Source organism: Motacilla alba, chromosome 2 (assembly GCF_015832195.1).
Source record: "Motacilla alba alba isolate MOTALB_02 chromosome 2, Motacilla_alba_V1.0_pri, whole genome shotgun sequence".
NCBI lineage: Eukaryota > Metazoa > Chordata > Aves > Passeriformes > Motacillidae > Motacilla > Motacilla alba.
The window spans coordinates 29,522,361-29,666,539 of record NC_052017.1 but is presented as its reverse complement, the minus strand read 5'-3'; the positions used below and the strand labels follow the sequence as shown (position 1 = coordinate 29,666,539).

Below are 144,179 nucleotides of genomic sequence, written 5' to 3'. Positions count from 1 at the left end.
TCTTGATCATTGCTGCATTTCAAATATATGCCTGAAATGTCATGGTATGTCATTTGAGACCACTGTTAAAATTCTTCATATAGCTCAGGTCTATGTAGGATGAAAAGGAAATCTGTTCAGCTTTCCTAACACGTAGCACTCAATAGTATCCACCGAGTCTCTCAGTTAGGAGTTACACTGTCAGTCCCAGTAATTACTTCCTATTAAAATGAAGGATGGACATTCCTTTCCCTTGGCTTTCTTTGCATGTGTAACAGAACACTGAAGTCATCAGTGTGCAAAATTAACTTCTCTGCAGAGAGCAGAGTAACCTGGCCTGATACCCAGCTGACCATGCCTTGAGCAGAAGGTGGGACTAGAACCCCCCAGGGCTCTTCCTTTCCAGCTTGAATTATTTTATGGTCCTCATATCCTGAACATCAGAACCTTCAACAGTAAGTAATGCAGCCAGGGGCTGAAAAAAGGGTGCAGACTGCTCAGGAGAAGTGACTGACATCAAATATCCGAAGCAGCAGTAGCAACACTATTAGAGATTATTTATTTAGTAGTGACTGATTGGTTTGGCAAAAAATATGGTAAAAGAAGAATTGCAGAGGTGTTTTAAAGCCAGTATCAGGCTCTTCCTGGCCATCTCAGAATTACAGAAAGACTAGTAATCCAGGAAAGTAAAATTCTGATCATACCCTCTAAAATCCCATTGCTCAGTGACATGGTTATAGGAAGAAATATACTTTAAAACCCAGAATAACTATCACCACAGCTATATTTGCTTTCTCTTTCAGCATTTCTAATGTTGCATTTACAAAAGGGTGCTGATCACTAGGTTTCTGGTAAGACTGCATTTAAAAAAATATGGAATCAACTGCCACCTAGAGTTAAATCCTTGATGCTAATATTGCTTACATTTATATTCAAGATAGATAGCTTTGTTATTACAATATTCAGGACCCAGGTACCCGATGTCAGCATAGTCTTAGAACACTGGCAAAGGAAGTGCACGTTAGATATAGATTACATATGGAATCTGAAGTCTAATTTCTTGACTGATATAAATCCATTTAAAAATCAGTAAGGAGCTAAAGATCATTACTGGCATATGTTATTCTCACCCTGTTAATGGTAATCAATAGTCTGAGCAAGTGCTATTGAAAGCAGGGTGCCAGTTTTTCATTTGGCAGTCACTTTCAGTCCATTGGGACTGCCTGTGTATTAGCAAGTCTCACCAAATTCATTAGCTGGTTGACTTCATCCTTTTAAAGCAAATAAATATCTACTGCCCCCTATACCTTCTGCAAGAATTTTGAATTTTATTTTTTTATTTGCATTAAAATTATTATTAACTATGTTTAGTAAATGTGGTGAATTGACCTTGTCTGACTGCCCACCAAGCTTCATTCTCAGCTCCCCTCCTCATCAAGGCAGGGAGAAAAGAAGATTAAAAGCTCATGGGGCAAGATAAAGGCACTTTAATAAAAGAGGCAAAAAAAATACCAAAAGAAAAAGGAAGATTTATTCTCTATTTCTTATCAGCAGGCATTGTCCAGCCATTTTCTGGGAAGCAGAGCCTCAGTACTTACAGCAGCCCCTTCAGAGCACAAATACCTTAAAACAGGTTGCCCATTTCTACCTTCCCTACAACCACACCCCCACCCCTTACCTTTTATTGCTGGACAGGATATCACATAGTATGGCAAATCTCTCTGGTGAGGGTGGGACAGCTCTCCCAGCCTCCCAACCCCCTGTCCAACCCCACCCTGCTGGCCTTTGGCAGTGGGGGGATGAAGAGACAGCCTTGATGCTGTGCAAGCCTCGCTCTGCTATAGCCAAAACACTGGTGTGTTATCAACACTGCTTGGCCTACACAGACAAGCCTCAGCACCACAGTGCTGCTATGAGGAAAGTTCATTCCATCCCAACAAGCAACTTGAAAGGGCTGACAAGTCCTCTGCTGCCCTGTAGAAAAGTAATCTGTGACAGATTACTGCGACAGAAGGCAGCTGTGACAGCTGAGGACAGCAGTGAATACTTCAGGTGGTCATTGACCAGTCCTTTGAGTGCTTACCTTCTCCAGACACTGATGGTTTGTGTAATCTGATTTCCCAGAGCAGTTTACAGAGGTATTTTTTAAAAATCTCCCTATTAGAGATACAACAAGAAGTACATAAAAGATGCATATTATGCAGTCAATAGCAGAAAGGGGAATGGAAATTAAACCCCTTTAATACCTTCCCTTACACTAACATCTGTCAGTCTTTAATACAGAACAACTTATTACATACTCTTTTTGTGCTGGTATTCTGATACAATGTGGTTTACCAAATCATGCCATATATTCACAAGTATGGAAGCCTCTTCCCAGTAAGATTTTAATGCATTGTTCCCTATAAATCAAACTGGAAATCAGATTTTAAATCCTACAAGCTGTGAAGAAATCTATGATTGAGTAGAGAAAATAAACCTAAATTAGTGAACACCTATGAAGGAATGGCCAACAAGATTAAGCTGTTTTACCTTCCCCTCCCCTCTCCTTTTGCAACCAACTGATCAGTTTGGGAGTGAAGAAGTGGTAGATCAGGTCTGGTAAGCAAAACTTGCTTGAAGAGAGGGATAAGGCAAACCTCCAAAACAAGGCAGAAAGGGGAATGAAAGAACTGATGAGAGAAAAAATATTACAGGGAATTATTTGATACTTTTTCTTTTAAATCAGCAGAGCTGTGTGACTCTTCAGTTCCTGAACTAATGTCCACAGCACAGGGAATGGACTGGGGGAAGGAGAATGGTAAGATATCTCATGACTGGAGAGCTGTCATGGGTGGATGTAGGCTTTTCAGGATAGACAGACTCAGGGTGGCAAGGAGGCAGAACAGCCCTTCATGTGTGAGGGTAACAGGGATGCCCAGAACTCTGCCCTGGTATGGACAATGACACAGTTGAAACCTGGTGGACTGGGATGAGAGGAGAGATCAGGATGGACAATGTTCAGTGGGTGTCTCCTACAGGCTGTCTGATCAATGAGGTCTCTTCAGACAACTGAAGTGCCTTCACATTTGCAATTATTCATCAGGAATGACTGGAACCACCAGTTACCTGATAAACAGAAAACAGAGCAGAGCACAAGCAATCCAGGACGTTTCTGGAGAGCATTGGTGGCCGCTGCCTAACATGGGCAAACAGACAGAGGGTAGCTTTGGCTGCAGTGACTCCACATGAGATTGTGGAGTTCAGGATCCTGAGAGAAGGAAACAATCCAATAAACAGAATCACAGACCTGACTTTCAGGCCTTTTCAGGGGGTTACTTGGAAGAATCCCATAGATAGTCCCTGAGGAATGAAAGGGTCTAAAATACCTAGCTGCTTTTCAAGGATCTTTCGAGCTGATAGGAAGGAGGTCAAGCAAAGGCCTGCATGGATGAATAGTGAGGCTCCTGAAAAAATTCAAACGTAAAACAAGTAATAAAAACAAAACCAAAAAGTAGGTGGTCTGGGCATATTCACTGTATTGTCACTGTATACTGGAAGCATAATGCCTTGCTCCTCTGTAATAACTTACAGCAAGCCTCAAATCCACCAGTAAATTCTATCTCAGTAGCTGATGTGATATAACCCTGTTACTCCCTGTTACAGAGCTGTCATGCAGTGTTAAGTCTGTCACTAATGCTTCAGAAGCATTTGTAAAAGCCATGCTGTTACTGTTGATTTATCATCATCATGGTTTGTGAAGACTCCTCACATCACAGACACAGAAATAGTGAAAAAGTTTGCACAAAACCATTAAATGTTACAAAAGTTGCATCTATTCTTGCAATTGAAGTACTTAGTCCTTAAAATACAGGGAAACTGTGCAGTTCAGTCCATGTCAAGTAGTTGTTTATCAAGCTATAGTTATAAAGTAATAAATTACTGTTTCCTTACTTTGTAAGTCTGCTCTGCTTATCAGTTTTTCCCACCTCCTTCATGGACAGCAATTCCTTTCTTTTTCATCCACCTAATTTTGTTTAAGCTGGGTGACCTTGAAACAAAGATTTTGACATGTAGTAATGGCAGATAATCCATGTCATACATTTGGAAATGTTTGTTTAGTTTCATTATCATTAAAATCCTTTAAAAAGAAAAGAAAAAGAGGGAATATTATGAGGGCTATAGCTTGTCTGCAGTAAATAAGATCCTCTTCTTTGTTTAGAGCATACCTGAGATGTTCAGAATCAGAGCCTCATTTATTATTGTTTGAAAGGGACATTACATGATATTTTCAAAAATTTAGAAATACATACTTTTATCTTTGTCAGATTGTTAGTCCTGAAGGCCTCAGATACTTAGGACAAGCAGTGTGAATACCTGGACTATCCATAAATGCATAACCATTCCCTAGAAACAGGACAATTTTTTTTTAATGTAGAATTGCTTTCATCTGCAGTATTTACATACAGGTTTCTTCAAGGACTTGTGCATCTCTGTACATAACTACAATGATAGACAACTATCAAAGCAATGAAAAGCATTTGAAAAAGCATATCTTTTTTTATTCAGACAACTCCCTTAAAATATAGGATTCTAGCTGATAACTTTTTTTTTTTAATTAGATCTACGCAAAGGCTGGGTTCTAACTCTACTAGTAGCTCCAGCAGCCTTTGTTCAATAAGCAGACTAAGTATAGGCAAGATAAGAAAAAGGTGGTATAAAAATAAACTGCAATGACCCAATTCTAATGTGAACAAACACAACCTATGGCCTCCACAGTCTGGAATTTTGAATCTCAGTCCCATCTGGAAGACAAGAGAAGGGGTCAAAATACCCCTGTCTCTACCTGCCTAAAACATTTGCTTTGCTGCAGTTGATCTAATTCACTAGTCACATGCCTTGACAGCTTCATCTAGGACCACTGAAATCATGTGAGTAACAGTGGAGATAGTGCTGCACTGAAGAGACCTGCAGCTACACTCTAAGTAAGCTTCTGGCTGCAGAACCCTCTGTTTTGCAATTTGGAAGTCAAATTGCAGAGCTTAGCTAAAAGCAGCAGTTAATAACCTGCTCTGACATCTGTTGTCACTGAGCAGGCTAAGAGATAAAGTTCACAATGAAGAAACACAGAAACCAAACACATACCAAATTTTCCATACTGACCTTCTTCAGAAATTCTAACACTATTAATGTATACACCAAGCACTGATAGAGAGGCAGGATTAGTCTGGAAAAAGCCCTTCCTCAAGAAAAGAAGTTCTTTCATCTAAATTTCTCAAGCTAAGTCCTGTTTCTTCAAGCACCCATCTGTAAAGTAGTACCAGTGAATGGCTGGTGGGTTTATTCAGTAAGAATCATTATCTTCTGTCAAGAAGAAAGTAAAACTAATGACTAGTGTCGATAAAAGCAGTGAATTGGGGTGGGAGGACTGGAGGGAGCAGACTGAGTCACAGCCCATTTCCCACCCCGCAGCCACACTCTGGCGCTGCTGGCCCTGCCAGGTGCCACCACAGGGCTCTGGCAGCGACCACGGCACTGCCGGGAGTTGCAGGAGGGCATCCCTAAGGGCCCTTTCAACCCTAACCATTCTGCAACATTTCTTACAGAATTACTCATGGCAAACAGATCAGCATAATTCATAGCCCCACCCAGTATAAAAGTCATAACCCAGTACAAAACCAACATCACCTGGCACATGTTGAGAAACACCACACAAGCCCTTTTAAACATAAGGGAGCATCCAGTACCTTTGATTCTCCCAAGAAAGCATATTCTTGCTTATTTCACTTCTGCTGCTTTCTCCACCACTCCTTCCTCTATTTTCTCAGATGCTACTGTGGAAACTTAGATCAAGCAATAAATTAGTTGCAGACTTGTAGACAGGGAACTTGTTTTATTAACCCTTCTCTGAGATGTTGAGCAAGGGGGCTTGAGAAGAAATAGGTTTGAAGTACACATGGAAAAATTAGGGTTTTGGCATAGTTCTGCACCCAATAGCAATCAATAGTAAGGGCTTTAAGTTTCAAATAAAGGACAAGACAGAGCTTAAATGGAGGTCTTGGGCAGGGGCAGAAGCTATGTGGGTCCAGGTCTCAGGTAAGGATTCTCACAGCAATTGCACCCTTTCTGTGCACCTGGGCTCCTGACATGAACCATATGTCTTCATTCACTATGAGAATTCCTCTGGAATTGCAATCATCAAGATGAAAGAAAGTTAACTCCAAACTTTTGCTTTGAGTGGCTCAACTGTTAACATTAAACAATCAGATCATCTCTGAAATCCTCTCAGAAAGAGAATTATCCTAAAAAGGTCACTGAACATAGGTATACCTTTAGAAATATTAATAACACCAGCTGGGAATAAGACTTGGGAAAATACTTAATTCCCATTAGTAACAATCTGCTTTGCATCAGAGAATGCAATTTTTAATCTTCAAGAGACTGTACTAAGCAATTGTTGTGAAGAACAAGATACAGTAATTCTTGAAAACAGTTTGTCCCAAATTTATAAGCAGTGTTTTTTGACACGGCTGTCTGTCTGACAGATAGGAACTGCATTAGAGATATGTTCTGACTTTTAAAAAATTCTGTGAATTCATATACCTATCAGTAGCTTTGTCCTTTGATTGGAGAGGTTTTTATTTTTAATTTTGTCTCAGTTCTTCAGGTAAGCGTAAATGTAGAGCCATCATTGTGGAAGATGTAATGCACTAAATTAGGTGTCCTGGGGCCTATATGGGAAGAAAGAGAGAAGGAAATGTGATTAAAAGGAAATTCAGACAGATTGTTATGAAGCTGGCAAAATAAAGAATCTTACGGTATTCCTGAACTAATGTTAGAAGCTTGGGAGAACATCAGAAACTACTACAGATTTTCATGAATAAACATAATTATAATTGGATTGACAGACAATGTAGAACGAGCTTCACAAGTGAAATGCTCGTCAGTGACACCCTGTACGCTCAACCCAGGGATGGCAAAACTACTGTGGAAGTGGCAGGCCTAGTCCATTACACACTTGAGCCACAGAGGAAAGGGTCATCCCTGAATACATATGCAGGGAATATGATGTGACTTCACGTGAGATATATTGCTTTAGAGGCTCATTTTTCTTGAGCTTCAGTTTGTTTCTCACTTGTTTTGCAACTCAAAATCACTTAACCCAATATCACTTTCGGACCTTGTGCATTAAACTGACTGCAAAGGATTCAAAAAGATCATGATCAGAATTTCTTCTATGTAGTTGTTCGTGGGTTTACGTTAAAGCTACTACAAAAAAAATGCAAAAGAGAGTAAAAAGATAATGTGACTTTTTTAAACTTGAATTTGGCTTTTTTTTTGTGCACTTCCCTAAGAAATTAAGAAATGGTTCTCCTTGTGCAAGCTCTCTTCCTGGTAACTTGGAAGCTGGTAGCACCAGTGACCACAAAAAGCACTAAGGTTTCCCAGTTGATATATATCCTCATAATCAGTGAAAAAGAAAATTACACCTATAGAGAGAAAGAGCTGCTACTGATGTTCATTAGAAGAAAAATGGAATGGATAGAATGGAAACATTTCTATCCTATTTAACAGAAGTGCATGGCTGATTTACTTTCACTGGTCAGCCAGCCAGCACAGATGTAACTGAGCTAGTTGTAGAAATCCAGGGCACCAGGAGTATTTCTCTGTCTGCTTTGGGGTGCTCCCCCAGAGGAGCACTGACTTTGACCCTCATTCATGGAGAAAGTTTCCTAGACTTCAAGATAGACTAGAATCCACAAAAGTGTGAAGGAGATTATAGAGAGTAGTGGTGATGTATCACTTGGTGAGAAATTTAGGTTTTGGGATTTTAAGTATGTTGTGGATGGAAGCAAGATGAGGGCACAGGGTGTTCTCCTGGGTTTCTTCTTTATTCTTCTTCTTCCTTCTTCTTCATGGGTTTAGGTGGCATTTTTTAATTGGGCAGAAAAGTCCACGTTGCGGGCTCTTTGGGATCAGTTATTGGGTTAAAAAGGTACTTTTTATGGGAAAATAAGGAGTGACAGGGAAAATAATCTAGGTATCAGTTCTTAATTGGATAGTTTAGACTTAAAAGACCTTGTAACAAGAGATTGTTAGCCATTTTGTACCTTTGAATGAAAAGATCACAGTAACGAGACTGTTTTACTGATAAGAAATAATGAACACTTGAGTCCGAACATGCGCTACTGTCTCAAGTGCCTTCAATCCAGACCCAGAGAAACCGACAACTGGTATCGCCAGGTACAGTAGGTACAGCTGGTCATACCATAAAGACAGCAGGGAGAATTAAGGCAGATTTAGGATATGCTGAGTGCTGGGCTGTTCGGGTTCTTTTCGCGAATTGAGGTGGACACTGGAGACACTTCTAGGGATGAGGCCAATAAACGTCATGGAAAAGACCGGAGTTCTGCAATGGATGTGTTAAATGGACCTGTGGTAACATGGTAACTCTCTTCAACTTCCTGAAGGGTGGCTCTGGTGAGCTGGGGGTTGGTCTCTTTCTCCGGGCAACAACAGACAGAACAAGAGGACACAGTCTCAAGCTGTGGGAGATACAGGCTAGAATTAAGGAGGAAGTTTTTCACAGAAAGAGTGGTCAGATACTGGAATCATCTGCCCAGGGAGGTGGTGGAGTCACCATCCCTGGATGTGTTTTAAAAAAGACTGGATGTGGCACTTGGTGCCATGATCTAGTTGAGGTGTTAGAACATGGGTTGGACTCGATAATCTTAAAGGTCTCTTCCAACCTAGAAATTCTGTGATTCTGTGAATTATTGCAAGAGTTCATGGCTACATCATAAATCCACAGAAAACCAAACTTTAATATTAATTTTCAGTTTTTAAGACAGCTTATTCTGCTCCTTAAGATTTATAACTAGCCTTTAAAAGTAAATTTTTAACTTAAAACTACCATGAACATTAAGTTTTGTAACTCTAGGTCTTGTAGGAAGAGATTACAGGAGCTTCCACCATTTCATTTTGAAATCTCATACCTTAACTGAAGTAGTAAGAAACTGTATCTTTAATAAGAAAACTTTTCTCCATTGAGTGTTTTGATCGTAGTACATAAGTAAATACATATTTAGTTATAAAACAGTTTGGCTATAAGTAAGTTTTTATGATTGAACTATGGACTGCATCCACAGATATTTAAAGTTTTTAATTAGACTCTCTTTTTTCTATCAGTGGTCTTCCATGCTACTTTCTATAGTAAAATATTTTAGAAATACCAACAGTCCCAAAAGTTACATTAAATAAAAATCCATAAAAGATTCATAAAAGATCACAAACTCCATAAAAGCTTCCAAATTCTTACTATGTATACGCACCATTACATCAAAAAGCTACTGATGTTTGTCTTTAAAGCAATAGTTACATGCATGGATGATGATTACTTCCCCAAATGTCCTCCATAATTACTTTAAAAGAGGTAAATATTTGTCCTTATATTTCTTAGTATTTTAGAACTTGGAAAATCTATTGCAAAATGAAATGTCCACCAATTCAAATAAGTATAGCAATAAATCACTTTCTTTTTCTCCTAATTTTTATATTAAATGCAGTTGCACATAGAAGAAGTCTTCAGTACTTCATCAAGCATTTTGAATATATTTGCATACAGAATAACCAGAGAAGACCAAATTACAACTTAGAACACATTTTTATAGTAGCTATAGCCTATGCCAAATGGAGAGCGTCTTTTCTATGCAAACAAAAAAAAAAGTCTAAAAGTAGTATGTGACTGTAGTACTGCTGTTGCTATGGATGTTCTGAATGTCCTCTTTAACATCTTTATCTAGTTAAGATACACTATTAATATACAAGGACAATATAAGGACAAACAAATTCATTAATCAAAATTAAAAAATCCTAAATTATTTTTATAAATTTGAAGTTGTGGGCTTTTTTCTTTTTTGATCTGCTTTTACGTTATTATATCATTTCTTAAAGCTTTCTCTTTGACCACAAACAAAGAAATTCATGTGAGTGTGAGGGTTTCAAGAAAATCAAGATAATATAAGCCCCAGAAGTCTGACAAAGGTACCATAGCCAGATGTGATACTAATGAGAAACTTTTATTCTGCCATACAGTATTTGAATTGGAAGCATCAGAAAAATGGGGAGAAAACCCAACAACAAAACAGTTGTAAAGTATCAAAGGAGGCAGAGTTTCTTGCACTTTCAATTCCTTAAACGATTAAATCTGGTGCCCTGGAGTCCTTTGCAGGTGGCTGGCAGCACCGAGTCTCTGCTAGTCCGTGGAGATTGGCCAATGACTTCAGAGGTGAAAATGAGCTGAGAAGCTTCTGCAAATCTATCTTTAGATATTTCAGTTAATTATCTGGCTGCCATGCACTACAGAGCATCCCAGAGGGTTGAGGACAGGGTAGCAGGGCTGGATGTATGCTCCTGAAGGACACAGGTGCTGCTACCAGCAGGCAACAAACATCTACACAGGCTGGATGGAGGCAACAGGTACCCTTTAAAACTCTTTAAGTAATTTCATGGAGCTGGGAATTCCAGGGACTTAACAGCTGTAACATCAAAGGCTGCACATGAATGAAGGACCTGGAAACACTCCCAAAGCTGGTAAAGAAAGAAGACAAAATCAGACAGCCATGCATCTTGAATACATCTTAACATGCATCACCCAGTTGAGGAATCAGCCAAGAAGTCATTCCCTCATCTGAGATAATTCTACAGGGTGTCCTCAAGGTAGCTTCTCTAGTGTCTAATCATGTATGCACTTGCACAACAATTTTTCCTTTAAGAACACTGATAAGATTTCCTTATTTCACTTGGCCATTTTCCAAGCCTTGTAGGAACATATTTATTTTTAGAACCATGGTCCTAAATTAATTTGGTTGGAATTAACCAAAGGGCTCAAAGGCATTAATGGAAAACAGAGAGATAAACATGCATGTGTGCATACATTCAACACACACACACATACATTTGAGCCCACACAGGCATTTTTGTTATCTAATAAAAAACCAAATTGAAAATACAATTTAAAACACACCCTTCAGCAGTAATCTACATGTTGTACAACAACAAATACATTAAGAATGGCTGACGTTTTATTTGGTTTGGAAAATTTCCCTATTGCTCATAAAAACCAAAATTGAACTATGGAATTAAGTTTATATAGGAAAAAAGATTATTTTTATAGTTCCAGCAAGATACTTTAACTATATGTAAGTCCTAGCATAATGAAAGATTTCCTATTTGTCAAGTAACAGCTTGGTGGTCTGTAATAAATACTAATATAATGTAGCTTGTCAGAGATCAAAGCCTCAGTCCTAAAAGATACAGAATAACTCATGAAATCAAAATTACTGTTTTGATTTAATTCAGGCAGTTTGCTTAAAGCATTTTTTAAAGACATGCAAACATTTCAAAGAAAACAAGTTTCTAAAAGCAAAACAGGAAATAATCTGGTTCTCTGTCCTTCCTCTTTTTATTTTGTGGCACACCTATTTTTAATATTATATAAAAAAGCCATATCCAACCTACTAATTCCCTCATCACAGTTTTCCTTCAGTACTGCTGTCAACTGCACCCAATTGAAGTGGAAATACATTTCCTTAGCACAGGTCTCCTGCTTTGTGCTTAGCATCATATAAGCTATAACATGATTAAGATGTGCAGTCATTTAAGATGCAAAACCCAAACTCACAGTTTTGCAGAATCAGGTCATGATTATACAGTCTGTTTAATGTGATTAAATCCTGCTGATTACATGCAAAAATGGGTGCATGTGCTCTTTAACTTGCCTGACTGTGCCTGCTCAACAGCCTCCCTGCTTGTAGCAGAGCTAAGGAAGATGCTAGGAGTGAGCAGCTGGGCATGTGAGGAGACAGAGTCAATTTATGTCAAGTTAACATAAGTGTGAGCCATCAGTGCAGCTTCTTATTTGCAAGTTATCAGCATAGATTTAGTTTTGCTTATTTTTATGAAGCATCTCATACAGTTGGGGTACTTTTAAGAAGTTAATTTTCCTTGTAAATGTTGGCGGTTTTAGACAAACAACCTAAAAATATTTATTATGAAGGAAGGACATTATTAGTTATTTATTAGTTCAACCATATGATTTTATGTGAAAACTGTCAAATCAGTGCTAATGCCTACACACCTCAAAACTGACCTTTTGACAGTTTGTGGTCTGCATAACAAGCTGCATTTTACCTTGTTCTTGAAGAGAAAGGTCTACCACTAATACTGGTGAAGTCAGTAAAGATCTTAAACCTACTGCTTCCTTAATAATCTAGAAACGTACAAAGTACATAAAAATTGGAGGCAAAAATAAATTTGAGGTTGTGTCATTTGCAACAATAAGTATAGTCCTGCACATTAAAACTGAGACTATTAGAAAAAGGTGTAAGGGACCATGTACCTGTGCCTAAAACCCTGGGAGCTCCAATCAGTAATCTCACTAGTAGGCATATGCACCTGAGCCAATAAAATGCTATCTTAAAAACAGCTCCACTCTTAAAATTAAATGCCATTCCTAATTGGAAAACAAATCACAAAATGCCACTCAAACTATTCCATTCTGTATGTTTAGAAAGATTTTTTTTCGTCCCTCATGCAATCTTTTAATCAGCAGCTGTGTACTTTACATACATGATGAGTGTGTTAATGTCAAAGAAAAAAAAAGGAAAATGTTCCATAGAAATAAATGTAGTTTTGTTTTCTCTAGCTTGAATGCAGGACTCCAATTCATTTTAGATTCATTCTAATTCATTGTAATTCATTCCACAATTGAACTTTCTCTCCATACAAGGTAAAAATTTAAGAAACAGTTTACAAAGGCTTTGCCAAGTTCTGTGTAACCAGCCTAGTCCAAGCTATGTGGACCTGGATGAATAAATGCAATTCTATTCACATCTCTCACCTAAGGTAAAGATTTTTCCTCATCCTCACAGAAATAAATGTCCTTGTGGAACAGAGCTGTCTCTTTATAGTTATTTTTGGATAAAGACTGCTAAAGAGGTCTTCTGTGTCCTGGAAATCTCCAAATTTTGGAGAAGAAGAATGATCACATATTTTTAAATATTAATCTGCTTGTGGAGGACTGTTTGGAATAGAGCTACCCTGTCATAAGCAGGTGACAGAAAATGTCTAAATGTGCTTTGGTCACAATCCTATAGACACTTTAACATATTTGTGTTAAAGTATAAGTTCTGTGCATTGAGTGATTATAAAAGTTATTCCAGTAGTAACATTAACACATGCAAAAGTTTTTGAGGATTTAAAGCATTACGAGTAACCAAGATGGAGGGGTTTGAATCCAGCAGTACTCGTATAATGAACTAGAAATGCATTTTTTTCTACTTACCCAGTTTTCTAAGACTTTAGGATCCACGTAAATAAGCATTTCTGTTCCAAGAAGAGGGACAAAAACTTGCTTGCCTACAGCAGAATCTTTCATAATCACATGGCTCAAGCACATGTCTTCATAGATGGCAGCTTTAGGTCAAGTAACAAAAGCAGCCCCAGAACCCGCTGTAAGTGATGAACTCTATTTGATTTTTCCATTTAAACCTGTTTCATATTTACTGAAAAGCTATACAGTTTAAAGTTACAGAGCAAACATATCCTTTCCCCATTAGTGAGACTATTCTATCCAGAAATGCTTTTGGTATCTACCATCAGCCTTATCCCAGAGCACATTTCATCTCAGAGATAGAAGCTCTTTGGTTTGAGGGAGGGGCAGAAGACAGATGAATCCTGGCAGCTTGCTCACTCCCCTGGGACGGTACTTTCCCCAGGTGGCAAGCAAAAGACATATTCATGCTGAGCTCTGAAAAAGAGAGGCATTTCTGAAAGGAATTTGGGGTTGTTGCCACACCAGGGGCCTAGGAACTGAAGGGAAGCATATTTCCTCTATGAAAATGGAGGAATAGAATTAAGAAAGTATTACAACCAGATACTGCAGGATGAAGAACAAAAGAAAAAATAAAAATGGCACTGAGTGAGCAGAGAAGTTACAGATAGATAGACTTTGCAAGGAACACTAGACTTTGCAAGGAAGATGTCTATTTTCCACAGCTGGATGTAAATGGGATGGTAATTATATTTTTATTTTTTTTAATCTTAATTTTTTTAACAAGTATTTTATACTAACTTAGTTTTGTTTCTTTCTCCTGATATACTTTCTAACTGTGTGTTCATTGGACTGCTCCAGAAAGAAGCAAGAAAAGATCTAGTGCAGCTGATTTCTGTTTTGTAACTGGAAAATGTTTGTTCCAGCCCTACTCTTTGTCACTTCAGTCAGATAATTTGCAACTTAAATTAGAGGTGCTGTTTGGTTTTTAACTCTGGCAACACCTGAAGGCATTACATAAGTTTTTAATTGCATCATGTATTGAGGAAGAACTTGATGTACCTAATTGTTTCTAACTGGCAAGTTTTTAATAGGTGGATAAAAATTCAAAATAACAATGCTCAGATTATTCATGTATTAGGCTTGGACAGAACACATCTTTTTTCTCTTCTCACCTCCTAAGCATTGGTGAGTTTGGAGTGAATCAGGCTTTTTCTGGCAGTTATCTGTGTAAATCTAAAATCTTCATCACTATGATGACTAAGCAGATCTAAATTTCAACTCAAAACTACATTGCAGACTCCTCTGCATAGTTGTTACAGAGATTTTAGCTTAGTTTTTTACTTTGCAATCTCAACTTTCACTCCAGAGTAGTCTGGGTCAAGTGATGTTTACATTCAGTATTTCCAAATAAAATTATACTTTGATTATACTTTTGCTTTGAGACTGTATTTTGGCTGCAGTATCTGTACTGCTTGTAATATGGGACATAAGTAAGCCTGAAGTGCTGTATTCTCAGCCTGAAGAAAAAGTGATATCCTTTGTTAAACCCACTGACATCAAGGAGAAAGAGGAAGACTAAACATGCTTTTTAAGCTTACAAATTCTTTTCAGGTTGGCATTTCCAGACGAACTATTTTAAGAAAGAACAGGAATTATCAGGAAATTATGGGATTTATCATGGAAAATTTCACCGTCCTACTTTAGGATATGCCTTTGCTGCAAGGATTAATACTCAGACGTGTGAGTCACTCTGCAAAATCCTATCTAAGATTACGCCCTTGCTGATCCTTTGTGACCTTAGATGTATTGCTGATGTCCTCATGTCAGCAGTAGTGGCACACATGGTTCCAGTTCTTTCACAATAAACTGTGGAGAAATGGGTCTGTCTTTCTGGGAAAGGGGTATAAATAATGAGAAAGGACTAGTGGCATTTAGTCCTCTTGGTAAAGTGAAGGAAGAACACACACAGTCAGAGATTTTTTTTTTCAAAAACTGTAACATTAGGAAAAAAAACCCAAAACCAGAATACCAAACTTGTGAAAAAAACTTAAGGAGAAGAACAAACTGTCAAAATTAAAGCCAACAAACCGTATTAGAGGATTACAGTTAGAGGATCAAACCTTTATTCAGGGACACATCTTGTATATAAAATCTACCCAAATGAAATTCTTCATAATGGCCTCTCTGACTATGCGTCCAAAAATGAGGAAGAGGAGTGCCCGAGGAACAGGTTTTTCTGGTGAAGGAGGAACTAGGTAGTCCTCTAATAAATGAAAACCAACTTGGCAGTGACATGGGACCAGTTTTTAATGCTCCTTCAGGGGAGCAGACACAGATTTCTGTTGTAAAGTCCACAGAGGAGAGTACTGTGAGTGTCCCAGATAACCAGAGGAAATGTTGTTACTCAAATAAGCAAAGACTGTTGTACTCCTCTGTGCTGCCTCTTCCTAATGCATTACAAGCAGTATATTTGTTTCAGGTGTTTGAACATACTGTGGCTGTTTCCAGTGGTTGAATTAAATCTCTACATTTTGTAGTTGCATCAGTTTTTGTTAAGAACAAACTGCTGTGAGTGGGCAGCAAAACAAATGAGAAGAAGAATGCAGCCAATTCCCAAAGTGGCTTCAAAGGTCTAAAGCTTTAGCTCTGAGAGCACATACAGTACTAATAAAGCCCTTCACACATAGACAAGATGCAAACATCAGTGATGCACAATGGGAAGAAAGTATAATAAGCTCTCCAGTATTCTCACAGTTTTTGCCAAATCCTAAAAGTTTACTATAACCTAAAATATTTAGCTTCTTTCATATAGTCTTTGGAGCCAAGTCATTTATTGCCAGAGGAAATATGCTTTTAAAAGATTTTGCAGTGTTTTTGATTGCAAAGCAAAGCCTAATGAAAATATGACTTGAAAATTTCTTACACGTTCAGGAGACAATGTAAACAACTTTCAGTTCCAATGTCATGATTCTTAGGGCCGGGCTAATGGCTCTGAACACCTGAGGTTGCTGATACTGCAGACAGAATATTCATTTTACTCATAGCTATTAGATTCTTCTCATTTTGTCCCCCACATCCATCCCCTATAAGCAGATTAACTGTCCTAGAAATTTTATTGATTACAGATTAGGCCTTTACTACTCAGTAGAAAACATTGCTTAAAAAAAAAAAAAAAAGTTTTAGAATAATTTCTAATACCCCCCTCTCAGATTTTTAAAAAAAATACATTTCCTAACCAAGAACTTTTTGTACCACATGTTAACTTCAGTACAGTTAGTCAGGCTTTTTAGACTTCTCAGGATGATATGTTCATCTGGATTTATGCAAAGAGGACCCAATAGACACCACTTTTGCAGAATACAAATATGGTAAATGATACTAAATTTTTAATGCATAATAAATAACTTTGCTTCCTATTTGTCTTTTTTATTATTTTTATTAGCTGTTAGTCTTAATAAGTGGATATTTCCTCCTAAAATGTTTTAGATATAACTTATTTTGTGTTCTCTGTGCCATTGAACATCCTAATTTTGTTCTTAAGTCACTGGCAGAATTCTGCATTGTTGTAACAATCATAGTGCCAGTATCACTGTAATCACTACTATAGCAATTTGTAACCTGAACATTCAGGCCCAAACTCCTGCTTGGGACTTACAAGGTCTGGAAGGATAACCATGATATAGTGATACAAACAAATTCTTCTTACCAGAAGAGTAAACTGAGTCCACTGTGACACCATCACTGAACAAAACTAAATTGTTTGCAGTACATTCTAAAATTGTGTATATGTATGCTTGAGAGAATACCAAAAGTATCCTTTTGAAGGATCCTTTTGATAACTTTTAGACAGTCACATACGCTGATTTACCTGCCAGATACACTCAGGGGTTCAGATCTCTGAAGGGAAACCATCCAAACCCTTTTGCAATGGGTAGTTGTTGATACCAGGTCAAGCTTCGGTAACAGCAAATAGTCTGAAGAGCAATAGAAATATCTTTATATCACTGATAAGTTTTCATGGCTCTTGACCCACTTGAAAGGAGTGGGATCCTTTACCATAACATAGAATAAAAATTCCTTGTAACAGTTTAATCTACAAATTATCATATCATTCAGATAAAGAATTGCACTGGTTGTTTCCAAAGGAATTTTAAGAATTAAGGTGACTTTTCTAAATAGTTTGTTGCATTCTACCTTGCTTGCCTTTGTCTCAGCAGTGTACAAATAGCATAGGAAGTCTTCTGTTTGTGTGCAAAAAAATCCCCAGCCAGAAGCCATGCAGCTGATGACTAACATCCATGTTATAATTCCGATGTGACTCTAGTTGTGATAGACTTCTGATAGACTTCTGAAAGAGACACCACAATTTTAAAAGTTCTCTTTGCATTAAAAATATAGCTTATCTTTATTCTAACACTTAGACAGCTAGAATTAAGATACTAAGGCAAACAATGTCTGTCTAGTCTGTCTAGCTGCACACAGCTGTTTGAATTCAAAATGTGCACTATAGCAAAGACGTAAGCTTTAAAAGAAATTTCAGCCTCCCATGAACAATTCTGAGAAGATGAACATTGAGGAGATATTGTATCCTTATTGCAAAAGATGAAGCAGGAATTAAAGCTGATGCTTCTTCAGTAATTATTTATCTAATGCTCAGCATCCACATCATAGTGCTTTGAGTGGCCCTTTCACATACACCCTTGCATCTTCTGTCTGTGCTGCATCTCAGGTGAATAATGAAAAAGCTTGAAGTGAATGAGATATTTAATTGGAAATTATACAGCTGTGAGCCTGACCAGAAACAAAACTTCTGATCAGGCCACTCAGACCAAAGAGCTTAGAATTGGCAACATCCTGAAATAACAGAATATTCAAATTTCACACATAAAAGGTACTTTGAGTTCCCCTTTCAATCATGTTGCTATGTAGACTTTTGGGGTCATGTGACCTTGTTTGAAATGGAATGGAATGCAATCACAGAGAACTGCACTTAAACAGTTATGACTTAACACTTGAAATATTTAATGACTACAAATTCTTCAGATCTTCTCCATCTCACCTTCTCCCACAATAAAATGAGTGAATCCCAAACTGAACAACCATATGCAAACTCTAACCATATTGACAGCCTGAGCTACGAGCAACTTAAACAAAAGAACAGAAGCTAAACTTTGGTTTGCATCAGTTGTTACAGACAATCAGAGCTCATTACAGCATTCAGAAATAATTCTGTAAAAGATCTTTCTAGATTTTAAAGAAAGGTAGAGAAGTTCAGGCTTACTGATATTAGAAACAGTCTTGTAGCCACTTCCATAAAACTGCTTTGCAAAGCAAAATCAGTCTGTTGTTCTTTCAGTCTGTCCCTCCCCCAACCCTGCCTGTAGTTTCCCCTTTCCTTAGTCTTCACTTGTTTTCTTGTACAGGTCATGAGAACATATCCTTTTACTCTCCAAATGCAGGCTACTGCTCTTTCAGAGGTTATCACGATGGCAATTAGGTCACCAATTTCATTTTTCATAAGCTGGTGAGCTAACAGTTATTTAGGTTGTGGAACTGCCCTCCTTTCAGGGCTGGAAAATAATTTGCACTCCTTTGTGCTTTGCTGCAAGTTGGCACAGTTGCTCTTTTATTGCTAAAACCTGCTTATGCCCCTGCTTCTGTGCGTGTTGTGTCCTCCCACTCATGACTATATTTTTGTCTCTTTACTTAGTGCACTTTCTATGCTTTACTTTTCAAAATCTTTATAAACTTCTGGATGTTGAGCCTGAAGGTGCCATCTCTGTCTTCTCCTCCTGTACTTCAGATTTTAGTGCTGCATTCATCCATCATTTCAGTAGACAGTCCCATAGCTCCCAATGCTCCCCATGGGATTTCAAAATGTGGATCTAGAGCATCAGACCACTCCTTTAGCTTGTAGTGAAAACTGTAATGAGTGCGAAGAACATTAAAATGTTTGGCAACAGGTCGGAGTTGTTTTATAACTATGAAGGTATTCGCAGCCATCAGCTTTCAGGTACTCCTTCTAGATGAGCTAAACATTTGTCTAGGCCTAAGAGAAAAAAAAAATCTGTGAGTATTTTAAGGACTGAGTGCAAACACTTTCTGCCAGGTTTGCCTTTGACTGCAGATATAAATACTTGCCCTAACACAGTACTTCACACCGTGCTTATGGGCTTGTGGAAGTGACATGAAAAATAAGGTGTGTGCTGCTCTGCCTGGATGAGCGTGGGGCTAACGTGGCTGCCCTGCTGCTGTTAAATGCTGGCTTGTTGCAGCCCCTGTCCCGAGCTGTGTGTAATAAACACAAAAGGATGACACAGATAAAACTCTCTTATGGATGACTCATCAAGTCTAATGGAATTATTGTCACTGGAAGATGGGCTCAGGGAAACAAGTGTTCTAGTGCTCCTGGCCTACCATTGATAATTCTTTCAGTGTCTGTCGAAGCCTCATTTTTAGACCTGTTCACACTAATTTAGAAACACCCTCCTTCCTAGGGAAAAAAAAAACAACAAACAAAAACAAATACATATTTTCAGTGTATTATAAGAATGGGAACTAGCAACATAACTGCTGGTTTGTTTTCTCTTCCTCCCAGCAGTTTTTCAAGAATTCCCTTACATCATCCTCTTCCCAAGCTGCTGCCCCTTCTCACCTCTCCTTTATGAGGCTGCCTCTTTTTCTTCTTCTGCCTTGAGTCTATGTGGTTCAGTCCTTCTTCACAGCCTCACTCCTTGCTGTTGCAATTACACTGCCTTTCCCTTTTGAAGTTGAGATTATACTGACCAAAAATTATAATTTGGAACACTATTAAGGCTGTGCTGATTGATGTAAAATCAGACAACAGTTTTCAGCAGAAGTACTGGTAGGTTTATTCCAGCAGTGCAAAACAGAAGGTGCTTCCCAGACTATTATGCTGTTGGGCTGCCAAATTCCAAGCAGAAGTAGGGCAAATTCAAGTACGAAGTATTAATTGTGACTTCATCTTGCTGGGAGATTTGTGTAAGATTTGCTCTTTTACATCAGCACACTTATGATATACATATCTTTGCAGTAAGTTGTCAAAAGGGATTATTTCATTTGAAAACCTTAACTGCTATACCTAAAGACACAAAGTAAAGACATACAGTGCCTAGGAAGTTTGTTTTTCTAGGCTATTACCTTGGTTCAATTACTATTATTCATATATATTCATAAATATAATGAGGTTTTTTTATCTCCTGCTTAACCCTTACATTTTATGAAATAGGTAATTCATCTTATCAGTTCATGATACTGTGCCTTGCCCAGAGGACATCTTTATTTACTCAATGACATGTCAAGCAGTAGGTGCTTTAAATATTTTTGTTCTATTTCCTATCTACCTAAGTATGTGTTGGAGTTTTTTCATAATTACACACTACTGATCATTAACTGATCACTCTGCTATTTTATGGTATCTTCAGGATTTCCTGTAGCACAGATCTGAGCACAGGGCATTGTTCGCTTGACTTGAAGCACAATGAAAGCCACAAATGCGGATCTTAGCTGTGTACATATACATCAGCCAAATAAGCACCTACAAAATTTTAGGGGACCAAAGCAATACACTGGAACTGGTATTTCACAACTCCTATTTCTCAATGGTTTTGAACAATTTTTAATTTATCAAGGTGGTGAAATACCATGTGCAAGACCTCTGCATGGCACTGTTATTGCCAAGCCTATGGTTTAAAGTAGAGTTGTGTGTGCTGTAAGATTTGGATTTTCCCTGAGGGATCAGCCTGGGAGAAAGAGTACTGCTAACATGAAACATTCAAAATTAAAAACTCAGAAGTAAAAAGTTTATTAGACACTTAGAAAACTTAGTATTTTTTATTATTTATAAAAGGCAAATAATTATGAGTATCAAGCGTTTGCTCTTTTTGCTTCACATGACTAACAGCTTGGTCTCTGAGAGGGAAAAAACAATTTTATGAGTAAAACTGAAACTCAGTAATAATCACAAATAAAACTAAGAAGTGGTCAACCTTGAAATGTTAAGTATTTAACAATACCTAGGAAAATTACAGAACTTCTGCAAAACCCATCAGCCTCAAGAACTGCTTAATGCCCTTCACATTTCTGCAAGAAAACACATTCTGCTTTTATTGGGGGAGAAAAAACATTGTAATCTGGTTGGTTTTCTTCACATTAAACGATTAGTGTTTTTCCTCCATCTTTCCTGCAAACCATTACTATTTCTTTGGTGTGCATGTTGTTACCGGCTATGCAGGAAAAAAATCCCATCTTGTTCCTACTCTCCCAATGCACCTAAGGTTAACTGTGTAACCCAAAGTCTAGTGAAAAAGCAAGCACTAACAGAAGCCCGCAGAACAGTGCTTAAAGGAAGAGCAAGTTTCAGACGGGAATATTTCTGTGTATTCAAATACTTAGCTGTGGGGGCACATCACCCCAGGGTTCTCCGAGCTGGGGGCAGACGTGGCTGTTTCTGAGAAGATGTGTTTCTGTTCCATACTTTATGCCATTACTTAACAAGTAGGTAACAGGCTATATAAATTTCTTTCACAGAATTATTGAGCTTGGAAAAGACCTGAGATCGTAAAGTCCAAACGATCGATCATCACCACGTCCAGTAGACCACGACACTAAGCGCATCCAGTCTTTCCTTAAACACCTCCAGGGAGGGTGACTCGACCACCTCCCTGGGCAGTCCACTCCAACGTCTGAACACACTCTCGTGAAAAAATTCTTCCTAATATCCAACCTAAACCTCCCCTCGTGCAGCGTAAGACTGCGTCCTCCCGCCCTGTCGCTGGTTGCCTGGGAGAAGAGATCCCCACCAGGTTACAGCCTCCTTTCAGGCACTTGTAGGGAGTGATAAGGTCACCCCTGAACCTCCTTTTCTCCAGGCTAAACAACCCCAGCTCCCTCAGCCGCTTCTCAAAGGACTTGTGCACCAGATAAGACATGCGCTCTTCCTCAGCATCTAGAACAGGGGAAGACGCGCAGCGCTCCATACGTCACTGGTGGATGAGAGATGCGCTTGGTCAGAAATTTAACACAATATTTCGATTAGCGTCCGCAGCACAGTTGCCTGACACCGAAGAGCTCCAAGACAGGTCACACCAAGGGAGACAGGGGAAAAAAAACCCTCGCAGTTTCGAGTTCCGCGCCTTGCGGCCGGACCCCGCCAAAGGCCGCCGGTGCTGGTGCCGGTGGCAGCCCCGGTGGCGCCGGGCAGGCGCAGCGCGGGCCGGGCAGGGGCGGTCCCGCGGCCCCGCTGGGCGGGCGGGGCGGGGCGGCGGCGCACGTAGCCGTCCCAAGATGGCGGCCGCTCCGGACCGGGCTGCGAGGGCGGCAGCGGGGCCGGGGCCGGCGGGCAGGCGCTGAGCGGGGCGGCGGCGGGGGCTGGCGGCGCTCGCCTCGCCTCCCCTCCCCGCGGGGTGCAGGGTAGCTTTCCGCGCGGCCGCCAGGCTTCACCATGCTGCGGGGCTAGAGCCGCCGAGGCGCCGCCGCAGCGCAGCGGGGTAATAATGTTAACAGAGGTAAGAGCGCTGCCGAGGAGGTGCGGGAGCGCGGGGAGCGGCTCGCTGTCCGCCCGGGCGCTCGGCGCTCAGTGCCGTGGCTCAGCCCTCCGCCGGGGCCTCCGAGTTGTCTCGGCGGCTGGCAGTTTTCTCCTTGGCCGCGGAGGGCAGAGCCACTGGCCGGCTCGCCCAGGGCAGCGCCGGGCCCCTCTTATCAGCCTCCGTCCGCTCCCGGCAGGGCGGGACGGGAGCGGGGCGCTCCGGCTCCGCGGCGGAGCCCGGTCCGCCGTGCCCGCTCCGTGCGGCGGCTGGGCCCGGTCCCTGTTCCGACGCGGTCCGCAGACGGCCGGGCTGTGCTGCCCGGACAGGGCCCGTGGGGCCGCGCCCCCGCGGCGGGCCCGTGTCTGGAGGAGCGGAGCGCACCTGGTGAGGGGGAGCCCGCCTCGGCCCTGGGCCGCCCCGGGGAGATGCCCCCGCCTGGGCCCCGCACGCCCGCTGCGGCTTCAGCCCCTCTGGCCTCCTTCTCCGCGGTGGCTTCGCAAAGGCTCCGTTTGTTCTTGTATGTTTTCTTGGAGGGTTTAAGCGGAGCGGTTCGGCTGTGCTTGCAGGAGTTGGTGTCACTAGGTAATCTTTAGAAGTTGGCTGCCCCGGTTCACCTCTGCCTGGTGGAGGATTTCTGTCCCGAAGCAGCTGGGCTGTGAGGCAGGCAGGTATTTGAGGATCAGCATGGGCTATAAATGTCTGCTGTGTCCAAAGGCATTCTAAAAGGTGGAATCTAGCAGTGCTTTCCAGTTGCTGGAAATTAGACTTTACCCCCGTATTCTGTTTTGTTTACAAAGAGCAATTGATCTTCTATTTTTAATGTCAGCAAGGTGTCCTGAGTGCAGATACTTCTGCAATATAATGACTGTGTTACCCATGTTTTGTAATTTGTCGTATTATTCTACAGTGGAGGTTATTCATCCAAAAGTGAGTTAGGTGTTGCAGGGTAAAGGCTTGCTTTCCAGCACCTGAACATTTCAGCTTTGCTTTCCTGAATGATATTAAACAGTATCTTCTGTGTTTTAACTTGCATCAGTTCAAAGTTTTAGGGCATTCAGAAAGCATTTCTGTAGAGCCATGAGCTTTCAGATTTCCCCAGGAGGGTAAAATTTGCAGAATGAGTTAAACCTGTAACAATATATGACCTACTTTTGAATTGAGGGTATTTGGTGGGTGGTCAGGACTAATAAGCTGCATTAAAGAGAGTTGGTGAGTGTGATGGCTATGACTATTAGCCATAGTAATTTAGATTATTTTAAGGGCAGCATAGAACATTCTGGGTCGGTGCCTCCTACTGGACTGTTTGTTCCTTTTGGTGGTGGCTGTGTGTGCCCATCCAAGACATGTTATCTTGGAACTGAATTTTCTTTTTTTAACAGTGTTGAAATTCTGTGAATAGCAGTGTGGATGACAATCCATTGGCTTTTTGAGATAAAGCTTAGTGATTTCTTGTGTGATGACCAGTTATGACACTTATCCTTGTTGTCAAGAGGAGAGGGTACTGATGTTCCCTTCTTCTGGTTCCTGTACATATGTTATTTGTAAATGCTTCAAGGTGAAGTATTCCAGCCTTGAGATTAATTTAAATTTTAAGGGAGTATAGCAAAACTTCAGGCCTTGCCTGCCTGAAAAGCAGTTGTGGGGAGTTCTTCAGGCTGTCAGAGACAGCTCTAGGCTGTCAGGAATACCCACCTAAGGTGGACTGCAGGAGTCCTTTCCCAGTGTGCTTTTCTGGCTGTTCTGATGACGACTTGGTAGCTACAATAGCCTGGGAAAACCATACACAGTCACACCCATGAACCATTACCATGCTTTAGAGGAATATACGTATTGTTTCAAGTCTTCTGATACGTGATTTCGTTATGTATAAAAATTGAGATTGACTGTATGGTGAACTGACTTTAGAAGCAAAAACTGTGCTAGTTTTTGGTGCTGGATATTTATGGCCTTGCCAAGTTTGCTACTGTCTAGAGTGGCCAAAATCACTGTAATTTTGTTTTTAGCCATTAAAAATTTAGATCCACTTCCCCTACTATAATTGCTAGTTTTATAACCTACCAATATTAGAAAATATTTTTTCTAAAATATGTTTAAGAGTGAAGGAAGGGCAGATTGGCCTTTACATTTATTGTTATAATGCAGTAACATAGTGTTGAGTTTTTCAAGGTCAGTTTCCTACATCCTTTGACTGTATTGGTCTATGCAGACCCCAGCAGATTAGTTTCATTTTTGTGTGAATGCAGTTAGGATTAGGACTTCGTAATCAGTAATTTCAGGGGAAGATCACACTTCCTGTCAGGAAAAAATACTCAGTGTGGTTTTTTTATTTGGCCCTTTCTGCCCATCTTGTTTTAGTCGCATTCAAAACCCATGCTGTTGGATGCCAAGCACATCCATTTATTTACCTAACTGGCAAATGCCATTTCCAAATTTTTCACCATAAAACTTACTTATGCAGTAATATTGAATACGTTCTGTCAGCATGTGTTTAGAGTCCTGCTGTGATGATCATTTCCCTAGTCTGTTGTGTTGGCCATTCCGTGCCTTTTCACTTGTTCCCCTTTTCTTGTTCATCAGATGTCTCCTCTGCTTTCCAGGCCTGTGTGGCCTGTTCCCGTGTGACTTACTGCCTCAGCACTTTCTCATCTGGCGAGGCCATGACAGACACAAATTGCAATGGTCTTTCTCTTGTCTTTTTGGACAAGAGGCTTTGGGAAGCAGTTGGTGTTTTACAGCTCTGGCTCTTAGTGGTCAGTAGTGTCTTAAATTCTGATGGAGCAAACATTCAGTAGGATTTTGACTTAATTTACAAGAAGTTTTGGATGTCTTTCAAATTGATGGTCTGTGCTGTCTGCATTTGCTGCTTGTGTTGTCTCTGAAGAGGGCACTTTATCTCAGCTGATAAGTAGGTTCCTTTTTTTACCTCCCCAGCTACTCATTAAACTACTTTGAGATGCTTAGGGAGAACTTCAGTATTTATCAGCAGCTACATTTTTGACAACTTAATTCTCAGCTTAGCAAGAATAACTTGTTGCAGTACTAGTGACAGTTTAGAAGATTTTGAAATTTGACTTTTTTTTCTTATCTACAACTACAAATGAGCCATACTAAATGAGCTCTAACGTGTTGGTTTTTCTTGTTATTGCAACTGATTAAGTTAATTCACTAACTATATGTAGTATTTCCTTTCCATTAAACAATCTGCATTTTGTTTATAAGAGAGGTTTAACAACCTTTCATTTTTTTCGGGTAAATTTTGTTAACTACTGGCCATTGAGAACTGTTTATGAGCAAAACCAAGCAAATTAGCCTGATTTTTAAGAATAAAGGTTGACTCAGCAGCTTAACTTCATCTAGAATAATAGTGAATTAGCCTTTCTGCAACAGTAGCACATTGTAAAGTATATTAGTACATCTCTGAAAGACTCAGAGCACAGTTAACTGCTTGATATACTGTAGTATTAACTTTTTCTGTTCCTGATACATGTCAGTGGCAGATTGGTCTGGTGCTTTGTGTCTGAACTGTGTTCTGCTTGTAGAACCATTTTCAAGTGTGTAGACATTTACCAGGATGCTGAAATAAATAAGTTTTCAGTCCTTTTGTGAAACTTGTGTGCTGGGGCTTTCTTTAGTGCCAGTGTTTTGCTAGATGAGATCTAGTTGGAGCATTAGCTGCAAGCCCTTGGGAGGTAAAATGCCTCTTTCTCCTTCAGTGTTTTCTGTCAATGAGGTTTCCCCTACAGCTGGTCTCTGTTGTGTCCCTAATTGTTCCTATTAGAGCTCCTTTAATAACTCTATAATTTATGAAGTGTCAGTTGAAAGTATGTGAGAAATTATAAAATAAACAAAACCAACCTTTTGCAAAGAGCAGTTATCATATATTCCTGAGTACTTGCTTTTAAATATTTTGCTGGCTACTAGTAAAACAGCATCTAAACACTCAGGACTGTTCTTAGAGTGTACAGTTGGGCCTAAACTGCTGAGACTGAATGCAGAGTTCTGCAACAACTCTAAAATGTCAGTCTGGACCATTCCCTAAAGCAGCATGGAAGAAGAAAATCATGAAGTTCCTTACTTCAACAAAAATAATAATAGCTTGTTGGGTTAGATAGCTGAAGGAGCTCCAAATGATGATTTCCTCTGTCTGGTTGCACTCTAGAGAATTATCCTTCTTTTAAATATGTTTGTCGTCTTCTCCCCACCCTTACAAAGATGACAAAGCATGTTTTCTTTGAGCTAGCATTGGGAGAATTGCTATTATTAGAAAGGAGAAGTCATTGATATTGTATCTAAGTTATTTGCAACAGTGAAAGGATTAATTTTTAGCAGTCTCACTAGCAATTTTCCCCATTGCTTGGCTGAGAATACCAAGGCTGGAATGATAGCAAAATCAATTGCAGTTGGTACTTCCAGTTATGTGAGCGAGAAGCTTCAAGATATATAAGGCATTGTAAGCTTAGGCCTGATACTCTGATTTCTGAATTAATAAAACAAGGCATTATTTCATGATGTAAACATATTGACGAGTTTGAACAAGAGCACTCTAACCTTGTTTACATAATTTCTGTGGGATCACACCTCAAAATGATGATGGCATGATGGTGATTTACAAGTTTGAGGTGAAATGTATGTTTGTTTGTACTGTGAGTAAGCACAGATAATTGATATGTTCAGCTAGGGGGACTCCTTTTATAACTACCATTTGTGTTGGACAAGGGGTCAGTTCCTACTCTGTCACAGTTTGAGAGGATCTGTTAAAGATTATTATTGCTCTAAAACAGAAGTGGCTGTAAAATCCTGAGAGAGTAGAGGCGGATTTCTGGAGAAGTTGCCATGTTGATTGACTTTGTGTTCTGTGTGGCATGAGATGTGATCTCAGTGTTGCAGGTAAAATAGTGTGAGCCAAATTTATTGCTGTATTCTAACATCGACATTTTACAAATATTTAAAAAGTCCCATCAATTTTTAACTATTTTTTTTTCAGGGAGAATGAAAAATTTGTCATTTCCTAGCATGGAATATAGAATTTGACCATAGGGGTTAGTACAGGAGTTTATTTTGAAACTTTTTTGCCAGTGACACTGAAATCTTTTCAGTCCTGCTGTTTTGCCTATTTTCTCAGACAGTGAGCACAAGAGTAATTTGATTTGAACCTCACCAGTTTGTCAGTCCACTGGTTGCCAGCAGGAGACGGAAATAAAATCATCTCTGCTGGCTGGAATCCCATTAAATCCCTTCATGCATCAGATGGCTTGTATGATGTCCTTTCTTCAACTTCACTTGGAAGGATTTTTTGATAATTAGAAGTACTAAATTTCAGGAACTTTTTCTTTATTTCACACGTGGAAATGGCTCTGTGTTTGTTCATGTGAGGGCTCATATGGCCTAATTAAAAGTTCACTGGTGTCTGAAAGGCTTGATTCAGTATCCCATTGTGGTTGGAGTTCTGAGTAGGAGGATGAGCTTTGCATGCATTTTCTTTCCAAGAACGTTCGTAAGTTTGCGAATATACTTTGAAGAGTATTAACTGCTTAAATGCAGTTTTGCTTTTGTTACAATGTTATTTTTTTATCTTTTATGTCTGTTCCTTTGCAGTTCTTCCCTTAATCTCATACTTCTTGGAGGAGGGGGTTATCCTGGATCTATTTTAATCACATCTGTTTGTGTTAGAATGTTTTGGTTTCAGAACTGTCATTATTGTAAGATTCTTGTTCATCAGTATATTTTTGCAATTCTAGGGAATGACTACTCAGCACTTCTGCTGGTGCCTCTAAGGCAGTGCAGGTTAGGCTATCTCTTGTGATATAAGGGAATGAACTTGAGCCGGAAGTTTGAATTGCTACATATCCTGTAGGGCACCCTGCATTTCCAGTCTTCCAGTCAGCGCTGTTATACAAGGCCAAGTAGAAAATAATCTAGAATAGCAAAATTCTTGCAGCAGCTGTCCAGCTGATTATGAAACAGAGCCTCAGACTTGGAATGATTTCTCACATACCTCTTAAGTGGTACCAAAAGCAATGGGGAACAAATGTGTATGGTTTTCCCAGTTACCCCTTATTCAGCATTTGGCATTCCAGACTGCCCGGATGAGTTGAAGATCTGGTGATGTACATGCCTTGGGAAACAAGTGTGCAACCTGTGTTACTGTAGAAAGAGTGATTGCTTTGAAGTCTTGCTGATTGTCAGAATGGTCTGACTTGGAGAGATGAGGGAACCTTTCTTGTTGTCCTGCTGCTGTTCTAACAATGGCTCATGCAGGCTGAGATATCTGAGTCTTGAGTGTTTTCTCCTTTGTGAGGCCCACTTAAACCTTTACATTCCATGCCCATTATAATAAATCAAAACTTTGTTTAGGTTGGGTTTCCACAAAGGTTTCATACTTGTGTTTCATACTTGTGTATTACTTTTCTGAAGCCTATGTAATGATTTTTTGTGATACCTTGAAAATGATTGGATCAGTAAAAATTATATATATTCCTTATTCACTGAAGGACCTCTTTGTGCTTCACATCACATCTGTATTTATCTGTATTTGTGTGCTTTTTATTTTTTTTTCTAAAAATCTGTGCAAGTGGTTGTAGTTCTGTTCCCCTCTCCCCCAGTATATCTTGGTATATTTGTTACTGATAGATGCCTTAATTTTTAATGAAACCTGTTGGGGATTGAGGTATCCAACCTCTTTAAACATACGTGGAAGAAAAATACTTTTTTTTTATAGTTTATATACTCAAATGAGTATTTTTGATCATAATGCTAACATATGGAAATTTCATTAACTTTGTAAAGCAAAATCATATACTATGGAAGTTTAAATCTTGTAATTTAATGCCTGAATTACAAATTTAATTTGATGGTACATATAATGAAATGGTAATTACTTTTTATGCTTGTTTATTTCTTCTATAAAATTTAAAAAATCTTGTGGAGAACAAATTGGTTTCTGTGAATATAATTTTTATTGTTTTGATAAGAATTTATTTATTTATAACATTAGGCTAGGAGAATAAGGTTTTATTTAAAATTTTCACATTTACCAAAGCTTTTCACAGTCAGCATTTTTTCTGAATTTAATAGAGTGCAGTAGGTGTGTTAAAAATAATTTGTCCTTACTTTGTGTATAGAAGAACTTAATGCTGGTACCTTGCTTTATGGTCTTACAACTATGTACTAATTTATTCTTTAGTACTTCATGCTTGACTTGCATGTGTGCTTAAAACTTTGAAATAAATTTTATGTTTATTTCTTTAAGTTGTTTTTAAGTTCTGGACTTTAAATGGCATTGGTCTGTTTTTCAGTTGGCAGTTGCTCTACTGCAGCTTCTTAAAAATTCTTAAGATTATGAATTAGCAATAGTGACACCAACAGCAATGTATATATGAATGTTTCTAAGCTCTTATATTACTTTATTGGATATTTTCCTTTGTTGAATTCTCCAATTAATGATGGTTGACTGTTGCAAATCACAGTTTCTTTTAATTGTGCTTTATTTTAATGGCACCTTTTTTGTTTGAAATATTTTTTCTCTTTTTACAATCTCAATATAACATGATGCTTGCAGTCTTCTTATTTTTCTCACTAGATTTCTAGAGACTTGCCCAAAACTTGAATTTCCCTTATCCTCTGTTTTTTGGTGCATTATGCCAAATGTTTTTTTGTTTTCCACTAATAAAAGTAGCTGCATTGTTTCTGTGTAGAGTTGTGTACCTGGGTTGGTCTATGAATGCTTCCACCTTGCTGTCCGTGTCATTCTTCTTTTGTTTGTTCTTTTGTTTTTCTCATGTATTTTTTCTTCTTTATAATTTTCTTTATATATTTTTGTTTTCCTACTGCTGTCACTGGGATGGCCATATATTTTTCATTAGATGTTGTCCATGCATAAAGGCATTTAAGTTGCCAGGAGTGCTGTTTCATGTTTGACTTCACTGGATCTAGTCTGGCTGCTACTAAAGTGGTTTTCTCCCCTCCATCAGACTCAAGCTGGTCTGACAGCTTCTCGTTTCAGGTCTAGCAGCTAAGTAGCAACTGCCTGAAGAATTCTTTTGCCTTGGTGAACCAGTCTTGTGGTGGGATATGAGGGTGGGACCACAGGATAAGTTGCCAAATCTACAGCTGCATGGTTTGGTGCTCGGGAAGTGCATAGTGTCAGTCTGCATTTCCTTCTGTGTAGATTTAAAATGAGTCAATACCCAAAATAATTCCTGTTCTTTTGAAAACAGGGAATGTCACTATCCCTTCTGTGACTTCTGAATGCATCTCTGCCTCCAGAAAAATTACAGATAAGGTTTGGTTGTTTCAGTTAGGTTTCTTTTTTTCTTCTTGACCATGTGGCAGTGATTGAAGATTTTAGATATCTTCTCTAAACTTGCCCTGGGAGCTGGATATTCAAATGACTCTATTGGTTTAATCTATAATTAGTTTCAGTCTCTAATCTTGAAGTGGCAAGAGTTGATATACCATTTTTGTGGTTTCCTTCCTCTCTGAATTCATTGAAATTTGTTGGAAATATTCCATACCCTTATGTATGAGAATGAAGTATTCCAGCAAGTTCAAAAAATTGTCCCTTTATGTGAATGTTATTTGTAGGTATTCACACTTCCTTTCTCTCTTCGGTGTCTTCGTGGGAGAGGTAGTATGTGAACCTGGGAGATATCCAGGAAATAGTTGACATGCTAATTCTGGACCCAGATTTTGTACAAAGAAGAAGATTACTACTTGAGGCTAGAAGATTCATCTAGGATACTCAGCAGGCTCTTTGCTTCCACGGAGAGGCCAGATGGACAGAGGTCATGGAGCAAAGCCTTGGAAGAAGTTGTAGGAGGCTTCACTCTACTTACACTCACCTGCAGTGCTGCCAGCAGCGTTCTGTAACAAACCACTCAATAAAACCTGTGGAGTTTCTCGAAGTTGTACAGGCAGCAAAAAGCAGTTTTCTCAGGAACAATATTAAGGGAAAGGCAAAAGTGCAGAGAGGACTGTGAAAGAGATTCATGGAGTGAGCATGCCTTCCTGAAAGGGATTGGGGACCAAACATCTCTATAAAGCAAGCAGGTAAAGCACACAAACAATAAAGACAGCAGGAGGTATTGGAAAAGGGGGGTATTAAATACATGAAGGGCAAAGATTTTATTTGTTTTGGTTACATTCCCATTGGAAAAAGACAGTAATACTTAAACAATTTCTCCTTTGCTGATTCAAAGCAAAATCTGAGTGCTGATTTTCTGTGTTGGCTCTGTCCATTCTGTGAAGAGTTAGGCATTAGCTGCTTATTAAAGAGGTTACAGATTTTTTGTATACTGTGAACTGTTGGAAAACTGGCTGACACTGAGCTGATCTCTTTCCCTTGCTTTACTTTGTCTAACTGTGTGTAATTCTGTCCAGAAAAACAGTTGAGAAGAACAGTAAGTTTTTAGGCTTACTCTAGCTTTGTAAAGGTTTGCGTCACTTTGTATAACAACTGTTTCCATGGTTATTTTGTCTTCATCCAGTAAGCATGCTTCATATGAAATTTGGCCCTGTAGGAGTTCAGATGTACTCTCAGAGACCACTGGGAATTTGTAGTGAAATAGTGGTTGTATCAGAGTTTCTGTATTTTATTGTTGTAACTGGAGAAAACCTGTGGCGCTCAGAGAACTGCATAAAATTTAAGATTTTGAAGAAAACAGAGTAACATCACAATCTTCAAAGGAAAGTGCTAGTATTCTGTCAGTGGTTTTAAGTTTCTTAAAAATAGACTATATTTACAGTTTGGGATCCTACTTGTTATTTGCAGATTGACAACAAATTCTTTGTGGTGCATACTCTGATCTTTGGGCTTCTATCTTTAATATCGATTTCATTTTCCAGCTTGTAGATGAGGATGCTGTTTAAAAAGCACTATATAGTTTTAAGAACTGTTGTGAAACTACCAGTACATTTTTGACAAGAAGTCAATTACAGTGAAGGGGTGATCACTGCAAGCAGGAGTCCAAACTGAAACTAGTTCACAATGCTGGCACTGACTGAGGTCTTGGAATTAAAAGAACAAAACAAATCTGCCAAAATAGTAAAATCCATGAATACAGGTTTTGGTAGCTGTTTCTTCAGAATCCAGTGTTTAGGCAGTAGATGCCCTTTATTATTTTGGTGGTAAGAGTCTAGAGACTGCTTGTTTATGTTTGAAGACAAAGGTGAGCACCAGGGAGAGGAGGAAGGGGGTAATACTTTAAAAATGGTGTTACTTCTCAGTCCTGTAAAAGGGGGTCAGAATGTTAATTGGGAGCCCCAACAAGCTTTCTAAATCTACCCTTCTCTTGGTGGCAAGTGTAGCTAGTGTGGCTTCATAATACAGATATATTTTATTTTAGCACAAAATCCTTTGTGGTGGAATTGGATGTTGTACATTGGTTTCCAGATGGATTTGTATTGTAACAGGAAGACCAGAACTGGACACAGGACTCCAGAGATGTCCATTAATGGAGAGGAAGGTTCACTTTGTTGTCTCTGCTGGTGACACTTCTGCTGACAGAGGGTAGAATACTGTTGACCACCTTTGGTACAACGGCATGCTGCTGACTTGTGTTTACCTTACAGCCCACCTTGGGGTGTCTTTGTGCAGAGCTGCTTTGCAGAGCGTGGGTCCCAGACTGTATTGTGGACCAGGGTTAGTCTACCCTGGATGCAAACCTGTGCTTGTTCTTGTTGAATTCGATGAGGTTCTTGTCAGCCCCTTTCTCCAGACTGTTGACCCAACTCAGAACCCTCCAGCGTATTGAGAGCTCACCCCACTTCACGATTCTGTGCACCCTTTTACTGAGAGTTCACTGATGGTCACATCACCCACATTGCTCAGGCATCATGAGTCCCCTGTTGATCCGTGAAGGTTCCCACCTAGTCACTGCCTGCACACTGTACTCTGTACCACTGATCGTGTGTTTGCATTTGCCGTTTTTCACCTTTTAATATACTCATCCGGCCTGTACCTCAGCATTCTAGTGATAAGGAAGCTGTGGGATATTGTGCTAAAGGCGAAGTGCGCGTCATCTAAGGCCCCGCCCTTGTCCTCAGCATCACTTGCCTTATCATAGAAACCAATTGGGTTGGTCAGGCATGATTTGCACTTGGTAAATCTTTTGGTTGCTCACAACCTTCTTAGGGACTGAGGTGATGCTGCCTGGCACATATTTTTCCTTTCTCCTTGGACTGGGCCTTCTTTCTTGCTGGTGGTCTTTGGCTGCCAATACAGTCTGAGAAATCATTTATGGTGGCTTTCTGTTAAGCTTTGTTTTTTTGGATTCCATGATAGCAATTGTACTGTCTTCAATCAAGGTGACATTTTGCATTACAGGTGAGAAACTCAACGTGGTTTTCCTTTATGAGCGCTGCATTATTGCTTCCAGCTTTTCTCCTCCTTTTTAGTAAATTAAAACAAGCAAACAAAAAACCAATTTTTTTAGGGGTAATAATAAGGATAGGGATGTTTTAACCACATTATTTCATTTTCCAAAACAATTCTACAAGGATAGGTGGTATGACTGACTGTATTTAAGGACAACAGCCTTTATGACTAGGGGCAATGTGAAAATCAATTTTTAGTCTTGTTGAGTATGTCTGTTACTGGCGGATTCCTGGCAATTATGATAGATAATGTCAATTGGCTTCTTCCACTTGTGTTCTTTCAGATTTGTAACGTGACTTAATAAGGCAAGTAGAGTCAATCTTTATATTTAGTAAAGTTCTTGAAAAAAATATACTAAAGTTATGTTTTAGCTCAGTATTTTTAAAGTAACTTTTTCATCTAGATGAGGACTGTTGCGTATTTGAGATTTATTAGATTGTGGTATGTACTATCAAAGAATACTGCAACCAAAGTGGTTGCATCTTAACTTTAGTGGAATAATGCTGAAAATTTTGCTGCAAATAGCAACATAATATTACCAGTGGGTTAAAGAAATTAACAAGACTCTTTGATGACTAATTTATAGCCTGATGAAGCCAGAAGACTAAAAGGTTGATCAGAAATTAATGACTAAATCTTTCTGCAGTAAACCTAGTACAATACTGGATTTTGTGTGTGTATATATAATATTTTTGTATATGTGAAATATGGATAAACACATATAAAATGTTTAACTCAGTAAAAAAACAAATCACACATCCTGCAGATATGTATTGAAATATATGTTTTTTCAGTCTGTTTAGAAGAAACTACTGATTTTAAGGAATTTGCTTGAAAATAATTATTTGGTTATTGCTGCTTTCAAGCGAGTCATCAACTGTTAGAAACAGAAATCTTAGTATTTTTGTCAGTATAAAATTTGAACATGTTGTCTGCTGTTTACTTGTGATGAGTTGTTTAGGAAAAAGCAAAACAATAAAGTTCAATGACTGCTGCTGCAATGTGCAGTTCCAAAAGGTTCCAAATTTTATGTAATTTGTAGTATTTTATACCTTCATGTCCTTGACACTTCTGTATTTGCAAAAACTGTGTGCTTTTACTTCATTTCACTTTCTGTTATGGTGGAGTTGTTGTTTGAAGGTAGCGAGATTTTCCAAAGCAGAAACTGTATCATTTTGAATTTTTTCTGTATTTATTCCTTTTTGAGCTGATTCTATCAATTCAAGATTATGCACACTGTTTTGCACACAGCCACTGCTATGAAATTGTGTGGTATCTCTATAGAGAAAAAGAATGCATTTATTTTAGGAGAAGTAATCATTGTTCATCAGACCTCTTACAATTCATCTTTTCCACTTTGTTCTCCCTGTAAAGATCGTAGACAATAATGCATTGCCTTTGAAAAGAAGACTCTGTGCAAAATAGTGTTTATATAAATAATCTTTATATAATTTTTTTTTGTAATGGTATAAATTGGGCAAGTGTAATGGAGATTTAAGTTGCAGGAGAAGGCAGATGCTTATTGCTTGGTAGAAGGGATGCTGAGTTGAAATTACCACTACCATGGAAGAACAGCTTAGAACTAAAGAAATTTCTTTATCTTCCAAAAGCTTAGCTCTTAAGGTGTCAAGAAACCTTTTTAAAAACGTGTCACATACAACTGTTTCTGTAGTATCCGTGAGCTCTGCCTGCATGTTTTTATTAGAATCATAAAGAGATGACCACTAGATCGGATTCTTGTGGAGAGAGAATGCATACAGATAAATTTCCATACCGATAAATTTCCATACATATTAGGAGCTGGAGTGATAGAAATTGTTCTCAAAGCCAAGCTCATGATTCTTAAAGTTCTTTCAGTGGAATCAGGTTTCTTTAGCAGTGGGGAAAAAACGGTGAAAAGAACTTTTAGATAACTTCTTGCTGCAGGGAAGTAAAAAGCTTAAGATGCTGCTTGAGCAGTAGTCACAAATGAAATACACAATAACAGTTCCTTGACTTAGCACATGTGACCTCATTATTTTGAGCCATATAGGAGAACGGACCTTTTTTTTTTTTCACCTGCTAAAGATTTTGGAGGCTTCCCCCTCTCTCCCCTTTGCTACTATTTTGCAGCAGGAAAACTTGAAGTAAATGTAATCTGTTTATCCGGAGGCTGAATGTAGAACAGTCTCGATTATCTCATTGGCTTGCTTTCAAGATAGAGTTAGAGGGATTACTTTATTCTCTCACTTTAGATCACCTTAGGCAATCCTGTCAAGCCTGGCCCTGTTTCAATCACCTAAGGTGATCCAAAATGCTTTTATCTTTTTGTCTTGCTTTCTGTCCAAATAAATAAATTAGCTTGGATACAAGTCAATATGGATTGTTACAAAGGAAAAAAGATAACTTCCTTGGAATTTGTATTAAAGATGAGTTTGAGTATGTCACTTTTATATTCAAGAAAGTAGCAGAATTACATCTCTTATTTCCCATTGCTATCCAAGATGCTCAAGTGCTTCTTTTAAATTTGACCAAAATTGCCTATCCTTTAACTAGAACATGATTCAGACTGTTTTTTAATGCAGGTATGTTATGAGAAAGAGTGTGCATCTGTGAAGGTAGCTTCTTTATTTTTCACAGCAAGTTAAGTACTTGGGCCACTCAAGAAAAGGTTACATGAATGAAACAATGTCCCTTGCTCATACTTCTACTGTATAATAAAGTAGCTGTTAGCACTGGAAATAAAGGGTAGTAAAATGAGGGTCAGTTCAAAATTAAACATTTCGAAAAATTCCTGATTTCATGTAATGATGAGCAGTGGTTGCTAAGCCAGGTGTAAGAGAGGAAGAAAAAAATAATCTTGACTCTTGACTGTTTGCTTGAGAAGAAAATGTGACACTGTTTACCATTTCTTATAGAACTGTGTTAAACAGAAAATTGGTCTTTTTCTTGCAAAAAAATCCAGTTGTATCAAAATATGGAACATAACGTTTTTATTTTTAATTACATTACAAGTTGTATAGTAATATTCTGATTATTGCAAACAGTAAAGTTTTAGTAAGGGAATTTGTTGTTCTCTGGATAAATAGTAAAATTGAAGTAATGTTCACAAAAACTTCTAATCTTTCTAGTTACACACTGTAATGTTGCATATTTAATGTAAGTGTTAGCATGCATTTTTATTTAAATATTTGCACTTCTAAAAATGAGCTTCAGCAATAAAACTGCAAAACTGCAGTAATAGTGAATACAGATGAAAAACTGTCACCTATCCATTAGAGCCTAATCTGTTGACTGCCTTGAATAGCCGTAGGGGAAAATGATCCCAAAGCTTTTTTGCTTCATGTGGTGTGAGGAACAGCAGGAAAACCCAAGCTCAAAACAGTTAGACATGATTGTGTTTGAATTAATGCAACTGTTAAGTAATTAAGCCATTTGACATCCAAGGTGTGTATTAGCAGAAGAGGAGGAGGTGAGGTAGAGAGGGGACAGATGGACTCTTGCTTGCAGCAGCGTTTCAAGCCTCTGTAACTGCGAGGGACCAGCAGGAATGCTACACTTATTGAGAAGAAACTTCATTGGCCACACTTCTTAACTCTTAATTAACATTTCCTTCTTTACTTATGTAAAAGATTTTAGTGTGTATTTATATGCTTTAGTATTTTAAGCTTTCTTTGGAAAACAAACCCCAAAACAATCTAATCTTAGAACGATAAAAGCAAAATAGACTATGTAAAATCCTTTAAAATTTTTTTTAAATACCAAGAGTTTCCTTGAGAGTACTGCAGTAAATTATAGTGTAGATTCACCCCAATTATTTTTCCATAGTATGAAGTAGGAGTGGAGTTAGGGTGTTTTTTTCCTTTGCCTTTTTTGGGCTAAGGAAGGAAAAGGGCAGAAGGATAAGAAGAGGTTAAAAAAGACCTTTAGTGCTGTTAGGAAATCATGATATGCAGAAGTGAAAACCATGTTGACATGTATTTTACATGGTCGCTTTAACTTTGGCAGATAAGAGAATGTAACTAGAAAGTTGTTAATGGTTTATTTCAAAACTGTTAAATATTTCTCTGACTAGTGTAATGTAACAATTTCATTGCACTGAAATTGACACTCTGGTTGGTACAGCTTTCCAATTTTACTTGTCATGCTAGTGAAAGAGACAGTAATTTGAAACCTAAAATAATCTTTTTAATCACTTGACAAAAGTGACACTCACCTTAATTATAGAAAGGTTTATATGTGAACATGTTCCATTTGCACTCAAAATGGAAGTCAAATTAAAAGGCAGATGTGTGGAATTAACAAAATTAAACTTGACATCTACTGTAAATGCAATCCCTGACAATTTTTTTAATGTGAGCCCAGAAGAAGCATTTAAAAAAGAAAAACCCTAATAATTTAAACTACCCAAATGGCAAAAAATAGTTTATCAGTGTCTGTCAGAAACAGGTCAGTTACTGTAACTTTTAAAATGTTAATGGAAAAATGTAATTTGATCATCAAGAGTGAAAGAATTGTGAGCAAGGAAACATGTTTTTGTTTTTAAATGTTGCTGTTCTTTCAAAGTTCAGATTATTCTGTTGTGACCATTAAATGTGAAAATAATCACACATTATAATCTTCGAAGGTGGAATCTGTCTTTTGGATGCTAATGTAAGATTTAAATCTTCTTCTGCTTCAGGTTTAGTGAGATTGACAAGCAGATGATTCTTGAGCCCTGCCTTCCTGTATGGCTTCACTGTGTCTCCAAACTTGAAGCTACAGTTCCCACCCAGTGTGTGTGGGAATTGTGAAGAGAGACCAGTGCCTGGAACAGGAGCTTCTCACTGGAGTAGGAGGGTGGTGGCACCCAGAGCCACTGAGTGGAAATACTTGTCCTCTGTTCAGTGGCAGAGAGGGCTAGAGAAAACTTGTCATCTGAGCTTGTGGAGTAACACTTGTTTTGCCCTAAACCAGACACATGTGTTACCTTACTGCCAGTTGCAAGCTAAAATCGACAGCGCTAGTTCAAATCCAAACAACAAACTTATATTACCTTGGTAAATCATTTCTAGAGAAAGATGTGTCAAGACCAAAGAGCTTGCTTAAAAATGGGTGTGGGGCAAAGGTCTGAAAGGTTGTCAGATGGATTAAGCAAATAAGAAACCTGTTGAAGCTACTTTTTAATAAGACATAATTTTGTTTGTTTCTGGAAGAAATAATTTCTAGAAACTTCTGTGTGAAGGGTCATGTTAAGTGACATAATCAGTCTTAGCTCAGCACTACTAGCCATAATGTCATGCAGCTTTAACCATCAAAATGTTGCCTTGATTAGGAAGCAGAAATCAAAGAAAGAAAAAGAAATTATGCATAAGAAAGCAAATTCTTTATGTACCACTTTTAGTACTTGGCTGTGTACTGTGGAAAAACCATTCAGTGTGAAAAATGGACAAAACCTAGTCAAAAAAAAAACGAACAAGCATGTGCCATTGAGGTGGCAGTTTTGTTTGTAAAAGCTGAATCAAGCACATATGAATATTCACCTTTTTGTGTCTTCTGACAACTGTTAAGCCTCTGCAGTGTACTCTTGGAGGGTACAGACACCCCTGTACTTCAATTGCAGTTTATTTTACTGAAGCAACTCCAGCTGTGGAAAGAAAATTACCATGTGTGACCACAATGCTGCATTAACCCATTATATATATATGACTTTAGTAATATTCTGCAGAAGTCTTTGCAAAATCTTAAACTTGAAAACTAAGAAGTGATGATGGTGAGACAAACATAGAGTATCTGTAGTGGTGGTAAGCAAAAGTGGCTAAAACTGATGAAGTGGAACCGCTGCTGACATGGAGTAAACATCCTTTACCCACGTGTATGCACACAGTATATACCCAACCATGCCTACCACATCACTAAGGCTTGTGTATCTCTTGAGGCTTTAGCTAACTGTCCCTAATTCCTTGAAAGTCAGTGGACAGCACTGTGCCAGGTCAGCTTGGAAGTTTGCCGTTCCAATGTAGGGCAGGTTGGCTTCTTTTAAAGGGTCTGGATAGCTGTGACTTAAACACCAGCAATTACACCATTTCTTCAGAAGACTGGTTTGTTCTTTGTGTCGAGGGTGATAAGCATTCACCCTGCAACTAACTTTATTATGACTAACAGAGCTTCACTAAATCTGTAAATCTTCTAAAAAATTAACATTATAAATAGAATTTGGAAATAAGCTGTAAGTGACGTTTGAATTTGAATACCTGAGCTATTTTCATACTGACCAGCTGTATAGTCATATTTGTGTATATTTGGACATTTTATCCAAAAATAGTTGGTTTTGATGTATTAAGAACTTAAAGTTTTCATTTTTTTCCTAGGAATTCTAATCCTTAAGTCCCTTCAAGAAGTGTGGTGTCAGGGAAAGTTTTGTTTACAGCCAGCAGAAAGGGTACCATCCTGATGATTTAATCCCTTTGAATGTCTCAAAATCTGTAAGACTATAAAGCACTCATTAGAATATACAAGAATTGGGCCAATATCTGTTGTGCTTCCTGCAGTGTACCAAGTTGTACGATTTTTAAGAAATCCTATTAAAATACCAAATGAGATTTGAATCTCTGTCCCCATATGCTAAATTGCAAAACTGGAGCATAGGACAAAAGGTCACTGTTTTATTTATTAGAGTTATAGAGCTTTCTTTGTTAATTATGCATTCATCCAACTCTGACTATACATCCATCTAGTTTAATTAAGTCATTTAGAGTGCTTATCCCATATTTAGAACTTAAACTTTTTTGAATGATGTGATTAAGCATAATGGATTTTTGACATAAAAAGACCATCATTAAATGCTATCTTCTGTGTACGTATCTTCCTTATCATGCTTGTAATGCTCTGCAGAAATTTTAAAATGTATTTTTGAGGGTATGAATATTCTTTTTGTATTGAAATGTAGATGTGCAATGGGATCTCATATTTTAGTTAATTCTTGAATTTGCCATGGTTTTTTGTTTCTTTTTTTCAACTGGTGTGTCCTAGAATGGTTTGGGTTGGAAAGGACCTTAAATATCATGTAGTTCCAATACCCCTGCCATGGGCAGGAATACTTTCTGCTAGACCAGGTTGCTCAAAGCCCCAACCAGCCTGGCCTGGAGCGCTGTCAGGGTTGGGGCATCCACAGCTTCTCTGGGCAGTCTCAGCCCAGAGTGCAGTCAGCAGTGCCCACGATCACCTTATATCTAATCTAAACTTAGTCTCTGTTTGAAGCCATTCCCCCTTATTCTGTCACTACATGCCCTTGTGAATAGTTTCTCTCTGTCTTTCTTGTGGGCTCTCTTCATGTATTGGAAGGCCACAATTATCTACTGCATTTACTTATTATGAGTCAACAAAACAACAAAGTCTTCTACTCGGTTGTGATTTTAGTAGTGTGGATTTTGTGGTTTATATTATCTATTGAAGCAATTCCTCGGCTTAAAGAGAATTTAATAACTTGCAATGCATTTTTTTAATTGCTGCACTTTAATTACACTCGTCTACATACTTGTATGTTTAATTTTTCCCAGCCTCAAGCACTCAGAACAAAGCTAGTACAACTCGTATCTCCTGCTAAGAAAGTTCAACTAGGAAGAAAATAGAATTTCATCTCAAGGTTCCATTAAACTTTTAACTAGGAAGAATTAAATAATTCTGATTATTACAGTTTAGATCTTTGAAAGTCTCCCTTCGGAGCTGTGATTTTGCTTTTTGATCTTGCTCTCAAAAAATAATCAAAGCTGCTTTATATAGGAGTCTTAATTTGTATTCTTTTTCATTCTCTATAGGATTTTTAAAACTTTTTTTGAAAAAGTTGATTTTTTTTAATCCTATGCCTAAAATTAAAAGATGAAATCTAAATAGTTCCTTGAGAGAAATGAGCTGTAGCTCCTTCATATTAAAAGCTAAAAAAGGGCTCTCTACAAATCTGGTGTTCAATCTCTGTTTGTTTTCTAAATGTCAAACTGCAAGACGAGTTTATTTAAATACTTTCTTAGTGTTACTTGTTGACACAGTTGTCTGAGTTCCCATCAGGGTGTCATTTGATCACTGTTAGGAAAGGTGTAAATTAGACAACAGCAGCAACCAAGAAAAAAATATTGAGAACCTTAGAGCTGGAACAGTTTGGGTGGCCTATAAATACTTGTCATCGTTGTGTTTCACACTCTTGGGACTTGGCTGAAGCATACTTTCCATATTGAACTAGAGACTAGATTGAATTAAATTTATATAAGCTTTGTTAACTGCATTGCAGCATTGTGATGGTTTAAAAACTATTGTAGCTCAGATCAGTCAGGTTTTCCCTGCCTTGCTTTTTTAGATTACCATGCATATATGTACAGGTATGTACAGACACACATCTGTCTATGTAGATAATAGATCAAGTATGTATGTGTATACATGGGTGTACATAAATGCACTTATAACCTGTAACTGTAATCGTGCTGCTTTTTTGGAACTCCTGTTGTCTGCCAGTGCAGGTGGAGTTTTGCCTGCTGCATTTATGCCAGACATCAACCCCCAAAATCCCACCAGCCCCACATGTGCTCTTGTGACTGACTTTAACTTCATCATGGGCTTTTCAAACAACCCTTACCTCCCTTCCACTGCCCAACTATCAGTTGCTGAAGTTTCCCTCCCTTTTATTTATGTGGGAAAGTATACTTGTGCCAATTATTTGGTGCACCTGTTGACCCGCCTGTGACTTGACTGGAGAAGAGGATGCCTTTTTAGTCTTGCACGTCGTTTAATCTAGGGAAGAAACAGTATTGCTTGGTTGTAGAAAATAATGTGTTTAGATGTGTAATACAAGGCTGTATTGTCTTTTCTGTTCTATCACAAAGCCTGTTTTTTTCCTAGGAGATGGTGGAGAACTTTTCTCATGGTGGGGAAAGGGGAAGAAGGGAGGAGGAAGGGATCTCAAGAAAAAAAATGCACGAAAGGAGAATAGAAAAGAAAAAAGTGGCAACTTAAAGGATGATAGTTTTATCTGAAATAAGAGATGAGGAACAGTATTTGAAAGAAAAATGCTCTAATGTTGTCTAAACTGGATTAGTGGCCCACAACATAATGGGGGACATATTTGATAGCAATATACTCTTAAAAACAAGGGTAATTTGTTTTTTTCATCAAGTAGAGCTTATGCCTGGTAAAAATGTATCAAACATTATAGAAACTACAAGTATTGCTCTGGAGACTTAAAGTTGTATGAATATAATATTAATTATTCCTTTTCTATATGTTCTTGTTTACAGACCAGTCTTTCCATATGGGGATGGGGAAGTCTTGGCCTTGTGCTTTTTCTAGTAACTTTTGGACCCTTCGCTATATTTTACTTTGCATTTTATATCCTCTGCTTTGTGGGTGGGTAAGTATATTACTTAGTGTTTTGTTTAATTTGCTATGAAAGTAAAATTTTAATGGGTGTGTTAGCAAAGAGCTTGCTCTGAAAATCTGAAGCGGCTTTATGTAATAAATGTTTCCCCATTTGAGCACCTCTTTATGAGCAAAATTTTTGTAATTTAAATCCCAATTTAGCTGTTTTTAGTGGATGTTAGAGGATGAATGCTCACACAAAAACAGTGGTAATTTCAGTTCATACTTTTTATTAGTGTCAGTTCTTTTCCCAGATACTTCTAAGTCCTATGTTTCCTTTTCTATCACAGTCTCATTTTCCTGTCTAAGGCGCTTGATTCATGGGAGTGAATGTTTTCCTGTGTGTCGAAATAATGCTGCACTTTGAACAAGTAGATCAGTTCGGCAGCTGTAGACTTTTCATATGTTATCCATATAGGCAGGAAGGGAGCATATGTTAAGTTTAGCACCATGATTACATTGTATATTATGATGTTTGCCTTGTAACCATTAAAACATTTTTAATGACAAGTTAGAATGTCTTAGTGGAATATTCTTTTTACCTTCTTATTTGATACCATACAGAATGTATGTATATCTCATAAAAATGTAATAGAGTTTAGTAGCTAGAATTAGAGCTGCTATGTTTGGGTTTCAACTGTATTAGCCTTGGTATTTCATCTCTGAGAAATCAGAATAGTCAGTCTGTTAGAAAAAGGATTTATTTGAGGTAAAACTAACTTGAAGTAAGTGCTTTTATCTTGTTAAGTCTTGATACAGGTATGGTTTGCATATTTTGTTATCTGTTTGTCTAGGGCAAAAGTCAGAGTTTATCCAAAGGGCTAGAGTGCATCTGCTTGCTGTTTGTCTTACCACTTCCTTAGTACTTGAAGTATGGAAAATAACATGGGCTATAATATTTTCTTAAGACGTTTTCTATCATTGTTCCACAGTTTCAGTTGTTTGGTTTTTCAAAGCTAGCAGTCAAAGCAGGGTCTCAGAGCATGTCTGAAGTCAGCTACAGTTTGGCGCCATTAAACTGGATGTGGTGCCTGAGCTCATTCATTCTCTAGTCAGCTCTCATATCTCTTTGCTGTGGTTATTGTGCTGCTTTGATTAATTTTTGTATCTAGTCAGTAAACATTGATCTTGTGAAGGATAAATTCATCTAGTGGTAGCGTATCTGTGGGAGCAGAGTATTTACTTACATATATAGATGTGAAGTCTAAGCCCTTGCAGTAGAATGTCATCACTTCATTACTTCATTATATACATCTTGGCTGTGGCAGTGATCTGGCCCTTTTTTACGCTGTTAATCTTTCTCAGAGTGACACACTTACTTTAACATTCAGCGCACAGAACTGTGAGTGCTAACTAGGCCAAATGGGTTTATATCTAAACTATTCTTACCTGCTTTTTTTTTTTCCTTTTTGTTTAATTAATTTCCCTGAAGTTTCACAAAATGCTTGGTCATGCTTCTGTTAGAAACAAACAGAAATTGTTGCTTCATAACTTTTGCACTTATAATTAGCAATTATATGTCATAAGATTGTATATATAAATTTATAAAACAAAAATTTAGTTTTGGTTCATGATTATAATGGTGTCCGTAATATTTACCGTACACTTCTCTGGAGTAAAATAGCTATTTTGGACATGGATTTTTGTGATTGAGTTTTTCGTTGAAACTTGGAGTTCTTGCCCAATTTCACACAGTCTTCTAGGTCTTTATATTTTTTTAAAAAAAGAAGTGGCCTGTGTCAAAGGTTTCTAACTCCGTGTATGCCAGAAGTCCAGCTTCGGTCCCTTTTTGCAGTTTTAACAAAAGAAAATGCTGAATCACAGCTGGTCACAGTCTTCGTATTGACCTAAGCATTTAAATAATATATCAGTGAGCTGTGCAGGAAGACAATGGTGATGCCATTTGTGTGTCAATGTAATCAATTTGTTTATACTATTTAAGTCCTACAATGTGCTAATTATTTCTTTTTGATATGCACTCAACTCTGTGATTGCACACATGGCTTGTAGTAAATGTACTATTGTTTTTGGTGTACATGGAAGAATACTGAAATCACTTGTACATATGAATAAAAGTTCAAAATCACAATTTCTCTGTATTTAATTTTGTTTTGTTGCAAGACTGATTTATAAAATGTTAGCCTTTTTCCATTCAGTGATCATTCACTTAGGGAACTGAGCTCAAAAGCAGGAAGCTAAAGATAGATACTGTTTACTTAACCTGTGTAGAATATTACAGGGTGGTATTCTTCTTTTTTCCTCTCTTTCATGTACTGGTGTAGACCCCTTTAGCTGAGTGCTGAGCCTGTCTGTTACCATCTGCCTTTCCTAAGAGTGTTTCGTATCATATTCTCTTTCCTTGCCTCTTTCAGCCCTAAGGAAGTGATGTAAAAATGATATGAATTGTAGTTTTGCCAAATAGAAAAATTGAAATTTCTTGGGAATTTCAATTGACATTTCTTGAAATCAATTGCTTTGCCATTTAAAAGTGTTTGCTCTGTCATCAAATCCCATCATTATTGATACTCAATTACATCCATGTATATGTGACTGTCTGGTTCCATTTATGATTGCAACTGTTGATCAAATCAGAAATGGTTCTGTAGCTGCTTTTTGACTTCCATAACACGTTCAGCTGAGACTGTTACTTTTCAGACTTGAGGGGAAAGCGATAAATCTGTGGTTTTCATTTCTTTATCTTTTACCTTTGTTCTGTTGTTAATCTACCCTTGAAAAATCTGGTCATCCAGTAATCTTTGGAAGATTTTTTTTAAAATTAAGCTAAATACAATATTTTCCTTTTTCTGGTCTGTTCATTTACAGAAGACTAATACGATTTCTCATTCATGTATTGAAAATCTTCTTGATGAATTAAATAAGCACTAGAAGATTCAGGTTAGCTGACAGATGTCCTGAGTGTTCAGACTATGTATCCTTCTCTAATGCTCACAAGAATTTACATTAGAGAATAAAATGTGTTAATTTCTGCCAGAGAAGAAGCGGCTCCTAGCATTTCAAGCATAAAACTGATAATACTTCAAGGCATCTACGATTAGTGATTTTTAAACCATATTGGTAGTATTAGTATTTTTGAATGAGTCCTTAACTTTAAAAGTATCAAAATATTTGAGACAAAACAGAGATATAATCTATGGGTAGTTATTTCCAAGGCTTCATTCTGTTTGAATAAAAGAAGAGAAGCCATTGGCTGAGAGATGTTTGAAATTAAAGTTGATTTTAGGCCAAACTTGAGTATACTGGTTTTTTTTAAAAGACAACTCAAGTTTCTAATAGCAAAGTCATAGATAATCAAAAGAAAATCCAAACTTAAATAATTAAAAACAAACCAAAACATTATTGAAACTAATATTGTGATTTTTCTAAGGAAGTTCTTGTCTGTGAACTCTGATCAGTGTTACGATTTTGAAGTTGCAGGAGGGCAATTTAACCTGCTTTTGTTTCTTGCAGTCATATGGCAGCTAAGGATGGCTGTAGGAGTTAAGAGTATCCAGTGAACTCCTCTTATGTGTTGTTAAGTTACTGATCATAATTTAAGTAGCTTTTTTTTCCCCTCCTGTTTCATGGAATTAACCTCACAGCTTCTGAATTACTGGGCCTCTGGGTGGCTTAATTTTTTTTTTTAAACATTGGGAATTAAAACCTTTAAATGGCATATTTTAGCTTGGGTAGGATTTTTTCTGTAATCTTGTGAGAGTATCATATATCAACAGCAATCTGTATTAAAAGAACATATTGCTGCAGCGCATTTCAAGCCTGGAATAGCTTTGTGAGTTCCTGTGGTCACAAATGCTGGTCAGCTGGCCTTTAAATGGAATGCTTTGAAATTTGTGTAAAAACTGCGTGTGTTTAGACATTCCAAGGTAAATCTATTTTCTTTTTTTCTTTGCTCAATATTTCAAAGGCTGCATCCTCTGCTTATGCTAGAAGTGGGACAGACACTAGGTTTTCATCTATTTCTTAGTAAAGCCAGCTTGATGTTCATGTGTTCTTGTGCCCTAGTGTCATAAGCTGTAAATAAATTCTTGCTGTTCTTGAAGGGTAAGCACAATGTCTAAATATATGCAGTGGTTAGTTATGTTTGCTGCATCAGTTATTCCTGGATTGTGATTTTGTGGCTTACACTACAGTGGAGCAACCTACAGAGTTTATTTCTTCATAGTGTTGGAGACTCTTCATATAAATGCAGCCAAAGCAACTTCTGTTGCTTCCCAACATGCTAGTATTTGTGAGCACAGGCAGTGTGCCATCACAGCAGACACACTGTAGCATAGACAATGCTATGTAGATCTTCTGTGCAGTAAGCATGTATCAAGACGGACAATACAAGACTGGGAAACTTCATACTTAGGGTTGTGTCAGTTATTTTGAGCAGCATGTTACAGTGTGAAGAAGCACGAGAGTAAACAGTGAGAACTATCATGTATTGCCATTTTATAACTTGCTGTTAAATATTTTCTAGAGGTGAGAAAATGTGGCTGTTGTTGTACCTGGTCTTTCTTTTTCCATTTTAGGGGTTTTGTCGTTACTCTTTTATTTGGAAAAAGCAATTCAGAAAAATACCTTGAGCAGTGTGAACATTCATTTCTCCCTTGTACATCAGTTGGGATCCCTAAGGTAAGGAAAGTTTTCTGGTCTTAACTTACAGATCAGATTTTGTAACTTGGTTAGAAATAATCAGTTTTAATGTAAGGTTTGTGCCCATTTCTCAAGGGAAAAAGAGCCTGCTTTTTATCTTTTGAGTCAGCTGCAATGTGTAAATGAAATGACATATTTTTCTTTTATGAAATGCAAGTTTTTTAATAGGTTATGGAAAGTTTGATTTAAGTATTGTTTCTTCATTGTGAGAAGTGAGTGTGATATGACTGGCTAATATCTGTGAGGAAATTACTAAACCATTCCTTTCTAGACTACTTGTTTGTCTTGGTTTGTTTTGGGGGATAGTAGCTCTTTCTTGCTTTTTTGTGCAAGAATGTCATGACTTACTGTCACTATTTTGGTATCTTCCATTAGTGGATCTGTAGTCTCTCCACTTTTGATTGTGATCAAAAAGTTGCCTGCCTAACTAAGAAAGTCAAACTGTTACAGAGTCCGGATTTGCAGTGCTTCAAGGATGTAGAGGTCATCTTTGTCTCTCTTCAAGACCAAACAAAAATTCTGGAAAGGCATAGATGAATACAGACCAGCAGTGAAATCCACTTTTCAGCTCTGCTATTTTCTGAGTACCAGACACATCATTTTGGTTGATGGACTCAAGTTCAGGGTTCCTAACTGGATAAATCTGCATCTATTTAGTACAAAAAAAGTTGTTAAAAACCAGGAGGTAGAATTTCTAGGAATTCCTGGTTTATGAACCAATGCCATCTTCTTAGGTCAGAAGTTAAGATATATCTTGGTCTGATCCATTTGCGCTCATCAGAATAAACACTTTAACCCAAAGATTGCTAATTATAGTAAAGGTATCTCACAGCTATTCTGACTGAAGCATCTTGATATTTCTTAGCTGTCAGTTCACTACACTTCATGTCTGTCAAAGGAGGCGAGTGTTCAGCATTATCAGTAGCACATAGAAATTTACCTTGTGATTCAGCAGTATGTTTTCTAGTCACAGAACTTTTTCTGTGACTGGTTCATTGCTCGTTTGATGAGTGGCCTTTTCACTGAAGTCTTTGAATAATTTTAAATAAATCTGAAAGTATGCCCTAAACTGTAAAGTAAGGTTACTGCTCCAGATGAAAAGTACAAAGTTGAAGACTGAAAAAGGAAAAGTCAGCAGTCAGCTAATGTTTCTGTTTTGTTAATGAAACCTCATTTTGGATGGCTAAGATTCTTGGTGCTATATAGACTTTAGTGCTTCTATAGTTATATAGTTATATAGGTTGTTACTTAATGTCCTGTGTTTTGAGAGCAGATTGAGAGAAGTTTTTCTGTTTTTTAATTTCCTCTACATACTGAAACTTTTTTTTATGTTAAGTTCTATTTTGGGTTCAGTATGTTTGTATGCTCCGGTTGCTTTATAAAAGAATAAAATCCTGCGGAGTTTTTGTGTACTCTTTGCAAAACCAGTAGTTTGTCATCTGATTTGAGTATGGGCTATTGACACAGCACTTTCCTCACTGGCCAGTCTCAACTAATCTCTGGATTTAAGTTTTGTAATACGAAGGTATTTGTTTTTAGCTGACTTATGAAATGCTATTTGAAGCTATTCACCAAATAAAATCTGTTTGTCTTCTACAATAGTGTTTTCTCTTTTGCCACTGCACTAAAAGTAGCATTAACAAGGGTAGGTAAGCTTTGCAGTAGCAGTGCTAGTAGAGATGAGTCCCAGCCAAAATCAAACATGTTGCTTTGGGATTCGTATTTGCTATTTATGTATTAAATTGCTGCTGACTTGTATGGAAAATAATATTTTTAATTTGAATTTTTTTCATGTTTAAAGTAATTTTGGACCTAAGTGCTCTTGAACAATGAATATTCTTTCTAGTGGCTGGTGTGTAAAGATTATACTTCTTCCATGAACCGAGTACAAGCTGAATTCACCTGAATATGAAGTTGTTTTGTGGTAGTCTGAGGAGTAATATGGTGATACTGTTTCTTTATAAGGTGCTCTTTTCATCTGAGTTTTATTGATAGTTTTGGAGAATTTTTTGGTACTTGGATAATTTCTTTAGGCTAAGATAAATGTTCAAATGCTTGTTTTTACAGAAATCAGTGATAATACAGAGCGTCAAAGTTGTGGTTGGTTGTAATGTGTAGAATGTACCATACTTTACAACACCAGATCCGGTGCTGATAGGTTTCCTTGATTGCTGCAGATTGTACTTACTAGCAAATATATAGTGAATACTCACTAAGGTAGTGAATACCTCATTAAGGAGAATACTTAAGGTACATTTGATGGAAGATTGTTTGTTTATTTGTTTACATGTTTCAGATTTGATAGTTACTAACAGTTTCGAAAGAGGACTTCAAAAATACCTATTAATGCAGTGAAACAAAAGTCTGAAATAACTCAGTGCAGTTAGATGCTTGTGGAACCTGGATTTGTTTGTGCTGCATCTCACTTTGTGGAATCTGTGTCTTGCATTCCTCCCAGGTGATTCCTCCCTGCTTAAAATGAAGCAAGGAGATGTCAAATGCAAAAATAACAAGTGATACCCATTTTTCCTAACCAATGATTTAATACTGGTAGAGTGCATCAGACTAAGTGTGAGTGAAGTGACGGTCAAATGGTACAGTTGTCATGTGAGTTGGGTCACATGACAGAAGTAAAACTAACATTGCTTTCCAAGTGAGAATAGAGTCAGCTGTTGTACCTATAATGGAATAAAAGCACATACTCTAAATTTTAGATGTTTTCAGACATGTCAAAAGCAAATTAAATTATACTGCAGGCACATAAAGATTTCACTGGCTATAAAGACTATGAAAAAATGGTCTGACCTTGTAGTTGGCTCTGTTTTGAACAGAAGGTTGGATAAGATGAATTCCTGAAATCCAGGTCAAAACCCAGATCCTATGAGCATATGAACATTCAAATTTTTTACCAAGTAATCTTGCATGTTCTCTGTGTCCCTCTCGTGCCTGCTGCTTTTTTTACTGCTGTATTTTCCTCTCTGTTTTCCAAATGTGGTTTTATGCATGCAGTCCTTAAAAATTATTTTGACAGTGTTGTCTGGTAATTTTTATCATGCTGTGTTTAGTAAAAATGTTTAATTATTCAACTCTGTATAGTTTTGGTGGGTTTGACACAATCAACACAAAAATACTTTGCAAATTCCTTTGTCTATAGTTGGAATATACTAATTGTTTCAATGTGACCCAGTCTTATTAGTATTGAAGTATCATTGAAGGTTCCCTTGCCTTGAAAGTTAAAAAATATGCTGAATTTTGCAACAAAGTATTTCTGTGCTGTGATACAGAGTTGCTTAAATAGGATGACTTTTTTTCTGGCGTCGGGTATTTCACTGCCATTCACTGTTAACTGATTTGAATGAGATACGTAGGGCAAGTTTTATTCCCATAGAATAAAAACCTTGGATGTATGTTTCATAATTCCTTTATTTTTGGTTTTGGCAGGGTTGTTTTTTTGTTGTTGTTGTTGTTTTTTGGGGTTTTTTTGGGTTCTTTGTTGTTGTTCTTGTTCTTGGTTTTTTTGTTGTTTTTTTTTTAATATTGTTATAACTTTCTCTCTAGATCAAAGAAATTACTGGTTTGTTTGAACAATAGTGTAAGTTGTTGGGTTGTTATTTCTGTGAAAATACAGTTTATTGCCCATTGAATTGAAATTTTGTGGAAAGACACTGCATTAGTCCACTTGAGAGAAGCACTGATAAAGGGATGTTTTTCAGTATGTCACTTGCCAAAAGTCAGCTCTGATGAGGTCATGGTCATTCTTGGAGTTAACTGTTTCGAGATGCAAATCCTTCTATAAAGTAATTTCTTTCCCTCCTCATCAATTACTTTCCAAAGGCTCATCTGTTGAGTAGCAATGGTACAAAAAAGTAATTTCTGTTCTGGCGTATAGAATAAACTGAGGTGGATAAAGAAACCAAAAACCCAACTGAAAATTATCTGCCTGAGTTTGCAGTCAAGTTCACAAACAGGAGTTTTATTTCCTTCTGATTTAGTAATGTAGCAAACACTTGCTCATTTAAATTAAACAAGAAAAAAAATTTCAGGAGTTCCTCATCATTATGTACTGTATAGAGAAAAATACAGAAAATATTGCTGCCCGGAGAGGTGGTGGATGCCTAATCCCTGGAAACATTCCAGGTCAGCTTGAACACGGCTCTAAGCAACCTGATGTAGCTCAAGATGTCCCTGATCATTGCAGGGGAGGTTGAACTAGACCTTCCAACCCAAATAATTGTGTGATTCTTATATATCTTCTCTATAAATAATAATAATAATATAGAAAATATATTAAGTCCTTACTGGGTATATACCTATATATCATAAGCAGTAGAGCTGTTTTTTAATTAGAGCTAAACCCTAGCAAAGTTAAATTTCCCAATCTCTTTCAAGTGCATAGAAGAAATGAAACGTGAAGCCAGACCTATTAAGATTGACAGAAGACTGACAGGTGCAAACATAATTGATGAGCCTTTACAACAGGTAAGTTCTAACCAGGACTATTTATTTTTTACTTTTATTACTTTGCAAGTATTGCAAAGTGCAGAAGTAGTTGAATGACAAATAGAATTTCAAAATTTTACCCTATATGAGAGTGATAAATGAAAAAAACATGGGAGACAGGCCAGGATATTTGGCAATATTTGAGTATGTTTTCGGTATATTTTATTTCCACAGTGTAGTGGTGATAAAAACAATGTGTGCAAAGCAGTCTGAAAAGAAGTTTCAGTGTGTGAGTTCTGTTGTTTCACTCCCAGTTTCATAATGGCAGAGGAGTATCGTTCACTCTGGTAACCCTTTAGAAAAAACTGCTATTGTGTTATCAGGTACAAAAAACTGTTGTATTTTTTTTTTTGTCCTTTTTCATTAGCTCTTTTTTTTTTTTTAATTTTCTTTCCAATTTCAGGTAATCCAGTTTTCCCTGAGAGACTATGTGCAGTATTGGTATTACACACTAAGTGATGATGAATCCTTTCTTCTGGAAATTAGGCAGGCTCTTCAGTATGCACTTGTTCAGTTTTCTGCCAGGTAAGATTTGTTTTTATTTACATCAGTATACTGTAGGTTGTATGGTAGTAGGTAAGTGGTTAAATTTGTCTACTAGCCTAGTTCAGTGTATTTTACAGAAAGAACATATAAAAATTTGAGACTATAATATAAGAAATATGATTTTTTGCTGATCCCCTGGGAAATAATGGAGATGACAGTGTTTGAAATCATAATCTTTTGCAAAATTACCATTTCAAAATTTAGATTGTCTAAAGTCATTGAACTGCTATTTTTTTTCCTTTTTTACAACTTAAGCATTAAGTTTGTGAATCATTACTTCTTTGTATTCTTCGTGTAAAGAGTAGGCCCACTCCTGAGGTAAGTCTGAATTCAGTCCAAAAGTCTGAACATGTGTATCACCTCAGATGATTTTTAGAAGTGGTATGGCTCATGCGTATGTAGGAACAATAGGTATTTTAGAAAGAATAGTAGTTCGAGGAGTGAAATGGAATGTCACATATGCAAACCTTGTTTTTAAAAGAGCATTGATTGAGGACAAACGGATAGTTTGTTAATTACCCCTTATTTCTGCTGCCGTTCCCTGACTTCCTACTACTTGATTAGCAACTTGTCTGGGAAATTCACTTCTTTAGTATGGCTGATTTCTCAGCCCAGGTGCCACTTGCCTTTATATCCATATACTTGTTTATTAAGGTTTTTTTTCGGGTGTTCATCCCACTGTGCTTATTGTTACTTGCTTTCTCTGCAGAAGAGGTTGTGGGTCACCTAAATATAAGTAACTTCTTAGCAATTTTAAGGTGTTATCCCCTCCCTCTGTTGGCTTGACAATGTAGGTTAGTGTGCTTTTCTGACAGTGAGGGTCAAAGATGGAGAGCTAGAAATACTAGGAAATACTAGAAAATACTAGGAAAAATAATTATAACATAATTATAAATATAATAATATATAGTAAAATAATGAAAATTCTAGGAAACAGTATTGAAATTATAAAAATTATGCTAAATAAACTGTTACAGCAACCAAACTTATGCATGAAATGAACCTGACTACCCAGCCTTCAGTGTTTTTGTCTGTTTGGCACTGTCCATTTCATTGGACAGTATTGAGCACTGAGTTTGTGTCAAAGTAGGTCAAGTTCTTGCAAGTTTATTTTTCTTTCCTACAGTACTATAGCTCTTCAAAAATAGGCACATTTCCTGTGCAGTTGTGTTCTGCTGTAGAAAGCAAATCAATTTCACAGGCCTGAAGCAGTTCTGCAGAAAAAATGATGTAGTGTATTTATAATGCCTGTAGTTGGATATAGCTGAAGCAGTTTAGGTTAGTACCATCGCCTGTAGTTTCATACAGCCTGTCAGCTTCTGGGGAGAATGAGTACAGTGGGAATTTAGTATTCCCTGAGAGCTGCAACTTTGGGAGCCTGGGGTAAGGCTGCCATCCAGAGGTTTTGTGCGGTTCTGTCTTGTGCAGATGGGGGATCTGGATTGTTTGATCGATGGCCCTTTGGGACAACTCTGCTTCTAATTTACACATCTAGATTTTGCAGTAGCCCTCCCTTTCTTCCCCAGTTCCTTATCTCTTTCTTTCCTTGAGAAAAAAAAAGAGCATGTAAGGGAACAAATACAAACAAAGGAAGTGTTGTAGAAGGATTCCTGTTATAACAAAGTGGGCATCTTGAGAGAGTTCAGGCAATAAAATACTTAGTGTGGTGTAAGAGCTATTACTAGCATCAAGGTTCATTAAACCTATAATGCACAATCACATTTTTAGGTTGCATAATAAGGCACAGATATCATAAAAATACCTCTATCCTTCCCATACCTCTGAAGAAGTAGTTTTATGTAAATCTTAGAGTGATTATTTTCTGATCTAAACCTATATGTGTTGTCAGAAGAGTATGCTAAGAACCTCATATAAGCTGTGGAATCCATTGGTTATAATATTAGATTGTATTTAGTTTCAAGTGAAGCATGTGTTTTCTCACTGGTACATATTCTGCAAGTTCAGAACAAAATTATTTTGATTAGATGCCTTCCAAAATGGTAGAAAGTGTGGCTGAAAACAACCTGGAGAGTATTTTAGTTTTATGTTTTGAACTGTTTATATCAGGACTTCTCACAGGTATTTGACAGTGCCACAAATCAGAACACTATTCTAGATGCAAATGTTGACTTCCAACTAAATCAAACATGAATATTAATGTGATGCAAGAGTGGTATTTTACAATATTTGGGTTTTTAGTGGATAGGCAATTAGGCGACTGATTTATTTCTTTGCTTTTCCATGTTTACTATCAGTGTGCTTCTTGGCAGGAAGGAAAGAGGGATAGCAATTTATTATTGTTCTTCGTGCTCACAATAAAATAATTCATTTCCATGGATGTCCTTTACTAATAGGTCAAAGGAAACAGACTGGCAGCCTTACTTCACTACACGACTTGTTGATGACTTTGGCACTCATCTTCGAGTTTTCAGAAAAGCTCAGCAAAGGATAGCAGAAAAAGGCAATCAGATGAAAGGTGATCTGAAGTATTTTTTTATTTGAGTCTGAGTAGGCTGGTATCTTATGTGTGTGAAATATAGTTGGCTTTGTTTTATAATTCAAGTTCTCTCTCGAGTTTCTAGCCTTGACAAAAACAAGCTTTTTTATTTTCTTTTGCATAGATCAAGCTGAGGAACTTGTAGATACATTCTTTGAGGTTGAAGTTGAAATGGAAAAAGAAGTCTGTCGTGATCTAGTCTGCACTTCTCCCAAAGATGAAGAAGGTCTCTCAATATTATCTTCTGAGTAAATATTTTAGTATGGGAGACTAAATTAAAATACTAACAATTGTGTTCACAATATGAAATGCATTACATCTTAGCATATGACTTTCAAAGTGTGGTTATTTACTATATGTGTGTATTTCCTCTGATTTGTACATATTAGTGCGATAACTAAAATGAAGCATGTACCTATGTAAATCTTCCTCCTTTCATTGGAAGAATTTTAAGATAAAAATATTTTTTCCTGGGAGGGAGGGAGGGAGGGGATGGATGGTTTTGCAGATTCTTACTGCTTTTTGGTAGATGTGCCTTCTTTATCACTATTTTGTAGTCTTCCTGCAAAAAGCACTGTGTTTTTAGTGAAAGTGTTGAAGGAGAGGAAAAAAAACCTGAATATGTTAAGTAAGGAAAATGCATTAGAGTTAGGTTGTTGGTTTTTTTATTCTTGCAATTTGGCTTTTGTTCTCTTGGGTTGGAGGTAGATCTTTATCAGTGCTGCTTATATTCCATCTGAAAGGTGTTTCTGTAATGCTTGGAATGTAAGATACATGATTGTATGTTTGAACTCAATTAAGGATTTATCTATGGCATTTGGTGATATCAGGTAAGATGTGAAGTAACTTAATGTAAAATTGGGCTGAGGGGTTTTTGTTTTCCTTCCTCAGGATTCCTAAGGGATCTGTGTGAGGTTTTACTGTATATATTGCTACCTCCTGGAGACTTCCAGAACAAGATCATGCGATACTTTGTCAGGGTAAGTACAGACTCTAAAAGCCATCCCGATTCTTTGGTTTAGTGTCATAAAAATTTCTTAAACTGCTGGTCTTATTTTCTAAAATTGATCTGATTTAATATTAGGGTATTTAAAAGCAGTAAAGTCTTGATAAGGATTTAATATATTTAACAGTTTGTCTGAAATGTTTTTGAAGGTTCTTTTAGTTCCATATGACAAAAGCATGAAAAAGTGGTTGTTGTTCATTTTGAGGTTGTTTTTTCTTGAGGAGGCTTTTCTTGTAATTTCTTGCAATTGCACATTACATTTGTGGTGTTATTTGGAGGAGAATGTGGTAGTGCCTATTAAATGTTTTCTGTAATTACAGTTTTGTGTTTTAAGCTCTACACAGTGATGTTTAAATTGTTGCAGTTATACTAGCTTCATGAATAAATGTATAAAATGATGATATAAAAATCCTTTGTTTTTTAGGAAATCCTCTCCCGAGGAATTCTTCTTCCATTAATAAACCAGCTCAGTGATCCTGATTATATTAATCAGTATGTCATATGGATGGTAAGGATATAAAATGTTTAAAATAATTTGTATTTCCAGGACATTTTCATATAAAGCTTTACTCGTATTCCCTATAATCATGATGGATAGGTGTCTGGTATAAACGTTACCCCTGGATATGTTGGCAGAGATAATGAACTTAGGGCTGCTATATTTAATTTTATACACACATACACATAGAGTCTATATATCTGTACTCTTCATTTTGATTGTTCAGCAAAAGTTGCCTGACTGAGGACAAATGCATCACAAAATGGGAAGTTCAGTCCACTGACTGTTCTGCTTGGCTGTTTGGGAAGTATGGCAGTACCTGTGGAGGTGTTTTCCCCTGACTGTGTTTACAGTTTGGCCTTTCAAGTTTAGGAGGACTCAAGAATGAAAACTAAAAAACATTTATTTTCTGTGAAGGAATTTCAGGGCAGTTATTCTAAGACTGTTTGTGTTAACCCTAAATAATTCAATGGAATGGGTAGAAACAATTTTTTTACTTTGATAACTCTCTAATGCACCTGCAAGAAAAGCCCCCAAATTTTTAAAATTAGTATTATATAGTAAAACTAACATAAATATTCTATTTGTGCTTTAATTAACAATATTGATTCTTGCAAAGCAAGTTAAAACTTACTCTTACACATTATTATCCTCTATAGTTAATGAATCAAATTTATTTTTTTCCCTGTAAGTTCTCTCTTTTTATTTGTATATTTTAGTCCTATAGTGTTCAAACACCCTTGCATTTCAGAGTTCTTCTTATGTATGGAATTATGGAATGGCTTCAAGTGTGCATGTGCAATGTTTCCTTCACTCCAGCCTGCTTAATTTCATGTAAAAGTTTGCACGCATTCTACTGGAATCTAGCTTTAGTTAGAAAAAATATTGCTCATCTGGACCAGAATTTTCAATTTTCAATTTCCCTTTCCTCCTACATGTGTCCTTTATTTGTAACTTGGCCTTATTCTTTATTTACTGAACACTGCCCCTGGCTGCATCCAGAGATAGGATTCTGAGCTTTTTATAAAGCTTTCTGTTATGATAGTGATGTCCCACATAACTAATTTTCAAAATTGCTCTCTGAGATGAAGAAGCAAATGTGCTGGGCAAAAGATAAGGAAAAAATTTAATACCAGTCTTATGAAATGGAGATTGTTGCAGAAATTAAGGTCAGAAGTAGAGATGACTGAAATAAATCCTGGCTCCTTTTGGAACCTTTGACATAAAGTCACACTTGAATGAAAAGATCAGTTTCTGGAAAAAAAAGTTTAATTCCAGACATACCACGGTCCGATACTAATTTTGTTGCAGTAAAATACAAAGCTTCAATACAAAATCAGAAATTAATTCAAATTTCTCTCTTCACTGTGAAATTCACAAATTTACGAAATGTTTTAAGTTCAAGTACTGCTTGTACTATTACTTTTAAAAGCAGATTTTTAGGGAGATTTTCCCATTAACTTTGATCAATGGTATCCCGTCTTCATTCTTTCTGCTTCGTGCAGCTCATGTCAATGCACTTCTTCGGTACAGACCAAGTATTACATTTCCATATCAAAGTGAGCATTTATAAGAGAAGTGGGTGAAGTGAGATTTTTAGCTTCAGATGGTGAAGTTCTAACGCTGTCTTTACCCTCAGCACCTATGTGCACGTGTTGTAAAGCTGCCAACCTTTCCCTGATCTCCATGCTGCATTCACAGCACAGTTTCCAGTGATCTTGGCAGCACAGCAGGCTTCTTTCACTTGCACAAATTCCTTTGAGTCCCTAGAGCAGGTTCATTCTATGCCAATACTGGTAAAACTGTATGTATTTAAATAGCTTAATAGTATTTGACAGGGTATCTGAATTAGGGTTAGAGAGAGGAGTCATGTAGATTTGTTTTTCCCTCAGTAGGTTACATGATAGAATGTAATCTACCATCATTACATGGTAGAATGTTTTAATTCTTTTTGTAATTCTGTATCTTAAGAAGCCATTACTCAGGGAGCATGTATACTTGCAAGGGATCTTGGTAGTGCTGAGCCCTTTCAGTGATCTCACCATTTTCTGCCTACTTGGATAAGGAGATAATAGCAGAAGATGGTGGATTGGATTTTGGAGATCTTCATTAAGGAGGTTGATGGACTTTCCATGTGTCTGTGTTGTACTTCTTGAAAACAGAAAGTGATGGTGTGAAATAGTTTTTTACTATGCATGCTTTTTCTGTTTTAATCCATGCAAAATTTCAGTACCAAAAGGAAAATTTAGAAGTGTCAAACAACTTTCAAAATGCCACTTTGCAGTACTGTATCAAACGAATTCACTTGAAGAAGAATCGTGTCTTGTACTTAGAGCTATTTTGCATTACTTACGCTGTAAAACTTTGTTTTTCAGATTCGTGATTCCAACTGTAACTATGAGGCCTTTATGAATATTATTAAATTAAGTGATAATATAGGCGAGTTGGAAGCTGTGAAAGATAAAGCAAGTGAAGAATTGCAATATCTTCGATCTCTAGATACAGCAGGAGATGGTTAGTGCTGCATTGTTTTGCAAAACATGAAATGCACTTAGAAGCATGATCTCTGTAGAATATTGCAACAATAAAAAAAAGCTCTGATGCAACATAGTACAAAGTATTTTATTTTTAAAAAATTGCATAAGAAGTGATAAAACTCGAGTTTTCATTTTCATAAGTGTTTTGTTGGTTAGTGTGTGTTTGATTCCTTTTTGTAAGTATAGAGAATTTGGTTAGATAAGTGTATTTCTTTTAAATCAAAACTGCCTGACTGGTGGTTCTGAATTTCAGTAATATTTAAGGTATTAATTGTAGTCAGTTAACCATTAATCTGAAAAAGGGAAAAGAAAAATATTTCTTCTTGTTCACTTTCATTAGCGGGGTATTTAAATTGAAAAAAAACCCCAAGACTTTATTTAGTCATCTGCATTGCTTAATTGTCTTTGTTTTTGCTTGCAGATATCAACACTATAAAGAATCAAATAAACAGTTTATTATATGTTATTAAAGTATGTGATTCAAGAATTCAGAGGTTGCAGTCAGGAAAAGTAAGTGTTTTAAATTTTTTTTAGTTTCAAAAGAGTGAGGTTGCAAATGACTGACTAGTTGTTCATTTTGCTTGTTTTATAATTAAGGGTTGATAGAGTTGGTGTGTTTGGCTTTACTTAGTTTTTTGACTTTCTTAATTTGGCCTAGATGTAGTTCCAAGATAATGTAATATTCTGCATGTATTGGCTATTAAAATAATTAAACATTCTATAGCTGGACCTGTAGGTATTGGTGTAACAGCAAGAAGTGTCATATGGGCAGAAGAGAATGTGACAGAGATGAATTTAAGTTGTGGTGACCTGCGGCCCAGCAAATGTGACATTAATTATTGTTAATTAATTTTCTGCTACTGTCACTGCTGATGAGGTATTTGGGATTAATTAGACCTATAGAGTATTATATGAACAGCAGTATTAAAATCCAGCTTATCATATAGCAGAACAGCTGCAGCTAGATTTGACAGCAAATAATTAGGAAAACGTGACCTTCTAATCTAGACCTTCATTTACTAGTGATCATGAAAATAGCCAATCATTGAGCTGCTACTTTTTTCTATGTTTTGTAATTATTTTAACCTATATGCTTTGTAGTAAGTAGAAGTTTTAAAAGTTAGTTAAAAAAAACAAACCTGTGAACACACTGAACTGTGTCTTACAGGAAATAGATACTGTGAAACTGGCAGCAAACTTTGGAAAACTTTGCACAGTCCCTCTGGACCATATTCTGGTAGACAATGTTGCACTACAGTTTTTTATGGGTAAGTGTTAATTTATCTGATCTGTTTTATTTATAAAAAATATGCTAACTCACAGGACTGTATACTTGGAATTGCTAAATGTCAGTACTAAGAATATCCATCAGTTTTGTTGGTGGTTATAGTCCTTTTAATGCAGTAGATGGAAACAGTCCAGAAGTTCCTGGAGTGCATGGGAGGTACTTCCTGACAGAGTTGGTGAGGCAGCCAATCTAGAAAGGCACCTGTCTGAACCTGTCATTTGCAAACAGGGTGATGTGATAGTTGGAGGCTGTCTTGGGCATAAAATGAACACCCTCAGTCAGTTTGCAGATGACACTTAAGTTGGGCAGGAGTGTTCATCTGCTGGAGGGCAGGAAGGCTCCCTTGAGGGAAGAAGACTGAATTTATGGTCTGAGATCATTTATATGAGATTAAATAAAGCCAAGTTCCGAGTCCTGCACTTGTGTCAACCCCAGGCAGTGCTGCAGATTGGGAACAGAGTGGCTGGAAAACTGCATGGCAGAAAAGCACCGAGGGGTGCTGATTGGCAGCAGCTGAACATGAGCCAGGAGCGAGTCCAGGTGACCAAGAAGGCCAATGGTATCCTTGCTTGGATCAGCAGTAGCGTGGCCAGAAGGATTAGGGCGGTGATTGCTCCCCTGTACTCAGTACTGGTGAGGTCACACCTCAAATCCTGACCTTCACTACAAGAAAGACATTGAGGTACTGGAGCATGTCCAGAGAAGGGCAGCGAAGTTTGGGAAGGGTCTGGAGCATAAGTTCTGTGTGGAGTGTCCCAGGAAACTGGGGTTTCTCAGGCTGGAGAAAAGGATGCTCAGGGAGGACCTTATCACTCTCTGCAACTGCCTGAAAGGAGGCAGTAGTGAGGAGAGGGCCGCTCTCTTCTCCTAGGCAGCTAGCAACAGGGTGAGAGGAAATTGCCTCAAGATGTGCCAGATGAGGTTTAGATTGGGCATTAGGAAATATTTCTTCACCAAAAGGGTGAAGCATTGGCTTGACAGGCTGCCTAGGGAAGTGGTTGAGTCACCATCCCTGGAGGTATTTAAAAGATATGTCGATGTGGTGCTTAGGAACATGGTTTAATGGTGGACTTGGAAGTGTTAGATTGGCAGTCTTGAACATCTTTTCCAATATAAATGATCCAATATAAATGATTCTATGACCCTGTTATTTAGAAATTCAGTTTGAACTTTGTCTCCATTTGTATCATGCTGTACAATATAACATTACTGTTATAGTGACACAGTAATGACAGATTCACTTCTTACGTGTGCATTTGAGGATTTAGTCCTTAGTTCCTAGACTTTGCTCTCAGGTTTTTTTTACTAATTATCCCCAATATGTGTATATGTATACACATATACATATATTGGTAATATGTATGTGTATATGTATTTTTTAAATTGACTCTATATGGCAAGTATTCCAGATGTATAACCAGATCCTGGTATTCCATATGTAGTCAACATCACAGAGAATTCCTATTCCAAGATGCACAACAGTATCTAAGGTCATGTGTTATCTGTTTTCTGTAGATTACATGCAGCAAACTGGTGGCCAAGCACATCTGTTTTTCTGGATGACAGTGGAAGGATACAGGGTTACAGCACAGCAACAACTGGAGGTACTTCAAAGCCGGCAGAAAGATGGAAAACATCAGACTAATCAGACCAAGGGTTTATTAAGAGCAGCTGCATTTGGAGTTTATGAGCAATATTTATCAGAAAAGGTAGGAATAACTTCATTCTGCAGTATGTTTATTCTTTGTCCTGATACTTCTTTGATATAGTTATGGCTAAGTTAATATAAAATGGTTGTTACGTAGTACAAGTTGCTTACATGTTGACATTCAAGCTATTGCATGTGTATCTTCTCTCTCTCATGTTGAGCAGTTAGGAAGTCTTCCTCTTTTGTGCTCCCCCTCATTTATAAAGGCTCATATTGCCTTGTCAGATGCACTGTGTTCCTCAGAAGTTGGCTCTCTAGAATGCACAAACTAGAGACAGTGTAAAGACAGAATAAAAGGTCTCTGCAAATGCTGTCCTTTTCCTTCCTTTTACTCTGCCCTCCACCCTTGCCTGCCCCCTTAAGAAGTGTTATTTAAAAAATGGAACTGAGTATTTGTCCAAACTTGGATTAAGATTGGGTTATCAAATGAAATAGCTTCCTGTGCCTCTCTACAATTGTCTGTGTAAATTGCTCAAGTATCACCATTGCTTATCTTTCAATAGGCAGTAAGGATTCCTCTGTGGAAGAAACTGCTCATCAACTTGTATTGACAAAGCATATTTGTTCTGAATTTGTGTGTGCATGAAAATCACCTTTCACTCAGAAATGGGCAGTTGGCAAACTGTTAGCCTTACCTCAAATGTTTCAGAACTTCATCCTATTACTTTTTTATTGGCTTGTTCTTGATTTCTGAAGCTTAATCTTTTTCATAAATAAATAAAAGCTGTTTATAAGTCTGAGTAAATCTGATGTAGGTACTGCTTCAAAATGTATGTATAAATTGCTTTTGAAGCAATTCCTGGTGTTTAATAGTGAAACTTCCCGGTTTTAATACAAACTCTGAACCTAATTTTGGGGGTGGATGGGATCTGACTCCTATCATATGTTCTAGACAGTTACAGAGATACTTGTGAAAAAGAAATTTAGTTTACTTAGAGAGTTGCAGCATTGTATTGGATTTTATTTGATAAAGTAGAACTTTATTATTTTTATGCTGCAAAAGTTGATTTAGATTTCTGTGACAGGCATCTCCAAGAGTTAATATTGATGACAACTTAGTAGCAAAACTTGCAGAAACACTGAACCATGAGGATCCAACACCCGAAATCTTTGATGACATTCAGAGAAAGGTATACGCTATTCGTCCTTTATTTCATAAGAACTGTTAATGCTATAGAGTATAAAACATAACTATAGATGCTAGAAAAGAAGTAAAATATCTAAACCCTAAAAGCTGTGTAACCATTTTTCTGTCCTATGAAAATCACACTTTTAAGATAGTCAGCTTTTGCTTTTCCATCCGTTAGCCCATGGTTTTCAAAGCCATATACAGTAGGAGTAGGTGTCCTTCCTGTACGAATCGAAGTATGAAACGCAGTTTAGAATTATCATGTTTTTAGTTGTGTCAATGCACCAATTTAAGAAAAATGTCATGAGTAGACTAAGACATACAGTTTTTCTTCAGTTTTACTTCTCTTTTTCAAAGGTGAGTGTAATGGTCCCATCTTAAATCCTATAGCTGTTCCCAGAAATTAGTTTGATTTATCTGTTTCTGCAAACTTGCCCAGTGAAGCAGTAGTAGCAAGTCAGAAGTAGCAAGTACTGAAGAAAAAAACCAGTGTATTTAGTACCTACATATGTAGACTTTATCATTCAAGTCTAATATATGTATTTAAAAAGGAAAAGTGAATGATTAATATTCTGGCATTAACTTAGATACCTAGTCTGAAATGTTTTTATTTTAGATCCTTTCTTCAATGTTCTCATTCATGCTACAAATTACTGATATGAGCTGTTGAATTTAGAATCACACTTTTGTGTGTGGGACTCCCATTTAAGACTAATTAAAGCACCTTGTGAAATCTGGGCCTTGCTTGTGAATTTAGCTGGAAGAACATAAATTTCCCATATGTTACAAAAGAATTGAACTTCCTCAAACCTGCATGGATTGGCTTTTTTTCTGTTCTTACTAGATGATAGTACTTGAACAATGGTCCATGGAAAAAAAAATTAAAATATTCTAGAGTTGACATGAGTATCCAAACATGATGAATTAATTCCTGTTATGTATAGATACTTGTGTATATGCTGTGAAGGTAAATTGTTTGAGGTGGTGTGGTTAAATCTTTGTGAGGTATTGCTATATTGTATTGGCTAAACTGGAAATTTTCAGAAAGGTCACATATGGTCTCTTCACTTCTGTCCCTCTTCTCACCTCTTGCCCTAAGTGTTTGCGGGTCTACATTTATAGTTTATCCACAAGGAGGGACTGAGATAACCTTTTATGAAAAATATAAAGACCAAATAGGTTTATACTGCAATTGGAAGGGTTCAGAGCAGAGGACAGAAGCATTTACAGCTGTTGTGCCACTTCCCTTCCTAGATGTGCATGTCTGAGTAGTTAGATATTTTCTGATAACCATTCCATTCGGAGTAAGTCAGAGACATGTATGCACAGGTACTTGTTTAAGTAGAATTTATGAAAGCTAGTCTGATTATTTAAAAAATGCTATAAGTTTTTCTAAAGTTGGCATTTTTGTTTCAATAAGGTGTATGAGTTGATGCTGCGAGATGAGAGGTTCTACCCTTCGTTCAAGCAGAACGTGTTGTATGTGCGTATGTTAGCTGAGCTGGATATGCTGAAGGATCCCAGTTTCAGAGGATCAGATGATGGTGAAGGAGGTGAGCTCTGTATCTCTAAGGGGTATTTCCTGTAACCATTCTTCTCTTTACTTTAAAATGAAAAAAAAAAGTTATCCACACTGTTTTTAGGAAATTAAATTCTTCTGTGGTGTCTCATACTTAAATTTATTTTCCTCCTTGTGCTTTTGTGTGTAATCTCACATAGGGATTCCACTGTAGTAAGTTTATTAATCTTACATAAATTCTTGTCAGATCTTGGTAACTAGTTTGCCACTAAAAAAAAAAAATTTAGTTCTTCCATTCTACTTTTTTTTGTGAAAATATTTAAAACTCTTCAATGTATTGGGTTCTTTTAATACATAACTATACTCCTCTCTGGAAATAGAAATTGAAAGTACATATGACTTGTGGATTTTTAAAGCAAATAAAATCATTGTTCTTTTTAACTGAAGTACAAATCCAGTGGAAATTGTTTCCACTGTTTAACTAGCTCCTTAACAAAGGAGTACCTTGTGGGGATATAAACGTAAAAAAATGTTGTTAGAATCTTTATAAACTTATATTTCTTTAAGTGTCCTTACTTGAAATTTGAAACACTTGCATGTTGCCTGCAGCATTTTGCCCAGTGCCACAGTTCTCCTTTATTTTCCATAATGTTTTGTGGATGCATTTTTATTTATGTGTGGCCCTACAGTGGGGGAAAATCTTCTAACCTGGTTTATCCTTTCCTTTTCCTCACTGCTACCAGAATCTTTTAATGGGTCTCCTACTGGCAGCATAAATCTGGTAAGTGCTTGGATTTTTTTTTATCCTCAACAGTAGAGAAAGTGTGATAAAATAGTTTAATTTCATGTACATTACAGGTTTCACTTCACTGCAGTAGAGTTTCTGAAGAAGTTTTTTAATCAAATTACAACACATAAGTTATTAATTACTCTGTGACATAGAACTTCTCCTTTTTGTATTTTGCTGTGTTTAATGACATTTTGCATTGTTTTCTCACAGAAACAATTAATTTATGGAAAGCATAATTTCTTGCCCCTATTTACTTTTCTTAAATAGATATAAATAGATATAAATTTGGAGTTATGTAATAATAGATGAAAACAAAACCTTTGAAACAGAAATCTCAAAGGATTAAATTGAAATAGACTGTAAAATGAGGCATTCAATTATATTTTTGTTGGTTGATTTTTTTTTTCTTTATTAGAACTTGATTTGGAAACATTAAAGTATCTGGAGTTTATTGCAACCATGACTCTTTGTTTCTTTTATCTGTCCAATTTAGAGTTCAATTTTTTTTTTAAGTGATTCTTGACTTGTGTCAATTTGTCAAAACCTTTTCTTTGTTAAATGAGCGTACCGAAACCAAAAATGCAAATACATTTATTTAAAAAGGAGAAATCATAAGTAGTTTGGTATATATCCTCCCCATGTTTCTACAGACAGTGTGTAGCTGAGCCACAAGGTACGCAAGAATCACTTGGGCATATGAGAGTATGTTTCCAAACCTTTTAGTTTCATGAAGGTTTACATAGAGATTTACAATCTGCATGCAATTTCCTGGATTATGTGATGCCTGGGTCCTTCTAGTTTGTTTTTGGAAGGTGCTGTAGCTCCTTAGGAGTTCCACTGCAATGATAAGGTCATGCTTGCATCAAAAGGAATGAGTGTTTTCTAAAGGAATACACATACCATTAATGTCAGTGTGTTTCAGTGCTGGGGATTGTTGTTTATGGGGTTCAGGTTTTTGTAGGTTTTGGATTTTTTAAAATTTAAACTGGGATTTTCTTTCCTATTATTTTCCTGTTGTTGGCATTTTGAAATGTAAAGAAAAGGGGAGGTGTTTAGCTGATAGAATTTATGCAAGCTCCTGGTAGATGCAGAAGAAAAAATTAATTTAGCCATATTTTTTCACAAGAGCCTTTTAACTGACTAATATCTTTAAAGGATATTTCAAATGTCTTTTAAGTGCTCTTTCTAATAATGTTGTCACATACCAGAGTTATGTTGTCACATACCAGAGTTATGGATGAGGATTATATTGTGGTGGCTTATCGGGCTAGTGGTCCTCTGCTGCTTCATTTCAAGTGACTTTCCAAACTAAAAAAGAAAGTCTTAAAGTCTTTACCAAGCACGGTTGCAGTGCAAATAGGTATTTGCATGGGACTCTTCAAAGACTTGATTTTTGGTTTTGTTGTGACAGGGATATTTATGGAATACTACATTTATTATAAAGAGTTAGGAACATTCTAGGAGAAATACATAAGTAAGTTTCTCTTTATGCAGAACTACTTTTGCTTTTCTGTAGTCCGTATTGTTCAGGGTGTTCAGTGCTTTTACAGGTGTTTGAATACTGGTAGATTAGTTTTTCCTGGCTGAATTCCATGTCAAGAGTAAATTTCTGTACACATAGTTTAGCTCCCTTGTGTTAGTCTGTTACATAAGAAAAATAGACCTTGGAAAGGTTACTTCAAAGGTCAGGGAATTTCTGTACTTGCAGCTAATGACAATGTATTAAATAAGATTGGGTTGTGATATTTTTAGGTTTTTAATTGACTTGTGTTCCTGTGAATATATCTGATGGTAGAGATATTAGCTCATATTAAATGTCTGTCTGTTGTGTTATCTGTTCAGGTTTCAACCTTTTAATTTACTGTATTAATAGTTGCTGTATAGTGCCTTGCCATAGTAGTTGAGTGTTTCCTAAAGTTTCTATTATAGAATAAATTGTCTGCAATTCACACTTTCACTGGAAGAATTTGGAAGACAGGCTCAAAACTGTTTTGAAGAAAAATGGTTTTACAAAAATATCTTAATTGCTACCTTTTGATTTGATACATTAATCTGCCATAATAAATCAGTGAGTCACATTTTGGGAGTATAAAATTATTGTAAATATTTATAGACTCTTGCAGATTTCCTCTGAAGGATCCCTAATGGGAACTTTGCATTGAGTAAATAGAAGGATTTACACAGGTGTTCCAAGACCTTGAAGGGCAGCAGAAGTGACTGAGTTGAACTTTTGGCAGTCATTAGCATATGTCAGCTTGAACCCCACTCAGTAATCACAAAGAAATCTAAACTTGAGTGACAGTGAAGGGAAGCAGGAAAACAAGAAATAATTATGCCTTTAAAAATATAACACTACCTTAATGCCAGTATTTTGTAGCAAACAAAATATTTGAGCAGTTGACAGTTACTTGTCTTCTCTTATAACATCACCTCACTTCCATCTTATTGATAATCAAATCCTAGAGCTTTCAGAATATCAAGTGCTTTATCCAGGCTTCCACAAATGTTTTCTGTTAGCCAGTCTCAGGTGATAACTCTGCTCCTAAGTTGAACATTGCGGTATAGAGCAGCTCACCTGACAGGGTCATGGCTGTCCAAGGGACTTGATCAAGAGTGGACTAAGTCAGAGTGTTATGTCCAACAACGACTGAAAGCAAGCACAAAGATTAAAGGAACAGCCCACTTATGGTGATACTTAACCAGAATAACTCTCCAGCATCCAGTAACTTATAGATTCTTGAGGTAAACATGATGTCTGCTGTCAAAATATTTTTGCATAAATTCATCTGTTCTACCATTCGACATACATCATCTTCTAGCACCATAGCATGTAGTGGCAAAACAGATTTCCCCAGAAGGGATTTTCTTTCTTCTACCTTTTCTCAGTCTGGGACCTTGGTACTACAAGTCTACAGGCATATCATTCATGAGAGTCCCTACTGCAACACGTGTTATTCAGACACTTTTAAGCTGCCTTTTATTTGGTATCTAGACTTTATAACAGAAATGTTATTTCCCTTACCTTCAGTAATAGACATTTAGGCAGAGACTGATTGAGGTGGTTGAAGCAGAAAAGAGCCATTCCTTGTAGAGAACTAGAGGAGGAAGGAATGGAGTATTGTGTTGGGAAACTGTGGAGTTGGTAAAGATTCAGATGAAGAAGGGGCAAGTGCAGAGTCTTTAAATAATTCATGTTTAAGTTTAGCCTATCTTTTGATTGTAATCTGGTATATTGTTTTATGTTTAAGGAAACAGACATTTAGAAATTGAATTGATGTAGGTTGAGGTTTTAGTTTGATATGGGCATGGCACTGCTAACAAGTCCCATTGGAGGTAATTTTTTGTGGTATGTCACTGTTAAACTGGCTTTATAAAAGATAGCAGATAGCTATATTAATTCTGAATGCGTTTCTTTGGAGAATTTTAGAATTCTGTGGTAAAATACATAAAGTGACTGGGATCCGAGTGTCTGTCAGTTGCATAAGCAAGGCTTTCAACAGTCTTGAAGAGCTTTATTATGTCAAATCTTAATACAGATGTATTAATTTTAACTAAAAACAAAACTTCTCTAAAAGACCCATTAGGCTTCTTTTGATCTCAGTAATTATTAAATATGGAAACAGAGCATTAACCAGCTGAGGATGCATATGTTCATTTTTTACTACAGAAAATATTCCTGAGAAAAATGTTGGCTGATTTGTTTTTGGGGTTTTTTTGCATAAAGCAGAAAAACTTTCAGTTTCTACTGCTGTGTAACATTTGTGTAGGGCAGAAAGACATTTGAAAGAAAGCAGAATGCTATGAAGGTAAAAGCCAGAAGACCTGTTACACAACATCTGTATGTCCCCAGTTGTTGGGGAGATTTTCTGGTTTTGTTTTGCTTTTTTTTCCCCCCAGTGCTCAGTAGAAGACCATTTTTAGCTGTACCTCCATTAGGACTGAGATATCAAACTAAAGTGGCAAATATGTTTGATAAAATAAGAGTGGTCACAAAACTATGTGTGAAAATGATGGGGAAATAAAATGTCCTATCCTGTACAAAAGAATGTAGTACAAACACCTGCATTGTTACAGTGCACTTAGCTTTTATTATAGTGAACTGAAAGTTTGAAAATTAAATAGATTAATCAGAACACATCTTGAATACGATGTATTTCTGATCTTATTCTTTTTTTCACATTTTTTCTTCCTACATTATCTCCCCACCCTGCAGTCCTTAGATGACCTTTCAAATGTCCCTACTGATGAGACAGTTCAGCTCCATGCATACATCTCAGATACTGGTAAGTGAATCTGTTACAATGTGTGCTAACTTTTTTGCCACCATTTATTTTGCGTTTTGTAATATTACAGGCCCTTGAAATCCTGATTGTCTCATTTTTTGGCCTCATAAAACATTTTAATTCATATTTTCCATTAAGTCTGTTTTTGGAAATTTTTCCAGTATTTGTTCTGTAGGTCACAGACTATGTATCTGTACTTAAAAAGTGATTTAATTTTTATTTCATATGGTGGTAGTATTATTATTACTACTACTTTTATCTCTGGAGAATCATTCGTTAAACTTACTATCGAGTAGGATTTATTTTAGCAATTATTTAAAGAAATTCTGAAAGACATCTGTCTTTCTAGTCACAGAATTATGATTCTTGACTGTTTCACTCTCTTAGTATAATATTTTTCCCTTATTCTTTGTGCTTCCTTACTGACTTAGCTTAGCTAAGGGAAGCAACTTCTGTCATTATTATGGTGGCATTTTTGGTTATCTTTTAAAAAACTTTGCCTAGAAAGAAATTATTTTCTTTATTACATGAAAGTAAATAACAAAAAAATCTCATGTATTACTTACAAATACTGTAGTTAAATGAAATTATATTGGGCAATTAAATTGTGAAGTGATCTTCAGATACTTTTTTGGTAGATTTTACTATGCAGTATGCACTTAAATCTATGCATTTATGTAGTGGACACATGCTGTCAGCAGGCATTCAGCTACTTTACTTTTTAATTAAACCTATTCTAACTCAGTGTGAGGCAGTGTGCTATCCAAGTGTCATGGTAGTCAGTCCTCAGGGAAAGGGGGAAGTGAGTTGAAAGTTAAGAACCAAATTCTGCTTTTTAATATAAATGGCATGTGGTACTTTTTACTGAATTAAACTTAGAAGTTTCATCATTTAACCTAAGGAAAAAAGGTATAGAACCACATAAATTGTAACATGATCTTGAGGACAGCATGTATTGATAACTACGAGTCTTACTTTGAATACATAATGCTCCAGTTGTAACAGGAGAACTGTGCAAGTTTGTATTGCAAGATGATATTAAACTGCATCTGCGAGCAGATCCTTTTTCTCTCCCAGTTACTGTCCTTTCCTCTGTGTGTGAGGGTTATATACAGACAGGATTATCTCTGTGTATTTCAGGATTCACACTGTCTTGGGTTGCAAAATAAATACCAATTAAGAGGATGTGACATAAGGGGCAGCAGGACAACTTCTTTCTTTTTCTGCCTGAAGTGGTTCTGAAGATGCCACTTGGCAGTGCCCCTCGTATGTGGTCTGGTGGCTGCAGGGCCAAGTGGTCAATGTGCATGTAGAGGACAGGGCTTGTGCAGCATCTGTAGTGCTGGGGATTCCTGGCTCTGCTCTCTGGGCAGTCTTTTGGCACCATCCTGACTGCTGGTCATTCCCCTAGGGACTGAGCACTCAACATTCTTCTTTTAGAGGTTGGATGGCAAAGACAAGATGCTCTGTGCCCACTCTTCACCTTTCTAGTGTGTGATTCTTGCATTGGCAGCAGCTGCCACTATCCTAAAGGTGCTCCCTGAGTACTTAGACAAAAGTATTACAGTTTAGAAAAATCAAGACTAAAAGTACTACAGAAGATGGAATTGATGGTTTCTCAGGAGGATTGTATTTTATGCAGTGTGGGGGTATGGAAAAATTCAGAGACCTTGATTAAAAATATTTTCATCTAGCCACTGGAAAACTGTGCATACTGGATATTGGCTTAATACTTAGAAATACTACATGTTGCCAATTTAAATGGTGTGCAGTGTAAACAATACTGGTTCTAGGTTATTCTCTAAATAAAATGGAAGGTTTTGAAACAAACTGTACTGGGAAAAATTCTGTGAGGGAGGAATGTCCCAGAAGACTTAAATATTTAATGGAGATCAAAAAGATGTTTGCTTCCATTTCAGATAACAATATGTGTTCTTTTTATTTATGAACTGACTTTTTCATACAATGTGTGCACGCATACAATTCTCTGTGCACATGCAGAGAATGCATTATATATATGTACACACATGTCTGTATATATAGTTGACTAAAACAGCATGAGAAGTGTTTTTTATCCTACAGTTAATAACAAACTGCTGAGTTAATAACAAACTACTGATGCCAATAACAAAACTGAATGCTTGCAGCTTGCAATCATTGTCTTGTATTTATAGACTTTTCTGATGGGCAGACTTTTGCAATGTGATTAGACTGCTTTGCAGACTGGAATTTCTTCTGGTTTCACAGTTGTCTTTCACCCCCATCTTGAGTTCTTTACGTTAAAATATTTTTTTAAAGTTCTATTTACTATTTAAAAGTTGCAAGTTTTTTTCTGTGTTTATGTTTTGCATGTCCTTGAAAGCTGTCTAGCTTTAAAGCTGCTTAATCTCTATTTAAGTTTACATAGTAAGTTTTGGAGGATACCATACAGTGTTTAAGTTAAAGGGATAGTTTAGTCTTCTGCTTGCATGTCCATTTTTGTCTTTCAAGTCTGTCATTCCAGACATTTCTTCACTTCACATTTGTGTCCTTTCGTCTTCCTTCTTTCTGTTTGTTCCCTTTTTATTTTTGTTCTTTAAACTGCTAGTCTATGCTGACTCTGACCCATATGCTGTGGCAGGAGTGTGTAATGACCACGGCAAGACATATGCCCTGTATGCCATTACCGTTCACCGGCGAAATGCAAACAGTGAGGAGATGTGGAAGACATACCGGCGCTACAGCGACTTCCATGACTTTCACATGAGGATCACTGAGCAGGTAACCAATCTCATGAAAATCTTTACAGGTGCACTTTTCTGTAGTTTAATAACTGATGACTATATGATTGCTCTTTGAAAATGAAATGGAACTTAGAAACTCTTCCCCCTCTTCTCATACAGCTTAATTTTACTTTAAATCTTTATATGGAAGTGCTCTTGGTCTCCGAGAGAGTTAGTTATATAATTGTCAGAGATTGAGAAATAAAAGCTGAGGTTGGGAAATAGGTATTTAGGTTTTAGGTGAATGTTAAGAATTGGTGGGGTCGCAAAAGGGAGAGCTGGTAGCACTTCACTATAGTACTAGCAATCTGCCTTTTACTGCTGTACTTGTATTCTCAGACTCTTAACCCTCCTAAAATGAAAGAAGGAAGAAATAGAGAGCTATAATTCACCAGCTGGTGCAAAGTAGAACCTACTGACATGAAAAAAGGATGACAACACAGTGCTTTTAAAAGGAGGCTGAAGTGCTTTTAAACCAAGCCTTTGGAGAAGTCAGATTTGACTGCATAACCTTTGAACTAGTCAGAAGTGTCAGTTTATATCCCTTTACTCTGTTATTAATTGAGAGTCATAGAGAACAAATTCTGTGCAGGTAAGTTAGCATTTTAAAGTTATAGCAGTAATAAAAATTGGAAAGGCTTTATTAAAAAAGCAAACATGTTGAAACCTTGGATTATATAAATGAAGTCCAACTTTCCTTTGAATTTCTGATGGTCTTAGTGTGCTGTCAATAAATTTGAAATAACAGTTTCTGTACTCCTTCATATTGATTTTCTTCAATTAATTTAGTGTTTTGAAGAATCCTGGATCTTAAAATGAATTAACATTCTGCTAGTATGGGACAATCATTTAAAACTAACGTAACTTTGAATGAGTAGACATAAATTGCAGAAGCAAAGATGTTCAAAATATGAAAGCTCAACATTTCTGGTTGCTAAGTCTGATAGAATTTACAGAGACTAGAAATGTTAACCTAGAGCACCAAGATTGCAAAAAGTAAACAGATTTCTGTGATTCAATGTGGCATCTCAGATGTTCCCAACAGTTTTGCTTAGTTTTGACAAGAAAATAGACATTCTTACTGTCTCGTGTGCTTGTCTAAGACATTTTATTGACGTGTTAAGGGTAAAAGTTAGAATCATTGATTTAAAATTAGTAAGAAGGTCAGGGAGTGTATTTCAGAGAAAATAGATAGCTGATCCAAAATGGAATTGAAGTTAGCAGTTCAAAGTATCTGAGGTTTTTTTCCTTAGAGCACAGAATAGATTCACACCAGTTCCTTTAGTCACTCATGTAATAAATGCCATTTGAAGTAGATACCTATATTTAAAATAGAGGCTGTTAGTTTGCTTATATTTCTTCTGGCTAGATGTAAGAGTCCAAATGAAAACTAGACCATCTTCTCTTCCGTTATTTTCCCATGTGACCTACTTGGAAGGGAATGGGATTTCTAAAGTTGTAAAGAGCTATTCTGTGGTGCTTCCTGCAGCCCATAAATTTTATATGAGCTTTGTGGCCTTCCAAAGTTTATTGATGCAAGAAGAAATCTTGCAGGGACTGAATGGAATCCATATCCTTAAATCTGTAATGTTGTGGTCTTTTCTAAAGAGGAAAAGGATGCAACCTGTTTCCAGATTGTTTCTTAAAGCCTTAGAATGCTGTATATTTCTCTCTTTATCACCTTAAGGATATTATTTACAGGAAGTCTGGATTTTGTATGGGGATAGTCCTGATTCTTCAAGTTTTATTCTTGTCTCTTTTTAATTTTTTGTGCATTTTACCAAATATATTTAGCCTTATTAAGTGTTAGGCCCTCTTATTTCCCTTCTCCTTCCCTGGGACTGCCATTCTTCCTGAAAAACTAGATCAGGGTACATGTCAACTGTGTACAGTGTCAAAGAGTACAGGGCCAATCACTGTCATTACCTGGAGAAAAGGCACAGATCATGACATCTAGAACAAGTTGTGATAACCTGTGTGTAAACTGGGTGCTGCCATCTCTCTAGGGAGAAAAGCTTAATTATTTCCTTGATAGGCTTGATCAGGATAGGAAAGGAGAGAGATTTTAGAAAGATTTACTAGTTCTCTTGGAAGTCTTTACTCTTTATGTAGTCTTATAATCATAGTAACTTCATTCCAAAAAATAATGATGATAAATTTTGAGCCTAAGCCTTTTGCACACTCTATTGGTTTGTATTTCAAAAGTGTACTTCAAAAGAGAGTTTCACAAGAAATTAAATTTTACCATTGATAGCCTCCTCGGAACTTTCATGCATTTTTTATTGACAGTGTACCTCTCTCTTTGGCTTCTTCAAGAATTCTCAGTTCCAGGCATGATGCAGAATTCTCTTTGTCAGGTGTTAGATGATATATAAGAATAGGTGAATACAATGTCCTTATATGAAGACCGGAAAATCGAAAAAAAAATCTTCTCTTTTTTTCTAGTTTGAAAACCTTGCAAATATACTAAAACTTCCTGGCAAAAAAACATTTAACAATATGGACAGAGAGTTTTTGGAAAAGAGGAAAAAAGATTTAAATGCTTATTTGCAGGTAAGCTGTTTTTGAGGTTTTTTTAGCTCTGTGCTTGGAATTATTTTTTCAGAGGTAGCTTGCCTTTGTGGTTTTGTCTTTTGTAAAAAAAAAAAAACAACAAACTGTGTTGTAGTTGGTACTCAAAACTAAATAATATACCATAAGAACTTGATACTGTCTCATAAGTTTGCATTTTCTTTGGTGTTGTGGTTTATTCTCAGCCAGTTATGTCACAACTTTTCTGAGCTGATGAGGTTCTAGATATGTTGGTTTTGAGCTTTATGCCATTTACCTTCTCCTGCTGACATGTTTGTGGTGACTTTCTCTTGTGCTGCTGTGTAAGGTTTTCTGTGGCACCCACTCCAGCAGTGTAGCAAATCACACAGTTCCACTGTTCAGATAAGGCCTGTATCAGCCCAAACAAAAAAATTTAGTCATCTTCCTTCATAGGGACTTTCTGGTCATTTAGCACTAAAATTTGTTGACGAAGTCAATGAACATGTTAATAGTAAATAATGAAGATGAGTAAAACACTGTGAAATGACTGTTTGATGATAAAGGTGTATATTTTTCTGTGAGATGCTATAATTACCATAGTGGTTAAAATTATGGTAATTACTAAGAAGCCCTTCGTTTCTATTTTGAGACTAGTGTAATGTTGGATAAAATTTAGGAATGAAAAAACACATTGCTATTTGTGATGTCTTTGATTTGGTCTTGTTAATTATGTATTAAAATAATTTTAAAAATTATTTTACTCAGCTCTTGTTAAATCCTGAAATGATGAAAGCTTCTCCAGCTTTAGCCCATTATGTGTATGACTTCCTGGAGAATAAAGCCTACAGCAAAGGGAAGGGAGATTTTGCACGGAAGGTAAGAATGTTTTGTACAGTCAAAGGAACTTTAGAGCATTCAATCATGCAATGATTGCATTAAACAGACACGTTGAACTGATATTAATGAGCTATACAACACTTTGAAAACATCTGGCAAATGAGTTGCTTTAAAACTTTCAGTGGCAAAGTATCTGAGGACATACAGGATCAAAAAATTACCATTTTTATAATAGGTAAATCTGTTTGCATGACAAGAAAATAAACTTTTGAAATTGGACACAGTAAATTGCACTGAAGCTTCTCTGCTAGTCTAAAAGTGTGTTTGTTGCAAGTTGCTTTCTGTCAGACATGTGTGATTTTTTTATGGTCTTATTCCTTCTGATTTATTTTTTCACCTCTTTACTCTGTATTTGCTGCTTTTACCATTCTTTCCACTCTTCAGCCCAAAACATAGTATGCATTTCCCTTCAAAAGCACCTGTTATGTATTTAGGTGTAACATCCAGTCATTGGTAAAATTCGGAGCTCTACATCCTTTCTGTTAAGCCTCCAGAACTGTCTTCAGACAAGTGGTTCTTTGTTCAGTTAACCAGTTTGTGTGAGCATCTGCTTTGCAAATGTAGCCATTTCTAAAGTTTAAGCAATTTAGAAATAAAAAGCATCTGCAACTCTATTGTCACCTCAAGTTACTATCCTGCTTATATTCCTTAAATAATTAACAGTGAAATAGTTAAATATTTATCAAGGTTTCTATAATGACTTAAGATGTGTTTTCCGGCTTAAAAGATTCTTTATAAGCATAACGTTTTAAAGGGCATCACTCTGATATTTGTGCTTTTGTTTGGACTGAATTCAGAGTATATACTGAAAGAAAAATTGTTACAGTTTCTGTGAATCTACTTTATGTTTTTAATTATACTTGCCATGATACATACTATTCCAGTGCTGTTTAGAAGAGGCATGTTGCAAAGATGAAGAGTTGAAAGCAGAGTTGAAACATGTGGAAGTAGAAAGCTTGGAAGGGAGAAATGGTATTGAATGGAGAAGAAAAGGAAAATAAATTTAAGCTAAGAAAAGCCAAGGGGTGGGAAATGAAAATGACTCAGGAAAACATCTGTTGAAAGATGTAAATAGCTGCAGTAGGGCTGTAACAAATGAGAAATATAAATGGAAGTAAAATTAAAGCTGTAGTCTGCAGTCTGTGACAAAGTTAAGTAATTTGAGTTGTAAGAACAACTATTATGTTATTGTTCTCTATGCCATGCTTCTCATAGTGTATTAATATGCTGGTGTCCTCATAGATTATACAATTCTGGTTAAACATCTTCCCCTTCAGATGGACACGTTTGTAAATCCACTGCGTAACTCTATGAGAAACGTATCAAATGCAGTCAAGTCTATCCCTGACAGCCTGGCAGAGGGAATGACTAAAATGTCAGACAACATGGGTAAAATGTCAGAGAGATTGGGACAAGACATAAAACAATCATTTTTCAAGGTAAGAAAATACTGGTGGTTAATACATGCTAGTAAATTAACAAAAGAGTCACTATTGGCTTGCTGAAACTAATGTTATATAGAAGTCAAGTCATTAAACAGAAGACCAATTTGTTTTGTACCTGCACCTTTTAATAAGGTTCAGCAGTGATTTTACTGCAAAAATGGAGGTCTTTGCAATTAAGTAACATGTTTTAAGATGGCATCTACAGACTGTTACAGTTCTCCACTTAATTCAGTGAAGTAACTTGAGAAGTACATGAGATTCGTGGCTTATGTTTTAACCAACCATTCTCAATCAGCTGATTTCCTGCATCTGCTGTTTTTGTTAGGGAAAAAAAACATATATTTTAAAACTTAGAATAAGGAGATAGCCTCTTTTCTGCTTATTCCTTGCTAAATTCTGGTTTAAATTAAATTTATTTTTCTGTCTTTCCTGCCATCTTCCCTCATCTCTTACATTCATAAAATATGGTACTTTAGAGGTGAGGAATGGTAGCATGATACGCAATTTGGAAGTCCTATAAAAACAGTTACATTCAGAACATGTTCATCTTCCCTTTGTTTCTCTGGTCTTCCTCTTTCTATGTGTAGCTGTAAGGTCTGTGGTCAGGGCTTGTTCCATTTTTTGCCATAGATGGCAGATGTAGAACAGCAACTGAGATGGGTGAATTAATCCTTAAATCATGAAAGGGAATAATAAATCGGGGCCTGGGGGGATATGTGAGGGTTTTTAATTACTTGCAGGGTAAAATGACTGTCTCTGCACTTGATCATTGCTAGTAACTTCCCTGGTGTGTGACTAGCAATATATTTGCATTCGCACTCGCTGGGAAGCCCGTGACTAGGCAGGAGTTAAGATCAGGAAGAAATATCAAAAGAAATATCAGTCTCATAAGAGTTTTTAGGTATTTTCAGTTGAAGCACTAGGCACTTGATAAATTAGATGTGAATTGTCTTAAAGATGTTGATAATTTTGGTAGCTGTATGGAAATGTATGCAGACTTGATTTTTTGTTTTGCGAGGTGAAAGAGCTGCTGTGTATTTATCCACAGTGGTGTATATATTAGTTTGCAGTTACTTTTAACCAAATGTTGTTGTTTTGTAATTTCATAACCAAACTGCTTATGAATTTTTTTCTCATTTATTTGTACTCTGAATTTTTTTTTCTGTCATTACCATAGCCTTTTTTTTATTGTAGGTGCCACCTCTGATGCAGAAAACCTATTCAGATCCTGACCACTGCCGAGTTGCAGCACCAATTGATGACAACGTGAGTCTGACATTTGTCCTTTCAAAGTTGACACCTCTAAAACCAAACAAATGAGTTACTTATTCTGCATTGAGTTACACTTTTATTCTTTTCTGACACTATACCAGCACTTCAAAACAGTTCTAAGGTTTTTAAAAAGAAATTTGCATACTTCCTTTTAAAATTAACATTTTTGCTAGCACTGGAATGGTTTGCACAACATTGGAATAACTGTGAAGAGTGCATGTGCTGCTGTTTCTGTGTATTATCCTGGGGCTTTCATTTATTTTTTTTCTCTTCTCCCTCCTACATGTTTTTTGTAGGCCAATCTGTGTAACATTAACTACAGAAAAAGTGAGATTATGATCCTTTTCTTAATCTTCAAGCATAAAAGCACAGGATAGTCATGCAGATTACAATGATGTCTAAATAAAAAGCAGTTCGTGGCAGTGAAATGTCACTGTTTTTAGCATCCATAACAAAATGGTGCCCAAGAAAATCTCCTTCCTGAGTCTTTGTGTAAGGCAGCTGGAAGCACAGCAACCAGGAAGAGGTCAGGGATGAGGTCTCTCTTTAGGACATACTTACATGTATTAATTTTATTCAACTTCTGTAATAACTGTTTACTTTTGAAATAGCTGCTTCTTGTCATATTTTAAAAATTCAGTTTATCTGGCATTATATTTAATTTTCAGTCCTTCTTTGCTACTAATTATGTTATAGAAGATTCAGGGAATATTTCATATTACAGTAAAATACAGAATAAAGTGTTTGTCATTGTTGTGCTTATACTGAAGTATCTGACAGATAAAGTAGCTTCTAAAACTGTAGCTTTCTTGAACTGAAATAAAAGTTTACTTTTTATTCTTTTACTTGGAGATCAGGTGGATGACAATATTCCGCTGAGAGTAATGCTCCTACTTATGGATGAAGTCTTTGATTTAAAGGAGAGAAATCAGTGGTTAAGAAGAAATATAAAAAATCTGCTTCAGCAACTTATTAGAGCAACATATGGTGACACAATTAATAGGTACTGCTTTTCTTATATTGAGCAATCATGTGAGTGACACTGTATAGTATCTGTCTATGCATCCTTTTTGGTATTACTAAATTTTTGTGCTTTAAATCTGCATGCATTCCTTCTCAGAGAAAGTCAATAAACTGAGTGCAAATGTGGTGTAAAATGGAGATAAGCACAAAACCTTGTTGAAAGAAAAATTCCAGTAACTCTTACATGACAGAGAACTTAAAAAAGAGCTTTCACATGTAAGAGTTCACGTTTCTGTGAATGCAACTTAATATTTATGCTTTTTGCCCTGTTTTACCACTATACCTTTTCTTATTAATATTATTTATTACTTTCTGCACTATTTCTGTTTACATCTCTTTCATGCCACAAATGATACACTGGCACTTTCAAATTATGTGAAGTATGCTGAATTGCTGTGTTAAGTTTTCTGCTCTCACACTTGAAAGATGGAAGTGGGAAAGAAAAAGGACTCCATTGGGGTCTGTTTTGGCTGCTCCATTTTCTTTGTTCTTCATATGTGCACTTATTCATGGAAATGCAAAGCCAGTTAATAGTGCTAATTAAGTAATATTTCTTGCCCTCAGCTTAGAAATATACAGTTTCCAGGCTTGCCTTCTAATAGTTTGTTTCTGAAATGTGAGCAAATATAAACAACAACAACAAATCCTAGATACATGTTTAGAACTGCATTGTTACTTTCGATTTAGTACCGTGAATCAAAAACTTAATTTCTAGATGGTGAGAAATAGCTTTCTATTACTTTTTTTCAGGACATTTCTCACTGTGTCGTTTCTTTTTACCCTTCACAATTATATTTGTCACGTTTTCATCATCACTGTTAAACATACAGACTTGTGGTAGCAGTAATAAGGTAACTATATGGTAAAATAGCACAGGGTTTTTCTCAAATAATTCCTTGTGGTCATTTGAAAACTATCTTGAGAACTGTACTTCCAAGAACATGCTGCCCTGTTGAACAATTCTGAATACTTTTTGCTGTTTCCAGATTGTAGTATAAGCAGCAGTTTCTACACAGGCTGCTGCTTCCTTATTTCAGAGATGACTGTAGTGTAGTCATAGTTTGCTTCTGCATTTAGAGCCATTTCAGATACTCATGGCTTCCTCTGGTCACCACTCCTACCTTGTCCTGGCAAGTTCTTGGGATTTAATAGCATTGTGCAGAAAAATCATCTTTTTCTGTTTCTTAGAAAACTAAATTCAAATTGTGGTTAGGGAAACAGTCCTGGGATTGTGGTGATACACAGATGCATGTATCATTTGTGTAAGCTTCCTAGATTTGGATATAGAGCTGTGTGTATAGATTGGTGAATGAAGGCCTGATGAATTATCAGTCTTTATCTCCTGTTAAGGATTGTGAAGTAACTGTACACATTGCAGCAAGTATTTTGAGATTCTGAGTAGGTGCTTTGCTTACAGAAGCAGAACTTTAAGAGTACTCCATGAAGAACGTGAAGAGGAGTGCTCTACAAGCAAACCAGTTATCTAATGCTGATAGGAGATGTAACAGCAGCTTTGCAGCCAACTTCATTATCGTATATTTACCCAAAAAGAAAAAAGTTTTAGCTTTAGGGAGGGATCAGTGAGCTTAGATTTCTATCTTGAGAATCAGTGTTTGCCTTCCTATTGTGCAGTATTATAGAACCTACTTACAGAGTTGGAGAAAGTTAAAATTATACTTTGTTTTCCATAGAATGCTCATTAAAATGTTTCACTTATGAGTTGTCTGCTTTAAAAATTAAACAAGAGACTTGTTGCTTTGATTTTAGAAAAATAGTTGATCACGTTGATTGGATGACTTCTCCCGAGCAAGTAGCAGATGCAGTGAAACGCTTCAGGTATGTCTTTTATCACACCTGTTAAATACAAAGCACTCACCAATTGATGTCTAATATCTATATGTCTTCCTTCTCCTCTTACATGAGGAAATTATTAATCTCCAGAATACAGTTGTTTGGATCATACACTGCTTTTTACACATGTTAAGTGAGAGAAAGCATTTGCCACATGGAAAAGATATTTCTTGAAAACTATTTTTAAATTTTCTCCTCTACCTTAAAAACGTATTTGTCGACCAGTCTAGAAGAGCTAGGGTACAGGTATACTTAGAAGTTTCATTATTGATCACTGCAGTGATGCAATGTCTTGTTTGCCTTGATGAAGGCATTTACATGCCTTGCTTTTGAAGGCGTACAATTAGTGCTAAAAGAGCCCTGGCTCTGAGATAATGTTTTGCTTTGGATAGATACAATGGAACTGAAGTCTGAGTTTGAAACTATCACTTTCCTAAAAGTTTTAATGGCTTCAGCATTGGTGTTGAGAAAGTGTTGCACACTTTTTTTTCTTTCTCTATAGTTTGAGGGGTTTTTTTGTTGTGGTGAAAGTCAAAGTAGGGTAATGTATTCTCCAAAGGGTCATATTTTACAAGTGTACTGTTATTCTTTGATTAAACTGTAATGCATTTTTTTAATTTAGAAAAAAATCGTCTTTCACTGAGGCAAAATAGCTTATTAGAGGCATGTCTTTTGCATTGGACTTTCTACTACACTGAAGCTACTTCTCAGCTTTAGCTTGTTGAAAAGCTAACTGCTAGTGTCAAAATTTAGATGAAGCGATTAATAGACCTAGAGTCTCAGTAGCAATAAAACCCGGTAAAAGCAAGGCTTAGGTCTATTTTATGTAAGAACTATGTGGTTTTTGAGTGGTTTTGATTTGCATTGTCTTAATAAAATTTCATTTCTTCTGATTCCTATACTTAAAAAGTCTATGGTAGCTACTGATAGGTTGAGTGTATTGTACTACTTGCTTTTGATTTCTTCATCTTCTTCATCATTCTTCTTGGTTTTTTCTCTTCTGATATTTGAAGTGTGTGTTTGGTTGTGTGCAAATTACTTTCTTGTATTTGTTTTATGAGATAGCCTTGAGAGATTTAAAAGAGCTTTTTCACTTGATAAAATGTTAACGTATTTTGACAGATTTGCTTTTGTTACAGAGATGCTTTTTGGCCCAATGGCATTTTAGCAGAAACTGTTCCACGAAGGGACAAAGCTATTAGAATGAGAACAAGAGTGGCAGGAAAAACCAAATTGCTGGAGGTAATGCCAGGTAAGTGAGTCTGGGATTAAAGCCTAATAATCCGTACCATATATTGTTACTGAAATTAATGTCAGTATTCTTGTTGATTGTTTTAAGTACTGAAAAGAAACCTTGATATATTAACTGTATTTAAATAAAAAGGTTTCTAATTATTAAAGCATTGGATGTTTTTGCATGCACTGTCAGTAATTCTCTTAGAGCCACTCTAGTGTTAAATTTCTAGAGGATTAAGTTGTGCCTGAAATGGGTATATTCCAAACCAGTACAATTTCTTGCAAACATGGTTTCCACATATATAGGGTAAGAGTGAAGTAACTTTCAGTAATACTCTCTTCTGTAAGAGAACTTTTAGTTTAGTCATGTTGTGTAGAAGCACTGTTACCTTGAATTTCAGGCTACATTGTTTGAAAGACTTAATATTCAGTTTAGGTTTGTTGTTAACATGGAAGTAGAATTTAGCTTAAACTTCTGTATGACTTCTGTTTTTGCAGATGAACTGAAGCACATCATAGGCGCTGAGACTACGCGGAAGGGCATTCTTCGGGTCTTCGAAATGTTCCAGCATAGTCAGCTGAATAAGAGAATGGTGTATGTGTTTCTGGAGAGATTCCTAGAAACCTTATTTCCACAAAATAAGTTCCCTGAGCTGTTCCACAAACTGCATTCAAGGTCAAAGCAAATGCAGAGATATAAGCAGAGACTACACTCTACTCAAGCGCCTTCCTTACAGAAAAGGTGACACTTCAAATCCATTAAGCTGGTGTTTGTTTGTCCAGGATTAATTACTTGGACAGATTCTCTGGGGCTTCAAACTCACATGCCGTCATTTCTGCACCAGTCTTCTAGTGTCACATATTAGATTATTAATGCATCTGTAAGACCTGTGGATCTTCTCATCTTCACTTATAGTTCAACCACGACCAGAATGGTTTGTGTGTCTTAAATGATTTGGTGCGTCTTCATGCAACATTGGGAAGAAAACTGGCCCAGTATATCAGAATGCTGATCCCTTCCGTTCCTGAGTCGATGATTTGCCAGCAATGCAAAGTGCCAGACTGTTCAAGTAAAGCACAACTATGGTGATACAATTGAAGGAAAGGGTGTTTTGGCACTGGGAGATAGTGCAATGTGTGAGAGTCAGGAGGAATTGTTCGTCATTACAAGTGCTGAGGCTCTGTAGGGCTATCTTAACATTCCTGTAAAGGCTGAATTAACCAGGAAAGCAGTCTGTGGAATAGCAGGTTGGTAGGAGCAGGGAGAAATAGCTATAGCCCCATCATAAAAGTACATTTACTGAATAAAAGTGGAAGTAAGGTGGCTTTTATGCCGCATTTGCATCAGCTTTCATATTTTGAAAATTAAACTAACCTTATATATAATGGGAGTTTTAGTAAAAGCAGAGGTGCAGTAGAAACAAACCTTTATTCTGATTATTCTGTAGCATTTAAAGGCCATATGCTGCTCTTACAGCACCTGGCATACATTTTGCATGTAACTTCAGTGGAGAAGGAGCATCATATTTATGTTCAATTGGTCTAGTGGAACATAAGTCAAGTTGGTAGTTGTAGAAGGAAAGGAATATATGTTTCAAAGAGGATAGATATTGTGTTAGAGGATGAGGAAGTTGCACTAAGACACAGTTTACACACAACTCCCCACTAAAATCTGGAGCATTTTTGGGATGTGAAAGAACTCAGTCCTACTTAATTGAAAGATTCCTTACCTTTTAGTGTGTAAGCCTCATATGGAAAAATGTTAGAATTACTTGGTTCCTCACAGGTAAAAGATTTCATTAGTCATATGCAAACACTTGGAAATTTCTGAATGCATCTCAGTGTATATATGAAAATAAAAAGGAAATAAAACAACAATATTTTTTTAAATAATTTTTTTATTTTTTTGCATAGTGTAAAATTTTAATAAAAATTTGACATCAAGGCCCCACATCCATCTGTTTAGTTTCATGGAGGAAGTTCTGTCCGATTAAAAATACAGTAACATTTGAATAATCCTGTTTGGCCACAGCATATCTCAGTTTGTGTTTTCTTTATCATAGTCCCTGACTGTTTGAGCACTATCTTGAGTGAATAGAAGGTAATCTTTTAGAGTCCCTTTTTTTCTGAACACTAAACACAGGGTAAAATACAGTTATGGATCAAGGATCCCAAGGATCCTAGTTGTAATTTGTGTCTTAATGGGAGAAAATGGTCCTTTTATGCAAGAGAGAAACATAGACCTTCGTTGAAAGCATTCTGAGAGAAGATAGAAGGCTCTCAAAGGACCTCGTTAAATTGACTGACACGTCTATATAGATAATTTTTCTCATGGACTCTATTAATGAAATGTAGCCTTTTATCATACTACTTAATGATGATCATATTGTACTGTTAACATTCTCATACAGTATGCATGGGCTCAAGTGCACTTGTTTTTTTCTTTATTGCAGAACTAAATGCTGTAAATTAAATCCCTTTCTTTTGTAATCCCTAGGAAGACAACTTGGTAAATATAGAAGAACCCCTCTCCCTTCCTCTCCGCAGGTTCTGTGGAAGTGTGATGGTTAAATGCTTTTGAATTTAACAAAATTCCTGAGTTCTGTGTGAAGTAATCAACATAGCCAGCTCCTGTTGTTTACATGCCTGTATCTTCCTCTGTCAGGGTGCTCATGCATAACTGATATCTGACTGATGAAAGATCATTCAGCAGTTGTTCTTGGTGATACAGTAAATATCTCATTAATCTTACCAAATCTAATTTATGTTTTTTAAGTCACTGAATTTGTTAAGCAGTATGAAAGTGGGAAGTTCAAATACTGTTTTGTCAAATCTGTGGAACATTTTAGCTATCTGTAGGTACCATGAAAAATTTCAACAGCATAGTGATAATATACAAATTTGGCTTTTTTAAAATTATTTTTTAGTTATCTGGTACATTTCTGTACAAAAATAAAATAATATCTCTAGGAATGTGAACTAAACGTAATACACAATACTTATTATTCATTTTACTTAATGAATTTATTACATATACCTATACACACATTTATATCCGCATGTGTGCATACGTATATACGTATTGATATTTTGTCTTCTGTATTTAATTACAGAATGTGGCTTCCTATTTGAGTGGTGCCTGTTGGCTGGCAAGAACTATCAGAAATGAGCACTTTTTGTTAAAGCGAGTTTGTATGTATCTTTATTTAAAAGGTTTTCCTGTCGACAATTTGAAGTACCCACATTGTCAACCCATGCAGCCTGTTATCCTAGGAAGTCTCCAAAACTGAATGTTAATATACAGCACTTAAGTGTCTGGGTGTATCTTCTGGCCTTTAGGTGCTGTGACTGGCCGCTGAAAATTGTGCCACTGTCAACAAATGCACTTGTTTTAGCCTTAATTATTTTTAAGAGAAAATAAGCAACTGAATTTTTCATTTGGTTCATCCTCAAGCTTGTGCTGCTGGTGTTTGCTAGAACTAAAAAGTTAATTTTAAGTGCTACCAGAATGTGTACCAAAATGAAACTATATAAATTCCACAATCTAAATTTTAATTTTGTGCAATATTTTCATTTAATGCATGTGTATTTGAATAGCTGTAAAATAAATGAATTTTTAATGTTCTGAAGTCTAGGTTAAAAATGTCTTCTCAGGTGAACAATTCTGCATTCTGTTGTTACTTTAGTTTATTTAAGGACTTGTTTTAAAAGTCTTACTTGTTACTCCTTTGTTAATTCCTTTGTTCTCAATGATCCTTGCTCTCCTGAGCAAAGCTCATGTATTACAAGGGAAGAATCTGAAGAACACATCTCATAAACTCATAGAGCTGTTATAAATTACTTGTGCATATCATTGTACAGTAAGTGTCAGCTGTGTGCCTAATTGTTCTATTGATGCTTTTCCCCTCCCCCTCCCCTCATTTCTGTAACAAAGAATGAACATGAAATGGGCTGCCATGGTCACTTCTACTGAATGGCAGAGGACTCTGAATTTTTTTTTGGAGTTTGCATTTATGTTCTGTCCAATAGAAAGCTAAAAAATTACACTAATAAAGTATTAACAGGATTAGTATCAGCCTCCATTTGTTTTTCAAATAACTTTCTCACTAGCAGGTACAAAAGGTCGCTAAAGGTCGCTAAAGATAAAACTATTACTGTTTAAATAAAACAAGCATTCTTTGAAGTTTTTTTAATGTTTTATAGACTGGGTTTACTTCAAACAAAATAATCTCTACGTTCATTTTTGACCAGTGTTTGCAGAGAGTCCTGTGTTTACAAAGATGCAGAAACAATGGGATTGTATGATGTAAGAGGGGTTTATATTGCAGGTTTTTTAAATCTTTGGCTCTTTCCCCCCGGGTTTATTTTTGCAACAGCTGGGTCTACCATGGGATCACAATTGTTTCCCTTGATCTTTTTATTCCAGCTGCTTCACATTCATCAAAAAGATGTCCTGAGCTAGAGAGATGTTAGTTCTTTGACCCTTGAGCAAAGTGTTTACCACTTTTGCTGCAGGATGTAGACACATATCAGGAATTTTAGTAGCTGATTAGAAGTCCTTATTTGTTGAGCCTGTTATCCTAGGGTAATTTCATGGCAAAAATACACTCCATAATAAGATTATGTTTTAAAAACATCTTAAAATTATCTGCCCTTTGGTAACTGAGGGTTATATGTGTCTATGGCTTATTTAAATCTTCAGTCTAACAGATTATTTAATTTTGGTTTTGATGTCTAATGCAGTGTGATTCCCAAAGTTTTTTTGGAGTTCGGTAATCAGCATCAGCCTTCCTTGACATGACTACAAATTCCATAATTTATCCCTTGGAAGAAGGGAAATTATGTCATGAAAACAAGTAGTTCACTTTTATTATGTATTTCAAACGAAACTAAGCTTTAGTAAACACTTGAAACATGTACACCACTACAGTGTGTGTCCCTCCCCAAAATATGTTTGACTACTTTAGTATTCAGATGTTTCAAATAACTGTTTCCCAGTTATTTGAGATATTTGCCATGTCTCTGAATTACTATGGCATGTTGGGCTTGGGAAAATCTGCATGAGTCAGTTTAAATAATTTGATACCTGGTTCAGCAAGGGCTAACTGGAATTCTCATTTGGCACATTAGAATTGGACTAGTCTGCAAATTAATTCTGAGGTTAGGTTTAAGTAGGGAACAAGATTACACTGAATTTTTTGGTAATCAAGACATACTAAATGGAAATAAGGAATGTAGATATCAAAAACTGTATTTTTGTTTCTAACCATAACACTTTTAAACACAGGCCCAAAGTAGTCTTTAGAGGTTTTCGTGCTGAATTTTCTCGGCTTGAGCTCTGAAAGCATGTTAATTCTGAATTAAATTGAGAGATGATGATGAAATTTTTTCTGTGAAAACTTTTGGGTGTTTTAGGTAAGAGATTATCAAAATTATTTCAATTGGGAACATTCTTCTTCATTTGGAGCATGTGGAGTATGATTCTGCAAGTTCCCTTGTAATTTCCTGCACAGAATAGCCAGAACTTTCACTTCTTTCGTTCTTTTTCTTAAAATAGCCAACCTGTATTGGGTTAAGTACAAAACTTTTCAGATGTCACCTCCCCTACAGGTTTGTTATTTTTTCAGTATGACAGTGAAGTTGGAATTTTATTATCAAGGCAATGTTTTTGTTATCAAGAACTTCATACAAAGCATTCCCTTACAGTCATTAAAAAATTGGTTTCACATCTTACTCAATTTTATGTTATCTATGTTGATTTAAAACACTGGCTTCCCATTAATCCCAAATATAATTTCTGCAAACAAACAAGACCTGCTTATGTCTAATGTAAAAACACAGGTATCTGGGGGAAAAAAGGGATAGGACCTCCATGAAATGTTCTTCTGTCTTGTATTAGTGCAAAAGTGAAACTGGTATATCATGCTTTTGGAAATTCACCAGTTTTGCTGACTTTGTACAGTGCCATGTAAAAAAAAACATGGACTCATGGTTCTCCTGTGGATCTCAAGGAAAAGTATTTTAGTTTTCTTCTTTACTGCATGTGGGTTCTAAGTGTTGCTGAGGCTAGTGGTGACTAGTTGTGGTAAGTGTCTCTGAATGAGTTGGAGCCTCGCTGTTCTGCTCATGAGAAGTGCAGCCTGTAGAAATCTGTAGAACTGACAGGGGTTCTGTAGAACCAACACGTGGGGCTGTCAGCACTGAAAGAATTTGCTGAAGCACCTGAGTGATACCGAGTGATTCCACACAGAAACATTTGTGCTGTTCTACTTGCTATAAAATCCATATTTTTTTACTTTCTGCCAATGGTATTGCTGTTGCCAAGAATATTGTGGTCTCTAGAGGGTGTGTCATCCTGAGCCTAAGGGGTGTACTAATACTGGATAGAGAGCTGGTTGTGTAGGTGGACTCTTGGCTTGACAGTCAATACTTTTCTCCTAGTATTGTGGACTACAACTGAAAAAAATCCATAAGAAGCAATAATAAGAATAGGATTAATTTTAAATAATAATTAAGATGAATTTTTAAGAATAATAACTTTAAAATAGTTTTAACTGGAAACTTTTTTACTGATGATTTATTTATTTGATGCCAAGTCAAGTGATCACTTACTTAAGAGAGAGATGTAGCTCTCATAGTGGGTGTACTAACCCATTTCTTAGAAAACAAACAGTAAAATTTTGTGCTCATTTAGCAGCAGCATGTGAAGTACAATATTCTCCATTAATTAACTTCAGAGAGGATTGAATAATCTGAAAAGAGCACTGCAGAAGAAAGATTGGTAGGTCAGAAATACCTCTCAACTTCAGATTCATTTTGAAAACTCAAATAAAACCTCTACTGACATCCCATTCCATACTTTAAGCTTTTATATTGTTAATACAAATTAGACAGTAATTTGTTGAAATTTGCAGCATGATTGATTTTTTGTGCATCTCTTAATATTGTGTGCATTTGTGCTTCTGAGACTTACACATTTTGTATTGAGCATTTCCCATCAGAAAAATACTAGTACACATGCAATATTTGTTTTCTTTCCCATTAGCTGCTTGTAGGTTTTATCACAGATGAAGGGAGGCACTCTCCAAATAAACTGCCTAGTCTTTGCAAACTGCTTTGGTAGGTCACATCAAAATTAGTTAAATTTTCTCAGCTAGAAAATACTTCTCTTTCGTTTAAAGACAAAAAAGACTAAGTGCCACCACTAGGAATTGTCAGACATAATGTTTGTTCCTTCTGATTATTTTTTATCAATCAGCAAATCTCATGTTCTTTCTTACAAGGAAACCTAAATAAGGAAGTCTAACAAATAGCGTTAGGTTATTTATATGTACATAAGTGTATGTTGTGTGTTGCAAACTAGAAAACTATAGAACTAAGTACCACCCTCCTGACCATTTTGTGGGAACTGTGCAGTTTTAAAATCAAATATGGAGAAATAAAAATGATACTTTTTATTTTATTCAAATATAAAATATGCCAATCACAATGCCTTTTTTTTTTTGTATGATTCATTAATTGCTGTATGAGCAATGTTTTGATCAATGCTTTTGCCTTCTACATGGTGGCCATTCCTCTAAGTTAAATAAGAGAGAAACCACAGTTAGGACCTCTGTTTCTGTGCCTATTTTTTATGGACTTGGAATAATTTCATTTAAATGAATATTCTCTCTCCTATTAACAACTCCACATGTAAGCTAAATTCCATTCTTAACAGACTACTGCATCTTTTAGGTAATTTCAATTTACAAGTCCTAATAAAAAATTATGCAAGGATAATTACCTGAGATTTTCCATACTTCTACAGTGTATTACCCTAACACATCAAGTCAAAAATGTTCTACTCTTGATTTTTTAATTTAGTTACGTTTGAAGTAAACCAGACAATTCTAGTCTTGTTTGAGCTCAGTAGGTTTTACATCAACAACTGTTTAATCAGTGTAGGAATAAGTTTAAAGGGTTATTTTTGTTAAACAAATGTAAACTCACAAAAAATGTAAAATATTTCCAAATACAATTAAACCTGCTAAAACTCGTTTTAAAATTCACTACTTTTTAAAATCTACAGTCAAAAATCACCATTTTTGTTGTTGTTGCTGTTCTTCAAGTTGTTTTGTTGTAAGTACAAGCACAGGAGAGTATGTTTCTAAAAACAGATGTATTTTGAAGGAGATTGCACAGTGCATATGTAGAGTTGAATGATGCATGTGACAAGGTACTTGTGGGCAGGCAGCAGAGTTACTGAGCTCAGTTAAGAAGGAGTAGAGGAGCTGAAACTCTCTTGAACTGTAGAGGTTAAAAAGAGGTCAGGCACTGAAGTTCTTGGATCTATACCCCTTCCTCTTGTCTATCCTTCCCACTCCCTGCAGTATTTTGGCTATGCTTTGGCTGGATTCAAAATTCAAGAATCTTGTCTTCTGGCCTGATTTGCTGCTGACATTTCATGAGAATAATTGGTTGTATGAGATGAAAATAAATACTTCAGAAATATTTATGAATTTTTGTCCAAAGCTTCATGGCAGCTAGTCCCAGGCCTCTGTTCTCATTTATTCTAACCGTGAGCCATGTTCCTGGTCTACATTCCTCTCTCTTCAAAAAGTGTTTTATTTCTGTGGGTTTTTTTCAGTGTGTGATGGTCCAATAGTGCCTGGGATCTGCTTGGTAAATAGAAAGTATATGTCAGTGTGATCAGTGCACTTGGTAAGGGAGCTCCACTGGGGGAAAACTGACACACAGCAGGTGTGCAAGGAATAAGCAAAAACATTTTACTATGATAAAGATCATGAAACTGAAGGCCAGAGAATGTCAACTATTTTTAAGACCCCTGACATTTTCATAAAGTAGTCTTATGGTACACGCTTGCCATCATCTGTTCAGCTGTGGAGGGTTTTAGAAAAAAATGTTAATTGAATGCTGCTGTCCTTGACAGAGTCCCAAAACTTCATGTTATTGCAGAAAAGCCTGTAATATTAAAAATTAGTGGAAGGTGTCATTTGAAGTATTTTCTTCCAAAGCACTTGGTCTTTGTGCATTGTAGCACATTTGGGATTGTTTGTGGGTGGGATCATGCTTTGAACTTTGGTTTGAGGAGCACAGGAGTTTGTGTTTCTGAGCCCCACAGGATAGGGCTGAATATTTGCTACAGCCAGGTGTGATACAAGATGGGCACAGCCTCACACAGACAGAGGTAAGGTCCACCAAAGGCTTTTGTTCTGATAATTCTGGTGCTTATGGGAAGAGGGAAAGGTCTTCTTTGAAAGCTGCACTTCTGAAGTTCTCTGTTCCCACAGACCTGCAGATCCTTTTGTGTCAGAAGAGGCTTTTCTGGAATTACATGGGCTGTGGGTGTACAAGGAAGTTGTCCTGGTTTTAGCAGTTGGATATGGCATATCTTCTATTTAACCTTATCCTGACAAAAGTCAGGGATCTCCTTAGCATCTGAGTCATCAAGAGATGTGTTTTCAGGTTGATTTGATGAAAATCTAGCATGGTTTCCTTCCTAGGAAAGAAGCTTTGAGTAGGAACAGGTTGTGTGGAGCCTGCTCTGAGCAGAAGCCTTGAAGAACATCTGGAGAGTCCTCCAGCTGAGAGTGGCCCAAGCTCAGCACTGAGCCTCTGTGTCTGAACAGGGGAGACTGCCCAGTCAGTGGAAGAAGAGTTTTGCACCCCAGAATGTGGTGAGACCAGACAAATGGCATTCAGGTGTAGCGGTATCAGGGTGATCTCCTGCACCCTTACAGGTAGAGCCTTTCTTTCAATTAGCTCCAGATTGAGCCTATACAGAATTATAGTTCTGCTTTCAGGGGTACAGAAAGAACACAAGGCTCTGCAGGGAACAATTTGGTCCATTGCTTTTCATTTTAGTTGTTCCCAGGAGCTTCAGGGTGGTGCTCATGGGTTTCAGCTTATTCTCTGAATGATAACTAGTAGGACAGCCTTGAGTGATGCAGATAAATAAATCCATTACTTTTCCAGCTACTGATGCCTTGAGAAGCATCATGCCTAGAACAGAGGCTAGACAGTGTTTAAAGGAATAAAGTAGGTATTTATTAAAAAGGCCTTCAAAAGATACACCTTGAGTGGTACAAGAGCCTGGCCATGGCTACACCCAAGATGGACTCTGGGTCACAAGTTTTCACACTTTTTAAGCTTTGGTCCATTAAGATATTGGGGTTAATTGTCCAACTGCAGGTTATGAAGTCCCATCCTTTCCGATTGCTCTCCTCAGTTCGCTGTTTACACTTTTTGGGCCTGAAGCTGCTACAGTGTCCTTGGTTCTTGGGCTAGAAAAGGATCTATCTAACTAAACTGTGAAGAGAACTTGCCAACACTTTATATGAAGTTTAGAGTTATATCCTAATGCAATACAGAATCTGGAAAATATGAAAGCTAAAGGCATCACTACTTTAAAGCCCTGTCTTTAATGCTCTTTTGTTAAAAAGTAGAATTAAACTGGTTACACTACTAATATTTTTGCTTTGGCATATCGGTCTTGGCCACTGCAGCTTCACAGTAGTTGGCACTTTTACCCTCTAGGAAAAAAAACTTTCTTGCTACAGGTGTTTTTCTTTTTCTGTAAGGGGGTTCCAGAAGGTCACAGAAGCATGAAATGTATCCTAATTCAGCTTAGCTGCTAATCACAGAGAGAGAAAGGAAAGTGTGACTGAGTATTGAGTAAATGTCAGTTGGCACCTGTTTTCACAATCTCAATTTGTTTTTCTTCTCACACCATATTACACCTCTTAATTTAATTTGTGACTAGCCTATTCTCCTTCCAGCTGTCCAGGGCTGCAGGGCACACGTTCCAGCTGGTGTTATCGGGGGCTTTGCTTAGCCTGAGGACTGAGCTGAGCAAATCACCCAAGTCCCGCAGCCGCCCAGGATCTGGGTGCTCTCTTGCTGCCTTATCTCACTTACAGACTGGTAACTTGATTCCCTGCATCTGAAATGGAATATGCATATTTCAAATACCTTTGAAAAGTCTTTCCCATCCTAACTATGTTGTTTTGGGATTAAAATGGACTTTAGGTAACAGAGTGGCCTATTCATCAGCTTTGCAATAATTATGGTGCTAATGTTGATTTAAGTTTGTTTTTTTGAAGAGAAAGGTTTCTAATGGCATTTGCAGAAGGGTAGGCTGCCTGGCAGTTGTACTCTGAGTGTGTCACGTGTAAGGGCTGCATTCTCCTTCTCTCCCGTGTGAAAGCACATGAAAAACAGCAGGACTGGAGAAATCCAACATCCCACCCCCGAGCCCCAGAAAAGTTTAAGGCAGTCCCAGAGTGACGTTCAGAGAAGTAGCAAATTTAATTTCTTGGACCTCGGGCTATGATAGCTTAATCCTTCCTCTCCAGAAAAGCTATCTTCAAGAATAAGATGCATGACTGTCTGGAAAAATTAACAGACAGACTGAGAGATGATGAATTTGTAAGATACAGAAGCCAGAGTTATCTCCAGAGCTTCTCTTTGTGTAGATCTTGGCCTTCCAGGTCAAAAAAGAAGGAAATTGCCCAGCGCTGTTCTCTCTGAGCAAATGTTTCTTGTCCTCTGTCAACTCTGAATTTCTAAAAATTATCGTGTGGGTATGTTGTAGTGCATATCATTAAATAGGCTGTTAATTTGTTTTACAGATGCTAATCTGTTACCAGCTCTGACTACCACTGAAATCTGCTAGCCAAGGATACTTCCATCCTGATAAGCTCATTTTTTTTTACAAAAATCATTGTCACAATTTCTCTGACTACTGTTAGCAATTTCTCCCATTTTAATTTGGGAAAGCTCTGTATAGTTCCATGGTCCCTATATTAAATGATACTAATTCTTTTCCTCCCCATAAGTTGTTCCAGAGTGAATATGTTAGCAGTTGTCTTTGAATAAGTAGTCAGAATGAAAATGTATTTCTGAAAATGGGTTCTAAACAGAAGGGCTGTGTGAAGGGGTTTTTGTTGACAGTTTTTGTTTATTTGGGTTTTTTTGTTTATTGTTGGGGTTTTGGGGTTTTTTTTGGGGGGGGAGGTGGTGGATTTGGATGGGAAAAAAAATTGGAAAACCTTTTATTTGGGTGCAGTTTTGGTCAGCACAGGCTGTGGTTACAAGTGGTATTGGCAGGACAGGCATCAGCACATGGTCTTGGAGGTAGAAAAGGCAAAGACCTTGGTGGGAGTGGCTGTCAGCCCTAGCAGCTCACAGAGGCTGTTAAATGGGGTTCTTGAAAGTCTTTTTAATATTCCCAAACCCCAAATAATTACAGTGTTTGTATTAAGGATGACCCAGAATTGAATTGCCTTTCAGTAGATCATTCTCTGTTGCCCTTCTCTATCATTTTCTTGGCTTTATGTAAATGCTCCTGGTGGGCAAAGGATCTGACATCTATTGAAATGTTACCCCCATTCTGCATGTATTTCATGCATGTGGGATGGATATTTGAGAAGAAACAATCTTTCAGTCTACAGGTTTTGATTTTTAGTAAGTCTCTGCTTGCACATGATGACTAAAGAGGAATTTTTAGAAAAGTCACTCTTGTCACAGCTGGTGACTGCTTGAAGCTTGAAACTTAACACATGTTGAGGCTATCATCATATAGGTTATTGCATCTTGCTTTGTCCCCCAGCCTCGACAAGGGCAATCTTACCTTCTCCAGAGGACTGCCACAAAAACTGTGTTTTTAACAGGAGCTATTATAATTTTCTGCTTTTCCTGCTGTAAGTGTTTTCAGAGTACATGATCTTTTAGTCCCCCAGAACCTGTTGGAGCAGTAACAGGAAAAATTAAGCTGCTGAGAGATCCCATAACAAAGTCAGAAAAGTACACATTGGCAGTTTTTGGTGAATGATATTTTTAAAAACCCCCACATGCTCATTTTGATTTGCAATAGTCTTTTTTTTTTTCCCCAGGAAACTGTCCCAGCTGCACGACTTTATAGTTCTCATAGACCTGCTTCCTGTGTACAGCAAACACACTTTCAGCCTATATGAAGAGTCTGGTGCCCAGGTCCAGTGTAGTGGCTGCTTCTGCAACTGGTAGGAGACCTGGGTCACCTTCCAAGTCACCCTGGTGCAATGCATGAGATAGATATATCCACTGAGTGACAGAGATTATTTTTTCTTGATTTTTCTGATGTTTTCTCTCCTTGTTGTACCTGATATTCAGCAAAATTATGCCATAGAAATTGGAAGTTTCTCTGTTTTGAATTTCCATATTTCTTTTTCATCTCTCCCAATCTACAGGTTTGTCATAATAAAATTATTAGGCTCTTTTTTTTTTTTGCCTATATTGGCTTATATTTTATGCTGATTGCCACTACTTTGAGTCAAAAATGTGCAGATGGTAACACCTGATTTTCACAGATTTCCAGCTAAACTCAGAAAGTAGAAGGTTTTTACAAAATGCTGGAAGAGATTTCTGACTTGCTGGCAATCTTCCCTCTCTCTTGCCTCACTTTTCCATCTTTATTTTAACCCTTACATTGAACCCTGCCCTTGCAAGAAGGTATCATAGGGCTGATATGGTGAATAATTTTACTTGTGTGCCTATTGCTGATGACAGAAATACCAGGTAAAATTTGAGCATTTGCAGGGTAATCTGTAGAGGCTGCTGAATTTCTCTTCCAGTCTCTCTAATGAAGATTACTGCTGCCAAAAACTGTCACACTGAGATAGGGAAAAGTGAAGCTTGGAATAGAAGTAAACACAGGGAAATTTTATTTGCCTAATTATGCCTTGTGGGAACAGCCTGGATTGAACTTCCTAAGATCTTTCTCTGTTCTGGTGAACTTTTATTTTTCTAAGTGCAGAGAAATTCCCTAACAATAAAACAATGACTAAGATACTTGGCTTTAAAGTAGGACCACTTAAAACTAAGTATTCCACTTTTCCTGCAGTAAAAGTTGCTATTCCGAGTATTTCAGGCCCAGCACATCTTGAAAAGTAATGAGGAGCAACATCCAAACAAAGTCTGTAAGGAGAAGTGGTGCATCCTTTTCCTGCAAGGAGGAAGAGGCTTCTCTTAAGAGGAACCTTATGTTCAGTCAAGAGAAGTAAGAAGGTTTCCTGGTTGAAAGTGCAGAAAGATTCTCTACAGAAGAAAATAGATTTATTTTATCAACTCTGAATAATTGATGAAATTAGACTTCTAAAATAATTACCTGTTTTAGAAGGTCCCCATTATATGGATACTGTACTGTTTATATGACTTTTCTGTCAGATCTGAACAACTTTTGTCCTGTGTCTCTTAAATTGCTCACATACAGCTCCACTCCCAGCCCAGCATAGTGGGGGAAGAAGGCAGTAAATATGTTCCTGTGTGGCAAAAAAAGAGCTACAGAGCTGGGGAAGGGTCTGCAGCACGAGTCTTATGAGGAGGGAGCTGGGATTGCTTACCCTGGAGAAAAGTAGGCTCAGGAAAGAGAGACCTTATGGCTCTTGACAAATGCCTGAAAGGAGGTTGCAGTGAGGTGAGGGTCAGTCTTTTCTTCCTGGTTACTAATGAAAGGACAAGAGGAAATGTACCAGAGGAGGTTCAGATGGATATTAGGAAAAATGTATTATCTGAGCCTGTTGTCAGGCACTGGGGCAGGCTGCCCAGGGAAGTTGTGGAGCTGCCATTCCTGTGGGTATTTAAAGGAAGTGTAGATGTGGCACTTAGGGACACGGTTTAGTGGTGGACTTGGTAAATGGTTGAACTCTACCAACCATTGAAAAGATGTCAAAGATCTTTTTCTATCTAAATGATTCCATGACTCTCTGAAATCTGTCTGAAGCCTCTGCTGCTGGAAGGACATGGCCTGGGTACTCCCTCATTGGCCTTTGCCTGAAGGACTCCAGTCCTGCAATGTTTCACTGATTCAGCCATCTGTGTTCAGTTGGAACTTTTTGCATGGCCGAGAATTAAAAATGGTGTTTAAGGTCTTTTGATGGCAGTACCTAATAACTGAGAGCTTCTGTTTGTTCAAGCTACCTTTGTTAATTGCATCCCCTGCCTCTTTCTGTTTGGGTTCTGTAAACATGCATTTTTAGGTTAGACGTGCTTCACTACCAAATTTACTCATTAAATTAAGGAAACTTTCCTGCCTCTGGTTTTTATGGCTGACCACCCTGACAAAAACACAGATGCAGGTTTCTCTAAAAGAACATCTTTTCCAGGGTAATTGTGACTTTGGTGTTGGCTGCTGACTCCTGTGCCAGTATCATGGTGTATAACTAAGGCTGGAAACACATGACTATAGTTGTTGCCTGTCTTGCACTTCCCGTGTTACTGGCAAGCTCTCACACAAATGAAATGTTCAGAGCAGTATGTTTCTCCCAATGTTCATTAGCAAATCAGGGTTTAATAATTGGTAATGCCTGTAGACAGAAATCTGTTGAGCTAAAGGTGCAATTAATAACTGTAACTGCATTTATTTAAAATGTTAATCTTTTATGTAAAAAACTTCTTAAGTAATACTCAAACTGATGGATATCAAGCGTATATTGAAAGGTGACGTAGAATTTTCATTTGCAACTATGCTTAATCTAAGCCCACTGAAATACAACAATATTATCTAAATTCAAGGGGAGAAATTATATTGGGTTTTTTGCAAGGTTTAACACAGTGGTGGTGTCCTCCCAACATTTCTCCTCACAGAGGGATGGCTGCAGGGCTTTCTGGCAATGCAGAAGGAAGTATGCTGCTGCTTTTTTCTTTTCTTATATTTACCAAGAAGGAGGAACGCTGTCAGCAACCATAACAAACTTGAGCAGAGGGCATTTCCCAATGACCTGATGACTGACTGGTTTTAATGACCCTCAGCTTTTCTCTGGGTCATTAACTCTCCTAGGTAGTCATTAATCCCCAGGAAACTTCCTGGGTCTCAATGTTCACTGTTTAAAGACAAGACAGTCTCTCGCAGATATTTTTCCTACAAAGCATCCAAAACACATATTCAGCTAGATTTTTTTTTTCTTTCCAGATGTTCTGGTGTTTTTCAGTCTCCAGGAGGTATCTTCTCTTATCTTAGTGATTTATTTTGGTCTTATGTTGCATTGGTATGCAGTTAGTGTACGTCTGTGAACTGAAGGTTTCCACACCCTCTGGTCTTGGGGTCTTTACTCTCATTTCATTAAATGAACTGCAAACGCCTGTGCACAGCATAATGATTGTTGTGCTTTGAAACATATAATTTATTGACCCAATTCTTGCTTTCTGTCCTTTACAGTCACTGTGCTGTACTGGTGCCCAGAACAGCAGCCTCTTGCAGAGGACAGAGGGATTGATGCTGTAACAGGCACAAACCCATCCATGGGAGCCAGGGATGAGGAGCCCTGGCCCTCAGCAGCCACAGCATGGCTTGAATGGATGGTGTCTCAAAGCAGCAGAAATTCTTTAATTCTACTCTTGTGTGCTATTATTTCCTTTAATATAGGACTGCTTAGAGTTACCAGGAGAGGTCTTTGAAAAAATTTACATGACGATGAAAAAGCATCTGCTGCAAGGCACAGCTGAGTCCCAGAGAAAAGAGCCCATTTCAGGGGCTGATCTGGGAGGCGCAGCCATGCATTGGTGCATCAAACACCTGACTTGGCAGTGGTGGGGATCCTGACGCTGAGCATATCATGGGACACTGCTCTCTGAACAAACTCTTCCCTTAATGCTGAATGTTTTGGAATCTGCAGCATCTGAAATTAAATGGTTTGTCACTAATGGTAGACCTCTGTAGAGGCTGATCTCTTGGTTTTTCACACAGCTTGCAAGATGAAGTTCTTTTCTCCGAACACAGAACTTGAAATATTTCTGGAGTGAAAAATACCAGGTTATGTCATGTTGCCTGTCTTAGAGTAATCCCTCTGTAGAGCAGAAGCACAGCTGTGATGATGCCTGTGGAAGTTCCCAGTAAAACTGTTCTCTGGGATACAGCTGTCTCTCAGTGTGTCTCTGTCTATACTCAGGACCTTGAAAAGTCAGAATGGCTAAACTTTCCCAAAATGCCCAGAAATGCTATAGCAGAAAAGTAGAGCTCAGGGAATAAAAAATCATCCCAGACTTTTGTTTCCTCCATTTCCATAGTGATTGCAGAGTTTGTTGTGGTAAATCTTACATTTCCTTCACTGGGTGGGATGAGGCCCTGTGTAAGAAGCAGCTCCTTGATCTTTATTTATAGGAAATTATTTTCATTTTTTTCTGCAGACCAGGGTGAATGTCTTTGTAGTGTATGCTTTTTTTTTTTTTTTAGTATCTATTCAAATATTGGTTTTGTGTGTTCAGATACCTATCAATTTTTTATTTTACTTCAGGTTCTTCCAGTAAGCCAAATTTACAGCATCTTTCCAATACCAAGATCCTCTCTTGTCATTTTGTGAGGAAGGCAAATCCCACCTCCTGTAAAGAAAGAGCTTTCCATTGAAAATGCTTCCACTTTAAAAGTTCTGCCTATGAAATAAGCCCATGATCAGTTTCTCCACCCTAAATATAATTATCAATAAGAGATCTGTTGCAAAATAATTCTACCTACCAAGAACAACTTTTAAAAATTGTTATTTCCAGTTGGAACACTCAACTTTAATATATCTTTACTTCTAGAGATGAGGAGTTTTTTTCCTCTTTTGACCTTGTGCCTGTAATAAGATGTAGCTGCCAATTTAGAATTGAGTTGGTTTTCATTATTTATTCTGCAGGCACACACAGGTCAAAGTCCCAATGCTGGAGTCTGGCTGAAAACTGCACAAGTATGAAACAAGATTGCCACCTCCTGGTTGGAAACGGAGCTGAATTGGATGGACTGCAACAAATTAAAACTGATGTGATGTGACAATATTGATGCCTGCTTTTCTGGCTCTGTGCTAGCTAATTGCATTCCTGGTCAATGACTGTGATGAGTCAGGATCCCTGGGAGAGGGTGTCACACAGGGAAACCACCACAGTCATGTTTATTAGCTTTAGTCAGCTCTGTGGCCCCTTTTAAGCCCCAGAATCCAGGGGGGCACACATAATGAAAAATGTAGAGATATTAGATAATTATAGCTGTGGGAAATCCAACCAGTTAGAGCTGTCTTTTCTGCATTAAAAATCGAAAAATAATTGTAGTACCTGAAATATTCCTGTAGTGACAAGAGAAGGCAAATATTTAAATACTAGACCTCTTTAAACTATCTCTTGGAAAAAACAGTGGTGAGGAATGTAGATGTTTACCAAAGTAATACTTTGGTTTCATAATTTTTTACTAATTTCCCAATCTGATATCTGGAAATGAAGTTAACAAATATTGTTTTAAGCACTGTTAAATATCTCTGTATTTAGTGTACAATGGTATGGATAAACATTTGCAGGCCTATTGAGCTCCAAACCAAGGGTGACTTCCTTAACAAGTAGGAACTGCAATATCAAAATGGAATCACTTCACTGCTCTGGTGTATTTCTAGTGGAACAAGCAACCTTACACTTACATTCCTACTGCACATGCTATTTTTAAAGACATATATTTAACTGTTGGCATCAGTCAATCTAAAGAAAGAGAAGCTATAGGCCTTAAGACACAATATTTTATAAACAAACTATGTCCCTAATGATTTCAAAGGGAGTGTTTTTCCAAAACTGTCTGGCTGGGACTACTGTGGGTGGAGAGCCTTGCTGTGGGTCCCCTCTCTTGGCAGGTGCCTTTGCCATGACCCCATGCAGGGGTGGCAGTGGCAAGTCCTCTCCCCAGCTGCCCAGTTATGTGTGTGCTGTTTCTTGGCTACTGGTTCTCCCTGGGGCTGATGTCTCCCTCTGGACACAAACAACAGAGACAAGCAGCACTCTTATTTCTTTGCACCATTTTCATTAAAATAAGACTTGTCTCCTTGCCCTGTCATCTCAACGGGCCACACTTACTGTCAGCTGTTTTCTGCCACACAAATGGCATCTGAAATGGCACTCTTGCTAGAACACCATAATTAAAAATTATTTATGAAGGCCGAAGTTATTTACTTTTCTCAACTGTGAAGGAAGACTGTATGGAAGTTGTATAGACACACATCCAAACTAAGGATAAATCCACTTATCCAAGGTGTATGAGCAGTGGTTAAATGCTTTATCATCCAAACAAAACTAGGCAAACTTCATTTACCTTAACCACCCTCTAAATATGTTAGATATATTGTGCTCTATTTTAACCTCGTGTATTTAATTTGAACAAGTACAAATATTGATATATGGCTGTAGATTACAATACCTCTTCAAGTTCAGGTGAACTGAACTTGTCTCTACTCCCTACAGCCTACTGAAATTATCTTACATTGCTACCTGGCCATAAGGAAAAGCTGCAGAAGAAAACTTACCCATAAGAGAAACTTTTTCAGAGTGCACTTTGTTAAATGTGGTCCATAAAATGGATGTAGAAATAATACTGAGGGTGCTATTTACTTATTATTGCTTATTGCTGAAATAGAGAAGAAAAGAATTCCCTAGCTTTTGCAAACTGGGCCCTTCCAGTGCTCAGAGGTGAATCTGGTTTTGTCCAGCACTTTTTTCTGGAAGCTGAAATATCCTCCTGCAATGCGTGAGGTGCCAGGTAATGTGTAATCTGAAAGAACCCATAGAGTATTATGCTCCTCCTCTTGAGGAGAAGGAGCATAATACTCTAAAATGTGTTTGAGCTGATGGGTGTTGGAGGCTGCTAATGCTCCTGGGTAGTTTGTGTGGCAGGAACGTCCAGGCAGAGAGCGGCTGCAAGGTCTCAGTTGCAGGGTTAACCTCACACTCACTCACTGGGATACAGCTGGCTGTGTGCAGCCACAGCAGGACAAGGCTCACATGCCCTGCTTCCTTCCCAAGCCTGGGTAAATAGCTGCAGGGGAGATATATGGTGTCATTTATCTGCTGGGAGTTGGACTGAACTGACTGAGTCACTTAGCAGAGGTCATTACTTGGAGATTTGCAGCTGTCTCGGTCACATTGCTGGGAGGAAGGCTTTAGACTCTCAGCCATGAAGCACTTGCAAAGTAATGCATTAACTCCTATTAAATTCAGCACTTGTTCTTCCTTTTTCAGGGTTTGCTTGGAGAAACAGCAAAATGAAAGTGTATGCCTGGAGACAGAGCCATAGCACTAAGCATTACTGCTGAAAATTTGAGGAGAGCTGCCAACTAATTAACACATCCAAGCCCCTAAGCTTTCCTGCTGAGTTACAGCTGCCAAGGGACTATTCAGGGAGCTGGTTGGGAGCACAGTGGTGCTCTGTGCCTTCCTCTGAACTTTTGATATGTGAGCAAGTGACAAACTGGAAGAAAAAAAAATCAAATAAATACTTTTAAAGTACCCCAGGAATTAGTCATAAGCACATGTTCCTGTGAATAGTAATGTATGATTTTTTAAAAATATCCTGCTTGGAAACATTGAAGATATGCTCAATACAGAAGGGTTGATTTAGGAGGGAGGGATTTTCTTCTTTCATAGTTATGATTCTGACACCTTCTAAGAGTCAGATTTGCCCCATCTGCTATTTCATCACCTGAGATCCAGATTTTCAGAAGTAGTCAAACTGGTAAGTGTATTTGAAAACATAATTCTAAAGGGCTCTTGGTCATTTGGAAATGCAGTGTATGATTTACTCTCTGAGCAAGGCTGGAATTTGTACTGTGGGAAGGCTGGGACACACATGTGAATGGGCCTTTCTTTTCTGTGGCACACAAATGAGATAGGAATTGTGGCCTTGCAAGAGGTTGTGCATCTCTTGTCCTGGGTACCTGTCAGACCTGCCCTGGCATCCTGGCTCCTCCTTTTCATGTCTCACATACATGCCTGCCATTAGCTCTGTTTTGTAGCTAGATCACAGACCACTTAAAAGTGTTGCTCATGATGGACATGATCTTTACATCCGGGAGAAGACAGCAAGGGGAGTGGGCTCAGGCCTTTCATGGGCAACCATTGGGTCTTCACTTTGACAGAGCAGTGCCACAGCTGTTTCTTATATTGGCTTTTCTTTGCTTTTTCTTTGCTTTTCCTCTCCATGGGCTGGTGCTGGATACAGATCATTCCAGCTCCTGGCTGCACCCACTGCATCCACAGCCTGTAGCCCCTTTTCACAGAGAAATGCAAGACACAATTCTTCCCAATACTTCTGAGATTCACATTCTCTGAACCTCAGAGAAAGGAAAAAACAATTCTTATCATTTGCTGTGCCTGTGTTTGTGCAAAAGTAGAATGCAATACGGAGATTGTCTACCCCAAGTGATGGTGTTTTGTTTCCTTGGCCTATCAGGGCCAAGTGAGTGTGTGTGTGTCGGGACTGTCTCTGACAGTCACGGGATGCTGTGCAGTTGTGTGCAGAGCTGAGTGCTTGTTCAGTTTTTCAGTTTAGATGTAATGTAATGTAGTGTAATATAGCATAGAATAATATAGTGTAATAAAGTAATTAATTAGCCTTCTGATAAGATGGAGTCAGATGCATCATTTCTCTCTCCCCCTTGTCGAGGTTGCCTGCAAGTTTGCTAACAGCCCATGGGCAGACAAGCTGGATGGGTCTTCAGGAAAAGTAACCCAGCAAGAGTGGTGGAGAAACAGCACTGGCACACAGCAGGGCCTGCTGTTTTGCTTTGCTATAAAACCAAAATTGCCTTTTTCTTTCCACCTTTCTCTTGGTAATCAGCCTAGTGAATCATTGGCTTGCTGACCAAATCAGTGTTGGAGATCAGAGCAAGTTTCAGTGTGTTTTCCTGTACCATCGGTCCTGCTGCGGGCTTTTGTGACAAACCTTTGGGCTGGCACATCCACCCTCCCTGAAAGTTTGTCACCTTCACTGGAAAGCACTGGATGTTGTGTCCCAACACAACAAATTAGCTCTTCAGGTTAAGAAAAGTCAGGCTCTAACTTCAATTCCCTTCATTTTCACTTTTTTTTTTTCTCAATAAAAATCAGCAAACCTACTACATGGACTATTAGTTTAAGTTTTAGTAATCAGTAAGTAAATAAATACAAACAAAATAAGTACCATCTATTATTACTGTTATTGCAGCTCAAATTCTCTATCTAAACATTTAGAAATGTCAAGCTTAAGGCACAAATTTGTTGTTTCTTCCTCCCCCCATGCTGGATCCTTCAGTTTATGAAGTTTGAGCACCATTCAGAGCAATACAAATATAAAGTGATTACCATGCTGCATTTTGTGGCTTTAATATCTTATGGAAAAATTTCTTTCCTGATTAACATGACAAAACATATCAAGTTAATCCCCAGAAGAGCTCTTAAAGAAGACTTAAAAAGATAATATTGCTTTTTCAGACAGACATTTGCAACAACTGGAGTAGAAAATACTGATGCACTTTAAATTCACTGGTAGACTCATAGTGCCACCTAGTGAATAGGGAAGAATTAGCCACCTTATACAACCCTCTACTAAGTGAATTTATTTTTTACCAATACGTCATGAAGTTTGAAAGAGTAGCTTTGAGAGTAAATACACTTTCATTGGATTTCAAGCTTGAAATGCTCAGACATTAAATACACGTTGCATTTAGCCTTGTGAAAATGCTTGTCTCCTTAATAAAGTATTGCCACTGGGTGATATATATCATGTATATATGATATATGGGGGACTTCTTTCCCAGATATATGATTTCCCAAAAGCCTGTGCAAGTTATTTTTTGGTGGCCTCTTGAAATTTTTCCCATGCTGTGTCTGTGTAAACTTGCCTTACACTCAATCCTGATCACAGGGGTAGCTTGCTCATTTATTATTGTTCCTAAGTGACATTTTCTTTGGAGGGATTGCAGGGATTTAAGGATATGGCATCAGGAAATGAAGAGCAGGTGAGATATTTTTCTGTTTATTTGGTTGGGTGGGTTTGTTTTGTTTTGGGGTTTTGGTTTTTTTCTTGTTTGTTTGTGTTTTGTGCAGCAGGTTTGGTTGTTTCTCTGGATTATTTTTTTTTAAAGGGGACTCTCAGATGTTAGATTTTGATTTGCAATATTAATCCATATTTTGTGTCTGTCATTGCCATGGTGATTGCTTTCTGTTTTGTGGAACTTTTCACTGAGATATGTGCTACAAATATTTGCTTTTACACACAGAGAAAACATATAGGAAGGATACTTAGCATTTTGCCTTTCTTGTATATCAGAATTTGGGTGAATACAAACAGGTTTTAAAAGGTATTTGCTTCAAAATATGCAAAGAAAAAAAGGAGCATTTCAAGTAACAGGGAGGGAAAAGCAAGAAAAAAGACGGCCTCTTTGTATTTGGCAGAAGATTTTTTGTAATTTTTAAATTTTATTTGAGCCATTTGAAACACACTAAATTCTTACTGGAAACAAGAACGTTTACCATCAATAACTTTGATGTGTCACAGTGTTTGCTTTCTGCTTTGAACTATTTGTCTTTTGCAAGAAGAGAGATTCTTAAAGAAGAAATTATTTTTTGTAGTTTTCATCCACTTGTTTGAATTATTTGGGAAAAAAAATCTATTTCATTCCTGAATTTTTTGTTAATTTGGTAACATTTGCTGTCATTTCCCTCATACTGTTGTCCATATACTAGGAGCTCTCTGCCTGAAGCTGGTTGCAAATAAAAGCTCCCTTGTGGCTTCCTTGTATCTCACTGTAGTGGGATAGCTCTGATTTAGGTGTATATTTTTGGGTTTTCCCCTCCCCTGCTCTGAATAGATAGATCTCTTTGGTTGATTTTACTAGGATGTAAAGGTTTGTGATTGCTCTGCTTGGAAGTTCTTTCTCAGCCAGAAATGATGGAGCAGACCCTGTCCCCAGGTGCCTCAAAAAGCACTTCCAGGCTGGATGAACCCCTTTTTGAATGGGGCCAAGGCAAATTGTTACAGAAAGGAAATGCAATTAGGGAAACATCAGCCCGAGCTCTTAGATATGAGTCTTCAGGAAAACCAACCAACAACAGATGCACAGTCTTTTACTGACCTCCAAGGTCAAAAACTGGCACATTTAAGAGAAAAATACTTTGGTGACTAATGGAACCCTTGCAGTAACATCCTTTCCCAGCCCTGGGGAGTGGCCATTTCAGCTTTGTCAGAAAACTGCCTCTGAGTTGTATCACAGCCCTGATAACTAACTCTTTCAGAGTAGAAACAAATTCTAAAGCACTCAAAAGCCTCTCTGATCTTTTATCTTTATCCATACTGTGGTGAAAAGAGTGTGTGCACTCTGGGCACGCTATGAATAGGGATGCAATGAGTGTGCTGGCAGGTACTTTTTTTCAAGGAAGCCATTCTATTTAATGCACTGAATCAAACTCCTATGAGGTTAAATTTCAGATATAAAAAAAGAAAGTGGGAATTTAGAGTCTTGATGTTTCTTTAATAAATCTCTTGTGAATAATGTGCACTTGTTTTAACATCAGAATCTTTCATGGCATAATCATGTAACACTGACCAGCCTCACCTATTAATGTATTTGATGATACTGATCATCATGTAATTTTTCCTCTTCACTGTGTATATTTTTAGGGTGTAATAGGAAGACAGTGGGTTCAAGTTCTTAAGATTTTTGAGAGTTTCAAAATGAATGTAGGATTTTTCTTTAATATTTAAGCAATGCTTTACTAAAATCTGAGGTTGTTGTCCCCAGGCAATGCCAGAAAAAAGCAAAGTAGAAAATAGTGAGGATCTCATGCTGGGGAAAGGTTCTGGAACTCAATGTTTATAGACACAGCATAGAACAGGCAGCTCCAATGGGATGGAGAAAGAAACCTTCCAAGCCTGTTCTTACTGAGAGCCAGCAGAGGCCTTGGTTTGGGATCACATAGCTCAGACACTCAGAGAGGCTGTATTTGTTTGGCAGCAAAGTCAGAAAAAGGACATTTGTTTGTCCATTGATGAGTCGAACCAATGGTTTTCCAGGTGTTGTTGAATTAATTATGGTTTCCCAGAGCTGGGGAGAGAATCTTTTGTTATAACCCTGCTCCTAAACACCTCTTGCATGCTCCCATTCCTACCCTGTCAACCATCAAGAAAGAAGCTGTTTGAGCAGCTTCTCGTCATGGCTGCATAGAGACCTCCCTCAGCAAGTACAAGCCCCTTCCTGATTCCCCCACCCAAACTGGTGGCACCTTTTTTCTTTCCCTGCTTGCTGCTCTGGGTCCATCCTGAAGGAACAGGCTCGCTCACCAGAGCAGCAGCTTGGCTTTTAACTTATTGCCCTGCAATAAGTTCACTTCACACCAATATAACTGTATCAATCTATTAATAAATGAAGTTAAGTTAATGTGTTTGAAGTGCTCTGCTGTGTTTTACTAGTTTTGCTACTTTTGGTGCTAGCAGTAGTTTCAGAGGCATGTCAGCTTTCTGTGTACTCTGTCAGCTTCTGTTTGGTGAGCTCTGTAAGGGCTGTCTTTTTGGAAGACAAAGGAAAGAGATTGTCAATAAGATTTCAAGGCCATTTAATTTTTATCCTTGCCAGCTGAGATAACTCTCTTTAGTCCTTAACAGCTGTAGTCAAATGGCAACTAGGGACTGAAATAATTTTTACTATGAAAAATATACTGAAGGTGACATATATTCACCACTGGTTTCAGGCTACTGTAGGCAGCTTGCTTCAGCACTGTTCAGAGGGTCAAAATCAGAAGCCTAGACTTTCAAATGCGATGCAGATGGATATAGATATTAACTATGCATAGCCACAAACAATCACTAGTGCTGATGGGACTCCAAGGAAAATTAGTCTTGCTTCCTTAACTTTGACTTGTATGCCAACTAGAGCCAAGATTTCTGTATGTCTTTCTTGTTTATATGCACTCTGTGTTTCTATTCTTAGTGAAAGAACAGAATTATATTTTTGTAGCACTGCATTTGTTTGCCCTGCTGAAGCTGGTGCTAATGGTGGAAGCATGTAAAGATTAGACTGATTTTCCTGAGCTGCTCTTATCAAGCAATGCTTCTGCTTTGGCATCCAGTAAGTGCCTTGATACATTCACTTGCACTTCATAATAACTGCCAGTGACTCTTGATGAGAGGCTCTCAAGAGCTATTCCTACTGGACCAGGATTGCAGAGAGATGTTGGGAACATCAGCCACTGGCTCATTCCATTATCCTGTGGATGCATGTCTGTGCATGCCTACACTAGCTGATGACTGAATCATAACTCCTTTTCCCCTGCTACATAGCATTGTGTCTTAGGGCAGAAAATTCTGCACAACTCTATGCTTGGTTTTATCAGGACATCTTTTCACTTTGTTTTAGCAGTTGGTTTTATTGTTGTTAGTTTGGGTTCTTTTTCCAAACTGGAACATGTTTTTATATTCTGATGCAAAATACCTATTCAGTTAAAGACATTTTATTGCTACGGTTCACAAAATGGGGGAAACCATGTCTCAGATGCTTTATTTATAATCACTGCTTTCTAAAGGTAACTTGCAGCCTTAGGCTTGAAATGTGTCTGACTAACAGTGTGCTGATGGGCAGAGTTGTGCTTTTGGAAAGCTTTCATTCTGTTGCAGAACAACTCAAAAAGGATGACTGTTAGAGAAGTTTACTGGGTGGAAACGATGACTTGGGTACTTGAACATGTACCTTCAAATTGAAGTCATCCATTCACACATCTCATATGATTTGGCAAGCTAACATAGAAATGCATCTAGCACAAAACTAACCTTGCCTTATTGAGGGCTGGGGTGGGGAGAGAAAGGAAAAGTTACACAAGGAGTAAAGCAGAAAATTTATGGCTTCAGCTGACAGAGGTTTGGCACAACAGGCTGACTTCAAAGTGTACTAATACTCTGCAGCGATCAGTAAACATGATTAATATATAGTCTGTGGGATATTATTTTCTCTGTGTGTAAAGTTATATAAAAACAAAACCAGCTTTTATATTTAATGTCTAATGAGTTCCATATGAGGGAGTGTGTACCAATATGTCCCTACTAAGGGACAGACTGGGGACAAAATGCACATGCTGAGTAGTAACTTAGTCTGCAAATAGTGCAACAACACTCTTCTAATGAGAAAATAATTAACATATGAGTTTAAATCTCCCATATCAATATGTTTAGAAAACCAGCAACACGTTTTCTCCAAGTTTTCTCCTCTCTGATCTTCTGTTGGTCTCCTATACTGGTTTTCTATGCATTTTCTCCCTGGAGTCTCCTATTGGTCCCCTTTAACAGGCAGCCTGGGGAAACATGTAGCTCTGATATTAATTTTTATTCTGTGGTGGGTCTGCTGTATCTGACTATGTGGTCTGTGCTACTCATGCAGGGGTGGCTTTACTGGAAATTCTCTCGCAGAACCCACTCTTCCTTTGTGCATCTTTTTTTAGCTTAGTGGGTGATACATCTTCTCATCAGCGGATGTTATGAGCCTAGAGCAGTGCACTGGTGGGTCTTGTGTCTCACATGGCAATTATGCTCTGATTCAGGTGTCCTGAGTCATCTCTTCACCTTCCTTAGCTTTCTTTAAATGTCAAAATGTATTCCTTTTGTGAATTTGTATTTTGTAGACTTAGAAGGGTCTCCTTTAGATATTTGTAAAGCAGTTAAACTCCAGTCTTTCTCCTATCTATCTCAGGGTATAATCTGTTCTGTTCTGTTATCATTGGTCTTTCAGCTGGTACAGAAATTTGGTGTCTGTAAACAGCCATATCATTTCCCTTCAATTCCCTTACTTCCTTTTAAAATGGTGGAGGCAAGGGGAGAATGTATGTTTAATGTGTTTGCTTTCTTCTTCTATTTCTCCTTGAAATTATTTGTACCAAAGCTACATGCTGGAAATAGTAAAATTTCCCTGTTTCTCCTCCTTTCCTCTGCAGCTGCTAAACAGTTGGCAGCCAGCTGTAGCTTAAAAGGAGGATTTTGATGGCGTTTGTGATTTTCTGCTGGCATTGAGGCCAGCTCTGCCTGCAGCTCTGCTTGGGTTTGCTGGGCTTTGTGCAGCATATGTGTGCTCCCTGTGCCCTAACTGCTGTAATTACTGTGAGCCTGGAGAACACAGCCTTTTCCCACTGTTATATAAACTACCTTGGGCAGCCTGTGTCAGCTGTCCTTTCATCCACAGGCATTGCTTGCCATGGCCTGCCAGTGAATGCAGTGAAAGGTGCTATATTTTTCTTCATTCAACTTTTGTAAAAAGCTGCTATCAAATGTAATACATTAACTTATGACAACTAAACACTAAAATACTGTAGATCCCAAACTGAAGTCCACAAAATGCTTGTATTCAATGTGCAAAGAATTGCCCAGTTGTGCAGTATGGATTATCCCCTTCTTAAAAGACGAGGTAAATTTCTATTATTTTTAATAGGAGTGTGGCATAACTAATGTTTATAACAGCAATAAACAAAAGATCCTTTCCTTTTTGGGACTATTATTTAAAACAAAGCATTTTGAGGTGTAAATCTGCAAGTGTCCAAGAGAAGCCAAGCAGGTGGGTTTTTTTGATGACTTCAGTCCTGTACACTACTCTGACAGGCCAGCTGGCAAGGGTGGCAAGACTGGGACACGGCGCTTTGTTGTGATATCCTGCCACTGCAGAAGAGATTCCACTCTCTGACCTTCACCTGTCCATTTAGAGATGGGTCATGGATATCCTGGATGCTGGAGCTCTCCCATTCTGACTTTCATACTAACACTGACAAAGGAAGACATCCAGGGCAGAGTTTCTGGAGAAAGACCCTTCTTTATTAGGCTGAAGGCTGGGATTGCTCTGGAGCATGGTTTTCTTGCAAGATGGAGAAAAATTACTTAGGGTGTTTCCAATGCTACAGAGCTTCCAGGAATTGTGAGTTTTTGACCAATGCTGGTGAGGCATTATGTAGGGACTTTTATTTCTGATCCATGACATGAAGTTAGAATTACGAAAACAGTAAGCACTAGCAAGAATTTGGGTTTGCTAGAGTTGTTTTCATTTTTTGTCAATTATTGAAATTTGTAACTAAATTTTTTAATGGATTTTTATTGTCCTGTAATTTGACCATGGATCAAAAGAATTATACCTATTATACCATGTGCTTGACAGCATGTTTGGACTGGGAACCTGTTTAAGATCCATTCAGTATGCTAAATTCTTTTAGCAATCAGGTGCTTTTCTCAATAGCAACAGTCAATTAACCCAGAAACTTAATAAATGCAACTTTTTCAATGGGGTTTCCTTGCTTGTGCAAGCAGTAGCATGCATCATGCTTTGACAAAACACACTGTGTAACCAAGATCAGCAGAAAGTGAATATATGAGGTATCTGCTGAGGACAGTGAGCTCTGGGAGGGAAATATCAACCATATTCCATCAAAACCAAAGTGATTAAACATACAGTATTAGTGTGAGAAATATCTGCTTGCTCAATGGAGTAGTTATTTCTTCAATGGAATTCTTCTTTTGAAGGTAGAATTAAAGGCTTATAACATTGGATGGAGAGAGATCAGACAGTGAAGTTTTCCACAACGTGCAGGAATCTTAAAGATTGAAATCTATTCCTCTTTGCTACTTATTATACTAATCTTGATTTGAAAAGCTTTTAATGATCCCATGTTGCAAAGAGTTAAATATTAGGATGTTTTCATTAAGGATTTCAAGCTCTGGATTTCACAGTACTCTATCAAAGAGAAATACCACAATGAACTAAATATTTTGGAAGAGATTTCTCCTCTGGGAGAGAGACATCTAAAGAAATTCCGTACATGAAAATGTCAAATGTTACTCATCCTCTCTGTGCCTTTTTTTCTCCTTTTTGAAGTATATTTACTTCCACTTGCTAGCTGAGGATGTCACTGCTTGTTATTTGATATGTGGAACTGGGGCACACAAAAGGATGACTAATCCCATTTACTGGAATTTTACAGTTTTCATCAAGGCCACAGTTTCCATTTCAAACTTTATAGTAAAAGCAAAACATCAACTGGCAAACTGACTTCTGGTTATTGTTGCAGTAAATTAACAAGGATTACTATTAAAGTAAAAGTATTCTTTTTGAAGGTTGTTTCTTGAACTGAAAATAAACTTACATTTAAATATTTTCTCAGGGGCAGTTTATAGTCCTGTCCTGTTACCTGGCAGCTTATTGTGTCCTTTTGCAAAAACACAGGCTCTCTCTTTCTGTGTCTCAGTCTCTCTCTCTCTTTCTCTCCTTCATCCATGACTGAAATTTCAAGACCAGTGGTTTACATCCAGGCTGAAATAAACTTCTTATTATAGCTCTGTGACTGTCATGGTTATCAATGAAAAACTCATGCATGCTTTGTAATAATTTTTCTTTATAATTCAGCAGATCTTGAGGAAAAAGATTTCATAGTCACTGTCTTAAGCTGCTCCTCACAAAAGCCTTTTCTTCTTCCAGTTTCTCATTGCTTCTATTGCAGTGGTGTTTCTAGAGCCCCAGTGGGGGCAGCTATTGTAAGCTGTTCTGATCTTATTGTGACAAATTTGACTCCCCTTTTTTTAAATAAAGAAATCAAATGTCAAGAGCCACCAGTTTGCATTCCAGCACTAAGCGCCTTTAAATTAAGCCACTGTGGTGAAGTCTCTTCACTGGGCAGAGATCATACCTGCAGCTTTTCCTTCTTTCCCCCTCTATTCCCATGAGTTCCAGTGAGTTTGTTTTTTGTTTCCTTCCATCTCTCCATATTACACCTGTTGTGCACCACTTTCTGGCCTCCTTTGTAGTGGGTTGCTACAAAAGACCACAGCCTTTAGAATAACAGGATGGACAAAAAGAGATTAGATTTATATAGAAATATAATCAGGGTTGACTCATTCTTTGCTTTATTGAAAATCCTACAGTACATGGTATTTTCTAAACCCCAGCTGCTGCAGGTTTGTCTACCTGAAGACCTCACCTGGGTGAAGCTGGAGGATTTAGCTAAATAAATTCTAGGGCGTGGTGGTCACAAATTTGGAAACTTCATGGGTTTCAAAACAAATCTATTTGGATTGGTCAGTCCTGAATATATGACAACTTTTTTATTGCTCACTGGATTTTTCTCCTCTGGAAACTGGGTCTCCATAGCAAAGTCCCCTTTTTGTGATGTTAAATACAATTTTTATTTGGGAATCATTAACTGCTCTTCCTGAATTAGTCAAATAAAGAAACTACCAGTACAAAAAGGATAACAGAAATCTTTGGAAATAAATGAAAATTTGGGCTAATCTGCATTGGAAAGATCTCTGTTGCAAAGTCTTCCTACTCCTGAAGACTGAAGTCCTCTCTTGCTGGCAGCACTGGGACAATTTTCAGATTTTTGAGACTGAATGCAGGTTTTGGCCACATGCTGGAATCACGTTGGGACCAGACAGATGAATTGTGCGGGCTGAGTTTCTTTGGAGGTGGGAAATGTGGGATGTCCCCCTGTCAGGTACAGCCTGTCTGCATGGGTGGCACACTACCAGCCTGCTCCATCTCTCAGCGCAGAGTGCTTGGCAACTGCATCACCCAGGTGTGTTTTGCTCTGGGCTGAGCCAGTGCCAGCCAACCTTGGTGGCTTTGGGCACAAGGGTCGGTCTCCTGTGAGGACAGCTGAGCTCACCTGATTTATTTTGGTAATTGTAATGACTCTTTCCCATGTAATACAATTTCCTCTCCCACATGATCCTGTGTCCAAACTAAAGGTCAACTCTCATCTGGTTTAAATCATCATGGCTGGGCTGATTTCATGTTTGCATATATAACTAATGAGCTGGAAATTTACAGCCAGCACTGTTATACAAATGGATGGAGACTCATGGCATGAGGGTCATCAGCGACAACGTGAGTAAGGATGTTGAGACATTTTGGAGTTGGTTCTTGTGATGTCAGTAGTTGCAAATTTGGAAAATCACCCTGCCATACTTTTTGTGGGGACCTAACAGCTCTGTTTTCAGTTAGATTTCAGCTTTTTATAATAAACTGTCTATACTCCTACACCATTCTTGCACATGCTGTTCATCAATGTAACTCTGCTAGTGAACCAAACATGGCCATCCCCAGATCCCAGATCTTCCTTGTAAAACTTTCATTTGCTTAAATGGCAGCCAGCCTCAAAGCCTTCCTTTTCTCTAAGTCTGGTGAGACACAACAGAGCCACTCTTTTGACAGCGTATTGAGAGTGGTCTCAGAAACTACTGCTGATGCCAGTGTAACTCCTTTGTGTGTTAAACATTGAAGGAGCTTCCCAGAAACTGGAAGCTCTGCCATGACAGTAGTTCAGCAGCTGAACCACTCTCTAGAACTGGAAACTGTGTTTTCACATCTTCTGCTAGTCTTCTCTAATGAACTTTGAGGGTTTTTTCCCCTGCTTTGCTTGCCTGATCAAGCAAGTTGTCTAATCAGCTGAACCTGTGTACTGCAGCTATTGTTGTCCTTTAAAGACTTGGTATTAACACAAATGTCTCTCTTAGCATATAGAAATACTTTTAGACAGTATTTCAAACAGAAAAAAATTTAATCCAGCAAAAGTAACTACTTCTAGGTTTATTTCTTAATCTCTGTGAGATGCTAAGAAGAATGATACTATGATTACCCTGCACTTTAACACCATTTTATGGGAGAAAATGAACATGACCAGATTAATGACACAGCAATAGATTTGTTTTCGTAGAGTAGGGTGTCTGTAACAGCACTATACATGTTTTTGAACATCAGAAGTCTGCCAGGAATAAGTGCTACAAAGCTGATCTGCATCTGTCCCCTACACAATCTCCCTTTATGGAGCAGCTTTCCCTCTCCTCCAAGACTTTCCAGAAGGTGTCACTGTAAGGCAGTGATGGTCAAAAGTCTGTATTTAAAATTAAATGAGTGAGAAGTAATTAATGGCTCTAATTTTCTTGCAATGATTATTATTTAACTCCTAATAAATCAACAAGAATGGTTTAAAATATTAGAGTAAGAACAAGAATTGGGAGTGTCAAAGTTTCCATAGTTTGAATTTACAGCCTGTCTGTTTTGTCATCCCAAACAAAATTCAGGTGCTCAGGCCATTAGTTCAATAGCTGAGAGTACAAAACTTCCAAAATGACTGAGCAGTTTTAAAGCCTTCTCTCTTAATGTCCGTATTATGTGTGCGCACACAGGGGGACATCTGAGAAGCACATGTGCACACCAGTGGATGCAACTTCATAAAGGAAAGCTGGAAACAAAAGTATCTTTTTTCTCAGGTATTCAGTGAGATGTGATTTGCTTGCTGATTTCAACTTCCACTGATCCTGGGGGCTCAGCCCAGCACACTGTGTCACTCCTACAAATGAGTGGGTGACGCAGATTTGGAAATGATGCCACTGTGGGTAGAAGGATTGGAGGGTAGTGGTACAAGAGTAGATGAGCATGAGGTCTCCAGGAGTCTGAAGGTGATACACATATTGAAATGGAATCCAAAGGCTCAGACTCAGGAAGGAAAAGCCAGAAGTTTGTCTGTAGGCTACAAGTGGAGTGATGAGAAGAAGGCTCCAGTCACACTGGGATCTATGTATCTATAATCAAGGTGTAGAATCAAGGGGAAGAGTTTCCAGTGAAGCTGGAGGAGCTTTAGCACCTCTGATCTGAGGCTGGCTGAGCACTCACCTATAATGTTGCACCCAGCTCTAGTCCTTGGCCTTGGAATGTGGTGAGTGTGGGCTGAAAAGCAAAGAGCACTGGCATGCCTGGGGGGCCAACTGTAGCATGCCACAAACACAACCTAGGGTGCAGGAAAGGGGCAGCACAGACTAGTTGGGGCATAGTGGCCATTTGAGCTGTAAAGTAGGCAAGTAAATAGATTTTGTGGACAGCACCCTTTGATTACTGTAAAATTAACTATGGATTATATGATATCCGTAATTTTATCTCAAGACTAAAGGTAACAGTTCTGGAGTTGCCTGCGTCCTTCCTGTTTCCTCACGAGATAATAAGATGCAAATGCTGGATCATTCATTCCTCTTCCTCCCAGCAGAAGGTGGGTGCAGCCCCAGATGTGACAGTAGGTGACCTATCATCTGTTTCATACTATCCCAAGCATAAACCTCTATGGACTGCTCGTGGGGAGGAGGAAGAGGAGAGCAGCCTTTCTGTGCACACCCTGCACAGATATAGGTGCTCTCCTGGTTTACCAGCACGGAGACAAGCCCTCCAGGCTGCTGCCAGTCTCCTTCACTGGTTGCTTATTTAAAATGCAATCCATGAGACAGGACAGCCACTTTGTTCTGGTCTTGGCAGTTTTCCTGGAGAAGCTCTGTCTTGTGAAAAAACCCTGTAGCAGGAACCGTTTTGGGGCAGGGAGGAATTGGTGAACTCCTGGGGCTTAATTGAGTGGGAAGGGTATCCCTGCAAAAAAATGGACCCCAATGGATACCGCAACGGTCCTGGTTGCACTTTGTGCAGACTTGGTTTGTAGGTCCTTTGAAGTAAAAAGCTGTCCTGAAAGGTAGGCATAAAGCCCATGATGCTCCTGTGATTTCTGCTTCCCCAGGACAGTCATCAGAGTGGAGAGAGGAAGGGAGAGCAGGAGAAAGTGGCGGGTAAGGCAAGGCAAATATTGGAGTTATGTCCCTGAAGGACCCCACTGGGGCAGGCTTTTAAGCATTCATTTTTACAGCACATTCTTTAGCAACAAATTTTCTATTTAACCAATGTGTTGACAAATAAATCCTGATTTGAATTTGTACATTGCTTTGATTCTTCAGGCAACTCTTGGGTACGTAGCCGGATTCTTAATATAGAAGCAACTGGAAGTAGGTCATTTCCGCCCTTCAAATACCATTAAAAAGTTTCTCTCTGTTATGGAAGAGAGGGAAAACTTTTCCCTGTCTTTTTATCTTCCTAGGTTTCTGCTGTGCAAAGCAGCCTATGAAAATAAATTGGCATCAAATAAAAGTTGTTATTTCCTTTTTCCTTCGATTTTACTCTTCATCAGGACTGTTTTAATGAAATCCATCTATTTAGTTTGTGGGATTCTAGTAACGTACCTTCTCATAATGCCATAAATAATTGCAAAGTAAGAATCTTACGACTAATACTTTTAAATCAAAGTTATGGGCTTCCTAATGGATTCCATAATACAAATTTCAAAGTTTACAGTAGTTTAACCATACACAAACATTGTATCCTCCCCTCCTTTGTAATTCAGCTGCTCTTTATTTTCTTCTGCAGCTTCATATGGTTTAAACATCTGGGCTTTGGGAGCCGTTCCATGCCTGCTCGCCTTGTTAGAGGGTTTGGTGCTGGAGCCTCGGACTGAATGCCAGAATCCTTCCCTTTGTGTTCCTCAGTGACGTACACAAGAACTTTGAGGTGGTGTAAGAACAGAAGGATTCGTGGCTAATAAATACTTCATCTAAATGGGTGAGTGCTCGAGCTGGGCTGTTAGCTTAATTCTAACCATAAGGAGAAATAACCACAGCATACTTAGGGTGGGAGAAGATATCAATCACTGTCACTTTTCAGCAGAGAAAAATGAGCAGAGAGAAAAGGAGCTGGGGTAGATTTTAACTTTTGGAAACCAGGATGTAAGCTTCTCATCCAGGCTAATTCTCCTCTGGGTTATTGGTGTTCCTAATGTTTCATTTCAGTAGTAACATTTCTCCTTTTACTAGGTAAAATAAGATGATTAATACATGTACTATGACCAAAGCTGGCTACAGTTACATTATTCAATTGTGCTGGATCTTAGGAAGACCATATTGGTGCCTTGGTGTGTACAGAGGTTTCCAAAGTAACTCCCTTGACATACCTCTGAACTGACATACCTCTGCTGTGCTCTGAAGTTTATTCCAAATTATTCATCCTTGGGAGAAGTATTGCAAATCTTGTCACAATGTATAAAACACAATAATTTTAGAAGCTTTTTTGTCTCGTTTTTAACATCATTTGGAGGCAATGTAAAGATTTGCTTTTAAATCATTGTGGTATACTTATCAGGGGGAGTGATTCCCTAACAGAATTCTTTCTGAGGTGAAAATTATTAATTCCCTTTAGTAAGTTTTGCATTCACTGTTTTACATACAGAAGATGAGCTCCTGGCCCTGTAGATGCCAGGAGAAGTTTTGCCTTTGACTCTAGAATTTCAAGACATCACCTTCAGTCTTCAGTGCAGTCTGTCTCTTCATAACCCTCATTTCCTTGACAATCTCCTCAGCAGTCTGATTAATAAAAAAACTCATTGACACTGTCACCTCCTATTGGGTTTTGGGGCACTATGTGCACCTAGGGAAATCTCATTTTTGTCAGCAGCTTCAGCGCTGTCACTGGCAGGGGGAGAGGGGCAGCTGTGACACTGCATCGCTGTCTGTGCCCATTACCAGCAGAGGAAAGAGATCTCCCATATGTCTTATTCATTTAGAAGGGAGCCTTTTTCAACTGCAAAACTTCAGTCTCCTAACTATATTCACCATAAATTTTTTTTTCTTGCAGACAAATTCTGCCACGTTGAAGCAGCTGAGTCTTTTTGTAAAGAAAACACATTTTCCTCTTTTTTTCTGGAAAACTGCTGGCATTCAGATGAGTTGTTACTTCTCTTAAATTTCTCCCTCTGCCCAGCTTGAGAGCCAGCTGAATAACATAACAATACATAAATGAGAATTAAGTGAGAAGGGCTTTTGCTTTGTATTTTCTCCTAATCATTATTAATCTGTCCATGTTAGCTTCAGATTTACACCAGATTAAATTCTGAATAGAAGGAAAGCTGACACAATCCAGCAGGATCTCCTAATTAAACTCTTTCAATCAGTCATATTTTTTCCCTTTTGGTTGTAACTTTCTAAGTTTAGTGGCCTGATCGGGTTGGAAGTGTTCTGCTTGTATATTTTGTAAAAGCATGGATACCATTTCTGAACTTCAATTGTCATATACAGTTTTTCTGTTCACTTCAGTGGAGCTAAGAAATTTTTTTTTGTGTCAACAGATTTACTATAATACCCATTGATAAACGTAGAAGGAAAAGAAACATGTGTTGATTTTTAAGTGCAACAAAAATAAAGTTTCATAATGTGATTTTTTTTTCCAATAAAAGCATTTTCTAAATAGAATTTTTAATTGAAAATGTTGGGGTTTTTTTCACATTTAATTTCAGCCTGGCTGATAAAAATAGTATCAATAGTTGATTGAAGGGGTTTTTTTTAATACTTTGTTGCTTTTTTTCTCTTTTCCACCACCATTTCATAGAATCCCCCTTCTGTTGCAGTTTGTTTTGTCTTCATAGTGGTTTCCATTTTTATTTGCTTTTATTTGCTATGTATATCTGTATGTATGCATATGTTTTCTTCTTTTGCTCTTTGTAAATCTCCACTATTGGAAGTGTACATTCCCTTCCCTCCCCTATCAGCTTGTCCATGCTTCTGCTCCTTCACACTGAGGAAGTGACTAGAACCTCAAATCTCTCTTTGAGATCATAATTTTACTCCACTCTTTTGAAAACTGATTCCTTATTACCTCCATCTATCATGCAGCTGCTAAGGAAGGAAGGTAATTCACCAGACAGTAATACCTATAAAATGTGAATGTACAGTGAATAGCACAATTCCTGAGCTGGACTGCTAATTTGCTTTGATAACTTCAAAGCTGTAAATAAATACATGGTGAGCAAGATTTTTAGTAGTAGGAAAGCTGCAATTTTGGTGCATATGTAGAAGATGGAGAACTAGAAATATGATGCAGCTCCCAAGAGCACACCTGATGCAACAGCTCCCACAAAAGATTGGAGAAAGACAATCTCAGTCTCTTCAGCTGGTGACTGGAGTGTGCACCAGAAGCTCATCTGGTTTGAGTAAATTCCTGTCAGTAGCCTGCCTTCTGCTTAATGAGGTTTGGGGTCAAGAAATTAGACTTCCTCTTGCCTTAGTTCTCAGAAAGTTTTGTTTCCAGTTGTGTTATTTCTGGGGCTCCAAGTACATAGTGATCATATAGGATTCATCTTAACACACTGTGTGTGTGTTGAGCAGTCTTTTGAATAATAGCCAGAGCGCTTTTTCAGAAAGTGGGAGATTTTGATTTCAACTCAAAAGGTTTTTAACAGCACTACACACATAAAAGAGTGCTCTAGTGATCCTGTCGAAGTATCCTGATAAAGTCTGACCCATTATATCAGTGGGATTTTGCTTTATGCAAGTTATCAGAATATTTTTTGGAGCACAGAAAAAAATTACTTTCTAGCCTCATAATTTTGTCCATTGACTTGGGAGATTGGAAAGCAAATTTCAAACCTGTGATTATTTCCAATTATTGTCCTGAGTTTCAATACGAAGTGAGGAAAAGCAAAAGGAGTTTGAGAGTACCCTCAAAACCAGTCTACAACCTGGTTGTTCAGGAACTAGATTACATTGATTTAAAAGTCCTTAATAAATGGAACTAAAGTCTCTACAGCTTTAAACATTTTTAAAATTATTTTTTATTTTTGGCTATAAGAAGAGAGCCTTAATCATTTTAAATGTAGGTTTTGTTTCACAGATTCTTACTAGAGACACTTTGGGGTTGTACTCTCTAAATCAAAATTTTCTTTCAGTCTATGACATCTTCTTTGAAAAGTTTTTTCTATTTAAGCCAAAACAGTATTTTCATTTCTAATAATTTTGTTCTGTTTTATTCAAATCAGTTATCAAACTTTTCTGATTACCTGCTTAAATCATTCACTTTGTGGACACAGTAAGTGAAGCAAAGACTGACTGCTGTGAAAAAATCTGCTCCTTTCTCCTGGTACACAAAATAGAGGTGGCTGACCACAGTCTGCTCTTATTCTTGAAATAGTTATCCACTGGGAACATTCAGCACCGTGGTTGATGTGACAATGTGTGTTGCCACTCGAGCAAATGTCTCCACGTTTACACTGTAAATAAAACTCTCCCTGCCCCAACTACCCAGGTCCCCTCTGGATCTTCCTTACTGACCAGACACAGAAAAAGTGTGTCAGCACTGAGAGATGGAGCTAATTAAGCCAAAGGGAGAATTCAAATCACTTACCTAAAAGTTGTCTGGAAACAGTTTTGATGTATCACTAAACCTGGAAATTACTTGTCTTTGAATCTCTCTCATAAGTGACCACCCCTAATCCCTTCCAGCTAAATTATTAAAAAGATTTTGCAGTGTGATCTTGACTGTCCTTCAATTCATTAGTTTTGGAAGAATAAGCTCTCTTACAATAAAAAGGAAATTGATCTTGGCATCCAAATTACTTCAGCCTATTCCACACTGGATCTCTTCAAATGACTTCTGCCACTAATGCTCTTGTAATTCACATGAGTTACTACATATCTTTTAATCCTGTTAAGAAGAGAATAGTAATTATTTAGTTAAGGAGCTCATTGGAAAAATGATCTAAATTCTGTTCTGAATCATTAAACAAAGCCCATAACTGAATTTTGTAATACTGTGGAAAAACTTGTGATTATTTCAGTGGGTCAGCAATGAAGATCAGTTTCAAATGTATTAAACTTTGAATACAAGTACAATAAGGATGTTATTCTCTGTCACTGTTTCTTATTTTTATCCATGTCACTTCTGAATTAATTTAAAAATTTGGGATTGGATGGGTTCTAAAAAAAATACTGTCACCCAGCTGTAATTCTTCTGAGCAAATGAAGAATCTGCTAACTCAGAAGGATGACAGTGTGACTATTCACCTGCTCATAGACATAGTCCAGTTCTTAGTGCATTCAAAAACTCAAACTTTAATTGTATTTTTCTATCAAATATATAAACTTCATTGCTTTTTAATATAGAAACAGATGTATTGTTTCTCTCTGAAAACCCATTGCCCCCAGCTCCCTAGTGGTTTTTCTACTGAAAAGCCTGTATCGCTCTCCACCAAGCATCCAGCAAAAGTCAAGACACTTGAGGAACATTTAAGAGGAATGGTGAAAATCTGAAGTGCAGCAGTGAATGTGTCTCTTGAGATCTGACCAGTCTTGCAGGAAGAATATTTTTCTATTAACCTGGTATCAAATGACGAATCAAACCCTGCTTTTAACTTTGCTTTTCTAAGAATAATGCTGCACCAAGTAACAGAACAGACCATGACAACTGGTTCTTTAAATAACTATTTTCAACACTAAAAAAGTTATAGGAATTTCTTTTTACCTGTTTCTTAAATCAGAAAATGTTTCTGGAGCACAGAGCCCTCTACTGAACCTACCTTGTTAGGTAAAAGGGAATTTGAAACTCAGTGTAAATGCCATTGTTAATGCTTAGCCAAGCATCTTTAGCAAAATTATATTAGGCATATAAAAGCAAAAGAGCGTTCAAACAAGCAAAAAATGTAAAAGACAGCTTCACATTCCCTCTCTCTTACTGCTTTGAAAGAGCAGTTTCATAAAGCTGAAAACAATTAGGAGCTAAATCTTTGGGGGAAAAGCTTTTAAACAGAAAAATGTGAATGATAATTGGGAGCTGCTTAGGAATATTTTACCAAACGCTTCAAAAACCACAAATGAGAGAGAAGGCCATCTTGGTTTAAGAAGGAAAAAAAACACCCAAACAAAACAAAACAAAACAAAATGAAACCCTGGCTCAAAGGGAAAGTGGAAACAGATATGAAACAAACAAACATAACAAACCCAGGAAGAAGGAAAATTTATACAAAAACGGAAGAAAGGCAAATTTGATAGTGGTACAAGTCAGAATCACAGAATCATAGAATGGTTTGGGCTGGGAGGGACCTTAAAGAAGGTGGGAATTTTTCAACTGTTGTTAAGGAAAATAAAAAAAAAAACCAAACATAGAGACAGAACATGTAGAGTGTAAGAGGGAAGGTTTAAAATATGTGAAGAAAAGTTGCAATTATATTGTTCCATTGCTAAAAGAAGGTTCTATTATTGTCTATAATAACCCAGAGAGGCAGAACTGCCCTGTAAGTACTCATGTCATCTAGTATTTAAGGACACCAAACACACCATTCAAGTTAGATTTTTTAAAACTAAATTAGTTTTATAAGCCTCCCTGCAAACATTTATTCTAATCTAGAGCTGGGAAAAATTAATACTGTACTAATGTTTTAAAGAAACAAGACAGTGACTGCAGTAGGTGGAGGATTTGTGGAAAGCTGCTGAAGAACTTCTACACAAAAAATGAAATGAAAGTCCTAGTGTCAACATCGATTGACATAGGTCTGCAGCAAACAGCTTTTACTATCTTGTTTTGAATAAATTGAGATGTTTGGTTGTTAAAGACAATGGCAGTGAAGTGGTTTTCATTTGGAATTCTGGTTAAGACATGAAAGGGGCAATTGGTAATATAGCATAGACTAAAACCTCATTGTAATAGCTCACATTTTAACAATTTCTGGCAGCTGTCAGAGGACAGGTGGTTCCTGTCTGATGTATCAATTCAAAAAGAAAGAGAATAATTTATTTTTGTATGGGAAGGTTATTTATCAGAGTATGAAACATTGTAGCATGCAACAGAGGAGATAATGACTGAGGGAAAGTGGTGACAATCCTGCCATCAGGATTAGAGGATGGCTCTCCTGAGACATTTGGTTTCTGCTTTTCTATCTACAAAAAATACATTAGTATAACCAGCAAATATTTTCATAGTTTGTCTACTGCTGCTATTCAAGGCAACTTTTATTTTAGGACTTAATTGTGGGAAGTCTTGCAGCCTTTGAGAGGGTCAGGCTAGATGGTCCCTTACAATCTATGAAATTACAAAGGAAGAAAAGACCATCCAAACCAGGAAACCCATAGAGGGAAGGGAAGAGAACTACCCAGGTTTGAAAATACTGCTGCAGATGTCACAACTCACAGAACATTTGGAGAGTTTTACACTAATGTAATCCATCTCCTTAAAAATGACACATCTGTTTCCACTTTCTGTTTCTTATATTATCTTTGTAACATCACTGTAGACTCCATCTGGAACTGAAATTCTCTTTAATTTTTTTAAAGCAGCGTTCCTGATAAAATCTGGCATTGTAATGATTTGAAGGCAAGGATAAGCTTGGAAAATGCAACATTTTCTGTTTCCTGCCCATGTAACTATGGTCCTTCCCTCTCTGCAGGCACGCATGCTAAAGATATACAGAAATATGAACGCATTTACACTGCATGAATACTGTGAGGGAAAACCAACACAGTGGGACTAAGATGATAGGTCCTTTCTTTTTTTATTGATAACATTGTACTAATCCTAAAGATGAATTAAAATGTGTATTTGGAGAACTGTTTTAAATATTAAAAGACATTATTTCTAATTTCTTAGTATTAATAATCATAGTACTGTTCTCTCTTATTATTACTCATGTTTTAAAATCTCCCTCGGCTTTGTAGTCAGTCCAGTCTGCTGGGGCTTGTTCTTGTCTTACTGCAGTTTAAAGGAATTTTGTCACTGACTTCAGTAAGGGCCAGCTCAACTTTTACTTTTGCTTTGCAGCCTCTTTTAATTTCCTTTACTGTACACATTAGCCCAGAGGTAATATTCCCAATCCTGTTACAGAAAGATCCTTTTTAAATTTCAGCATTTAACTATTTCAGTGGAAATATGAATAATATTTGTGTGTGTCTGTGTTTTGATGATTAATACTGGGAGGAACTATTAAACTGTATCCTCAAGCTGTTTATCTATGCATTTAACAGCACAAAATGTATTTGGAAGTATAAAAATGTTCTTGGTTAACATGAAGTAACTTTGGGTGTATCTTATGGCATTAGGAAGAATGAATAAATGCGATTACTGGAAAACCTGTTTAGTCTCATATTATGTTTCCCCTAGAGGTCCCAGTACAAAGTCTCCTGGAGTCAATGAAAGCTTGGAGTGCAAGCATTCCTCCAGTGCCTTTGATTTAGCAATAACAGTGACTTATTAATTTTCAGTTGCTAGACTAGAGTGGGTATCTTTCCAGGAAAAAATGAACAGTGATACTTTGCTCAGGGAAAAGGAGGGGGAAAAAAAGCAATTAGAAAAAAAAAAAAGGATTGTATTTTTAAGCAAAAAAAATCTATTGAATCCCCTTTAAACTGGGAGGGAGATAATCAGGAGGGTTATCTGGTAACTTAGAGGTCTTTCTGTGTCTTTTTCCTGGCTGACTAGTCAGGCACTTTAAACTATTTACTGGGCAGGAAAGAAAAGAATTACTAATGCCAGTCCTGTGACGAAACTTGAACATGGAGTATAAGAGGGCAGCTTCAAGGAGGACTGAAGACCATTTCTAGTCCAGGTTCATAGCTCAATTTAATTTAGATTTTTTTTTTTCTAATAGCGGAGAGGAAGTATTTTGCAGTGTCACATGTGGTTATAATGGAACTATCTCTGGACTTCTCTTTCTTCTTTTGTTTTCTTGCACTCCCATTTCCTGCCTCAGGTTTGGGAAGGAAATGCACTGCAGCCCCAACACAATGCCTTAGTCCTTCACAGCAAGCAGGAAAGGTCTGAAAACTTGTTCATGGTGGTGGCCTGGCAACATCCTTTCTCTCCCTATGAGAGCTGGCACTGCATAACTCATCCTTATGACTTCATCCCTGCCTTTCCCCAGCACCTTATCTATGTGACAACAACACTCAAAAGGCACTTTGCCTCGTAAGAGTCAAGTGTAGCATCTTGGAGTTGCATGCATTCTTCAATTTTCCCATCAAAGACAGGGAGGGTTTTGAAGTGTTTTTTTTTGGTGCCCCAAATAAACATTTATCCAAAAATGATGCCATCAGTGCACTCTATCCATCTAGAACTGGTAATTTTACTCTCTCCCTCCCTCTGTCCTTGGCATGCACTTGTCTAATCTGGATAATTACTTACCAATCTAACCTAGTGTGTGCTTTGATGGATGCAAGTAACCAAGGCCACCACGACCCATAGCTGAAGTGCAAAGAGTAGATTTATCCCATCAGCCTGCTGGCTGGAGGATTCCAAAAACAAGAGGAAATACACACACTGCTATGCTCAGTCTGTGTTAGCAGGGGCAAAAAGCTGGGAGCACATTCCCACCCTCAGCATCCCCAAGGGCCTGGGGCATGTGCAGTACTTCACAGTGCTGTGCTTTTGCTGTGCTTTCCATAAGCCCCAGCTCCTTATCTCTCTCACAAGCCTGACCATGAAGAGTTTGAGTGCTTCAAGTCTTTGACAGCTTTCTGTAATCCTCTACAAAAACTCCACCTCTCAAGACAGACAAGAAACAATGCAAAGCAAGCACAATATACAACATTTTCCATGCTGGATATTCTTAGTATCTCCTGGCTGCAAAGTCATCTTGAAAGAAGACCATTCTACTTTCCCCTCTGGCCAAATCTGCTTTCAACCATTTCCCTGCAACACCTAGATAGATAGATTGATAGAAAACTAAGAAAATGAAGGAGTTATTCTAGCATCTTTCAATACATCCCAGACAGCAGTCCATGTTACAGTTCAAGGGGGTATTTTACCTTTAAAATTCTGTCTTTTCAATGAAGACTAAGAACAGAAAATGAAGTTCCAAATACTTTACAAAAAAAAAAAAAAAAAAAAAAGAAATCAAGAAGCAAACCTTCAAAGAGTGGGAAGATTTCTCTTGACTGTAGAGGAGACTAGATCAGCTCTCTGGTCACATCAAGCAGTCTAGACTGTCAAGTGATACTGATAAATATTCATAATAGTGTTGAAGATTACACAAGGCAAACTGGACATAAATGTATACATGTCTTGTGAAGTTTTTAAATATCTTGGTTGGAAAAAAGCCTAAATTCTCAGCAGTTTAATTTTGTTAGCAATTCAGGTTTAGACTAAAAAGTTCTGAAAGTTGTCAACATTGAATAAATAACCTGAGTTTGCAGTAGTAAGGAAGTTGCAGAGAGGGACCCATCACAAAACCTGCCCTGACAGCTAACAGTTTTCAGTAGAGACATCTGCTTCTGTTCTTGAGTAAAGAAGAGGCACAGTCATTCCAAATCACAAGGAGTTAACTCAAGGATTGCCATTTTAACTCCCCTTTGGCCAGATGTGAAACATTAGGTGGTGTCAAAGCTGGAGCCAACAGGGTCTGGCTGAGTGCTCTGAGCTCTATCTGCTACAAAACTATCATTACCATATTATTGAAAGAAGTTTTAGGCCAGTATCACTTACATTTGCAGTTTATGTTAAGATCCTTTAGAACCTTTCCAGGAGGGACATGGAAAATTAAAGGGAGGATAAATTGGAGTGAACTGAGTACACCTTACATTGCTACTTTTTTTTGAATAAAGTAATCACTGCAAGTTGGAATCTGCTGTCTTTAATCAGGACTCGGGAGTATAAATTTTCTGTAAAGCTCCTCAGAATTTCCTCTGTTTAAATGAGATAAATACTTAAGGAATTGATCAAATTTTCTGGACCCCATTATTCATCTGTAATGAAGCAGTCTGAAAATTTTAATTGATTTTAATCAAATTTAAATTTTAAATTTAAATTTATTTTGTTTGAGCAAAATTGACCCATGGAAGGAGAATGTATTATTACTTTTTGTACTCTCACATGCTGAATTCAGTTGTGTACTATATTAAACTGTTTTCCTTTATTCTTTTCACCACAGAAATGGAAGTGACAACTTCATGTAAGATTTTCCCATTTGCAGAAAGTAAAAAGAAATAGTCCAGAAATTTTAAGTTTACTTTTGATTAATTTACCACTTCTTTATGTTGAAAAAATTCGTTTCATAATGAAAATAATTTCACACCGAAATGCCAACATTGGAGATGTTTGGTCAGGCTAAACACAAATTTGCAGAAGTCTTGGGTTTCCCAGAAGCTTTCACTCAGCTTCTGCAGCTTGTCAAAAAAACTAATCCAGTGTGAGTCTTAATTTGCCCTGATATGAGTGTGAGAGGAGAGTTAGGCCACATGTTTCCATTTGCTCACTCTAAGCCCTTTTATGAAGTGTCCAATTTCAGTACAATCATATCAGATTTGAGACAGCCACAGATACACTCTGAGATCAGCAAGCTGGAAGTGTTTTGGCAGGTGGTGAAAGGTGTGAATGTGTGCACACACACACGCCTTTGGAGGTTGCCTTTGAGGCTACGAATTGTGATTTCATCCAATTCTACATAAGCCACTTGGTTTTAATGGAAGCTTTGATCACTGATAGAAGAAAATAGTTTTCTTTACACAAATTTAGAATGCAGATGATGACTTAACAGTGAAGAGTGTGCTCAATGCTCACACCCCTGTTTCAGCCCCAGTGTGCTGTTTCCTGTGCTCTTCCTCTCAACCCAAGAACATCACGTTCTGTTCTAAAGATTGAAGAGGATAAGACATTAAGACATGCCTTTCAGTAGATATTGAACCCAAAAGTTCACTGTTGTTTGTTTCTTAATCCTACTTTGGAAATTTTCAGAAGCCATCAGTTTTCCATCAGTTGTGGAAATGATCAAAAGCAAGAGCTGTGACATTACAGAGAAAGATTTCTTGCTTAAAATTGAGGAGAACGGTCATTCAAGGATTGCCAAGGGCCAGGGAACCATGATAGAATTCCACAGACAATTCAAAATGGATTTTAGCTAAAGTAATAGTTACAATAATAATAAATAGGTTCTCTTAAAATTAAGAATTTTATGATAATGTATCTCATGCTGTTTCAAGCATATTAGACACTAGCAACAGAGTGAAATAGCAAGATATTGGCACAACAAGATAGAAAGAAAATACTAAAAGAAAGACCTGGTCTCATTCCCTGCTCTGCTGTTGGACCAGTAGATAATCTCAGCTCCAATGTGGTTTCATACAAATTCATATTGATTCAGATGATCCTTGGGTTTTTTTTTTTTTCTCTATTTTTTTACCCCCATTGTGTGATGCATGAAGAATTAAATCTGTATTTTTAAGCACCCAGTGAAGAAATTATCACAGTAGCAAATTTCCTGATGTTTCTTAGTCAGGTGATAATCTGAGTGGAAGAAAAATTACTCAAAAATTAAATTTAAAACACCTGTAATTGGAGGAGTTTGCTCAATAGGGAAATGCAGGTTTAGATGGATTTCTTATCACTAACTGGGTCCACATATCCCTAAATATATAAACATCCCTGTCTTTTCACAGAAGTCTGAGTATAAGGTGATGCTGGAGTTTCAGCCATAATTCTTGATTTATGGTGCCTGTATGTATACAAGAAAGAACACTAACACTGGGTTTTGTAACTTTTCTGTCTTTGACTATGTTTTATACAGCATGTAGTCAAACAGCCAGGTCAGAGTGTAAGGAGATCAGCCTCTCTTCCTTTTTGTTTCATATATGGCATGTGTCAGTAGAATAGGCCCAATATGAGGGTTGTCAAGATGTTTGTCCATGTTTCTTCCAAAAAGCACTGCTTCTCCTGTATCTTCTGAAGATAAATCACTTGCATTTCCAAAGGTTTGTACTTATTACTGTGTAACAGGGGTCGGAAGGCACTATTGCACACAATCATTTTCTTCAGAGTGGTCTTTCTGAACTCCTCAAAGCATTTCCTTGGGAGCCTGTTGCTAACCCAGAGGAAGCCAGGCAGACAACCAAGAGCTGATTCAGTATCCCTCAACTACCTTGTGCCACCAAGTGCTGTTCATTGTGCTTCTGCTACTACACAGCACCATAAGCTCTGAAAAAGAAAAGGAACAGAAAGAGTGCTCATCAGCTCTAAACATGACATTCTTGTCTGGCTAAATTTTTTTAGCTGTCATTCTTAAGAAACTTCAAAAAGCTTGTAAAGGTGATGGATAGGAGAGACTTTCAAGGGAGATTTATCATGTGGTTAAACAATATACCCTCTCACACAGGTGGTTTTGGTTGTAACGGGGAGCTTGTGTTATGCTATAGCAGCTTGAGTATTCTCAGCAGTGGATCTGCTGTGATCTCAGAACTCCTGACCAGAAGTCATCCCTCTGATGTGACCACAGGAGGAGAGAAGGACTTGTCCTTCCAAGGATCATTGCTGGTAATTCCAGTCCATCTCCTTTCTGTTATCAGGATGTTGATCTCGCAACGCATTCTGTAGTGAAGCAGAGGAAAACCAGCTGCTATAAGACTGCTTCTGAAACAAGTCCCCTGTTATGCCCACATTCTGCAGTTTGTTCACTCCAAGGCAACATTACACTGTTTGCCCAAACTGGAGAGCTTTCAGTGAGAAGAGATCTGGCTGGCTCCTCGTGTGCTGACACCCCTTCTGGCCAATTGGGCCAGACTAGAAATAACCTGCTGTAAAATCCTCTTTAATAAGTGAAGAAGCTGGCTCTTCTGGAACAACTTTGTCTGTCTAAAGGTCTGCTCCTATTGCAATCCATCACCTGCCAAGACAGACACAGACAGATCTCAAGTTTCTTGTTGTGAACATAGATACACATTGGCATTTGCTGTAAACTGATGACAGAGCAGCTTTGCTTGCTACTGTTTTCTGTGCACAACTTTCCTCCAGAGCTTGACCCACCACATCCACGATTTAAACATGGATTCTTCCCTCCTTGGCTGCTTCTCGTGACTCAAAGCGAAGGCTACGGCTTCCTTCCTGCGAGGCAGCAGACTGACCAGCTGCCACACCTCTCTGCTGATGGATTGAAGTGTTTGCAGGCCTGACCTTGCATTCCCTCCAGCTGCTACCATGTATACAATTTTTACTAGGCAAGAATAAAGGGATTTAAGGGAAGAAGGAATAAAAGTGAATTTTCAAAGGAAATCCTGCTGTTGGTTCCCACTATTTCCTTCTATTGTTGAATGTCGCAGATGCTGAAGTAAATGTCTAGTGAGATGGGAATCCCACATTAACTATTGTCATCCAAGTTTGGTCATGGTCAGCAGTTAAATCATTCTTCCTTCTCATTTGAACAGCTGGAGTCTATAGTGGTATTTCAGATATTTTTCTGAGTAAGCATGCAAAATGTTTCCCACAGGTCACTGTCCTCTGAAATGGGCCCAAAAGATTTAAATAAAATGTTGAACCTTCCATAAACTCTCTGGCAGTTTCTATGGAATTGCATACAGCAGGATGCTTGCCAAAACAAACAACTTATAAGTGCCGTATTTTCTTTTCTTTTTCTTCCCTATACTTTTAATTTATATGAACACAATTGAATCCCTCAGTGATGCTGCTGATTTTCTCCCTGATGAGATGGCTAGAAAATTTCAGAATCCCTTCCAATCCTAAAATGCTCAAATCACTCTCCTTTGAAGGCATAACTTCAGTGTATGGGACAATCTCTGTTTTTACATGCTGTGCTTAAAAAAAAATTTAGAAACCTCATTGTGCATCTCTTCTAATGGGGCTATGAGCTTAAGGGAGTACATGGGCCTCCTCCACTGACCAGGCATGACTTTATCCTTGCAGACCTGATTGTGTTTTCTTTTCTTCAACATGAATTCCCTTTACTAGGGAATGTGGGTTAGAAGTATTCACTCTGGTCTGCAGTTCTGTTCACTAAAGACACAAAAATTATCCCAATGAGAAATCACCCAAAGAAGGAATCCAAGCAATAGAATTAGTTATAATGCTTGTTAAAACTTAATAGCTATTAATTCTTGTTAATACTGAAGATGCAAAGAGTGGAAGATTAAAAAGACAGATATCAACCCAACTTGCAAAATGATATAACAGGCAATGTATTTAATAATTCTTTTACTTGAAAGAGAGTCAGAATTTAACAGCTGTCTGAATATGGCCTGTAGAAATTTCCTTCAGCAAACAGTCTCCTAGCTGTGTTAAATCTGCTGATTCTCTGCTTCCCATCCCTCCTTCTCCTCCAGTAGTCAGCAGCACAGGGACTGAAGTGGGGCCAGCTGTGCCAGGACATGCTGTGAGCACAGGATCCATCTATGTCAATCTCAGCCCTCTGGCTGAAGTTACTCAAGACATTGCCATGCTGGAAAGGTTGGTTTTAGAAGTTTCCAGTCACCCCCTCTGCCCTGGTGCCTTGTATCTCCTTGCTGGTGTTGATCGTACCCTCAGGTCACACTTCTGTGACAAATTAAACAAAGCTGAGTCAGTGCGATCATGGTCCCATCTTCACACTTTGCTCTGTGTCTGTCCCCTCCTCTCTTGTACTGCTCCTGGCAGCCTACAGAAATTTCTGGTAGCTTTCTGTTAAGCCCTTTGATCCAGCTCTGAACCACTGGGAACTGCCAGTGCCAGCAGCAGAGGGGTGGAGATGGCAAGGGAAAGACAGGGATGTTGGTGGCAAAGTTGGTTTAAGCTGTTGAGAAAGCTCATCCCCATTGCACAAGAATAGCAGCATATGGGGCTACTCAGTGAGCTGAATTACTGACATGATCAAAACAAAACAAGCAACCAACAGAAAAACCCAAATCAAAATCCCCCTTCCTGTAAAGGGCTGTTTTGGTGTGGCTGAAGGGACAGTGAACTACCGCAGAGTTCCTTTGGGGTCACTGAGGCTCTCATTTCACCCCATAAATTTCATCCCATAAATTACCCCCAGAACTAAGAATATCATAAAAAAAGAAAGTTAGAAGGCCTTTTTTAAACTGAAAGTGGTATGGTTTCATTTGAATTGGAGTTGCTTAATTAGAATACTGGATTTTAATAGCCTGTTCAAAGTTATTGAATTTATGTGTTGATATTCTGCACCGCAGTTGAGTCAATGAAAACCTGTTGTGCCTTTTAGAAAAGATAATTAACTCTCCTAAATGTGCTTGCCAGAAATCTTGGGATATAAATCATCCCAACAGAGTGGTTTGAACAAATTAAAACCCGTCTGTTAGAGTGACAACATGCTTACTTAACTCAAGATACAGTAATAAGCTCTTTGATGTTTTTTCTAACTGAACCAGATTCCCAAAATTATTTTCTACATTTAATTTTAATGTCTTTAATTATGTTTCTATGTCTCATTGAAATAAAATCCCATGTGTTTTGTATTTTTAGATACAACACCACCCGTTTTGAAATATTTTTTATAAAATGTTTAGAATTTTGACAGAATTTTAGGTGGTAGATTGTTATGCTTATTTATTTATTTATGTGGAGGATAGAAGACCCTTCTTCCTTATCAAGTGTAGAGATAATCTGAGTGGCTGAACAAATGTTTTCTTCATCCTTGTTTCTGGACATGTCTATGTAAGGATAACATCTTGTGATAAGAAGCTGTGTTAATAGTTAAGTGGATCTTTTAACATTGTACATTTCCACTTCCCGAGACAGGCAACACAGCAGGACTGTCCTTTGTGAAGTGCTGCATCTTTTTCTTTTGCTATTTATTAAAGGCCATTATGACATATCACCTGCCTTGCTGGGTGTGTAATCATGGATTTTACCCTACTTGTTCAAGGGTCTGCCCATCTCTTCAAGTCTCATTTATTCTGTTCCATTAGTACCCATACCATGAAATGTTTTAGTTTCCACAGTAATTTTGAAGTGAATTTCCAGAAGATGAAAATGCTCTATGGTACCTGTTTTTTTAACTGTGCTGGTTTGCTTTGACTATAGGGCATTATTTCTTCAGCACAGTCATGCCCGTGTGTTCCTGTATCTTGACATTAAAGAAGAGCTGCCTGTCTTTTGTAGAACAGAGTGGTTAAAACTGCTGCACTCCCATTGGAGATGACAGCAGCACTGTATAATACGTGTGGGCATCAAAATTCGGGTAATTTCATGCCTTGCACCTTTTTCTTTAGGAAAAATAATAGATAGTCAAGATGTTAGTAGCACCTTTAAAAGAAATAGCATCATCTGAAATGAATGGAAGAGGGGTATGCCTGGTTCTTACACTCTGCGAGGAAACCTTCAGAGCTCTAAAAAATGGGATTCATCAGAGGGCACAGCTATGTCCAAATCCCTTCCCTGCTCAGATGATTTCAAAGAAACAAATGAAAGTCAAAAACCAACTTGGTGACACAGTGACTGGAAGTAATGTGTTCTACTGAGATTTATGCTTATATCTGGGTAAAAAGTCTTTCTGTTCCCTGTCCTAAAAGAAACAGCAGCTACTCTTACAGACAGGCTATGGGTGCTGGCTCCAGAGTATTTCTTTCTTGAGCGAGGGAAAAAACAAAGAAGAAACCCTTAGTGGAGGTGAGAGAGGATGTGAGCATTTTTAGTGCTTTGTGTTATATTCTTCTGCTAATTGTCAAACAATCCTCATTCTTGTTCTATTCATAGACGGCTTAGCAGAAAGCAAACTGTAATAGCATCTGAGAAATCCACAGACAAAATAGGCTTTAAGGCTTTTTTGAGCCAAACCATAAAACATACGATTTATCATGTTAATTTGAATTAATGCATTTTGACAACAAGATTCAGAGTTGCAACACTTTAAGTGGAATAAATAACAGAGGCTTGTTTTCACTGTTTCTGAACTACTGCTGTTCCTAGTAAATTCAGCAAGAAAACTGAGCACTAGAGAAGAAAAGATTTTTCCCATACCCATTCCCAGTTCACACTCCAGAGCAAAAAAATCTCCCGAAGATAGCTCATAGTCTGTGCTATATAGAATAAAAATCAGACAGGATAAGCTAATTGCCAAAGTCTCAGGACAAGAGTTTAAGGTGCTGTTGGCTAGATCCCAAACCAGGGAATTTGTCTTGCATGTGTCAGAGCATGGTAGCTGTGCTCTCCCATGTTCCATTGAGGCAGTTTGTTAGATGACAAAGAAGGTGTGTTCTCTCAAAATGACATAAAATTGTCATTTCTAATCTTCATTTGGAATAATTTTTTTATTATAGTTATGAATTATTAAGATTACAAATAATACTTTTTTCACAAATTTCTGCCATCCTAAAGCACAAAAAAACATTAAAAAGTTTACTGATTGAAAGTTACCTTAAAGCACAGCAAATCATACTTCATTTCCTTTTATATATTTTGTTTTTATATTATACTTGCTGTCAGTTTTTGAGATTTATTCTGGGAATTTTTCGATTTGAAGCATCGAAGACAAGTTGGTAGCACTCAGCCTTACAGTGCAGAGCCAAAACTGTGCCAGGCACAGCTTCATGAGCCTTTATGAATTTAATTTTTAAAGGGCTTGAGAATAGGCAGAGGAGAATGTAGTCTCTGAAGCTCAGCAAGACATGCAGTTGCCTGAATCAAGAGTCTTTTTGGTGTTTGTGAAATCTGAGGTTAAGGTGTTGTTCTCCAATCTGCCAGAAGTGTCAGTAAGGCTCTTTGTTCCTTAAGTAATTTCTCTTTGATTTGACTGAACTGAAATCTGAAAAACAAATAATAAAGGTGTTCCAGATAGAAGGAGATTTGCAGGAGGAGCCTTTGAGTCTGTGCTGTGTATCTTTGCACACAGGCATGTAGCTGTGTATGAGTTTATGCCTGCCTGTGCTGTGATATGGAGAAGAGTTTGGAAATAATCCTCAGATGTAGCACTTTTTCTGATGCTTAAATATCAATGTAAAGTGAGGTTGATGGTTTTCTACATGCAGTTATAGCACAGCAAGGTTACAAGGATAAAAAACATGATAGCTGCCTATTTTCCATGATGTTTTGACTCACAGGCCTCTGTTGGCTGCTGCAGCTTTCACTGAATAAACCTCACTGAAAATTCTGATTATTAGCTTGAATAAAAGGACCAGAATCTCACCCCTAGAGACTAAAAGATAAAACCATAGACTGGACTACTCAGTTCTTTATTGGGCTTGAGCTGTGGTGACATTTTTCTATTAAAATCTTTGCCAGAGTATGCATATATGAAAACGTATGCATACATATTTCACATCCTGAATATTGTTCTCCAAAGAATGGCATACTTTTGCTCCAACAGCAGAGGAAAGTAATTGATGGGGTTTAGATGTTTAGAGGATTAGCTGCCAAAGTCTGTTTTTACTTAAACCTCTAATAAAGAAAATAGTTCTATATTTTCCATTCAAGAGTTTTGGTGTGGGTGCCCAGAAGGTACCGTGTTGTCTTTTTTTTCCCCTTCTTTTTCAAATAAACAATCTTCTTCCCTTGAAACTGAAAAAACCTAAAAGCTGCTATTCAAAGCTAATATAAAATAACACTTAACATTCAGTGAAATATTCTTAGCACCAAAGTAACTCTTGTTAACATTAACACTGACTATGTGAAAGATCAAGACAGCAGAGACATTCTATCAATTAAAAAAATCCCTGCCACTGAAAAAACAGGTATGTGAATCTTATGAATGTTCATCTCAAATTTGAGGGGGAAAAATATGCATTAAGATATGGTGTTGAGAAGCTTTATTTTTAACTGAAAATTATAATTTGTTTGATGACTGAGTCCTGAATATAATGTCTATCTTTTCAACATATGGATTTTTTGCATTTTATTGAGCAATCTTCTGCTTTTTACACATGGCTTAATACTGTATCCCTTGTTTCAGGGAGTGGTGTTTAGCCATATAAATAGCTGGGATTAAGTGAATGCCTAAGTACTGAAGGGGAACTACTTGCAGAAGGAGCTACCACTCAGTGGGAATAAACCAGAATTGGGTGTAGAATTATTTGTTTATTACTCATCAGACAGAATTACTTGACCACCCAAATGGAGCCCCTGAGGCTGTATCTGAAAGCCAGTAGTTAAAAAAACCCAACCAGATTACTCTCTTATAAGTAGTCTGTATAGTGGATTTTTAATTTAGTTTTGTTCTGGAGAGATTTTTTACAGTTTATTAATGACGGTGTTAAGAAAAGAACATTTGAACTTAATTAGTGATGTAAGATAATGCGTATAATCACAGTATGAAGAGAAGCTAAAATATCTTGGTACATACAGTGGCTGTATCTATTCCCACAGTAATTAGCCCACATATAAAAGGACTTTTCAGACCAAATTCTTGAAATTAGTGACAAATTTGGATAGCTTTCTAAAACTATGAGAACCTCACTGGCGCCATCCGACTTCCTCTGAAGTCAATGGAAATTTTGCCTTCAACTTGACTGGAAGTAAACAACGAGAGTTTGGAAAACAAGATGAAAGCGTTGCCATTAGTGAGTCATGAAATCTGGAATCAAACTCCTACAGTCTCCACGTCCTTCAGTCTCCATGTAAGAGTACAAAGCAAAACTTCTGAATTCTTTCTTTTCCAGCAGTGCTGAGATCGAGAGCAGTTGTGTAGTACACTCACATATGTGAACCCTTAAGCAAAGGCCCATGCTGTTGTACCCACAACTCTGATTCTGCATTCCTGCCTTTTTGATCCTGATCTTTCTCCTGTATGGCCAAAGATGTGGGTGTTCAAAGCCTAGAATTGTGCAGAGGTCTGGCCAAACTACGGTTATCTCCATTGATTTCTCTTGTATTAAAAGAACTAGAAACAAAAGTCATAGTTTTTATACTTTAAATGTTTCCTAAGTAGCTTTTCAGTAACCTGAACAAATTAAAACTACGGTCCATAAAATTTTGAGAGAATTCCTTGGAATAAGCATACACATAGAACATGGGATTAACGCAATTAACAGCATAATTTTTCAGAGTGAAAGGACTTTTCTTTGTAAGGTATAAAGGGAAAACATTTTCCCACACAAGATCCCTTGTTACTCAGAGAGTGAAAAATGCTCATGTCAGGATAGAAGACAGGAGAAAACATGACTGGCATGGAGTTAAACCCCCTGTGAAAGTACTTTGGGAAAGGCCACTTCAATAAGTGCACGATTGTGCAAATAAGGATTTCATCCACTAGTCTGCCATGGTTCCCTGAATACAACAGCGGTTCAGTTTGAATGTATTGTGCATATACTGCAAACTGGATGTCAAGGCTCTCTTTCCAGACAAAGCTTTATTGTTTATTAAAATGTTTCATAAGTCCTTATTGTGGGAGCAACAAACCTCTCCTCCCCACCAAAGCCAGATCCCGTTCAGAGCACGATTTGGAATGCATGTCCTTTTTAATTTAAAGTACAGAATAGTCTCTCTGTGGTCTGTGCTAAAAATCCATCTGAATGCAATATCTTTTCCCTAAGTGTAAATGGGCCATGATGTTTTGTGTCAAAATAAAAGCATACACAAACCCTGATGGTCTGCTCTGGCCAAACCATTTTCTGTCTAAAAGTGGAGGAGGATTTAGAAAGAAAGACTATTCTTGTCTGCTTCTTAATCTACCTTATTTTGCCCATAGTATAGGTAAGTATAACTTTATTCAGAACTCTGCTAAAATTTTGCTTCACTGTTTTTTCTCCAGAAGATGTTGAAGCAGAATAATCTCCCCATACACTGGATCTACCATAAACATCATCATTGCAGGCCTTCTATACTGGGTCCCTCAAGTGGGCAGCACAGAGGTATTGTGCTCCTTCTTCTTTGTATGGGATTTTGCTCCTTTGCAGCACCAGAAATGCTACAGAAGCTGTAGTATAGAAGATTCAACCCTCACATTTTCTCAGTTTTAATCTTTTAAGTAGAAATGTGAAGCATTTGGTAGAGATGTTATTTCATCATAAGTCTTCTGTAATTACTGAGACTCTTAAGACTATTTTCATTGTTCTGGTTGCCAAAAATCTGTTTTTATGTTTTTGCTTGCAGTAGTTAGATATATTAATTAGTGTATATTAGAGTTGAAATCCTGTCTCCATTGGTAAGTGGAATTTTTGTATGGATAAAATTATTTCACAGGAAATCAGAAGCTGTAGAGTGACTAAAAAGTCTTTTACTTATTGTTGATACACAATATCATACATTGGTATTGAATCATGGTCCATTGATTCCCTTACTATTTACTAAGAGAGCTACACTTAACACTGCAGCCCATCGGTTAAACAGCTCCCTTACTGCTGGAGAAGTGGATTGTATAAACTCTTGGGTATATGGCATTACAATTTGAAATGTTACTAACATTTTCATGGAATTTAAAATAACTTACTTCACCTAAGAAAATTGTTTGGATTCTTGATTTCACTGTTTTCCAAAGTCTTTTGATCCAAACCAATTCTGTAGGTGGCTGGGGCTTTATTATATTATCCTGTCATTTCCTTGAGGTTAGGAACATTACTCAAGACAAAATAACTTCCCTGTTATTTATTTGGCAGGGGGTACAAGGGCAGCAGAAGGTGAGGTAGGAAAAGGACAAATGGAATCCCTCAGTAGCCTGTACCTTATGTTTTAGGTCAAAGACTTCAACAAAAAGATACAGGACAGCAGGATAAGGAACTAAAAATTTAACCATAAAGTGCATCTTGGATAAATGTATGAAATAAAGGATACCACCTTTTCTTCAGTGGAAGTATATTTTAAACATAAATATAAACTAGCATTTTTCTTCTGAAAAACCTCAAACCCTAAAGCAAGCACATTCTAAAATAACTCCTGGAGAGAGCAGCCCAACATAAACAACAAAGACCCACAAAACGCATTTTTGGGCCATTGATGAACTTTCCGTTTTTCTTCAAAACGGCGGCTCAGGAGATCTGCCAGTTGTGTTGGTGTGTGCAGCTTATCAGCAGAGAAGGAACTCTTTCATGTATGCCATCAAAATGAGAATGTATCAACCTCAGCTCCCCAAAGCCACTTATGGGCTGCTGCATGGAAAATGTCCATCCCTGAAAGCTTGCACATTTCAGCACAGATTTCAGCCTCTCTGGCAGCACTGTGTGACCTCCCAGTACAGCAAATGTGCAAGAGACTGCTTGCTACTGTGGGAAAGCAGCATGCCGTGCTCACTGCTGAACTGCCTCATGGCAAAAGGGAAGATTACTTACAGGTAAGCAATTCTTTTTTTCTTTTTTTTTTGTTCCCCATATCTCAGCTTTAGAATCACTGTCTAATGTTTGTTTTTATCCCAAGAATTACATAGGTTTTGATGGAAATTAACAGGTTTCACCAAAAGCTTTTCCTCGCGCCTTCCAGGAGGCTGTTTATATCACCTGTTTACTTTGATGGCTTAATCACCTGAGCATTAAACACTTGTTTGCTAAACTGGGATTTGTCTGGCTGTCTGTTTTTGTTTTTTTTTTATCCTTCTATTATCTAGAAATATCACGGGACAGACATGAAGGTGTATGAGTATGAGTAAGTACCTGGGCAACCAGGGTGTGGGAATGACGCATTCTCTTGGTCTCAGTGGGAAAATGGTGTCTTACCTTTAGTAGCTTTTTTCTTGGAAGTGAATAAACTCTTTCTGAATGAAATATATGCCTTTTCTGCCCTGCAAACCACAGCTGGACAACACTCCTCATGCTATTAGCATGGAGGGTGCTGAGGAAGCATATCTGGGGGGGAGCTGACTATATTTTGGGCTTTTGAGGCCAACTGTTGTGTTTCTGCCTTTGTTTGAGGATCCAGCCAATGCTGTCACAGTTCCTTCTTCCACTACATGTCTGCTTTCCTCCTGACCTTTGCCCGGCCAGAGGAAGGAGAGGAAGGGAGTGGCAAGAGATCTTCATACCCAGAAAACATTTAATAAATCACCAGAGCTTTGTTTTCTGCATTGTGTCAAGAGAAACACCCACAAAATGAGAATATGCTCACTACAAAACACCACAGGAATCTCCTGTTCCTGTGCAGTATATAAATCGGCTGTCTTTACTTAAAGGAAAATTAGGGGTTCATAAATAGACTTTCAGGATCACTTGATATCTCCCCCTGAAATATCCTATAGGATATTTTTTTTTAGTAAGGCATGTGATATTTGATGAGCAAAGGAAGCTTTCATACAGGTGTGATTTAAAACTTTTTGTGAGCTTTTTCTATGCCATTCCCTTGTATTTAGGAAAACTCAAGAAAATACAATAAGAAATCAATATTTGCGGTGGCATTTATTAAATGAAATGCATTGAGGGAAGTTTCAGCCTAAAAGGTATTTGAGATTATAAAGGTGAGATTCCCATCTGAGCCTAACTTTAACTGATGAGAAAGAGCCATGTGTGTGTCCAAAACAGCACAAAAAGCCTTCATGCTGCCTCATCTCTTCCCAACTCACCCATTCTCTCCCGATGACTGACGCAGTTGCAACATCCCTGCTTTGCCCTGCCAGGTACCAGTCCCTGCCTCTCACGTCAGGGGCTGTGCCCGTTCAAACAGAGCTCCATATGCCTCTCTGTAATTAATGATGACAGCTTTCCAAAGAGGAGGAGGGCCTGCAGGATGGGCTGGCTTACAGCCTTTGACTCTAAAGCCTTTTGACTTATTTACACGGGACATTTTTTTCCGCCTACTTCTCTATCAGAGCGGTGAGTCAGGCTCATATGCATGTCCATAACATTGTTAGGGCAGCTGCCTCATTAAGTTCAGTATGGTGACACACACACAGACATTTCCAGACTATGGGCACACGACTGCAGGCCTTGCCTGTGATATGGATATCCTTTTCAACATCTAACTGTATATATTGATCTAGAGCGAGATTCTTGTGTTATTTGGGTCCTCTACGTGTAACTAAAAATACCATCAGACTGTAAAGAATATGGATATCTCTTGGTCTGTCAAAATAAAAAATAAAGAAAACAACTCACTGCTCTACCAACTCAGAGTTAATCTTGTATTTCTGGGAAGTAAAAATGGTTAAATATGAACCCTCCAAGGCCATATGTTCCTAACACATGTGTTGCTTCTCCATCTAGCTGCCAAAATCATGTCTGTGTTTGACTCCAAAGGTGCTGAATAGTTTCTTCAAAGACTGAAGCATCTCATATGAGGTCTTGAGGATAGCAGTTTTGCCAGGTCTCATGATAATAGGGAATCAAGTCAGGACAGCTGAACTCTTCTTCCTTCAGGGTCACTGGGATAGCAAATTCTGATTCTGTTAACAGAGGAGTGAGTTGAAAATTTGCCATCTTTCTCTAAACCAGAGAATTTCACCCTGGTGACATTATGTTAGGCACACAAAACATTTAACTGATCTCAGCAACGGTGCTTTTGTTTTCTGGTTTGAAACTTGATGTTGCCACGGTTTTGTGTGTTGTACAGAGCTGTGGGAAGGGAGTTAAAGAACACTGCAAATATTTACTATAGGCTTTACCAGCAATTAAACTTTATATTATCCCTCCTTCCTGAGTAGTGTCAGATTATAAAGGGCCTGAAGTTACATTCTAGCACTGCAAAAGACACAGAGCATGGGTCTTTGTAAACCATATATGTTTTTTGCATCCACAGGTTAGGACTTAGATAGAGGTGGTGAGACCAGACAGATGGAATGCTTTTTTTTTTTTTAAATCAGGAATATTATTCTGTATTGCAATGCCTGCCTTACAGCGAGCCTTTCTGCCTTAAGAGTTAAATTCCTGTTGAAGGAATGAAAGCAGAAAGCAAGCTCCCCTTTATACAATGGCCTTTCTAAAAGTCTAGTATCAAAAACTACAAACAGAGCAGTGTTTCTTCAAGGACTGGAATCAAGACCAGGCACCAGAAGGAAAAAAAAAACCTGTGAAATTCTGTAATATGTTTAATGATACCATTAGGTCATATTAGCATTAAGATAATTGTGTTTAAGACTTTATTTTTCTTTATATTTTTATAATTTAGATTTAATATATTGATTTTTAAATTAGAAGTTATCTAGATTCTGGAGGTATAAAGTGGAAAGTGAATAGTTTTTTGAGTGAGATGAAATTTATGTTAATCATCTCTGAGAACACAAAGCAGATCTCTCTCATAGTGACTGAGGGGGATGAGGAAGGGAAAAAATCCTGGAAGAAATTAGGTTATTTCAAAAATATTTGTAGAAGAAATGGAAAGGCAAGGGCAAAGGAGTTCTTTGCTGGCCCATCATACCACAAAGCCAGGTCCAAGGCACACCTGGCTCCCCTGCTCTAATGGCAAATAGATTTGAGCAGGCTATGACCACACTAGGCAATAGCAGAGAGGGCTTGTACAGAAAAACCTGCTACCCTTCCCTCCCCACTGTTCTGGCACAACACTGTCCCAGTGCCTCCATGTCTCCACCTAAGCAAACTTAGGGCACCATCCTCCCTATTCACTTTCCAATAAATCCAGTTTTTCTCCAAGGAATGTTGCTACAGAAGATGCAGTGTCACTATTTACC

General features: G+C 37.6%; 1 protein-coding gene across 2 annotated transcripts; it reads left to right on the top strand.

Moving 5' to 3' along the window:
- Window positions 1–22,549: 22,549 nt before the first annotated feature.
- Window positions 22,550–87,624, top strand: SNX13 (sorting nexin 13). Of its 2 annotated transcripts, none has more exons than XM_038125097.1 (26): window positions 22,550–22,821; window positions 43,459–43,571; window positions 48,112–48,214; window positions 52,625–52,714; window positions 53,139–53,260; window positions 55,636–55,757; window positions 55,903–56,004; window positions 56,670–56,758; window positions 57,209–57,292; window positions 59,659–59,797; window positions 60,242–60,330; window positions 60,989–61,088; window positions 62,624–62,817; window positions 63,842–63,946; window positions 65,366–65,498; window positions 66,208–66,245; window positions 70,468–70,537; window positions 73,158–73,297; window positions 75,745–75,852; window positions 76,597–76,707; window positions 78,006–78,167; window positions 79,368–79,439; window positions 80,303–80,448; window positions 82,236–82,304; window positions 83,459–83,571; window positions 84,054–87,624. In XM_038125097.1, exons 1-26 carry the CDS (start codon window positions 22,810–22,812, stop codon window positions 84,299–84,301), a joined length of 2,874 nt encoding a protein of 957 aa, XP_037981025.1. In that variant the 5' UTR covers window positions 22,550–22,809; the 3' UTR covers window positions 84,302–87,624. The 2 variants fall into 2 exon arrangements, with proteins under 2 accessions (XP_037981025.1, XP_037981015.1); XM_038125087.1 differs by having other exon boundaries at window positions 22,578–22,821; window positions 73,125–73,297.
- Window positions 87,625–144,179: the final 56,555 nt, after the last annotated feature.

What these genes read in the sequence shown, in the direction of transcription:
- SNX13 (XM_038125087.1), top strand. An exon ending in ACATGAGGATCACTGAGCAG is followed by an intron (nt 73,298 to 75,744) that starts GTAACCAATCTC and finishes CTTTTTTTCTAG; the next exon opens with TTTGAAAACCTTGCAAATAT. An exon ending in ATTGCTGGAGGTAATGCCAG is followed by an intron (nt 83,572 to 84,053) that starts GTAAGTGAGTCT and finishes CTGTTTTTGCAG; the next exon opens with ATGAACTGAAGCACATCATA.